Source organism: Trichosurus vulpecula, chromosome X (genome assembly GCF_011100635.1).
Source record: "Trichosurus vulpecula isolate mTriVul1 chromosome X, mTriVul1.pri, whole genome shotgun sequence".
NCBI classification, from domain to species: domain Eukaryota; kingdom Metazoa; phylum Chordata; class Mammalia; order Diprotodontia; family Phalangeridae; genus Trichosurus; species Trichosurus vulpecula.
Window position 1 is genome coordinate 29,191,938 of NC_050582.1, and position 144,179 is coordinate 29,336,116.

The 144,179-nt window shown below is 46.9% G+C and overlaps 1 protein-coding gene across 3 annotated transcripts; it reads right to left on the reverse strand.

The window, feature by feature from the left end:
• Window positions 1-31,443: 31,443 nt before the first annotated feature.
• GPR50 (G protein-coupled receptor 50) lies at window positions 31,444-99,637 on the reverse strand. Of its 3 annotated transcripts, none has more exons than XM_036739892.1 (3): window positions 99,135-99,637; window positions 50,837-51,034; window positions 31,444-35,513 (listed from the first exon to the last, which is right to left on the reverse strand). In XM_036739892.1, the coding sequence occupies exons 2-3, from the start codon at window positions 51,021-51,023 to the stop codon at window positions 34,645-34,647; spliced, it is 1,056 nt and encodes a 351-aa protein (XP_036595787.1). In that variant the 5' UTR covers window positions 51,024-51,034; window positions 99,135-99,637; the 3' UTR covers window positions 31,444-34,644. The 3 variants fall into 3 exon arrangements, with proteins under 3 accessions (XP_036595787.1, XP_036595785.1, XP_036595786.1); XM_036739890.1 differs by lacking the exon at window positions 99,135-99,637 and adding an exon at window positions 52,912-53,020; XM_036739891.1 differs by lacking the exon at window positions 99,135-99,637 and adding an exon at window positions 51,243-51,543.
• Between the last annotated feature and the right edge of the window lie 44,542 nt (window positions 99,638-144,179).

The window sequence follows — 144,179 nt, forward strand, 5'->3', positions numbered from 1 at the left end:
ATCCAACAAATGCTCCTAAAACCCCCTCCTCTCCTTATCGGTTTATAACTTTCATTGATATTAAATTAAGTTCTCCCAGAAGCTCAAAGAGACCACTTTATAAATAATACATCTCTGCCTCTGGCCACAGCTGGGAAAGTCAATTAATTGAGCTGAATTTGCATATCAATTCAACTTTGGGATGAAATCTACCTTATTCAACAGCAACAATGGAAAAAGGGTGTGCTTTATTCTGGCCTAAGTATGTCTGGGTTTGTAGTTGGTTCTAAGAGTACTTCATGAGAAAAGACCTTCAGTGATTTTGTTTCCAGGTACTATGACTACAGGGTTTAGCCCTAATGCCTAGAAATCATGAGGCAACATCATCATATGCTGTTGTAATGGGAATTGGGCAATGAGGATCCATTGGGGGGGGAGTGTAGCAGTGAAGCAGGAGACCCACATGAAGACTCAGTGAAGCTGCTTCGGTAAGCTTTTGGTAAGCTTTTGATGAGGTGCAATGGAGGGGCCTGGCTCTCCATTTCAGAGCATGTACAAGTATTCTGTGGCTATTTCATGTTCAGTCATTGCATGGTGAAGAGGACCCTTCTGGTTGGCTGCTAAGGAAGAAAACAAGAGAGCATGTGACATGCCGCAATGGAAGGACTTCCTTCTACTCTTTCCTTCCTATTGGCCATAAGGTCAACTCTGAGCCCCAGAGGGCTGGTGGAACGGGTCCCTGGTCTCCCCATCAGGCATTAGATTTTAAGACATGTGCAAAAGATGGAAGCAAGGGTGGGTAAGGGAAGATGAATAGGAAAGTGAGACCCAGTCTTAACAGGGATGTCGTCAGAAGCACTAAAAGCTTGGAGTAAGAAAAGAAAGCCCCAAACTACAAAAAGAGTTCTTCTTTGTTAACTATATTGAGGTAGCTTAGTTGTATAAGACATCAAAACCTCACAATCTGTTGCTTATCAAAAAAAAACCCCACATCTCAAAAACCAAGTCATACAGAGAATAAAAATGGTAAGATTGGAACAAAATTTACTATGCATCAGGTAAATCCAAAAAAGAGAGTTGCAATCATGCCATCAGATAAAGCACAAACCAAAATTCATAATTTAAATTGAGGAAGAGAGAAAATCAAAGAAGCGGGAGGACCACTATTGGGATGGATGAGACTGTGGCAATGGATGAGAGATAAAAGATGGCTTCTCAGCTCTCGCTTTGGTTCAGTTTCCTCTGCCAAGGAGAATTATCTTGAGCCTGGAAAGGGCAGACTGAATATGAGTAATAAGGACTGAGACTCAAGATAAATGATAAGAGAACCACTAGCTTCCCTTGATGAGTTGGAGTCATAAGGCCCAGTGCACTATATCCTCGAGGTACTGGAAAAAGAACTAAGAGACTTGATTGCTGAACCATTGTCACTGATCTTTGAAAGATGGAGAATAGAAGGTGGAGAACAATTTTAGAGAAGGGATCTTTTTTAAGATAAGAAAATGTATCTTCAGCCTATAAGCCCTGAGTTTGACTTTCCTAAGGGGGGAGAGGGTAGACTGAATGAAGCAATGAATCATTACAACCCCAAGGAAAGTAACTAGCAGAATGGTCTGTGCCAGACACCTTCATTAGGTGAGACCACTTCTCTATGCAATCCATCATCAAAGGCCTTAAAGTAAGTGTAGAAAAAGTTTGTAATCCACTTGGAAGGAAGGAAAAACAGTGGAGGAAATGAGATGATGCTAAACAGGAAGTACATGAATTGATTAAAGGGTGGGTCATGGCCTGTAGGGCTTGTACCAAAACAGAAAGCTAGTTGAGGATGTTGTTACAATAGTATAGCCCAATAGTAGAACAGGTCCAGCTAAGAAATGGATAATGAATACCTAGGAAACAGGAAGAATTGATCGCAAAGGGCCAACATGCCATCATCAAGAACAGGTCACACCAAACTAACTTCATTCCCTTTTTTGATAAGTTTACTCAACTGGTAGGTCAAGGGAATGCTATAGGTCTAGTGTACCTAGATTTTATCAAAGATTTGACAAAATCTTTCATGCTGTACCTATGTAACCCTCAGATGGTCCCAGGAAGTGGGATGTGGCTGTATAGATGAGGGACTTTGGCAATTTGGTTTGCCCCAGGGTGTGGCAACTCTACCAAACCATACCTTCTTCCCTCCAAGTAGCACAAGGGGCTTGGTATTCCTTGGTCCATGCCTCTCGTACCTGCCTCACTGCAGAGGCTTGAAGTTCACTGGATGGCAGTGGCCTACCACTTTAAACTACATGAATTTTGCTAGGAGGTCTCTGGTGAAGGGCCCTAGGGATCTGTACACATCTCTTTTTTCCTTTAAATAACATCCTTGAAAGGCTGTGTGGCTTAGTGAAGAGACCTCCTTCCTGGAGTTGTAAAGACATGAACTCAAATCTAGCCTCAGATGCTTATTAGCTGTGTGACCCTGGGTAAGTCATCTCTCTGAGCCTTACTTCCTCATCTGTAAAATGGATGGGGGTTGGGGGTGGTGGTGAACTAAAGGGCCTTAAGGATTCCTCCTAGCTCAAATCTCTGATCTTTTGCTGCCTCTCAGCACCCTGGGCAACTCTCTAAGTCCAGAAGTCAAAAGTCTACATTAGCAGAGAAAGATTCCACGCTAGGGAGTGCCCTACGCGGCTGAAATTAGAGGTCCAGACTAAAATAAATAACATCCTTAGAGTAGAAGAGCTAGCATTTATATAGCACTTTAAGATTAGCAGAGCGCTTTACAAATAGTATCTCATTTTATACTAACAAACAGGGAAAAGAGGGGCTATTACCATTCTCGCTTTATGGATGAGGAAGTGAGGCAGACAGGGTGAAGTGACTTGCCCAGGGTCACACAGCTTGTAAGTGTTTGAGGCTGGATTTGAACCCAGGTCTATCCATATTCCACTATTCACTGCCCCACCTAGCTACCTACTCTGTCTAGTCTTGGTAGAGGGATCATCACTAAGGCAAAGGATGTGTATGATGAGTCGTACAACTATTTTTTAACTCAAAACCAAAACTTTGGTTTTCCAAAGCTAGAATTCCAAAGAATTCAGTCTCATCAAGAGTGTATCAGAACACCTGTTGTCCCTAACCCTTCCCCCAACCTGGCCAGTGCTGGATCGAATCTCTCTCTGTCACTTTGATGGTACCTGAAAGTTGGTCTCATTTGCTTTTCTCTGATTATTAAGTAGTTGGAATAGTTTTCAAGTGCTCATTAGCGATTTGAATTTCCTTATTTAAGAATTCCATTTAACTCATTTATCCACCAAAAATTAGGCCTTACTCTTCTTATAAAATCTAGATAGAATCTAGATGTTAGGGTTTTTTTGTATCAGATCTGGCTGCCAAAGACGTGGCGTGGCCCCTCCCGCTTGTCCACCAATCAGTTTCCTTTCGAAAACTTCCAAATTGCATTGTACCAAACTCCTTTATTTCCAAATCATCAAATTCAGCTATTCTGTCTCCTACAACTTCTTCCAATAGTTTGAGAAGATTTTCTCCTCTTCTCTGGTGTTGAGGTAAACATATCATTCCTGTTTCTTCCCTTTTTAAATGGCTTGTTTTTGCAAACATTGATCCAAGTGGAATTTATTGTAATATAAGAGGCAGCCGAGCGCAGTAGACAGAGAGCTCCATTTGCAGTCAGAAACCCTGCTTCCAGATGCTAGCTCTGTTCCTTTACAACCCAGGGGATTTGGGGCATGAAATTTCCCCTCTTAAGCCTCAGTTTCCTCATTTTACAAATGAAGGCGTTAGATGAGATGACCTCTAAAGTCCTCTCCAGTTCTAAATCCTCAAGGCCCAAATGCTGTGGTATAAGGCGTGGGTCTAAACACGGGTTTCTCACTGTCTGATTTTCAAAACCATTCCTCCAAAAAAAATTCTTTTGCCTATGCTTTGTGACAGGGATCAATCAAAGCCAAACCTATTGTGTGCCTTCACAAAGGATAATAATCAAGGCTGACATGTCTATGGCACTTTCAAATTCTCAAAGCACTTCATATCTTATCCCATTTTAGCCTCATGTGAAATAAGTTCCATGGATATTATTAGCCCCATTCTACGGATGGAGAGACTAAAATTCAGAGAGGTATGGCTTTGTAGGGGGCAGCTAGGACCACCCGGCCTAGAGGCAGGAAGACTCGAGTTCAAATCCAGCCTCAGACACTTACTAGCTGTGTGACCTTGGGCAAGTCACTTCACCCTCTTTGCCTCAGTTTCCTCACCTGTAAAATGAGCTGGAGAAGAAAATGGCAAACCATTCCAGTATCTTCGCCAAGAACAGCCCAAATGGGTCATAAAGAGTGAGACACAACTGAACAACAACAGCTTAGGAGGGTCACATCATTAGTAGGGGCCAAGAGGCCAGATTCGTATCCAGGTCTTCCTAACCTAAAGCCCAAACTGTCCATCTACTCTACATGCTGCAACCCATCTCACAGAATCCGACAAACATTTGCTGATCAATCGACCCTAGGCAAACCAACCAACCAGCATTTCTTCAACACCTATGTGGACAAAAGCAATGTGGACAAAAGGTCCTTACTTACCCTCTCTAGATGATAAGGTATTCCTTCTAGTCCTGGTGATGAGGAGCTGGCAGTACACCAGAAGATGCCTTCAGCTAATGGGATTCAGATCTTAAGGCTGATTTTCATAGCGAACCACCCCACTTCCTATTTGAAGAAACTGAAAGGGGGGGCCATCAGGCTAGTAAGGAGAAGGGCCAATCCTAGAACCTAGAGCACCCTAACTCCCAGCCCAAAGCTTGTCTCCGCTGCACCGTACCCACAGATGTCAAACTCATTTGACAGATCCATCCAACCTCACAGGAACATAAATCCAGTTTCCCCCATTCCTTTCCTCTAGGGAATCTGGAGACTATGGGGAGACAGGGACAGAGGGAATCAGGCAGGGCTGCAGAGTGGAGTAGTTGCCTCTAAGACTGCTCCATTCTACAGGACACACGCACTGAGACCCCCTCCAAGTGCTTGGCATCCCAGGGGAGAGGGAGGTGAGGCTAGGTTCCCAACCAGAGCCAGGCCATTGGATCATTGTTCACATTATGGGATGGGATGTGGTTGCGGGGGGGATCTGAACACTGATGTTCCTCTGAGTATCCCTCGAGCACCTCTGAGAGTATCTCTGAATAATTACATTCCACAAATACTGATTAAGCCCCTATTCTGTTTGAGGACCCAAAAAATGACAGTCTCTGTCCCTGGGGAGCTGGTCATCTATTGGGTTTGAGAAAATCAGGTATGTACAAATAGGTATAATGGAAAGATCAGACATTATGAAAGCAGAGAAATCCAAACCAAATCCAAGAAGATTGCAGGGAAACTTTTGCCTGGAGGGATCACAGAGGGGGTAGCACTGAGCTGGTCTTATCTTACTTCCTCTAGCATTCTACCCGGCATCCCACGGCTTCCCTCTAACAACAGACAGAAGGGAGAGTAGTACACAGACAGGACCTCCTGGCAGACAGATGCTGCCCTACAGTGCAAAATAAGGCATATGTTACCAGACAAGGCCAACATATCAATTTGTTTTGCTTAACTGTACTTTTTGTTGGGGGGGGAGGGGTGCCAGTTGTTGGGAAGGGACAGTTTTTTAAAGAACATCAATAGGGCATTTTCCTAAAAGAAGCCTGAAGTAGTGCTCCCCTGTTGGGGGTCCCCAGGCCCAGTGAGCTTCTGCAGGGGCTCCCAATCCCTCTGGACTCCAAAGTGGCTTTATTCTTCTAAATGACAGTTTGAAGCCAATGTCAACTCAAGGTGGGGGAGCTGGAAGGCCCACAAGCCCTAAGACAATATGAATCCCCCATAACAACAAGGGAACATTCATCGTGGCCTGCGTCCAAAGCCTATTGAAAGCTAAGTTAATGTGAAAAATCTCCTTAATTCCCTTTTCAATCATTGCAGAGCACAGAGCCTCAATCCGTGTCCCTTTCTGTTATGAACAATTCCACTCAGTTTCCAGGAATCCCTGTGCCTCTCACCTCCATCTGCTTCATTGGGGGGGGGGGGGGGGGGGGCTCACAGATCAGCCAGGGGAGATCTTTTCTTTAACCTCACATCTACTCCCATGACAACCCAGGGGACATGGTTATGCAGGAGCATTATTTAGATAGAGCAGTGGAAGGGCAAGCAGACTGGTGGTAGGGATGTGGTATAGGGTGTGGCATGGTCTGGATTCTTGTGAGCAGGGGCTAGGGACTTTCTGGAAAAGAGGACGGCTTCTGTTCAAGCAGCGGCAAAGGGCTAAGGGTCAGGTGGAGAGGCCGGAAAAAGGGGACCCCAAGTGACACCCAGGATTCACTTTCCCATGACTGCCATCCCTTCCCTTCCTCTTCTCCACTTCCTTCTTTCTATTTCTCCAGTTGTTGCTCTGTCATTTTTCAGTCACATCGGACTCTTCGTGACCCCATTTGGGGTTTTCTTGGCAGAGATACTGAAGTGGTTTGCCATTTCCTTCTCCAGCTCATTTTCCAGATGAGAAAACTGAGGCAAACGGGGTTAAGTGACTTGCCCAGGGTCACACGTGTCTGAGGCTGGATTTGAACTCAGACCCAACATTCTATCCACTGCAGCACCACCTACCAGCCCCTTCCATCTCTCTAGACTCCCTACCAAAGCTCAGGTGGGATGTATTTAAGTACCTCCTAGGTGCATGCCCCTAGGACTACATACAGATGGATAAACCCTTCTGACAAGGGACTTCCCATCTATTATAGAAACCTCAAGGATACTTAACCTTTCTCTGACTGTTTTCTCAGCTACAAAATGAGGAAGTTGGCCTAGGCAGCATCTAAAGTCCCTTCTGGCTCTGACATGGAATCGTAGACTTAGAGAAGGGAAAGACCTGACATACATACATCATTTAGTCCCTCTAGCCCATTTTACAGACATAGAAACTGAGTTGAGGGAGCAGAGATTGCCAGGGTCCTGAACACAGCCTTCAGCCTCAAACAGAATGCAGCCAAGCTCTCAGGATCATTTATTTGAAACTGGAAGGCATCTCCCTGCCCCCCCCCCCACACACACCCCTTCTCAGTGTTAAAAACATAGATACCCACACTTCTGGCCAGGCTGAGGGGAATCTTTTGGGAAGAAATCATTTATTATGTAAATAATTACCCCCTTCTTTATCATGTTTTGGTTCTGTTTTGATGCTTCTATTTGGCAGAGGCTTAGGCAGAGGACTCAGAGAATCTTAGGAAGGGGGCTAAGAGAGCATCTGGTAACTCCCCTCATTTCATAAAGGGGAAACTGAGGTTCAGAACAGGGCCCCCCACTGCTTGGGTATGACGGGACTCTCACCCCTGCACCCCAAAGACAAGCTCTCACATCCACCATGGGCTGCGTGGGCTGCTGGCTGGACAGGTCAAACAGGACTCTCCCTTCAGTGAAGGCTGCCTTTGACTGAATGTTTGCAATCAAACACCTTGGTCAGCTTTAATGTCATGTGGCCAATTCAGCTCCCTGTGGGCATTTTCCTCATCAGGCTATTTGGAAATGTCTTGTCATTTTCAATTCTGTTTCAACTACCCTTGCCTCTTATTAGCTGTGTGACCTTGGGCAAGTCACTTAATTTCAGAGCCTCAGTTTTGTCATCTGTCAAACAAACGGATTGGACCAGATGATCTCCAGGGTCCCAAGCCTATGATCCTGAGTCAACAGAAACCTCATTTTGTGCCAAATGTAAATTGAGCCAAATCATAAACCTTATTTTCATTTGGTTTGATCCACCAAGAATTTACAGAGTACCTATTCTGTCCTGGGCAGTGGGGGCACAAGGACAAAAACCCAAAGTGCCATCCTTTGGGTTTGCATTCTTTTTTGGTTTTTGTTTTATTTTTTTGGAGGGGGAAAGGCAGGGCAATTGGGGTTAAGTGACTTGCCCAAAGTCACACAGCTAGTAAGTGTGTCAAGTGTCTGAGGCCAGATTTGAACTCAGGTCCTCTTGACTCCAGGGCAGGTGCTCTACTCACTGTACCACATAGCTGCCCCTTGAGTTTTCATTCTAATGGGCAGAACATTAACAACCCCTTGAGTTTGCATTTTGATGGGCAGAACATTAACAACCGGGAAGGGGAGGCAGCTCATGAAGGCTTCCCAGAGGATGTGACCCCTGAACTGAGCCTTGAAAGAGGACAAAGATGGGGCAGTTAGGTGGTGCAGTGAGTAGAACACCCGCCCTGGAGTCAGGCAGGAGGACCTAAGTTCAAATCCGACCTCAGACACTTGACACATTTATTAGCTGTGTGACCTTGGGCAAGTCACTTAACCCCAATTGCCTTCCCTTCTTCCCTCCAAAAAAAAAGAGGACAAAGATTCCAAGACACGGCAAATGAGAAGGGATTCCACTGTAGGAGGGGAGCAAAGCCTGGGCAAAGGCACAGAGAGAAGAGATGACGTGGCAAGTTCAGGGACCATCTAGGAGGCTACTCTGGCTACAGCATGGTGTGCTTAGAGGGGAGTAATAGGACTTAAGGCTGGAAAGACAGGTGGGGATCAGGTTCTAGAGGGCCCTACGTGTCAGGCTGAGGAGGATTTGGTATGTGATCCTAGAGGCAATGAGGAGCCACTAAAGTTTTTTGAGCAGGGGAGTGCCATGGTCAAAACCACACTTTAGGAAGACTTCTTTTGGCAGCTTGTGGAAGACAGACTGGAGAGGGGAGACTAGAAGCAGAGAGATTAACTAGAAAGCTACTAAAGTAAGTCCAGGGAAGGACTGATGACATGGTCACCCCAGTCCTCAAGGAACTTCCAATCTATGCTTTTTTGGCTTCTAGAATACTACACTATCTTATCTTATAAATGAACCAACTTTTTATTCAGTACCTGCTCAGTGACTTGTCCAGAAACACACAGCTTCTAAAAGGCAGAGACAGAATTGAAAAGTAGGCCTCCTATGCTCAGGATACAGCATGATCCAGTGGGAGAAAACACTAGATTGGGAATCTGAGGTCCTGGGTTCAAATCTTGGCTCTGTCCTTTACTTGTTGGACCACTCACCCTCTGCAGCCCCTGCCCCCTCTCCACCTGTGATCTGACTCTAAGCTCAGTGTTCTTTCCACTAGCTTGCTAAAACAGTCTGAAAAAAGTCACTGGATTTCCACTGGAAATCTACTAGACTGTCACAGCCCCTTCGGAGTAAGACCAGCTTCCAAACATTAACATTTCTGTGCCCATCCCTGCTGTCCATGGTATAGCCTAGCACAGGATCTTCCACAAAGTACATGTTCCTCCTTTGTGGAAGGGAGATTGGTGATGCCTTTGCCTTCATCCTGAATTGCATTTTCATGGTGATCCTAGTTTGGGGGCCTAGCCTGGGATAAAATCAACGTGGAGAATTCTCCCTCACCTACGCAGATGGGCAACCGTTTGTACCCTAGAAAAGAGGCTAGTTAGTAGTACAGTGACAGGGTAGGGAACTTGCCTGGGTCACACAGCCAGTAAGGATCAGGGGTGGGACTTGACCCCACGCTACCTCAATACTAATTAACATCCTTTTTTCCATTTGATTTAAAAGAATTTTTTTAAAAATCTCTAAAGGACAATCTCCACAAACAAGAAAGCAAGCAGCTCTTGCTGTGTCTCCTGGAGTGAATCTTGACTGCTGTAAGGCAGCCGGGAATGGGGGGAGGAGGGGGGAGGACAGCACAGATGGGACCTGGAGAGGGAGAGGGAGCATTTCAAGGTCTGTCTCAGTCCTTCCCCTAATCTCTCCCTTGTTGGCTTTCTGCATCTCTAACTCGAATGCCGAACCATCTTGTAGATGAATGTCAAAATCCAGGGAAGCGTCGATTACGGCAGAAATGCCATTGTCCTTGGAGCTCTTTGTCAATTCATCAGCCAAAATAACTGCTCACAGCTCAGTCAATTGAGCTGTGCTTTCCTTGTCTGATGGTCCGGCGGCCCATTCCTCCCACCTTGTTTTCATTAGCTGGGGCCAGGATGCTCCTGAGCTACTCAGCTACGTGGGTGTTATGAGTATTATTCCTTACTCTGGTACAGCTTCTCTCTATGACCTTGGGCAAGTAGTGGAGCCAGAGTCAGTTCAAATATTGCCTCAGACAGCTGTGCAAACTTGGGCAATTCACTTAACCTCTCTGTGCCTCAAGTACCATCATCTGTAAAATGAAGGCGTTGGGACTGCCCCTAAGGTTCCTTCCAGCTCTCATTCTATGATCTAAGTCACTTCCCTTCTCTGGGCCTCAGTGTCCTCCTCTGTCAAATGAGGAACCTGGGCAAGACCGAGGGTCAAGGGCAGATAACTGAGTTCAAACCCAAAAGGATGGCATGCTCTTGTGCTGGAACACTAAAGGCCCAAATGAGCAATCCAACAGGAATTTAAGTGTCTATTATGGACAAGGCGCTATTCTAGGTGCAGAACATTTTAAAATAGTGTCTACACTCTCAAGGTGGGGCAGGGTGTGCGATAGGTAATAAACAGGTAAGGATATACACAATAATCTAAGGAGGAAAATGGAGAGTGTAACTAAGGGGAATCAGAGACGTCTAAAGATAGTCTGAACTGAGCCCAGAGGTTTAAATCCAGGTTTGAGCGCTAGTCCTATACCTTCCTACCTGTGTGACTTTGGGTAAGGTCCTTCCTGTCCCAAAGGACAGGACAAAAGGAAGGGGGGAAGGATTGGATCAATATCCACCAGGGTCCTGGTTCCATCCACCCCAAGTATGTTAGGTTGACTCAGGCTCCCTAGCTGCTGACTCCCTAGTGACCTAGGGCCATGTGGCCGTGGCCTTCTGCTGGCCTAAGGGACTAAAATGTCCTGCCCACATGGAGTAAGAGACTTCAGACTTGGTAGATATCCTGTGGCAGGCAAACCAAAACCCTTAACCCATTTGACTACGCAGGCCACCCAGCTCTACCCGAGCTAAGCATGGAATCCTTGAGTATCTCTTCCCTACTATGGCTAAAGAAAGCCCTTTTTAACTGGTGAATGATCTACAAGTGTCTCATTTGGTACCGGCCCACTACAGGATGCCGGGGTTAAAACCAGATGGGGGACTGTGAGTGAGGGTGTTGGAGAGAGGATATTCACATCTTTAATTCCTCAGAAGGTACTAAAAAGGGCAGGCTATACTCTAAGTGAATTTTTACTTTTAAAATGTTTCAAACCCATCCCAAACAATAAGTAAACTACATGTTTGAAGGCAGCCTCTAGACTCCAGAGTTCCAAGAGGGAAGAGGGTGCAGTTCACCAGAATCCCATGGGCACTTTCCCTGGAAAGAGCTTAAAAGCTCTGGGGAAGAAGGAGGAGTCCCCCTGGCCCAGGCTCCCCTCTAAACGTTAAAAAGCTTCCCTATTGGGCTCCAGGAGAGAAAATGGCATGATAATTCAGGGCCCTGCTATAATCCTACGTGTTAGGGAGAGAATGGCAGATTAGGGCTCTCCAGAGAAAAGTGGGCATGAGTTAAAAAGGTTCAATTATAGGGTGATGTTGGAATTGAGGGGAGGGAGTGGGGTGAAGCAGCAGGAATCAGAGTTGGCCAAAAAGGTTCCCTGAAGGTGTGAGGGGAGGGGGAGGGCTTTGAGTGGGTCCTTAAGGCATTAACAGTATTTCAGGAGAGAAGGCATTTTAACTGGAGCAAATGCTCCAGGGTAGGACTAAGTTGGGGGAAAGAGGAAGAGGGGCAGCCCTTGGGTATATGAGAGTGAAAGGGAAGGAGAGCTGGCTGGGCCAGTGGGGAGGGGCTTGTGCTCTGCCCACATTGGCTGGACAGGGCAGGCCTTGGCAAGGCCAAACCCAACGCCATCTCGATTCTCCTCATGCCAGGGCCTCTTCCAAACTCCCCTGGCCATTGTTCAGGAAGGAAAACTTGGGAGTCATTTAAATCCAGTTCAACAAACACTAGGCCCCTACTGTATACTAGGCACCAGAAACAAAAGGCAGAACGTCCTTTAGGGGCTTACATGTTACAGATAAAAGAATACAAAAAATAGATTACCAATATATCAAGTAATGGGGGGGGGGGGAGTGGCACACTAACAACTGGGGAAATAAGGAAGGGCTTCTTCTACGAGGTGGAATTTAAACTGAGCAAAGGCATAGAGGTGGTAGATGGAATGTCACCCACAAGGAATAGCAAAGAGGAGAGTTTGGCTGGAACAGAGAATGGGCAAAGGGGAATAATGTAAAACTAATCCTCTTACACTCCTCCCTCTCAGTGTTCCATATATATATAAACTCCCTAATCCTGCGAATTTCTCCTTTAAAATGGCCCTCACACCTTCCTCCTCATCTATTGTGACCATCTCACCACATTTGTCAACCTGAAATCCAAATTATTGCCAAAGACCACTCCCACCAGATCTGATCACATCCCTCTCCTGCTCAGATGCCTTCCATGGCTCCCCATGGATGGACTATGGGATCAAGCCCAGGCTCCTTTGCCTGACACCCAAGGCCCTGAAGGCAGCATGGTGTTCTGAGGACTCAGATTTGAATCTCCCCTCTACTATAAACTAGATGCAGGGGACCTCACTAATCGGGCACCCAACCTCCTCTTCTAGCCTTACCCCACACAAAACAAGCCAAGTCAGCCTCCTTTCTAGCCCTTCCCCTTTTCCCAGGCTTCCACTCATTCCCACCTCAGTACTTTTGCTCATGCAGTGCCTCTACCCAGAATGCTCTCCTTCCTTTCTCCAGGAAGTCTTTGTTAATCATCCCAGCCCACAATGATTTGGTTATTCAGCAAATATTGATTAAACACTGACAGATCATTCCATCCTCTGAACTCCCCTAACATTTACCGTCTCTGTTCCATCCATTAATCATCTGCTACCCAATACTGGGAATTAAGTTGTATGTCTTCCCTGACCAGACTCTTAAGTTCCTTGAAGATCACGACCATTGTTTATCAGTTTCTTTAGTCCTCATCCTGCCTAAGCCACTGCCGGGCACATAGTAGGTGCTCAATAAATACACATTGAGGGAATGAATGAACGAATAAGGGACTTTGAATTCCAGCCAAGGAATGTAGACTTTTATCATTGGAGCAGGACAGGGATGTGACCAACATGGCATTTTTTTTGCAGGAGTGATCAATCAGGCAGGGATGCTAGAGGGCAAGTCTGTCTAGACTCCTGTCCAAAGGGATTTATTATTAGAAGGCCCAGAAGGACCACGCTGTAACATATTACATGGTTCTGTAGCGTGTGTGTAGAACTTCAGGAAATTAACTACACAAGAATCTTACTGGTTAGAGCTGGCAAGGGAGCAGTGTGCTACAATGGAAAGAATATGTCGTCAGAGAATCCTGGTTCAGATTCGGGTTCTCCCATTCATTGGCTACGTAACCTTGGGGAAATCAGTCTTCCTCTAGGTCTCAGGCTCATCCTGTGTCAAATGAGGGAGTTGGATATCCAAAGTCCTTTCCAGTTCTAATCTGAAAATGCTCAGGAAACTGAGGCCCAGGGAGGGAAGTGACCTGCCCAAGGCCACACAGTGACTTTTTGAAAGCATGTGTGCCATGGAGTCAGCTGAGTCCCCCCATCTTGCTGCCTCCTGCCATCCCAAGGTCCGAAGCTACACTGGTGGTCTAACGGCTGGTCTATCTCCACATGGCTGGTCCCTCTAGCCTCCTGCTGCCTGTATAGGACTATTAGTGCTCCTGGCTGAAGGGGGAATAGCCAGCCAGCTATGCTTTCTCAGCCCCTCAGCAGAGTCGTTCTGCAATCAGTGTTAGTTACATGAGAAAGAGCGCAGGCCTCGGGAGTCGGGAACTTTTGTGTGACTCCCAGTTCTGCTGCTTCCAGTCTCTGTCCCTTTCGTTCTCTGTGCCTCAGTGGCCTCAGCTGCTCACACTACCCACTCTACCGGCTTATTATGAGGACCAAGTAAGGGAATGCATGTGAAACGCTTTGGAAGCCATAAGACATTACATAAATGGCAGCTATTCCCGAAAGGTAGCATGCCACAGTGGTAGGTATGCCAATCTGGCAGTCAAGAGACCCAGTTTCAAATCTTGGCTCTACCACCTCTCAGAGCCTCAGTCTACCTCACCTATAAAATGGGGCTAACACTATATATACTTTATACCTTGAGGGAGAAAGAAAGCACTTTGGAAATCTTCAGAACATTATAGAAATACGACCTATTGTTATTTATTAAGGAAACTTAGCAGGTGAGAACTTCATCCTGAAAAAGCTATCTGTGCTGTCTTGTTCTACCAAGGCCTTGACAATTAAGAAGCCTGACCCTTTGTGCTCAGGAGAAAGGAGAAGATATTCAAACACCCAAAGCAGTGCTTCCATTGCACTTCAAGAAAAGCCATTTCTAGGAATTTCCAAAATACATTCTCTGGTAATGGCTGCCTTTATCCCCAAGCACAGTGCTGGGCACCTTCGGCAATACCAAGTCAAGTAAGACATGGGTCCTGTTTTCAAGGACCTTGCTTATAGCCCAGTAGAGAAGATAGGATGTCGATTGATATAGTATTAATAGGTTGGAGTTTTTCCCTCTCTGTCTCACCTTGAGGATTACAAAGTCCTTTCCTCACAACCATCCTAGGACGTGGTATTATCCCCATTTTACAGATGAGGAAAATGGAGGCCCAGAAGGAAAGGAAGTGACTGACCCAAGATCACATGGATACAGAGTGTGGGGTTTGACTTGAACCCAGGGCTTACAGATTCCCAAAACATCCCCCATAGTGGGTGGCCCCTCAGAAGGAGAGCTGCGGCATAGGCGCCCTGCCAAATGTGTGGTGCAGAGAGAAAATGCAGCAGGAATCCAGAGAAAGGAGAGGTCTTCAGTCCTATTAAACTAATTGAGTCTGAGAGAAGGCCAGAGGATCCGAAAGACATCGTAATTAAATGAAGCCGATCGATGCCAGCCCTTAGCAGCAGCAAAGCCTCCAAAACCATTGGCTGGGACAGGCACAATTGCTCTGTTTGAGGAGCCACAGAAATGAATTACGGCTGCAATTATGCAAGTGATAAAATGCTCATCTAAATGGGAGCTGTCAAGACTTCATTTGGTTAAACGCCGTGCCCAGAAGCCGGCCACCAGGCGCTACATCATTGCCCGTTTTTCTGGCCCATGGTCCACATGATTAATGAGGACCTTTCTGGGCTCCTCTAGAAAGAGGCAATCCCACTACTCAATTGGGTCTTGGTTTAAAGCAGGAAGGGGTGGAGCTAGTGACCACCCTCCATCCCTGAACCAGCTTCCCCCCTTCCCAACCAGATTTTGAATCACAAGATTGAGCCATTTTGCCCAAGCCCTTCATATTCAGGCCCACTGAAGGGTGGTTGTTTGCCCAAGGTGACACAGATAGTAAGTAGGAGAGCTGAGACCTCAACCCAAGGCCTCTTTACAACCTGCTCCCCACCCAACCAGCACTGAGGGTAACCACCCCCTACCACCATTACAGGCGAGTCCAAGGGAGCCAGCTTGGGGAAGGGTCACATGACAGGATTTAGAGCTGGACTATCTTAGATGCCTCCAGTTTCATCTTCAAAATGAGCTAAAGAAGAACAGGGCAAACCACTCCGGTATCTTTGCCAAGAAAACCCCAAATGGGGTCACCAAGAGTCGGACACGACCAAAAAACGACTAAATAACAACAATCTTAGATCTTAGAGGCATCTCACCCAAACTCTCTAATATTACAGATGAGGAAACTGAGAGAGGAAGAAAAAATTGTCCATAGTCACACAAGCAGTAAATAGCAAAAGCAGGATTAGAAATTTGCATATCATCTAAAGCTATGTTGGGCCATAGGATCTTTTGTGAAAGACATCAACAGGCCAAAATAATGGACTGAACCTTGGAAGAATCCAAATAGAGATAGATGTGAGAGTCATACAGTTAGGTTCAAAAAACCAGTTACGCAAGTATAGGATGGAGGATATTTGGCTAGACCACAGATCACCAAAAAAGACTTGGGGGGAGGGGGGAATCAGTGTACTGCAATACCCAAATGATTCCGTTCACAGGTCATCTGATCTTGGGTTGCACTATGAGAAGCAGGGTGTCTAAAACCAAAGAAATGAGAACAGCCTCCGCCCTGGTCAGCCCACATCTCAAGTACTGTGTTTAGTTCTAGATACCACATTTTAGAAAGGATGTCACTAGATTGGGGAACTTTCAGGGAAGGGCAACCAGAATGGTAAAAAGCCTCAAGAATGTCCCGCGGGAGGATTGATTTAAGGAACTGGAGATTGTTTAAGCCTGGAGAGAAGAGAGAAGACTCGGGGAGCACATGAGAGCTGGCCTCAAGTATGTAAAGCAATGACGATAAGACTTTCTCTGCTTGGACCCAGAGGGCAGAGTGAGGAACAATGGGTAGAAGGTACAGAGATGGGGAGAAGGTCCACAGATCCATTCAGGCTTGGCATGAAGCAAATGGAAGAGGCCCGCAAAGGCCAGATAGGCCCAATCGTCAGAAAAGGGAAGAGGGTGGAACCTGCAAATTATGGACTCAGGAGGCTACCTTGGATTTCTGGCAAAATTCTAGGCAAGCTAATTAAAGGGCTGGATGATGAGCACTTAGAAGGGAAAGTCCCCAGCACAGGGATCTTGTCCTGGAACGTGTCCTGCCAGCCTTAAGTTATTCTTTTTTGGCCCGGGTTACTAGATCAGGGGAATGCTCCACAGTGCCTGGATTTCACCAAACTATTTGCTGTTCTCGGGTGTTATTTTTGTGAATGAGACAGAAAGATGGAGGCCATGCAATCACCCAGTTAGAAGGAGATACCCAATTAGTGAAACCGTCCCAAGCAGAAGCCTCTGCTCTGTGAGGCCTTCCCTGACCTCTACCCTGAGTGCTTTCTCCCTCCTCAGATGAGTTTACCATTGCTTTATTTCTGAATATGTTGTATCCCCCCTCTCCTCCAGTAAAATGTGAGACATGTAACAGGGGATATACACGTATGCGCATGTATGTACAAACACAAAGGTGCATACCTGAAGCCAATTCAGTTGTTAAATTTTTCATACTGAAAATTTAAAACCTCAAACTACAAAGCAGGGTTTGATTTATTTTGTTGAATGCTGGGTAACCACAGGTGACCACGTGGGCAAGTCACTTAAGTGATCCTCATCCACAAACTGGACTGCCCACGTGGTCACCTGTGGTTACCCAGCTAGTTGGGGTCAGAGGGCTGGGATGGAATACAAGATGTAGAGCAGGAAAGCCGCATTGGCAATAGTACTGGACTGGAAGTGAGCCTAGTCTTTGTCTATGCTGGAGGCCATGAGGTCCTAGACTAGTGGTGGCCACAGGGATGGAGACAAAGGGTGGATTAGAGACAGGTTTTGGAAGCAGAGTCTACTACGGGCTCCCAGGGCAGGGGCAATAGGTTGTTGTTTTGTCTTTATATCCCCAGGGCTGGCATACAGTAAGCCTTTAACAAATACTTACTGATTACCTAACTTTGTTAGTGCCTTCTCCCCTTGAATTTATTTGCTCAACCCGACCCATTGCCCCTGCCTTTTACAATGCAAATGCTCCGGGCTGGGAAACTCATTTAGGCTTCCCCAGCTGGGAAGGGAGGCTTTCTTTCTAGGGAAGCCCTAGGCTTAGAGGATGTGGGAAGGCAAAGAAAGCCCAAGAGAGAATGGGAGAGGAAGGGGCAGGCCCCTGACAGATTTGGCTGACCAGAGAAGAGAAGTCTAGTCCAATGCTCTCATTTTATTGAACGGCGAACCAGACCCACCAAGGAGAAGTGACTCACTCAAGGTCACAGTGGCAGACTAGGGATTCACACCCAGGTCCTCCTAACTCCAAAGTCAGGATTCTTTCTACTGAGCTCTCAGAAATATTTTGGAAAGAATCAGAGAACCTAATTCAAGCTAAAATCAGTCAACAACCATTTCCTAAGTATTTAACTGTGCCTGGTACTATGCTGAACACTAGAGATATAAAGAAAGACAAAAACCCAGTTCCTGTCCTCAAGGAGCCTACATTCTAAAGAGGAAAACAATGTAGAAATAATCAGGTATATAGAAAATATAGACAGTAAATGGAAGCTAATCTACAGGGGATATGACATTAGCAGCTAGAAGGGAGGGGAAAAGGCCTCCAGCAAAAGGTGGGAGACAGATGGAAAGGGAGAAGAGAACAGACATGGAAATAGTCAGTGCAGAGCCACAGAGATGGGAGATGGAGGAACAGCAAGAAGGGCAGAGTGGCTGGATCAGAGTGTGTGGAGGGGAGTAACGCGTAAGAAAACTGGAACACGAAGGGGCCAGGAGGCCTTTATATAGCTCCTGGAGGTAATAAGAGAGCCATGTTCACATCTTCCTATGCTCATGTCTGACCATGTCACCCCCTCTCTACAATAAATGGCTCCCTATCACCTCCAGGAGCAAATAAAAAATCCTGTTTGGCTCTTAAAGCCCATCGTAACCTGCCCCTCCCTCCCTTTCCAGTCTTCTTACACCTTATACCTCCCCCCCCCACTACCTCCACCTTTACCACCTCCACCACCGCACTCAGAGATCCAGAGACACTGCCCTCCTTGCTGTTCCTCAAACATGTCACTTCATCTCCAGACTCCAGGCATTTGCACTGGCAGTCCCCCATACCTGGGATGCTCTCCCTCCCCATCTCCACCTTCTGGCTTCCCTTGCTTCCTTCAAGTCCCAGCTAAAATCCCACTTGCTACAGGAAGCCTTTTCCCATTCCTCTTAATTGTAGTGCCTTCCCTCTGTTGATTATTTCCAATTTATCCTGCATATAACTTGTTTGTACATAGTTGTTTGCATGTTGTCTGCCCTATGACTCTGAGCTCCTTGAGGGCAGGGAATTTCTTTTGCCTTTCTTTGTAAGCTGGTGCTTAGCACAGCAGGGGAGGGGGTGACATAGTCAAACCTGAGATTTCTCAGCTGAGTAGATGGAAGGGGGAATGACTTGAGGCAGAGAGACCAATCAGAAGGCTGTTGCAAGTGTCCAGACACAAGTTAATACGTCCCCCTGAACTAGGGTGGTGGGGATGTGAGTGGAAGGAAGGGGACCTAGATATTGTGAAGGTAGAAACTAGAACGGGATTGGTGGGGGATTTTGTATGCGTGGGGTGAGGGAGAGGAGACAAGGACCAACTGAGGTTGGGAGCCTAGGGGACCTGGACTATAGCGGTGCCCTGCTATAGTGAATATAGGGAAGGCAGGGGTGTGCTGGAGCCAATGGTTAGATTTCAGTGCGGGGATTTCCAGCAGGGCTTGATTTGTTTTGTAGATTGTCTGGTCTTGAGAAAGTGATGGAGAAAATGTTAAAAATGCAGATTTAACTTGAAAGTGTGAATTTTCCCTGAGAGCCAGTTGTTATACAATTACCAGCACACTCCTGATGGTTGGGCAGTTTGAAAAAGAGGGGAGGGGGTGGGGGAGGATAATGAGTTCTCTTTTGAAGATTCCACACTAAAAGCCCAGATGCAGGGGAATGGAAAATCAAGGTCCCCAGAGGACCTGACCAAGAAATGACCATGCTAAGGGAGTAGTTTTTGAACCCAGGACCAAGATGAGCTCCACAGCCTGGGGGAGAAGTCAGGCTGAGCCTATGGGTGGGAATTCAGTAAGCTCAGCTGCCCTAGGAAGACTTTTATTTGGGGGAGACAGGATAGATAGGTAGGGCTACGTTATTAAACAATAGCAGTGCTTGCACATAGCTGGGGCAAAATTGATGTTTGCTCATTTGAATTTACAAAGATGTTACTTGGAAAGTACTGGACTGAGAATAAGGCAGCCCAGAGGCTTGGATTCCGGTCCCAGCTCTGACACAGTATGATGTTGGGTAAGATCCTTTCCTATGTGTCTCAGTTTCCCCATTTAAAAAAGGAGGGAGAGATTAGCTAGATGGTCTCTAAGGCCTTCCCAGCTCTAACATGTAATCAATGGTTTTACAGCAGGGGATACAGGATAGTGCCCTAGGAAGAACACTGGGTCTAGAGTTGGAGAGTCTTGGTTTAAACCCTACCTAGGTCAGCAGCCTCCTTGCTATGTGAATTTAGACGATCTCCCTTGATCCCTGCAGACCACATATTGTTAAGTGTCTGAGGCCAGGTTTGAACCTGACTACAGGCCTGGCAATCTATCCACTGCAGCACCACCTAGCTGCCCATGTGGCCTGCAGGGATCCTTAGTATGTACTATTTAATGGCCCTGTTTCTATTTGAACCAACCCTGGCCTGTTCCCTGCCCGCCCCCACCCTTTTATGTGCTCTGTGCATGAGGCAGGCATAGACCTGTAGTTAAAAAAATGAATGCTAGTTCTAGGGACCCAGAGATCAATCACCTTGTGAGGTCTTATTCCAGCCCAACACAAGAGGGCGATGTTTCAGAGAAGTGAACATGGACCTCCCAGGATGGGGCAGGAAGAGCAGAGCCATCCTAAAATCAACTTTTTATGAAAAATCAGTTAATAGGGGACAGAAAGAAAGCTTGGACCTCAGGACACAAGGCTCCATAGTGGGAAAACCAAAAGCCAGTGACACTAGAAGGCCACTGCCTGAGGAAGGAGCAGAATGGGAGAGGAAGGAAGAGAGCTTTGTATTCTAATTAATGAGCCTCGTTAGGTGGGTGCTAAGCCAACAGAACAGAAGCCCTGGTAGGATCCTGGTAGTCTTCCAGTCCCGGGACAACTTTTACTGCCAGAGACTAAGCCCATTCTAGGATTATAGTGTATATAATACATATACACATCTCACCTCTGCTACATACTACTTTATGTGGCCCTGGGCAAGTCACAGTCCAGTGCTTGGCACACAGTAAGGGCTTAATAAATGCTCTTTTATTCATTCACTCAGTGCCCTAGGGCTACTTTCCAAGACACTAAATTGGAGAGCAAGCGCCCTCCTACAATCTTGTAAAGGGAGTTTCCTCATTAGGACTTCCCTTTGCCAGTGAAATTGATGTGGTAGGGGAAAAAAAATCATGTGTACTTGAAACATTCATCAAGAAAAGTGGGAGCAGGGCAGCTAGGTGGTGCAGTGAGTAGAACACTGGCCCTGCAGTCAGGAGGACCTGAGTTCAAATCCGACCTCAGACACCTGACACACTTACTTAGCTGGATGACCTTGGGCAAGTCACTTAACCCCAATTGCCCTGCCTTCTCCCCCATGCAAAGAAAAAAAAAAGAAGAAAAGAAAAGTGTGGAAGCAGGGAGCATAAAAAAAATAACTAGGATTAATGTTGAAAGACCAGCCAAGACGGTGGTGGAATAGGAATCCCTCTCTACAACTACAGCCAAGATCTCACAGGCTTGGCTAGTCATAGAGAAATTCAGAAGACTCCTTTCTAGCCTGAGATAACCAGTTCTACCAACTGGCAAGTAACTAGAGCAGAAAAACTGTGAGAACAGCTATGGACCAGGATTGTGCCCCAGGGTTCTGAAGTAGGCCAAGCCAGCAGCCCAGGAGCACTGCGGCTCGGCACCACCCCAGGAACAAGTTAAATTTGCCTACACTGGAATTAGGCAGTTCCTAACTAACTCCTAACAAGTGGAACCACCCAGGGGGGCAGTGATCAGATTGAGCCCTTGATCTGACTGCCTAGAGCTCACAGGAAATTTGCAGCTTCCTGTGATCCTTGAAGAACACAGCCCTGAATACCCAAAGAACGTGGTGGGGGAACCCCAAATAAGATAGACGAGGACCATATAAGGCCATCATGACAGTGCTCCAGAAGTACAGAACCTGGCCCAAACACCAAGTCCCAGGCTGGAAAAGGAGAATAAATCCAAATTGCCTACAAGTAGCAAAGCCTCAAATAACAACACAACACAGTTGGCCACCAGATCAACTAGAATTCATCAAAGAAATAAAGCAAGAATTTGAAAAAAAAAAAGTTTTAAATTATATTAGAAATGAAATGAGAGGGGTAGAGAAAAGAATTCGAAAAGAAATGAGAGTTTAAGAGGCAAAACTTGGAAAGAGTATCAGCAGCTTAACACGAGAGGTTCAATGACTCCATAACACAAGAAATATTTCAACAACCAAAAGATCAAAAAAGTAGGAAAAAAACGTATCCCCAATAGAAAATAACTGACCCCGGAAAACAGATCAAGAAAGCATAATTTGAGAATCACTGGACTCCCTGGAAAGCCAAGACAAAACAAAAAAAAGTTTGGATATAGCCACTGTTTAAAGAAATAATGAAAGAAAACTACCCAGATCCGGCAGAATGACAATAATAATAGCTAGCACTTATGTAGCTCAGGAGGCAGGCTGCTTTTGAATAGCTCCTAGTTAAGGGTGGTTTTTACATTTTAAAATAAAGTTTGATTGTTATTTTAAAATGTAAAATCCATTCTTGGGTGCCCCTCCCCCAGCCTAGGCCAAGAGGATCTGGCCCTCAGGCTATAGTCTGCAGACCTTTATTCTAATGTAAGAACCCTAATGGCATCAGAAGTTATAAAGGGAGTCAAGTAAGACATCTGGTAATTATCTTTTTTATGTTTTGATGATCTTAAAAGAAAAGGAAGGGGGGAAGGGAATGATGTATTATAAGAAATGAATAGTGGAATCTGAGAAATGAAAGGGAGATGGGTTCAGGCCAGCCTCCCATCCAGTGGGTGCCTTCCTTCTAACATCTGTATGAACACAACACTTCAGAGGGACAACTGGATCCCACAAGGATATAGTGATAGGAGTCTGAGTCTCAGTGCCCCTGTCAAAATCTATCTTCCTTTGGCCCTCTCTGGGGCCAAACAGCACGACCCTCAGATCCTTGGAGAGCTCTTGTCTCCCATTCCCTCTGCCAATAGAGTCCCCATGTGCCATTTCTACCACCCACCCTCCTGAGGGCCTAGCCTAGGGCTCCCCTAAACTAGTTACTTCCACTGAGTTTCATGGTTATCTTCTTCTGGATGAACTCCAGTTCGTCAACATCTCTTAAAATCTAATGCTAGAACTGAACCCAGCATTCCAGGTATGACCTGGACAGGGAAACGACCACCTTGGTTATTCTGGCCACTAGTAGGTCCTACTTATCAAGGTGAGTTGAGCCCTGACTAAGCTTGACAAAATAGCCCATGAAGTTGATGTATTTATATTTTTATATTATATTACTGTCCATTTATAAAATGTGCACTATGACTTAGAAAGCATGTATGGCCCAACCCCAGCAGCTGTGGGCGTTCCCCCCAACAATGTAGACTGCAGCCTGTCCCATGTGACTCTTGCCTAGAGGTTCTCCTAATTGTTCACTAGGGGGCCAGACCACCCAAGGCATGCTGACTTTTCTTGGATACAAATGGAAGCAAGGGACTGCCCACAGGTTCAAGGCTACTCTCTCTAACTGGCTGGCCCAGCTTCTCTTTTCCTCCTTCAAGGCTCGGGCATCTCCCATACCACTTCTCCTGCATATTTCCTTGTCTCTAATTTGTTGCAGGCCACCCCACCCTGTTAGCTGCCAAGCTTAGTCGCCTGTCTCGTAGTTGGACAGCTGATTTTTATAAACCCTGACATAAGACATTACATTTAACCCTGGGAAATTTCATCTTGCTGACTTCTACCCCACATTTCGAGCCTGTTGAGATGATTTTGAATCTTGATTCTGCCATCATATTAACCATCCCTCCCAGCTTTGTGTCCTCAGCAAATTGGATAACCAAAGCTTCTCTGGCTCCATCTAAGATGATTTTTATCAGTGTTTTTATCAGAACTCTGATAAGTGAGCCCTTGGCTGGGTCTTCGGTGGAGGGAGGGAGGTGGGCTGGGCTAGGATGGGGTAGAACAGATGGCAGTGGGGGTGAGAGGGCAAGCACAGTAGCTGGGGTCTACAGTCCTAGGGAACCAACAGGATTTGCAGAACCAGGCACAGATATACCTTACCCACCAGGAAAGCAAACCCTGATAGAAGATGAAAGCTTCCTTGGACTTCTCTGAGCTAAGGGGATCATCTGATTCTACTGGCTTCTGAAGAGTCAAGAATCTGAGCTCCCCTGGCCAAGAGTGGGGGCTAGGGGATCCCTCTTCCCTGCCTGGTTGAGGAAAAGCATTGAGACCCAGACAGAGAACTTGGGGGGCGGGTGAGGGGAGGAAAGTACTGTGAAACTAGCAGGGACCCAGGCAAGAGGAGAAGAAGGCTCTGGAGCTAGGGCCTAGTTGGTGCCTGTCTCTATGCTAATAACTGAGCCCCCCTGAAAAGAGTTCGGTGTCAGACTTAACCAGGAGACTTTGGGATGGGATGGGGGTGGGGGCGGGGGCAGCCTTGGATAGCTGAATGGACTTTGGGAGGCCTGGAAGGTAGGAAGGCTCCACTTCAGTCCTAAGTCTCCCCTACCCCACCCCACCCCTGATGAAGCCTAGTAATTAGCACGTGTAGGTTCTTTAAATGATTCTCAATGAATTTGAATTGAATGACTCCAAGGGGTCAGGCCCAAGGAGAACAGAGCTTAGAACAGATCAGTACACAAGGCTACAGAGGTGCCAGGGGTATTCCAGGAATGGCCCCTTTCCCTTGGGGGCTCTGGAAGGTTTATTGGAGTCCAGCAGGGAACTCCTCAGTTATGAATGGGGAAGAGAGGGGAGGAAGGAAGTGGGGAGAAATTTTCTGCCTTTGATTAAGCCAGTAGGACATGGCTCATATCTGAGCTGGATTTGGGGTCAGAGGAACAGGGCCTAAAGCCTGGCTTGGTTGGACTCCTTCATTTTTAACCGTGTGACTTAGGGCAAGATTTCAACTCTCTGGCCCTCAATTTCCTCCTCTGTAAAATAAGACTGAGGGGACAGGATAATCTGAGAGTCGTTCACTCCAGCTCTAAAATCTATTCTTCACCCCTGTCCACAGAGGGCTCTCAGAGCACACATCTAAATTCAGTCTCTTTTCCCCTTAATTCCTCCTCGGCCCCTTCCTAACTTCCTAAAGAGTGTAGAGGGCACCCACCATTCTCTACCACCCACCACCCCCCATATCCAATATGTTGCCAAGTCCTGTTGATTCTGGCCTTCTAACATCTCTCATCTGTGCCCCCTTTTCTCCCAACACTGCCACCACCCTGGTAGAGGTCCTCATCCCCTCACACCTGGACTAGGGAGTACAATAGCCTCCTGGGAGAACTGCCTGTCTCAAGTCCCCCCAACTCCAGTCCAGCCCTTCACTCAGCCATCAAGTGCAGGGCTGACTCGTGGAACTCCCCCCCACCCCATTCAACAAACTCCAGTGGCCCCAGTTCCTTCCAGGATCAACTCTGAAATCCTCCTTTTGGCTTTTAAAGCCCATCATAAAACAGCCCCTCCTACCTTCCCAGTCTTCTTTCCACTGTCCAAGACACTCCTCCAGACTCCAAGCATTTTCTCTGGCCGTCCCCCATTCCTGGAACGCTCTCCCTTCTTCACTTCCACCTCCTGGCTTCCCTGGCTTCCTTCTAGTCTCAGCTCAAATCTCCCCTTCCGCTAGAAGCCTTTCCTGAGCCTACTTAATAAGTTAGTGCCTTCCCACTGGTGACTAGCTCCAATTTATCCCGTATGCATCTTGTTTGCAAGTTGTCTGCCCCATTAGATTGTGATCTGCTTGAGAGCAGGGATTAGGGATTGTCTTCTCCCCTCTCCCTATATCCCTCCAGCACTTAGCACCGTGCCTAACGCTTAGTTAATTGCTTAATAACCGCTTGTAATAACTTGACTACTCATTATCTCCCCCTCCCTCAAGTGCTCCCCCTTTCTAACTTTCTATTACTGTGGAGGGCACCACCACCCTCCAAGCCACCCAGGCTCAAAAGCTCATCACTGGCTCTCCCTCCCCCCAGCTAATCTGCTGCCACGTTCTGGCAAGCCTGACTTCGGCCCATCTCTTATATGTCTGCTGTCCTCTGACAAGGCCAGCACCTGTTGCAGGCCCTCATCACCTCTGGCCCGCTGGTTGGTCTCCCAGCCTCAAGTCTCCCCCCACTCCGGTCCATCCCTCCACTCAGCTATCAAGTAATCTCCCTAAAGTGCAGGGCTGACTCATGTGACTCCTGACCCCACCCCACCCCACCCCTTTAACAAACTCCAGTGGCCCCCTCCTCTTCCCTCCAGGATTAAATATGAAATCCTCCCTTTGACTTTGAAAGCCTGTCCTAAGACAGCCCCTCCTACCTTTCCAGTCTTCTCTATGCCATCCAAAAGCCTCCATCTCCCGACTCCAATCTTTTCCCTGGCTGTCCCCCATGCCTGGAATACTCTACCTCCTCATCTCCTTCCTGACTTGCCTGGATTGTTTCCAATCTCAGCCGAAATCTCACCTTCTCCAACTAGTGGCTTCCCTGTGTGACTGCCTTCGCTTTATCTTGCATATAGGGTATTTGTGCATAGTTCTTTTCATGTAGTGCCCACCATTAGATTATGAGCTCCTCGAGGGCGGGGACTGTTTCTCCCCCTTTTTTTTCTTATTTACACCCAGCATTCCTTAGTGCCTGGCCCATAGCTGGCTGATTGAGTGAATCCTTTCCTGCAGAGATCCAATGGGGCACCTGGAGGGGGATGATCTGAGCACAGGCTCACTCCAGAGAGGAAGCAGGCCTGGGGGTTCATGGAAGTTGAGGGAACATTCTTGGAGCTATTGTTAGGAATATGGTCTTTGACTACTTGAAGAATCCCCGGGGACCTGAAGGTGTTGGCAGAGGGTGGTAGGGTCAGCTCAATGAGCTGGCGTAGGGAGCGAGCTGCCAGGAGAGGCCCCCCCCCCCCACCCATCCATAAGTTGCATAAGGGCAGAAACTATTTTTGGTCTCTCTATCCCCAACACAGGGCCCAGCGACTGGCCCACACATAGCACACTTAAGTGTCTGTTGAATGAAAGGTTGCTGGGCATTTTGGAGGTCTAGCTGTGGATAAGGGCAGAGTGCTGGAAGCCACATGATTATTACAAGGTCTAGTACTAGAAGGGACCTTAGAAAATAGCCAGATAGCTTATCTTCCCACCCCCTTCACCACCACCCCCTCCCGCAAAGTTACACATGAAGACACTTAGATCGAGAATGGGACTCACCTGAGAACTTCTAAGTTGGTCATTGGCTTCAGATCCAGATTCCAGAGCAGCAGTTCTCGGTCTACCTCTTCCACCTTTCACCAAACCACAGTGCCCAGAAGTCTGGGCAGGGTAAGTGGTTTGGCCCCAGCAGAGGGGCTGGAGTTCAGAGGCAGGACTCTAGTTCTTCAGAAGACTAGCAAAGGCAAAGCCTGAAGAAAGGGAGTTGGGGCCTCTGTGCACTAGGCTAAGGAGCTAAATTACTGGAAACCTGGGGCAGCTAGCTGGCTCTTTTCTAGTTAAGGGAGAGAACACCTCAGAGCTATGAATAGGACCTGAGCTATGAATGAGAATGAAGACACCTTCTTCTTCGCCTGGAGCCTGCATTTATCCGGTAGCCTGGGATGCACAGGTGGCAGCTGGGGTGGGGGTGGGGAATGGGGCCGGGGGGGGGGGGGGGGGGGCCATTGTGTAACCAATTAGCAAGGTGTTTACCACTGCAAAGTAGCAGTTTCCCGGAAGCCCCCATTCCCCCAAGGAACAAGGTGTAGTCAGACTTAGGCCCTCAAAGACCATTATTTCTGCCTGATGCCCATGGCTGAGGCCCCATTCTCCCCCACCCACACACTCAGGGCCCTCATTGAACCCCCAATCCAACCTGACATTTTAATTACCTACTATGCACAAGCCCCTGTACTTGGAGTTGGAACCCCTAAATCAAAAAGTGCAAGATGGGGGGGCAGGGGGCGGAGAGTGGGCAACACAGACAAATAAAAGCAAAATAAAACAAGAGCGCACTTACGACTTGGACATCGGGGAAGGCTTCAATAGGAGGTATGAGCCATGCAGGATTCAGGTGGAGGTGGAGTGTAGGAAGAGTCCATTCCTGCCAGGCATGCATGAGGGACAACGTGTGCTGAAAGCCGGGGAGATGGGCTATGAAATGTTGCTGGAGGGCAGGAGTTCTTCACCTTTTGTGTGGGGTGGGCCTCTTTGATAGTCTAGTTAAGCCTAGGGTCCATTTTCAGAATAGTGTTTTTAAATGCATAAAATAAAATACAGAGTATTACAGAGGCAACCGTTGGTAGTGAAATATAGTTGCCAACACATTTAACAGTTTTAACATTTTAAAAGTTGATGGCCCCCAGGTTAAGAACTGGCAGGGAGGGAGGTAAAGAGAGATGGGGAGCTCAAATGAACTTGAGAAGCTTTACAGGGATCTGGTTTGGGCCTGTGGATTGTAGAAGGGTTTGCACATGCCCAGTTGATTCATTCTAAATTCGGTGTGGAACAATTGGGGATTAATTGGTGATTTGGGGCTGTTATGGAACTAATTTATGTGGTCAGAGCCACCCCTTTGTGCTAGCCTTCATCACAGGCTTTGTCTTTTTTGCCCATTTTGCCTTTCCCCCCCTTTTCAGATGGATTCAGTTATGAACCTGCCCCCCCCACACGCACCCTCACCCCCCAGAAACCACTCATGGCTGCCTTAAAACAGTACTATGTAATAATGAATTATATGTGTTCTGATCCACATCTCCTGAAGAGGAGTTCCTGGACCCCACAGTCCCAGCCCTAGCCTTGGAGAGACAATGATATAACTTCTAAGCCCAAAAGATGGCACCCATGCAGCTGGGAGCCATATGCCATCTTGAGCTGCATAAAGAGTCTCAGCGCCCAGGACTTGGGAAGTGGGAGTACCAATGGCCTCTATCCAGGGCCAGCTTACTCTACCCCTGAAATGTTGTGGTTAGTTCTGGGCTCCACAGCCTAGGAAAGACTTTGGTGATGAACTGGAGAGTGTCCAAACATAAGCACTCAGGCTGGTAAGGAGTCTTAAATTTATGTCATATGTGGATTGGTTAAAGAAGATGAAGACAGGGAACGTGGAGAAGCCTTAGGGGGATCTGAGAGTGTCACACCATAGGGAAAGAGGATGGGCTGCCCCAGGCTCCAGTGGCTTCCTTCTCACCAGCCATCTTTCATCAGGAGCTGTTTGATAGGAGATTCTATTTTAGGTGTGGGTCAGACAAGACAGTGGCCCTTCCAGCTCTGAGTTTCTGAGGCATGCTCTCAGTGGTGGGGGCTCCTAAACCCCAGGGTTACAAATTTGCTTACCCAAATTCAGGAGTTTGGGGAGTCCTTGTTCAGAAAAGAGAAGAGAAATTCTTGGCAGGGCTCACCTCTTGGGGAGAGGTAGGGACCACTTTGGTGGCCCCTACAGCTGGGAGAAGTAGAAAGGGCCCAAAGCCATGGAATTGGCTGGCAAAATACTGGTCTTTGCCCTCCTAGTGTATCATGAATCATTTAGACACTGCAGGTCTGATGGGCAAGGGGTTGCCTCTGCGGCAACTCTGGGTGACTTCTTTCTTGGAGATGTCTAAACCCTTAGAGGTCTGAATCCCTGTGCAGGGGTGTGCTGGGAAATGTTTGATTAACAACCAGCTCTCCAAGAAAAAAAAAAGTACTCATGGCACACTTTTAAATTTAATCTGTGATATTAAGATTTTGTCCATCACTTTCTTAATTAAGTCCAGATGATCAACAAAACAATAAATCAAGTTCTGCTTTGTAACTTTGCCAATTTCTGAGGTGTAAATAATGTTCATACTGAAAATGTCATAATCGCTCCGGTTTGAGCTGGCTAGACCACACCCCTGTGCCTGTGTGGGTTCCTGGGTGAAGGGGGAGGAAGGTGATAATGAGACTCACCAGAATGTTGGAAGGATGCTTTTCTAGTGACTTCCAGGGGAGTCCAAGCCCTCAGGGTAGTACCATTTAGCTGGAAACCTGTATTCATCTCTGGAGCAAAAGCAGGATTCACCAGAATGCCAGGGGGTTGCCCCACTAGCAGCTGCAAGTTCGGTTTCCCCCTCCCCCAAGGGGAATCCAAGGGCATGGAGTATTACGGGATTAGATGGGGTGTGCCTCTGACTCTCCCCCATAAGAATGAGAAGGCTGGATGGGGTGGAGGAGGGGTGGTATGACTATGGGTCGCTTTGGGTCCCTTATATCCTGTGTCTTTCTCTATTTTCTGTGAGGTGAAATAAAAGTTGTCCTAAATATTGTTAGCTTGAATGGTAACGGAATCTGGGCACCCTTTTACCCACATCTGTGGAGACCTGGGGACAAGCTTTATTCAAGCTACTTTCTGAGATGGGGCAAAGAGATATTCTCTGGAGGCTGGGGCCAAGACTGAATCCAATCTGTCTAAACCCAAGGTTTGGGGCACTGGATCCTGAGTTATATTTACTTGGGGGAACAGTCTAGCCAGAGAATGGTGTGTAGAAAGGGGAATTCAGACATTATAACAGAGGCAGTTGGGACCCACTAAAGCCTTTTGAGGGGGGAAGTGGCCTGAGTAGATATGTGCCTTCAGAAGACTATTGTAGCAGCTGAGAGGAGGAGGATGGAGAGTGTCCCCTGGCTGTGTGGGGCTTCTCCTCGGTGGGATTTCCTATCCCAGATCTGACAATCACTGGCTGTGTAATCTTGGGCAAGTTAGTGGTGTTAGTAACTTAGTTAGTTAGTAGCGACTCGGACATGTTGAGGACAGCCTCTGCCACTGGAAGAATTGGGGTCTGGGTTCCCTGTCAACCATTTTTGTCCCATCTTTCCCAGATCCTTCCCAGATTCTGAGGCCTCATCCATAAGGCAAGGGGATTGGATGAGATCAGGGGTTCTTAGCCTGGAGTCTGTGAACTTTTTAAAAAAATATTTTCAATAAAATTAGTTTCTTTTGTAAACCTATGCATTTTATTTTATGCATTAAAAAAAAACATTTTGAGGAAGGGTCCATAGGCTTCAACAGACTGCCAGAGGAGTCTGTGACACAAAAAAGGTTAAGAACTCCAAGATTAGATTGTCCCTAACGTCCCTCCTAGCTCTGTGAACTTGTGGCCTACCTGCCCTCAGCCACCATGCTCCAGATCCTTCCTTTCCCTATCCTACAAGAGTCCTGGCCAGTCTTCCATTCCCACAGGGCCTGCAAGGTCTAGCTAAGCTGAGAAATAAATTGATGCAAAGGTTTTGATGGCCAATTTTGTCCCAAACTAGAATGGGGTGCTATGGGAGGTAGTGAATTGCTCCCTCTCTGTGGGCTCACTTGTTGGCTGATAAGGCATGGGGATTCATTCTAAGGTACAGGTTGAATTAGATGGCCTCTGATGTTCCTTCCAATCCTTAGACTCAAAGTTCTGACTTGGGTGCCAAATATCATTTTACCTCTCCTGGCCTCAGTTTCTTTCAATGTAAAATGACCATGAGAATACATTCCCTATCTACTCCATAGGCTTTACTAGGAAGAAAGCACTTTGTAAACCCTAAGGCTCCAGAGAAATGGGAGCTTTGATAAGGAGTCAAAGAATGAGAGAGCCATTTTTCCTCCTGCTAGTCTCTGACTCCCTAACAGGTCAGTCAGAATCCACCCTTGCCCTCCCCACCCCCCACCCCCAAGTATCCCAAGAGGTTCAAGGAAGTCAATCACACCTTTTTTTTGTTTTTTCTAATGCCACGAAAATACGTTTTATTGTTACATTAAACACACACTTTTTAAGGCAGTTAGATAATTAAAATCCAGTGCTTTAAGGCATGATTTCATATAATAAATCCAACTCTAATAGAATTTTTTTTAATAAATTTAAATTTTTATTCTTCTCTCCTGACTTTTATGAAAGAATCGCTATCTAGGTTTTAATATGGTGCTGATCTCTCAATCCTGTCCATTGATCATCTCAACTATTCAAAATTCTTGCCATTCAGTGTCCCAGGGACAGCAAAGTGAGTGGCAGAGCTGAGAAAAGAGGTCAGAGTGGGGACCCCAGCAGCTAAGAAAGCCATTAGGAAACACTAAGATTAGCACCTCACATCCTCACAGCCCAGAGAGGGGCTGGAGTCCAAAGTGGTATGGACTAGGGGCGAGGTTTCTGAAGGACCTCCATTCTTCCCTGCTTCTCTTGGGTGATTCTCCCCGCTTGAAGGGTAACACCTCCCGCCACCAAGTTTTTGTGGCACTCTGTCCTGATTCTCTCACACTCTTCCGCTGTGTCAGATGGATCCACGGCTCCTTCTCTTAGTGCCTGGTAGGCTTCATTGGGACAGTGTCGCCTCTGCCTCAGTTTTGTTTTCTTTGTCTTCTTTGTACCCACCTCAGGCTCAGATGGAGGAGGCATTTGGATATAGGGTTCGTTTGAATTGACTCCAATGTGGGTGGTTCCTATAGAATTGTAATTAATCCTTGATTAAAGTGCCATCTTCCTTTGGGAAAATCCACAGGAGTAGAGAGAAGGTAGAAGTGAATTTGCATATTTGTCCAGGTGAGAGCCATTGGATAAAGGAGGAGAGTGTGGATTTGGGGTTGTGGCCCTAAGTGAGTGAAAGATTTGGGGTCTTGGCCCTAAGTGAGACTGAATCCTCGCCAAATCTGTGAGAAGAGACATGATTCCAAACAGTGCCATAGCTAGAGGGGAGAGTCTCTTAGCAATGGAGAGGGCCTTGATTTTCTCTGAACAAAAAAAAAGCAACCATACAGAGCTACATAACCACAAAGAGAAATGAACAGGTCTGATGAGTATTCATGGTGCTTGTTCATTAGAATGCTTGTTGAATGAAAGAAATGAATTTAACTGCTAAGAAAACATTTTTTAAAAATCTAACTAGAAAAACAGTGGGCCACAACTAGATGTTTTTTCCAGTATGAGTATGAGTCGAAGATTTGTTCAAAAGAGAGAGATTAGAATTCATCACATAGGCATTCTAGTAATAAATAAAGGAAAGATGTGTCCTTTCCATATTAATACTTCTTAAGTAATAAATAATAGATAAATAAATGTGTGTAAGAATCTGTTCCTTAAATACTTCTTAAGCAATAAATAATAATAGGTATGTCTATTTTGTGAAAAAAAAAAGGAGATTATGCTCCAATTTTTTGGCTGATTGCCTTGAGCTGGGACTATGAAAAGTGCCAGTTGGGCAGCTCTCAGGCTGATTCCCAAGTACAGATCTGTATCTGCCTACAATGCTGCTGTCCGACCTATTTCCCTGCAGCACCTAATGTGCTCGGCCTTCATTTGAAAAATCACTTCGTTTCTGTGAACTAAACTTCCCTGGTTTTCTTTCTGCCCCTCTGATCATTCCTATTGCCAATTGGTCAGCCCATGCAGGTCATCAGAGTGGTTTTCTGCCTGAGAACTCATCACTCACCCCCAAAATGGCCTTCTACTCCTGTCCCCTTCCCTCCATCTACTTGCACCCTATTCCCCTCTAAACAAGGCCATTGACAGCAATCTTTTTTTTCCTTTGTCCATTTTATTCCACATGCCTCAATAGTATTTTTACCATTTCATCGAGTATGTGGTAAAAGTCTAGACATGGACAAGATGGTGAGAATGGGCTCTGTTTGTCTCTCTTAATCCCTGTGGCAGAAGCTGGGAAGGATGCTTCCAACAAGGACTGGCCACTACCCAGTGGAGCATGCCTGAAATTAGGCTTCTACTCCAAACCTCTTTCTGAAATTTGATGATCTCATTTGTTCTATTTTTATGCCCGGTCTGGGAAAGAGAAGATGGACGAGGCCCTTTGTGGTTGCAAGATTCAATTACGAATGTATAGCAGACTCTGCTTGGGATTGTCCTCTACCTTAACTTTCCCGGAAAACTAAGCCCCTCCCCAACTCTGACAGCTAGCACTTGCTCAGATCCAGGCACCCCACATTCAGAGATTCTAGATAGAACACTGCCCCACCTGTGGGGGAATGAACACTTGTGACATTTGGAGAACAGCAGCAGGAGGAAGGAGCAGTAGTGTATTGTCTGCCCTTGGGAATTCTGCCTGATGCCCTGGGCTCAGGGGAACTGTTCCAAACCCCTCAGGGCACCGTTCAACTGACTGCCCGGTACTAAGAATTAAGTCAGAGGTGAGCTTCCCAATTGAATTCAGTAGACATCAGAGTAACATTTTGCAGCTGAAATTTAGGAAAGATGCCATTCATTTAAAGTACTGGATTATCTCACCGGCTTCCGTGACTGCCATTTGAAGCACAGGTGGGCCCGCTTAAATATGTGTAAATTCACGCTCACAAAACAGATTACTATGCTGTCATATTCATGCGACCAAAAGATACTTCATTTACAGAAGGCTTCGCCACAAGCTTCTCTTATGAGCTCCCCCAAGTACATCAATTGGTTATCTAGAGAGATAACTAGCCACTTAACAAAGAGGCTGGGGGAGCAGGGATGACAAGAGAGGAAGAGAAAACTAGCGTGGGGAGCCATTGACAAATGAAGATCAATCGGAAAGAAAGCTGAAGTAGCTTGGAAATTAGAATGGCAAACACTGGGGAACTTGAGTTCCCTAAATTTGTATTATGTATTTTTAAAGATATGCTACTATTACGCAAAGTATAAGGTACATTTGCACGATGAGCTACAACACACTCACTAATTTGTACTTCTAAGCCTGTTGGTGTGATGTATGTAGTGTGTAGGTTTGTTTCAAGCATATGTGTGCATGCATGTGCATATAGGGGGTATATATGTATATGCATGTGCATATAGGGGATGCATGTGTGTGTATGTGTGCAGACTCTGTGTTGGAGCAGGAAGAAGTACAGTGCATCAAGCAATTTAAGCGTATAGTATGCAGAACAAACTTAGAACTGGGACCTGTCACTTAGCCATCACTAAGGACACTCGGTGAGACTTTGTCTTCACAGGTAGGTGTCGCCTTGAATGCGCCTGGCCCCAACATAAGTCGGCTTGCGTCTCATCCTCATCTCGCGGATTTGCTCCTGCAGGTCAACCACAAAGTAGTAGGCCGTGTCCTTGGTGTTGCGGACGATGCGCTGGTACTCCTTGCGGAAGTTCTGGTTGAGAGTTCCGTAGACCATGGCATTCACGCAGCTGTTGAAGTAGGCCAAGTAGTAGCTCCCAATGTATACCCACTCTGGGACACGTGGTCCAATGCCCAAAGGATCGAAGACACGGGCGAGCTTCAAGAAATTCAGTGGGCCCCAGCACAGAGCGAACAGGACGAAGACCAGAAACATCGTCATGAAGTTGCGGACATCAACCAGCATGAACTTCGGCTTGGTGACCTTGACCCGATGATTGACTTGAATGACCAAGATCCAGATCCTCAGGTAACAGAATGCCACTACCGTCAGGGGGATGAGGAAGTGGAGGGCCATCACTCCAACAGCGTAGAAGGCAGTAGAAGTGTGGACAAAGCTGCAAGTATAGACCGTGGGATTGTACTGCACGGTGGCCACAAAGTAGTTGGGGATGAGAGCCAACATGGTCATCAGCCAGGTTACGATAAGGATAAGGATGGTATTCCTTCCAGTGAAGATCTTCTCATACAGAAGGCTATGGCAGATGTAGCAGTAGCGGTTGAGGGCTATCACCATGATGTTAAAGACGGAGCTAACAGCGCTAATGCTTGTAAGGAGGCCGCTCAGTTGACAGTGGAGTTTTCCCATGGTCCAGCCGTTGTTCAAGATGGCAATCAAGGTCATAGGGTAAGGATACACAGCAACAAGCATGTCGGCCACAGATAAACTGATTACAAAGACGTTCCCTGGAAGAGAAGGGTAGGAAAAAAAGAAACAAAGAAGGAAAAAAGAGAAGAAGGAAGAAAAAGGATCAACTGCAGAACATTCAAATCTCATTGAGTTAGTCTAATTAACAGAAAAGGTCAGTTGGAATTAGACAAGACCCGAAGGATATTGAGAGAAAAAACTGAAAGCAATGAAATTCAGAGTGGACAGGACTGTGTAGAAACAGAGACTCTTGTTCATAGCTAATGGAATTGCAAACTTACTGAGACCGAATCTGGCAGCATACAGTACTAGATCCCTCAGAATCCATCCTCTGGTGCCCAGCCCTCCAGTGATGAGCTTCTGTCTCTATATTTAGTTAGGTTGATCCTCAGGGAACAGATATCTAATCCCAAGCAGGAGCAGATCCTATTCTCAAAACTTTTCCACTTTGGTGGACTTGCCAGCATTTAGGTTCTAGGAGCCTGGCTACACATCGTCACATATCCTGTGCATCTTACTGTCTCCCACCAATACTTCCCCTCTCCCAACATGGGGTGGGCAAGCACTGCAATTTCCATAGATGACAGGGCTCTGGGCTCTGTTTAGACCTCAAACATAATACCCACAACTGTGCTCCAAAAAAAAAAAAAAAGCAAACGTTTGCAACTTTTTGAGGTCGAATTGTGTCCCCATTTTCAGAAAGCTGAAGTGGAGTACTCTGGGCAGCTCCAGGGAAATGAGCCCTTGAGGAGGAGGAGGGTGAAGGAGAAGGAAGGGTGCTAAAGACAAACTTGTCCCTTCCTGAGGCCCTGGTAACAAGGCCCCATTTCCATCCCAGACATCCCACAGTTCAGAATTTTCCCCATTGCAAATAGAGATTAACTCTGCCTATCTTTAAATAAGTGAGGTCTCCTTTGAAAATCAAGAATGCTCCCTGCCACAGGGCTGGACTCCAGATCCAGAGCCAGGCAGCTTAATGAAATTCACAACCATGCAGTCTGAAGGATTGCGCTCTTCTCTGGACTATCATTAAGACAATGACAAAAATATAACTCGAGATAAATGGCTGCAAAAGAGAGCATTAGGGATGCCATTTTCTTAAAAAGCTTTTTTTATGGGATCAGATATAAATGGAGCGGAAGTATAGGGAAGAGGAAAAGGCTATGGTAAAATAGCTTACAGTCTATGGCGCCCCTAAGCTACTTCCTTGGATGAAGGTAGGCATTTAAAGAAGTCTGTTAACTCTTTCAGGATACTAAGGGTCTTTGCTGTTCTTACTAAGGATACTTGGAGACAGTAGGTGAGGAACACATACAAGCGTTCTTCCTTACAGTGCTATCCTCCTTTCCCAAGAAATCAGCCTTCCTTCCATTTCTATGTGTTTAAATAGGATATCTTCCCTTTGCTTGAGGGGAGGGGCACTTGAGGAGAAAGTGACAAAGCAATTTTCCTTTGTTCAAAAATCAAAATTGTGGCTGTGGTCCACAATCCTTTTGCTCGGCAATTAAGTCCATTAACAAGGTCATGGTTAGACAATACACCAAACAGGGATGTATCTTTCCCTTTGACCTTCCCTAGCCTGGAGCAATGCCTGCAAGGTTAGCATAACCAGTTAAGTGAAGCTCGCCTTCCAATAAGACAATTTGCTTTTGGCACATCCACTGAAGCAGTACAGCATTCCGACGCAGACTAACGATGGCATGATTAAAGATCGGTTGATGTTGGTAATCGATCAAGGGCCACCGCTCGATCTTTTGCATATTACCCTTTTCTGTGATTGGAAATAAATTCCCAGCACCCAGACTGCCACCAAAGCTCTGTTGTATAAATCAAGGTCACTAACTCTTGTTCTAAGAGTCACTCTTCTGAAGAGGATTTTAATCTACAGCAAGAGAGTAAAGTGCTTTAAGACTGATTTGGAAAAATTTGTAATTTGTCAGGAGTTTGCCCGCTTGTTTTGATGCCCTCATCAGCCTGAGTAGAAGCAGCAGTTATTTGGTTACATGTGCTGTGCTCCGGGGTTTGAAAAGGTGACATTTGATTTAGAAACACTCAATCTTGATGTTCTGAATTTCTTACTATGGTCTTTCCACTTCTACTAGCACCTCTCTCCATTTCCCAGGAAACATCAAAAGCAGAGACCTTAATCTTTTGTCTGTCTAGAGATTGCCTAGACTACAGATACATAGACTCCTAGGATGTCAGAGCTGGTTGGGACCTTAGGGATCAGCTAGTCCAACCCCTGAATTTTACAGAAAAGGGGACTGAGGCTCAGGAAGGCTGATTTGCCCAACAGGTAGTCGAGGAGTGACAGAGGTGGCATCTGGCCATTCTTTTTTAGTTTGGGGCACAGAATAAAGCAATGGTTCTGTGGATTAAAGGGAGATGGAGGCCAAAAGGAAAAAATAGAAGGGTGTGGAGATACTGTGAAAATTAAGAAATAGTTCTTTAGGGGAAAAGAGGACAAAGCCCTTTAGCATGGAGGTACAAGGGGAGAAAACTTGTGAAATGTAGTCCCAGGAAAAAAATAATTTAGAGAAAAAAGAAATATTTAGTAGAAAAAATATCAGAACTCTGCTCTTGGAAAGCCATTAATATTGGCATCTTGTTTATCATTTGCCTGTGAACAAAGTCCAGTGTAGTCGAGCACACTCCAGATTATCTGTTGACTAAGTCTTGATGCATTTATGGCAACCTATTTTGATTTTGGAGCCTGCTCAGTCTTCCACATTCAGCTACGATAGCTACCCTCCCCATGATGGCCATGGCCCTTGCTATGGATTGACTCTGAGCACTCTGGCTACACGATCCCAATGAATACCACCGTGGGGCTGCAAGCAGACTCCTCTTAGCATGGCCAAAGCTCTTCAAGCTAGCTGCTACTTGCAAAAAATAAAACCTTTTCAAAGAATATAAAGATAGTAGACAAGGGGACTAATTTTGTCCAGAAAAAAAAATGTTTTTTTTTTTCTGGAAAAATCTTCCTTCTAAGCAGGGCTTAACCTATGAAGTATTGTTTTATCTTTGAGAAAAGGGAAAATAGAAAATTTTTAAAATAGATTTTAAAAGGGATGGGGGGTTGGGGGCAGAGAGTCTGGGACCCAGAAAGTGGTCTTCATATGGGACTAGAGCCATAGAACAGAGGGATTTTAGAAGGTGTCTAGTCTGAAACCCCTCCCCCCCTTCATTTTGTGGAGAAACTAAGGGCCAAAGCTGGTTTGACAAAAGAGGACACTGAGGCCCAGGGAAGGGATAGGTCTTATCCAAGGTAACTAGTGGCAGATTTAGGATTAGAACACATGATTCTAAACTTGCATTATGGTTATGCTTTCTACCATATCACCTTCCTCACATACACATATGCGCACTCGCGCGCACACACACACACACACACTCCTGTCTCAGTCGGGGATGAGGATGATAAGGTGGAAAGTAACTATTTCAAAGCTGATAAATCCTGGTTTTCTTTCTTTGAAGAATCTTATTGATTGAGCCGAGAGAGATAACATAGGACCCTGGCAATTGAGAAGGGAATTCTGGCTCTGATTTTGCCATCAACTGGCTGTGGAACTTTGAGCAAATTGCTTTCCCTCTCTGGGTTTCAGTTTGATCCTCTGCAAAATGATGGGGGAATGGACTGACTGATCTCAAGATGCTGGAAGGCTGGGAAAGGCAGACTTTGGCATCCCAGTGTATGGAAGCTTTTCTCCCATTACCTTCCCTAAGGGAACAACAAAACCTAGACAGAGCAGCCTTAGCAGCTAAATAAGAACCTTGGTTCCAGCAGGAAAGAGGACTACGCCTCAGGACCAGCAGATATTGTGGCCCCCCAGATCCCTAGATGCCCCTTGCTGAAAGAAAGGAAGACTGGCTGCCCAGGTCCTCCCCAGTCATGTATCTGAGGGCCCTCAGATAACTTCCTGTACTTCCCAGCTATGTCTTCCCCCACCCCCCAAAAAAGGGACCCACAAAAGCTTAGGAAAAATAATACCCATTTGTTTTGCATAAATTTACATCAACTATAACATTTATGCCTAATTACAACTTAGTAACAAGTAGTCAGACCATTAAAAAGGTATCATATTAATTTTGCTGTATTTTTTTCTTCATTTAGACCCTTACTGAGCACTTGGGCTGGACAAACCTCAATGGGTCCCAGTCCCTGCCCTGAAGAAGCTCCCAGTCTAGTGGGGGAAGCGGGGGAGTAGGCTTAGAAAGAGCAGACCCAGGTTTTAGCCCCAGCTCTACCACTAACTAGCTGTTCCCAGCAAGTCCCTTCCCCCTCTCGGGGCCTCATCTGCTTCTCCCATCTGCAAAATGGGGGAGGGGGAGGGGGTTGTGGGGGCGGCAGGCACTGCAGGAAGGCTGGATTAGGTGATCTCTAGAGTCCTTTCCAGCTCTCACATTCTTTGAATTGACACGTACACAAATAACCAGAAGGTGTATTTAATTACAAACACTCTACTTTGTCCTGGATGTTCAGGCTTCATAATTTGTGACTTGCCCCTAGTGTGGCTGTCAGTTCACAGCTAAAAGAAATTCCAGGGGAAAAAGCTATGACCATTTAATGGGGTGATTTCTAGCATCGGGAGACATTTCTGAAAATATTCCTGCAAGATGAAGTTTGCTCATTTAAGGACCTTTGTTCAAAGGGTGTGAGGGGGTGGTGGGAAGCAATAGTTCTGTTTGCTGGAATGAGAGGGGGTGCACCTAACAGTGAGCTCTGTATTTGAAAATCAGTTTTAAAAAAACAGTTCAAGTGTCATGGACAAGAAGCTGTGTGGCTTAATCTACCAACATTTCCAACGTTTCCATTGTCTCTTAGTTTAAAAAAAATTGATGCCCACTTTATGAGATTAGTGAAAAAGAAAAATAGGGAAAGATAATGGGGATGAACAAAAGAGTACCTAGCAAAGACTTGGGCACAGTAAGTGTCAATAAATGTTTGTTGAATGAGCAAATGCATTTATGAATGCATACAATGCTGTCCTACAGCAAAGAAGAGATCTCCTTGGAGGAAGCTGTCTTGCAAACAGACCACTGGTCCCTGAGGCAGGTGAAGACCAAAAAATTTGGAAATGATTCATTTGGGGTTCTCTAGAGGGTGGGGAAGCTGGATGTAACTCTGGGAGAGCAGCTCAATTGCCATCACTTGTTTGCAAGGTTGCCTGCTGGCTCTTGCACCTCCCAACTAAAAACATTTCCTAGCCAAGCTCTCAGAGGCGGTTTAATTTCATGCTGAGAATTTACAAACCGCTACAACAGATGTAAAGCTGTAAGGAGTAATTACACAGCTACTGCTTACCCAAGCAAAACCCGGGTTTGCATCTTTCCTGCAGATTAATCAGTGAGAAAGAAAAATGACAGCAATTGATGGTGCAAATTGCAGCTACTGGGCGATGTATTTAATGGGGGCTCTGAGAAGTTATGGGACAAATTGTCACTGCAAAGTCTCCTATCAGCCACAAATGATTAGGCTGACTTGGACTGGGCTCCCCAACAGGTTGACAGCCAGCTCCACAGGGCTGGAGAGAACTCGAGAAGACATTGAGTCTAGCCCATGCCTGCACAGGAATCTTCTCTAGCACTGGCCCCACCAAAGTTGTCGAACAGCCTCTGCTGGGAGACTTCTACTGAAAGCGACCCCCTAACTCCTAAGGCAGCACCTTCAACTCTGGCCCACTCTACCCTTTAGGAAATGGACCCACGTATGCCTCCCCACCTTAGACTTATTGTACCCTGCTCAGAACAGCCATTAATAATGTGAATGAATAAACATTAAGTAGATAACAATAAATATAAGAGCTGAAGGATAGTGGGTTCAAATTTGCAAAGTGCTTTATGTACATCTTCTCATTTGATCCTCACAGTGCCCCTGGGAGATGTTAGCAGTCCCATTTTATAGATGAAGAAACTGAGGCTCAGTTGCCTGTGGTCCACAGCTAGTAAGTGTCAGAGACAAGTCAAACCCAGGCCTCTCCTGATTCCACATTTAGTGCCCTTTCAACTACATTATGCTACCTCTCCAAGATAGCTGTCTCAAACATCCTCTCCCCCATACACACACACTTCTCCTTCACTCTGGACACTGTGCCTCAATTAAGGGAGACTGAGCTTTCATTCAATTTTGTTTGCCATGACCAAAGACTGTAAAAAGATAAAACTACTAAAAATGACAAGGTTTAGATTATATTATTTTTGATACTACTAGGCTCATAAATTGGGAGCTGGAAGGGACCTCAGAGACCATCTAGTGAAGCCCCCTCTTTTTAACAGAGGAGCAAACCAGAGCCCATGGAGGTTAAGTGATTTGCCCAACATCTCCCAGGTAGTAAGTAGCAGAGTCAGAATTTGAACCCAGTCTTTTAAGTCCCATAATAAGAGATTTTTATCTAGTACCCAACAATCTAATATACTAACTGCATTCTTGCCATGATCAAAAAACACCAAGAAGCTGCAGCTAAATAAAAGCGCTGAACAATGTCACAACAAATGAAATTGAATATATCTTAACAGGCAGGAAATGATTGGTTACCTACTGGGGAGTCATTTCAGAATCATCTGTCTGTGTGTACGCAGATCAATGACTGGTTAGAGGAAAGTTCAAAATCAATACCAAATTAGAAGAAAGACAAAGATAAGAAGCTACTGCATGCACTCACAAACAACTCCAACCTGAACAATTTCAATAAACTTGTTGACTGTGAAAAATGGGAAATGGATAAAGGTAAAGACATTGATTTTGATTTGGACAACTAAAATTAAATTTAAAATGTCTCCTGTCTAGTCCTCATTTCCTTGTCTATATAATGAAGAGCTCTCCTCTTCAAGATCTAGAGACTAGGCTCCTAGGTAATTGAGCAAGAATTGTTATCTTCTATATATAAGCACCTTATGGTTACAGCCATAAAGTATGTATTATCATAGGTGCCTGAAGGCTGTCATAAACTCCTGAAAACCTTGTTGTGAAATACGTAACATACAGGTTCTTGCTCTATCCTCACAAACCTGTGGGTTACATAGAGTAAACATTATCTCCATTTTACAGATGGGGAAGTGTGAATAAGGTTAAGAGACTTGCTCACAGGCACAAGGCTACTAAACTAAGTTTCGGAGGTAGAACTCAAACCCAAGCCTTCATATTTCTAGTTGACTGCAAAAGGTAGCACAGGAAGGAAGGAAAGAAAGGGGAAGTAGGGAAGAGAAAGAAGGAGGGAGAGAAAAAAATAGAAGAGAAGGAGAAAAGAGAGAGAAAGAAAGGGAAGTGAGGAGAGAAGGAAAGGAAAAAGAGAAGAATGGGGGAGGGAAGAGGGGAAGGAGGCAAAGAAAGAAGGGAAGAAGAGGAGAAAAGAGGAGAGAAAGGGAAGGAAGAAGAAAGGAAGGAAGGGGGAGGAAAGCAAGAGAAGAAGGAAGAGGAAGAAGAGAAAGGAAAGGGGAAGGAAGAAGGAAGGGGGAGGAAGGGAGGGAAGAGATGAAAGGAGGGAGGGAAAGAAGGGAAGAGAAGGGGAAAGGCGAGAGAAAAGGAAGGAAGAAGAAAGGAAGGGGAAGGGAAGGTGGGAGAGAAAGAAAGGAAGAAGGGAAAGGAAAAGGGAAGGAAGGAGAAAGGAAGGGAGGGAAGAGATGGAAGGAAGGAGAGAAAGAAGGGAAGAAGAGAAGGAAAAAGGGAGAGAAAGAAAGGGAAGGAAGTAGAAAGGAAGGGGAGGGAAAAGATGGGAGGAGGGATAGAAAGAAGGGAAGGAGAAGGAAAAACGGAAAGAAAGGGAAGAAAGAAGGAAGGAAGGGGAGAGAGGGAAGAGAGGAAAGGAGGGAGAGAAAGAAAGGGATAAGGGAAAAGGGGAAGGAAGAAGAAAGGAAAGGGAGAGAGAAGGAGGGAGAGAAAGAAGGGAAGAAGAAAGAAAGGGAAGGAAGAAGAAAGCAAACGAAAGATAAGAAAGAAAAAGGGGCAAAGCATGCTTTAAGCAAGCATTCTGGCACAAGTCACAAAGAGCTGGTCTTCCCTGGCCTGCCAGGAGCTGTGCTCAAGCACAGCAGGGCTCAGTGGAATTAGCAGTTTCCTCAAAGGAGAGGGCAATGAGTTCTAATCCTCCCCATTTCCTGTGCAGCTGCGGACAAATTTCTTACCCTCCGGAGGCTCTTGTTAACAACTACCTCTTGGAGTAGTTGCAAGGCATAAAAGGAGCCAATAAAATGGAGTGAACAGCAGGTCAGCCATTCTAAGTGCTTTCTAACTGCTCAGAATAAAAAAGTCCTGGTTTATAAAACATTTGCCTCAACTAAAAACTGGGCTTTCTAACAATGCTGTTTTCCCTCGGCCCTAATGCCAAATGTAGCCACGGGATAAAAGCTAGTGTTGAGAAGCAAGCCCAGAAAGTCTCTACTCTGCTCCAGAAGCGGGGAGGCGGGGGGGAGATAAATCTATGTCACCGGCTCTACCATTCAAAGCCAACCTTCTCTAAAGTTGGGGGTGGCTTTCTTCTGGGATCTAATTTTATACCCTCGGCTATAAAAACCAAACTGGTATGGTTAGAATTAGCAATTCTCTACACAAATGCTCTAGAATCCAAAGAAATCCTCTGTACCAGGTACTTAACAGATTTTCGCCATTTTGTTTTCCATTGGGCCGGAGAGGATTTTTCGTTTTTGAACCACCAGGACCTGGGCGGCAGACTTAGACCTACAGCGGCATGGAGCAGGGAGAAGCGAGGCCCCACTCTGAGGTCTAAAGAGCTGGGGGGTGGGGGGCGGGGCGGGGAAAATATTCTGGTTTTGCCACTTACTAGCTGTGTGACTCTGAGCCCAGCCTGGGTGTCCATTTCCTCATCTATAAATTTGAACTAGATGACTTCAGAGAGCCCTTCTAGCTAAATCTAGGACCAGACTCAGCTCCAATGACCTGCCTTCACAGAAACGTAGCCTTTGTTTCCCATACAATACATTAGCAAGAGAGTTGCTGGCTCCCTAGAAGGCATTTTCTCAATTCATTCTGCACCCAGCCTGCCAACTTCATCTACAACAATTAAGTGGATTAGGGGAGCTTTTGCTCAAGTGAAATTTCACAGCACAGCCTGAGGTTTGAGAGAAAGCCAAGATGCAAAGCCACACAGTTAATGACAGGGATTGAGGTGATGTCCTTATCACTCAATGGGGGGAAAAAAGAAAGAAAGAAAGAAACCACCGAAATCAGTTCAAATTTGTCACTGCTTTTACACGAGCTGCCCTAGTGCTAGGAGCCCAAAGCCTGGCCCAGTCTGTGTGGGGCGCCTGGGTCATACCACACAGCGGGCCATCTTGCTGAACCCTTCTCAAACGCATCAGTTAAAACTGAACACACACTTCCTCCCCACCCCACCCCCAGGCCCCAAAGGCCATGGACATAAACGACACCTTCCCCTATCTACAGCAAGCCATACTAATCAAACACTAAAAACTTTTCCATAAATTCAACACAATACATTGACATAGGGCATGATGTTCCAGAACCTCACAAAAGGTGACCCCCCACTTCTTTTTTCCAATCTTCATTTAGCTCAGCAGATTTTTAAATAATAATAAGCCCCCCTCCAAGAAATTCATTTGTTTGCTCGGGGAAAACAAATGGCTGAAAAGCCCTTTCAGATTATAATTAAGGAGGGGGCAGTGGGCTTTAGGGGGCCCCACAGAAGAGGTCTGAGGTGCCCCAAAGCTCCATTTGGCATAAACAATGCCCTTTGCATGGATGAAAAACCTCATTTTTATTTTAAATTTAAACTTCAAATTCACTGATGTGTAATCTATATTAAACAGCTTGACACATTGGTCTTATTTCCTCCCTTAATATCTTAATATATTGGAGGGGGCTGAACTTTGGGGAGATAAGGAAAGAAAATTGCTTCTGGAGTCAGGGAACCTAGCTATGAATCTCAGCCCTGCCATTCACTAGCTTGATGACCTTGGGCAATGCCCTTAACATGCCTAGGTCTCAGTTTCCCTCTCTGTAAAACAAGCGAGTTAGGCTAAATCAGGAATTCTTAACCTTTTCTGTATCATGGACTCCTTGGGCAGTCTGGTGAAGCCTATGGAGCCCTTCTCAAAATCACGTTTTAAAATTCACAAAATATATAAGATTGCAAAGGAAATCAATGGTATTGAAATACAGTTGAAGTTTGAATACAGAACGAGGCGCACTACATGCTCGCCTTTTTTGCTTCTCTTTTGTTTTTGTTTTTGGGTTGGTTTTTTTTTTGGTTCTGTTTCTTCTTTCTCATGATTCATTCCATTGGTCAAAATTCTTCTCCACAACTTGACTAGTGCATAAATTAATTCAATGCGAAGTTATACAGGACAGTTATATGAGCTTCCATGCCGTCTTGGGGAGGGAGGGGGGAGGGAGGGGAGAAAATCTGGAACTCAAAACTATGTAGAACCATGTGTGGTAAACTAAAAATAAATAAATTAATTTAAAAAAATATAAAAAAAAAAGGAATACAGTTATCAAAATATAAAAACCCACCAAACCAGAAACAAAAAAACCACTTCACAAAGCCCAGGTTAAAAACCACTGTCTTAGGAGCACAGATTTACGCTAGAACAAAGCTGAGAACCCTTGAATTCATGTTGATTTAAAAAATTAATTGAAATGCCATCTATACATAACCACTTGTTATAGTGGTCTGTTTTTTTTTTCTAGGTGATATTTTAATTCATTGGAGAGGGCTGTGCCTAGGCTGGTGACAAATAAAATTGTATTTTTCTACACACGCGCACACACACATACACACCACACACCCAAAGAGGTGCCCAAATTTGTACACCCTGCGCCTTTGCACTCCCTCCGGCCCCCCACTATGCTAGAGCTTCCAAAGTACAACTGCCTGAGAAAAGGGAGTAGACCGAAGAGCAGGGCACAGCAGGGGACAGCCAGAGAAAACCCTGGGAAATGCACAATTTACACTCTCGACATCACTGCAGCCGTCCTGGCTGCTTTAATCTCCATGCCACTGGCCAAAAACCAGTCAAATACTGCAAGCCACGAGCAGTCATGTAGCATCTCACAGTCCAGCCCAAGGTCTCCCAAGACCCCCTTCACCTACTGTTGCAAAGGCAAAAAAGCAGGGCCTTGAAAGGCCAGCCAGGGTTTGGTTTAAAGCATTCCCATCAACAAGTAAATGCATCCCGCCCTCCCCCCTCGTCACCTTCTTCTTTCCCTAAGTACTGTTCCCATTATTCGCAGTGATTTCCACACAGGACTGTTGCTAGGCAGTCATATAGGCTATAGTAGCATCATCTGGGGGTGACAGAAAAAGAGGGAGCCAGAGGGAGAGAAAAGAAAAATGTGAGAGGCTTGGAAAATCGGCCTGGGCTGCGGGCTGCGGGCTGCTGTGCAAATGAAGCAGCCCAGAGCCAAGGAGCAAAAATGGGAAATGACTGCCCGTTCCTGAAAGTCTTGTATCCGTGTCTATTTCTCTGTTGCTAATGCTTTTAACAACGCAAAATGCCTTTAGAGTTGAATCACATTTCCTTCCTGCTCCTTGCTTCCGTATGTGAAGGAAGACAACGGCCAGTCTCTGACTGTAGTAGCAGCCTGTTAATGAAGGTATCAGGAGTAGCAGCAGGCTGACCCTGAACCCCTGCTGCTTCTGCTGAAGGGGAGGGTCGTGCAGCGCCCTGGAGGTCTGGGGGGGGCCCAGAAATACCATTCTGCTCTTTTGCAGGGCCACCATCTGTCCCTAGGGGATTTCTCACAAATGCATAGAAGAGAGGGAGAAAAGAAAAACAAGCCCCATGATGGGTTTGGAGTCAGCTCAGGCGACTGGTCCTATAGGAAGGCCTGAACTGTGGGACTGGGTGGGTGGGTGGGTGGGGTCCTCGGGGCTAAGATTTGCCACCTTCCCAGAAGTTGGAACAAGAGCCAAGACTGGCCTCTTTTCTGGGAAGATTCTGCCCCCGTCTGGGCAGCTTTTCAGTTCATTCATTTCAGTGGCAAGGCTTGTTGGCAGCTGTGCCTTGGCTAGCAGCCTTCCTACTAACAGGCAGTCGTCACTAATTCCCAATGCTGATTTCTCTATCCCCCCCACACACACACACACAACTCCACAACCCGGCTGCTGTTCAGCCCTGCTCTAGGACCTTGCAGCTGTGCCTGGTTGGGGGAGGGGGATTTGGCCCCCACACTTCTGGTCTTTACTGGGGCTCCTCATCCTCCTGCCTAGGCATAGGTCCCTGGGACTGACTGGGTGGCACTATCACTGCATTAGGAGCTGGGAGCTGTGATAAGCAGAGCCTCCCTTCCCTACTCTTAGGCTCAGAGTGTAGAGCCCATGTAGACAAGTACCCTAGAAGAGGGGACTCATCTCCACCGCCATCTTACATGGCATAAGCCTCAGTCTCCTCTTCTGTAAGATGGGTGGGTGAAATGCTAAGTACCCTACCACTTGCAGCACTGCCCTGTATTCAGCTCACGTCCAGACACAGAAGTGCCTGCTTCCTCCCAGACTCTTGCTAGGCTCCACCCCACCTCCCCCAAACCTCTGCTTGGCTCCTGGCATCCCCAATTCTGTAGCATGGTTATCTACCTTACCCTAGCCACTGCGACTTGGCCATGGCCACTGGGGGAAGGGGGTAACTCATTCCCCAAAATGGCCAGATACTGCACCAGGGTGTGTCCACCCAGGGCATCATCTCTGCCAGCCGTGCCGGGACTAGCCAATCAAAGCTAGGTGCGTGCCTTGGTGCACTGGCTAAGTGTTCTCATTGGCCTCCCTAGGGAAATCCAGCCACTTTGCTCCCTCCACATAGCCATTAGCCCCCCCTCTTTCCTTGCCAACTGTACCCCTATAAACAGATTGCTGTAACTGTTCACCTCCCTTGCCCCACAGCTCTGCCAGGTTCCCGGGTTATCATCATCATTGTTTTATAGCTGGAAAGGACTTTAGAAGGCATTTAGCTTACAGCCCACCTTGCCCCCCCCCCCACAAGATACTGGGAACCCCAAAACAGGCACCTATTTTGAGCTTTCCCAAATTCCTACACTGGGCAGCACCTATGCTCACCTAATTCCCAAACCCTGCTCTTTCCAGGCCCTCGTTCCACTGGGGATTGCTCTGAATGGATAGATAGCCTCTCCCTCTCTCTACTCCCCCCTCCCCATTTCCCTGCTTGGAGGCACTGGTTCAGCAGCCCCCAACCTGACACTCATCTGCCATCTTTACCCCCACATTTACCAGGGGGAGGGATCGCCAGCCTCTTCCCTCAAGTTGACAGTAAGGTTCACACTTAGGGTGGATTTAACTCTGCATTTACCTGGGCTCTCTGCAATGCCAGGCAAGGACAGTGAGGGACCCCCTACCACCTAGGCACTCTGAAATTTACTGGGAGAAAGTCTCTCTGACCGCCTCTACAGAGGAGCCCGTACTTAGGTTCCTTTTAACGCCAAGGGTAGCCTACAGAGACCCCCTCACCAACTTTGACACCCAGATATTTACTGGGGCGACACTGCCCCTCCCTTCTGCACAGCAGCTCATATCTAGGCTAGGTTCCGTTGGGTTCTGTCTAACCCCAAGAGTAGCCTGCAAGGACTCCCTAACAATTTATACACCCTAACATTTAGCTTGGGGGGAGAGTACCCCACACTTCTGCAGAAGGGTTTATGGTGAGGCTGGATTCAGCTGAGCTCTCTCCAACCCTGAGAGGAGCTTGCAAGGAGCCCCCACCGATATTTGGGGGGCTCTGCCCCTCCCCCTCTGCAGAGGAGGGGTATTTAGTGTGGTTTCAGCTAGGCTCTCTCCAAACCCTAGAGTAGCCTGCAAGGACCCGCCACCGATATTTGGGGGGCTCTGCCCCTTCCCCTCCGCAGAGGAGACCATACTTAGGGCAAGAGCGGCTCCAGACACCAAATTGGTCAGTAGGGGATTGTAACCCCTCCCCAAATTATGTAGCCCCTCTATTTCCTGAGCGTGTTTCTGAGCCCCCCTCCCACCGGGCATTGCAGGCTTTGGCTGTATTCCCTGGCTTTTGCCTGCCCAGGTCTAGAAGGGTGAATGTGCCCATTTTGCAGTCCCAGAAGTGGCTGCCAGAGGACTCAAAGACCCCGGGCTAACCCGTTAGACCCTCGGAAGCTTTTCCCAGCAGTGCTGAGGAGTTGAAACAGGCACAGGAGCCACCCCCCACCAATTTGGTGTCCCGTGGGGGAGGGGAGGAGGGGGAAAGAAGGAGGAGGGGAGGGAGCTGCCTCTGCAGCACGGCACTTCAGTCAAACACACTTTTTCTTTCTTTTCTTTTTCTTTTCTTTTCCTTTTTTTTTTTTCTTTTTAAAGACGCTTTTCAAAAGAAGCACTCTTCCTAGCCCTAGGCGAGGGAGCCTGTCTCCCAGATGTCTTCCCAACCCCAAGCCGCAGACCCCGTAGGGACTTGGCGACCCCCACCCATTCCACTTCCTGGCTCTGCACAGCTCCCCAAAGCCCTGCACTTAATTAATTTCGCGGTGTTTGGCTCTGGCAGCCCCAGGCAGGCAACTTCTCTTGCCCGCCCCCAGCTTTGGGACCCTACTTAGTGACCCCTTCCCAATCAAACACAGACACATTCCTATCCTTTCTCCGGCGTCTATTCACAGCCTGGACACTTACCTGGGCTCGGTCCTGCTCTGGACGCCAAGGAGAGCGGCTCTTCTTTGCCAGCCCCAGCAGTGCGAGTATGGGGACCCCGGAGGAACGGAGAGGCTTTTCCAAGCCCCCTGGGGGCTAGCTTTGCAGCCAGCCGCTCCCAAGCCCCTCAGCAGCCTCACCACTTACCTGCTCAGCTCTCTGCCTCTGTCCAAGCTCTGGACTGCAGCCCCCTACCCCCAGTTCGGGATCCCCAGAAACCTAAGCTTAGAGACCCCGACATTTAGTCTTGGGGAGCGTCTCCTAGTCCCAGACAGCCGCCCCTCCCACCTCCCTGCACTCAGGGCTGGATTCAAGCTCCAGACGCTCTGGCTGCTATGCGGACTCACCGGCCGCCGCAGGCTGCGGGGAATGCTAGTGGCCCCAGCCCCTGCCTCCTCTCCCTGTGGTCACTCCCGTCCCAAGCCAGCCCTGTGTCCCTCCTGAAATGGGGCTCAGTTAGAATTCCTTTACTGTGGCATTGGCCGTGGAAGGTGCGGCAGACTCCGGCTGGACCCTACTAGACTCTGTCTCGCACCCTCCACTACCACCCCCAGGCTTGCCGGTGGTGTGGAGCTCGGGCAGGTGGGCGCTAACTCTGAAAGGGCTCCTCACCGTGCTGTTATGCCAGCCTGGCTGCGCTGGTACTTTGGAAGCGGGGCTACCACAGGGACGGTGGCCACAGATACCCAAGGAGGGAGCAGGGGCGCGGGGCTTGGGACTGCAGCGGGGTGCCGGTAGCTTACCGAGGTTGCGGAGTCTCTCGTTCTTGGTCACAGCAGCGATGACAAACGAGTTGCCCACGAGGTCCATCACGATGGTGAAGCAAAGCAGCAAGGACAAGAAGCTGGTCAGGAACACGTTCTGGGGCCGAGGGGTCTTGGGCTGCCACCAGTCGGGTACAGTAGTAGTGTCATTGTGAGCTGCCTCCATGGTGGCAGAAGCTGGGGAAAGAGGAGACAGAGTGAGAGCGCCGCCGCCACCGCCACCGCCACCGCCAGCATCACACCCACCCAGTCCGAGCTCCCGGCCCCCAGCCAATACTCCCCGGAGTGTCTGCTGACCCCCTCGAGCTTTCGTACCCCTAAGTTCTCTCTGAGGGGACGGCACCAAGGGTCCGTCCTGGAGAGGGAACTTTGCCTTAGTCTTTACCTGCTCACCACCCGCTCGCCTGAAGACGCTCCCACCTCCAGCACTAGAGCGCTCGAATTTCCCTGGCACCAAGGTTTTGTCTCCAGGGCGTGGTGCCCAATGGCATGTCGGTGTCAGAGGAGCGAGAGCTTAGGGGCTCTCTGGCAGCGCCCCCACAAACCGGCGCTTCCCGAGCTCTCTGAAAGGCTACTGCTGCCGCCGCGCAAGTGCGCGGATGCCAAAGCCCCTCAGACAAGCGTTGCCGCCTGCACAGAGAGCGAGCTCTTAAGCCCTCCCCCAGCCAAGCGCAGCTGCCGCTCACAGAGTGCGGGCTCCCGAGCCCTTAGGAGGAGCGCAGCCACCTCGCACAGAGTGCCCAGAGCGCCGCCAGGGCAGTGTCGGGGTCCAGAGCCCTCAGGAAGGGCGGTGCCACCCCGCACAGAGTGCCAGGGAAGTGCCGGAGTCCAGAGCAAAAGGGATGGACATTGCCTCGCGCGCAAAATGCCAGTGCAATTCCAGGGCACTATCGGGGTGCTGGAGCTCTCAGGAAGGGTGCTGCGGCTTCGCACAAAGTGCTAGAGCATTACCAGTGCTCCCGAGCTCCCGGGATGGACACAGCCTTAGCGCACCTCGTACCAGAGCAATGCCAGGGTACTGCTGGGGATCCGCGGCCCCCACAAAGGGGGCTGCCACCTTGCACTTTGTGCCGGGTCACTAGCAGGGCTCCGGAGCTTCCAGGAAGGTTGTTAAAGAGCCGGGGGGCTCCTAAGCCTCTGGGATGGACAATGCAGCGGCGTATAAAGTGCCGGGACGCTGCTGGGACTCCTAAGTCTCTGGGAGGCAAGTTGCTGCCGAGCATAAAGTGCCGAGGCATTGCTGGGGTTCTGGGACCCCGGGAAGGGCACTGCCGCCTAGCATAAAGTGCCAGGGCATGGCCGGGACTCCCGAGTCCCCGGAAAGGGGGCTGCCGCTTCCCGTAAAGAGCGCATAAAGTACGGGGGCATAGCTGGATGAATCCGGAGCCCGGGAGGGGAATCCGGAGCCCAGGGAACCCGGGAAGGGAATCCGGAGCTAGGGAAGGGAATCCGGAGCTAGGGAAGGGAATCCGGGGCCCGGGAAGGGTGCTGCGGCCGAGCATAAAGTGCTGGGGCATGGCTGGGGCTCAGGAGTCCCCCGAAGGGAGCTGCCGCCTTGCATAAAATACCAGAGCATTGCTGGGGGACCCGGAGCCCCCAGGAAGGGTGCTGCAGCCGTTCCCGTTCCCACTAGAGTCCAGGATCAGAACGGGGCTCAGCAAACATATGGAGAGCAGACTCTGTTGCCTTGCTCCCACTCCATCCCCCAAATTCCTGGCTTGTCTGGGATCCGATTGTGGGGGACCCCCGATGCCTCTTCTCCCTCCGCTTCTCTTTCCCTTTCTCCCCTTAAGGAGCACAGGAAAGAGAAATCTGCTCTCTTATCCAACCAAATAAAAAAATCTGGGTTTCATCCCCCACCCCTTACCCCCGCCCTGCTCTGAAGCTGCAGCCAGGGATAGTCCGGGCGACCGCTAAGCGGCTTGGCCAGCCCGCGAGGGGCTTCGAAGGGCAGGCAGGCAAAGCGCTGCTGGCTTGGCTGAGCTCTGGAAAAAATCCCCTGGCCCCCACTCCCGAGCCGGCGGGCGGCCGCTCACCACAGCCTCGGAGCTTACAGTAAGGGCTGTAATCCCCGGAGGCAGCGCCCTCCTGGCCAGCGGCGCCGGTCACTGCAGGCAGCAAGTCCCCCAGCAGCCGAGATGTGTTCGGTAGAAACATCGCAGCTGAACTGAGCTGGCCGAGCTGGCCGAGCTTTTATAGCAATCTTTACCACCTGACTTCCGACGTAACACCTACGACATCAAAATTAATGACAGGGGCAACCTCCCAAACACCTGTAAGCACTTAAACCCCCTCGGGAGACCTTTGGCCACCCCCCCCTTTTGGCAGACCTGACCACAGTGTGGCTGCAATAGCCCCAACTCCCTTTACACGAAGTCTGAGTGGCAATCCTAGCCCAGGCCTGAACTCTTAACAGCAGGAGGCCTGCGCCTGGTCTTTAAATAGGCATCTCTGTCGCCGAGGGCTGGGGGAGTCAATGCAATCTGGCACATTTTAGCTAGTCCCGCTGCCAAAATTGTCTAGCTCGCAAGTCCAGAGGGAACTTCCAAAGGCAGCGGGAGGGATCGAGGGGAGGCAGCACCCTGCCCCAGGGCTATGAGCCAGGCATTCACACCTCCCCGGAGCAGCCTGCACCTTCACACTCGGGTCCCCTCTCAATGCTTTTGGTCCCACTCACTTTCTTCCCGGTAGCCTACAGCTATCCACAGAGTGCAAAGCCCTGCGCACATTCACTCATGTTCAACCTGAGGTGGTCCACTAAGCATCCGATGGCTTGTCAACCCACGCCCCATGCCCCCTGCCCCCGTAAGTTTTACCAAATCATTAAGTAATAGAGGTAAGGATCAAAAGGAGATTTCAGATGCGACTCAATCCTCGTAAGGTTAGAGAGCTGGTCTCTAAACTGCTCAAGGCATCGAGAGCCAAGCGTCTTGACCTCTGTCAGCCAGTAGCAGCCAGACCTAGAATTCGAACTCTGAACTTCCAGAAATCTCAAACACCTTCCATCTAAAAGAGGCATGGTGATGTTCAGGGTTCAAGCTCCGTAGAGCCCAGAAAATCATTTCCACTTTTACTTGGAACTCATCACATGAATTTAAAGGGAAAAAATTCCTGCCCCAATAAATGTTTGTCCTTTTTCATTCCCAGACAGAAGACCCAACTGCCTGGGTGAGCAAGGGGCCCCCCAAACACTGGGTGGCTCCAAAGTAATCCGAAGTCGTTCTTTCAATTAAGAATTTCTTCCCTTGATCCTAAAACTTTTTTTTTAACGTTCACGGATTTATAAATTAAAAAAAAAAAACTCAGTCACTGAGAAAAAGTTTTGGCCTTATTATAAGGACTTGGGGTGGGGGGAGGGGAGAGAGAGGGGGAAGGAGGTCTTAGAGATAAAGTACAATTCTCTTTTATTATTTGCTTAAGTATTTTTAATGTGATCACAAATTTGCTGAGGAGATTGGGTTGGCCAGAATTCATGGGATCACAGGCTTAGAGCTGGAAAGAGACGTTAGACAACATTGATTCCTACCCTACCCATTTTACAGATGATGACAGTGAGGACCAGAGACCTTAAGTAATTTTCCCAAGATCACACAGCAAGTGGCAAAGCAGAATTTTAAAATTAGCTCCTCTGGCTAGAGATTCAGCTCTCTTTTGACTCCACTGCACAACCCAGAGATGAAAAGGATGCTGTTGCTTTATAATTTTGTCTTACCACAAATTAGCTAAGGTGATTTAATTAACCAGAGTTAATAGGGTCAGAGTTTTAGAATTGTAAGGAACCACATGAGAAATTTAGTCCAAATTCCATATTTTAAATGTGAAGAAACTGAGGATCAGAGAGGTTACTTGACCAGCATCACATAGCAAATTATGGAAGAGCAGGGTTTTTGAGCCCAGGACTTCTGGCTCAAGATCAGAGTCTTAGGTGCAGTTAGGTGGTGAAGTGAGTAGAGCACCAGCCCTGGAATCAGGGGGACCTGAGTTCTAAATCTGGCCTCAGACACTTGACGCACTTACTAGCAGTGTGACCTTGGGCAAGTCACTTAACCCCAATTCCCCTGCCTTCCCCCCTCCAAAAAAAATTATAAAAACAAAAAAAAAAAAAAAGATCAGAGTCTTGGATGTGCCACAGACCTTAGAGCTTGAAGGTATCTTAAGGCTAAACTTGTTCTATCACTTGCATTTTGTTTTGTTTTGTTTGCTTAATAAAAATTTTATTACCAAAAATTAGATAAAGTTATTTCATCAGTCAGAATTTAAAATCTCAGTTTTAGAGCTAGAAGAGGCCTGAGATAACATTTAGTCCTACTCCCACATTTAACATAAGGAGAAACTGAGGACCAGAGAGGTTAGGTGACTTGTCACACAGCAAGTAGAGAGGAGAGGAGGGCTTTTCGGGCCAGATTCTCCATCTCTGGCTCCAGTTCTCTTTCTGCTTCCTTAAATCATCTATTGCAGCCTGCTTTCTTAGAAATTAAAGAAAAGCCTAATTTTAAAAATGTTAGTGGCAATTTGTGAAGGTGATTCAATTGGCCGGAGTTCATAGGATTGTACTTCTAGAGCTAAATCGGGGTCTTAGAAAGCATTTAGCTCAGCTCCCTTATTTTATAGGTAATGAACCTGAAGAACAGAGAGGGTGAGCAACCTGGCCAAGATCACACAGGAAATAAGTAGCGACACAAGGGTCTTAAACCCTGATCCTCTGGCTCCAAATCTAGTTTTTCCCACTGAACCAGAGGCTCTAAAGCAAGACTGTTGTGGAGAACCTCTAATACAATCAGGAATATTAATATTCTTTTTCCTTTTTTCTGCCCTGCTAAATAATTTTTGTTATTGCCATAAATTAGCAAGAGTTCCCAAGATCACAATTAGGGAGCTAGAAGGGTCCCTGTACAATATTTATTCCATGGGCTTCATTTTATACAAGAGGAAGCTGAGGACCACATAGATTGGGTGGTCACTGGTTAAGTGACTTGGCCAAGGCCACAGAGCACCTCCACGGCAGGGCATGCACTGAGCCTAGAGCTACTGAGTTCACACCCAACTCTGCTGCAGGAGACAAAGAAGAGTGGGAAGATGTTGCGGGCCCCCAGCCTCGCAACTATACTCGGGGTTCCCCTCAAGCCCCAGGCCTTTGCCTAGCAAAGGGCCTGATCTCGTGGACAATGTATGGGGCGGGAGCCGAAAGATGGTGAATGACTCCGAATTTTATTTCAGCAAGCAGCATTTTTATATCTTTAGTGACGTAGGTACATTCTTTGGTTACGTGGATGAAGGACAGGTAAAAATCAAGACACCTGGGTACTAGGACTGCCTACTCTCCTCCCTTTCTCTTCCCACGCTAACCCGAAGCTCCCTGCGGGCAGGCAGCCCAGGCAAAGAACCGGAAGTTCCATGTGCTCAGGCAAACCCAGACAGAGAGCTGGAAGTTCCATGTGCTCAAGCAGGTCCGGGCAAAGACCTGGAATTGCTAGGGAGGCAACAAAGGCAAGACCCCTCCTCCTGGCTCCATCCATATCTCAGAGGCCTGAGTTTATCTCAGCAGGCCTCTGGGCCTGGAGGTCCGAGGAGGGCAGGGCTCGGCTCTAACTTGGCCTGTAACAGGAAGAGACCTTGGGATCATCTGCTCTAATCTTCTCATTTTAGGTGGATTCCTTTTTCCCCTGAAAGCTCTCCTATTATTACTATAAATTCCCAAAGAGGATTGAATTAGCCAGAATGCAAAGGATCTAGTCCAGTCCTCTTGTTTTAGAGTCAAGAAAATGAAGGTCCCTCGGAGAGGTTAAAAGACTTGTCTAAGATCACACCCCAAATTTCTGAGTATCACTGTTGTGACAAAATGGTCAAAGACATGTTGGAGATTCTCTACTCCAACTATTCTCCACCCCTCCTCTCTCTTTCTCCCTTCTCTCTCTATTTTCTCTAAATGTATATAATATATTACATAATATAAAATAAATAAATATGATAATAAACATATGCCTTAAATTTTTATTGCCAAAAATTATGTGAGGTGATTTAATTAGAATTCAAAATATCTGACTTTCAGAGCTAGGAGGGTTCTTACACAACATTTAGTCCAACCCCTACATTTTTTAATTAAAACATTTTATTATGATTATAAGTTAAGATGTTAAGATTATAAATTAAGTCAGATTTCATGAAATTGTCATTTCTGAAGGGAAGAAGGCCTTGTATGTTGTTCGTTATTTACTCCAATCTCTCATTTGACAGATAAGGAAAGTGAGGACCAGAGAGGTTAGGTGACTAAGCCAACATCACACAGCACTCAAGTAGCAAAGCAGATTGCCAGCTCAGATTCTCCAGATGCCAACCCACTTGTGTTTCTCATGCACTAAGTGATTTGGAGCTGGAAGGGTTCTTGTAAATCAGCTGGTATAGTCTCATTTTAGGTAGCCTTTTTTGGTAAAAATATTTTAATGACTATAAATTAGCTCAGGGGATTCCAGTAGCCAGCTGAGACTCGCCACAGCCATATTTTTAGAGCTTATTGAGATCTTAGACAAGATTTGGTCCAATCTCCTTGTTGTACATTCAAGAAAACCAAAGAACAGAAAGGTTAAGTAACTTGCTCAAGATCACACAGCAAGTAAATGGCAAAGCAATGGTTCTGGAGTAGGATTCTCTTACTCGGGGTCCAGCTCTCTTGCCCCTTACCTGACGGGCTGGGAGGGCATCTGGTATAATCCCCTTCTTTGATTTGGGGTTTTTATCTTTCTTAAGTCTATAAATGAAAGTTATGTACTTAAGCAGAGCTCATGGGATGATAAGTATAGAGGAAGTAGGTGCCTGAGAAAATGGCTAGTCCAGTTCAATAGGCATCGTACCGCTTGTAGGCATGAAGTCATGCAAAACATATTTCCATATTAACCATTTCAAGGAAAAGAAAACTGGAGACCAGAGAGGTCGAGTGTTTTGGCCAATGTCACACAGCGAGTAAATTTCTGAGGGGGTTTTTTAGCCTGGATCTTCAGGTTTCCCAGCTAGCTCTCCTCCAACTGTTCCACTGAGTCCCTCAGCCACCTACTCATTAGAGATGTTTATCTAAAAAAAATTTCCTATTGCTAGAATCAACCTTAAGGTGATTTTAACGAGTCAGATTTCTTGGGATAATCAGTTTTGAAGTGGGGGAGACCTTAGAAATCATATCATCCAGCCCTTTCCTTTTACATGAGGAAAGCAAAGACCAGAGAGGTTAGGTAACTAATCCAAAATCACACAGCAAGGACATGGCAGAGCAATGTTTTGAAGCTTCTCTGGCTCTGGCTCCAACTCTCAGGGGCTTTAAGATCACCTGGTACAATCTCCTTGTTTTGGGGTTTGTTTTGCTGAATAGTTTTATTATTAAAAGTAATTAAAGTGAATGAATTAGAGTTCATGACATCATCATTTCTGAGCTGAAAAGGGCCATATGCAGCAATTAGTCCATCCTCCTCAGTTTTTTTTCTGAAAAGGAAGGTGATAATCAGAGAGGCTGATCACACAGCAAATGAGTGGCAAAGCAGATTCTGAGTCCAGCTTCCATGGGTCCCATTCCAATTCCTTTTCCTATGCACTGAACAATTTAGAGCTGAAAGGGGGCTTGGAAATCATATATTCTAATCTCCTCATTTTAAGTGGATTTTTTTTGCTTAAGCATTTTCTTTTGGAGGGGGGAAGGCAGGGCAATTGGAGTTAAGTGACTTGCCCAAGGTTACACAGCTAGTAAGTGTGTCAAGTGCCTGAGGCTAGACTTGAACTCAGGTCCTCCTGATTCCAGGGCCAGTGTTCTACTCACTGCGCCACTTGCTAGAATATTTTAATGATGACTATAAATCAGTCAAGGGGATTTCAGTAGCCAGGGGGCTTTGGATCGTATTTTTGAGCTGGTGGAGACCTTAGCCATCATGTAGTCCAAATCTCTTATTTTACATTTGAGGAAACCAAGGAACAGAGAAGTTAGATGATTTGCCCAAGATCGCACAGCAAGCAAATGACAGAGCAATGGTTCTGGGGTCAGATTTTCTTGCTCAGGGTCCAGCTCTCTTGCTTCTGTATCTAGTGGGCTAGGAGGGCATCTGGTACAATATTCTTGTTAGATTTGGTTTTCTTAAAAAACCCGGTTTTTATGTCTATAAATTAATTAACATCAATTAGCCAAATTTCATGGGATCATAGATTTAGAGTGATAGGGGCTTGAGACAATATCTATTCCAATGAAATCAATTCGCAGAAGAAAAAGCTGGTTGCTTATCTTATGAAAAAAACTTATTAAAAAATGGAGGACCAGAGAGGTCAAGTGTTTTGACTAATGTCACACAGCAAGTAAATTTCAGAGCAGAGTTTTTTTAGATCAGGTCCTTGGGTTCCTAAACCAAGTGCTCCTTTGGACTTAGATGTACAAGGTATCCTGCAGATTCTCTAGTCCAGCATACACATTAGAGGGTTGTTTATCTAAAAATAGTTTTATTATTGCTATAAACAAGGTAAAGTGATTTAATTAGTCAGAGTTCATGGGATCTTATTTTTAGTCAGAGGGAGCCCTAGAAATCATTTAATCCAATCCTCGTGTTTTATATTTGAGGAAACTGGAACCGAGAGAGAGTAGGTGACTAACCCAAGATCACACAGCAAGTGATATCAGAACAAAATTTTGAGGTCAGATTCTCTGGCTCTGGGTCCTGCTCTCTTGCTACTGCCCTGCAGGGTCTTAGAGATCACCTGATGCCATCCCCTCATTTTACTTTGTTTCATTTCCCTAAAAAATATTTTATTGTTCCTATAAACGAATTAAGGTGACTTAATTATTCCTTGTTCATAGGATCATCATTTTCCAGCTGAAGAGGACCTTGTACATCATTCAGTTAGACTTCTTCACTTTCCTAAAGTGAACCAGTAACAAAGCAGATTCTGATCCCCAAGGTTCAGCCGCCTCCCAAGTTAGTTCTTTCCTTTGTACTTAATGATTTCGAATTGGACGGCTTCTTGGAAGTCATCTAGTTTTTAGGCAATTCTTTGCTTTTCTAAAATATTTGAATGATGACTATACATTAGCTAAGGGGATTGAAGTAGCCAGAGGGCTTTGGGTCGTATTTTTAGAGCTGGTGGAGACCTTAGCCATCACTCGGGCCAAGCATCTTATCTTATACGCAAAGAAACCAAGGAACAGAGAGGTTAGGTAACTTTCCCAAGATCACACAGCAAGTAAATGGCAGAGCAAGGGTGCTGGGGTCAGATTCTCTTGCTCAGGGTCCAGCTTTCTTGGCCCTGTGCCACTGGTCCTGGGAGATTTGGTTTTACTTTCTAAAAAAAATTTATTATGTCTATAAATTAATTAACGTTAGCTAATTAATTAGCCAAACTTCATGGGATCTTAGGCTTAGAGATAGTAGAGGCCTGAGACAATATCTATTCTAACAAAATCCATCTGCAGAAGAGAAAACTGAGAACCAGAGAGGTCAAGTGTTTTGACCAGTCACACAGCAAGTAAATTTCAGAGCAGGGTTTTTTAGATTAGGTTCCTGATCCAGATGGCAAATCCCTAGTACAACTTACTCTTCATAGTTTATTGTGGTTTTCAAAAATATTCATCATTATTATAAATACTCTAAGATCTAATTTTATAGATGAGGAAAATGAAGACCAGAGAGGGTAGATGACTTGTCCAAGATCACACAGCTAGGAAATAGCAGAGGATCCTTTTTCAAGCCCAGATTCTCTGGTCCCACATCTAGCTCCTTGTTTGAGTTTGGTTTTATATTGTTAAAATATTTTCTTATTACTAGAAATTAAGTTTTATTTTGTTGAAATACGGACTTCGTAACAACCTGGAAAAACCTACACGACATAATGCTGAGTGAGCGGAGCAGAGCCAGGAGAACATTATACACAACCACAGATATATAGATTCTGTGAGGACCAACCCTGACAGACTTCGCTCTTCTCAGCAACACAAGGTACAAAGACAACTCCAAGGGACTCATGATGGAGAATGCTATCTACATCCAGAGAAAGAACTATGGAGTCTGAATGCAGATAGAAGCACACTTCATGCTTGCATTTTTTCTTCTCTTTTGTTTTTGTTTTTGGGGTTTTTTCTGTTTTGTTTCTTCTTTCTCATGATTCATTCCACTGGTCATAATTCTTCTCCACAACTTGACTAGTGTATAAATTAATTTAATGTGAAGTTATACGTGGTAGTTATATGAGATTCCATGCCATCTTGGGGAGGGAGGGGGGAGGGAGGGGAGAAAATCTGGAACTCAAAATTATGTAGAACCGTGTGTTGTAAACTAAAAATAAAAAAAAATAGAAAAAAAGAAATATTTTTACTACTATAAATTAATTAACATTACTTAATTGGTCAGAGTTCATGGGGTTATTGGGGTTTTTTTTTAGCTGAAAGGGGCCTTATACATACATTTCTTTAGTCCCACTCCCTCGTTTAGCAGACAAGGAGAGTGAAGACCAGAGAGGTTAGGGAATTCACCCAAGATCACACAGCAAATGGGTGGCAAAGCAGATTTGAGCCTAGCTCCTCTGGCTGCCATCCCCATTCTCTTTGCCATGCCCTAAAGGATTTCAAAGGTGGAAGGAATCTTGGAAGTCATTTAGTTCAATGTCTTCGCTATTTTCACTGGATTTTTTTTTCCGAATTTTTTTTCTTATTACTCTAAGTTAAGGTGGTCAAATTAGGCCAAGTTCATACGATCTTATTTTTAGAGCTGGTAGAGACCTTAGCCATCATTTAGTCCCACCCCCTCATTTTATATTCAAAGAACCAAGGACCAGAGAGGTTAAGTGACTCACTAGAGATCACCCAGCAAGTCAGAACAGTGATTTGGAACCTAGATCTCTCTTGCCACTGTAGGCACGGTTTTTGAAGACCATCTAAAAGCCTGGGCAAGAGTCCACCTGGATACAGAGACTCTATTTCATGAAATGACCTTGGCAGAGTTAAAATGTGGGGGGGTTTTCCTAAATTTTTTTTCCTATTTCCATAAACTAATTAAGGCATTTTTAATCCAGGCATATTGGCGTATGGTTTGGGGTCTGGTAGGGCCCTTAGACGTTATCTATTCCAGCCAACTCATTTTGCAGAAGAGAAAATTGATGACCAAGGCGGTTATGCGATTGGCCAAAGTCACACAGCAAGAAACTGGAAAAGCACGTTGTGAGCCTGGGCCCTCTAGTTCCCATTCACAGACCGATTTGGAGCTGGTACAATCCCCTCATTAGCTTTCAAAGTTTTAACTTGTATTTTTTAATCTTACTATAAATTAATTAAAATGTTTTAATTAATCAAAGTTCATGAGATAGTAGGCTTCAAGCTTGTAGGGCTCTGTATTGTCCCTTTCGGGACAATATCTACTCCAATGAATTCATTTTGGAGAAGATGAACTGGACCAGAGAGGTTTTTTCTTGGCCAACATCACACAGCAAACCAGTTTCTGAGCATGGTGTTTGTTTTAGCCCAGTTCCTCTGGTTCCTGGCCCAGCCCACTTTAGATTTACATGTGGAAAGGATCTTGCAGATTGGGTCATCCAACCTACTCTTTCTAGGGCTTTTATATTTTTAATATATTACATTTATATCATTTTAATTGATATATTATCCCCTGTATATTGTTACTCTAAATTGGATCCATTTCTTTAATTAGCCAGAGACACAGAGAGCTTTAGAGCTAGGGGAGACTTCATCCATCACTAATTCTGACCCTTTAGTAAACTAATGACCAGAGAGTTTCAGAGCCTTGCCCGAAATCACACAGCAAGTAAATGGAGATGTCCATTTTGAGCCCCCAGGCGTCTGCTTCCCAATCCACCTCACTTTCCCATGAACTAAACAATCTGGAAATGGAAAGTCTTTGGAAATCACCTAATTTGATTTTAGGTGCAATATTTTTTGGCTAAAGTCTTTTTATTATTAGTATAAAATGAGTTACGGTGGTCTAGTTGACCAGTGTTCATAGGATCCCATTTTCAAAGCTGGGAGAGATCCCATGTGCCGTTTAGTCCTGCCTTCTCATTTTACAAAAGAGGAAAAGGAAGACCAGGGAGGGTGACTCGCCCAAGATCAAACACCAAGTACATCCACATAGGACAAAGCTTTGAGGGAGAGTTTCTATGGCTCCAGAGCCCACTGTCTTGCTGCTGCCTCAGATGGTCATGGAGGTCACCTAATACAACCCTCTCCTTACAGTTTTTCCCCTAAAATACTATTTTTATGACCGTAAATTAGATGATTTAATGAATCCGAGTTCATGGGGTCAGTGTTTCAGAGCCAGTCAGCACCTTAGACATCATTAGGTCACATTTTTAGACCTTGAAGGAATCTTCAATGACATTCGTTACAACCTTTATTTCCTTTTTTTAAGTGATGTAGAACCTGAGGACCAGCAAAGCTAAGTGATTTGTCTAAGGACACACAGCAAGTAAGGAGCAAAGTAAAGTTTAGGACCCAGGCATGCTGCTGTCTTTCCCTGCACTTTGGGCCAGAGACTCCCAACTCCAATGCCTCAGTCTCATGTTTATTTACTTTTATTATTTCCCTGTTTATTGACTTAAGAAAAAATGTCATGCTGCCAATCAGCTAAGGTGACCTGATTGTCCTTAGGATACGCCTAGTTCTAAGAGCTTGGAGAAACCTTAGGTGACATTTATTCTAACCCCCTCTTTTGACAGATGAGGAAACTGAGGACCAGAGTGATCAGGTAACTTGTCTAAGACTCCACAGCAGGGCTTTTGAGTCAAGGCTTTCTGGCTTGAGGTCCTGCTGTCTTTTAACTTCACCACAGAACTCAGAGCTGAATGGAATCTTGGGTATCCGATACTGCAACCCACTACTTTGCTTTTTGGCTCAGTTATTTTTATTACCACAAATTAGCTAAAGTAATTTAATTAGTCGGGGCAGCTAGGTGGCACTACGATGGATAGAGCTCCAGGCCTGGAGTCAAGAAGACTTTTCTGCCCAAGTTCAAATCTGGCCTCCAACACTTACTAGCTATGTGACCCTGGGCAAGTCACTTCACCCTGTTTGCCTCAGTTTCCTCATCTCTAAAATGAGCTGGAAAAGGAAATGGCAAACCACTCCAGTATCTTTGCCAAGAAAACCCTAAATGGGGTCACAGAGAGTCAGATATGACTAAAAAAAAAGACTGAGGAAGGAATTGAATTAGTCAGAGCCCAGAGGATCATCATTTTAAAGCTAGAAGGTACCTTAGACCAGCGGGAACTATGGCCACTAAACCATACATAAGGATCTCTGTGGGCCACCATATTAACTTTTAAAACCACATATTGACATTATCTCCATTCTGTTGTATTTTTACTTATTTCTTTACATATTGCCCATTTACATTTGAATCCGGTTCAGGCTACATGGGAGTGTTGGATCTTGTTTTTGACACAATCTGGTTCAATCTCCCCCCCACCCCCCCATTTTACAGATGAGGAAACTGAGAGGAATGACTTGCCCAAGATCCTCTACCACCCATTTCAGCACCCATTCATATGCTTCTTTGGACTTAGAGGTGGGAGGGGATTTTGGAGTTTATCTGTTTCAACCTCTTCCTTTTTAACTTGGTTTAAGACTTTTGCTCTAATTGTTGTTGTTTTTAATTTTTTATTATTATTATCATTACCCCAAATTTTCTGAGGTGATTTAGTTAGTACCATCTACAGGATGAAAGGCTTTGAGCTGGAAATGTAAGAGGGACTGGTGTCTTCACCTCAGTTTTCCCTCATTTCCTTTCAGCACTGAATTCCTCTTTGCTGCCCAGAGTAAGGTCCAGAATTGCCATTTTTCTTATCACCTTCTCAAGAATGAAACTGTTATTAAGACAAGCCAGAAATAGGTCAGGTGCTTGCTCCAGTAGGCTCCCAGATAGGCGATGGTGATGTTCTCAGTTGGTACCATATCAGGCCCAGTTACCATATTTGCCTAAGCAAAATAATAACACCAACCAGCATCTATTTAATGATCCCCGCTGCTGCTTGTGATACCAAAATGTCTCAAGCAATTCCAAAGTCTATTGCAGAATTCTCCAAATCTCACAACAGAATTCATTTTCCATCATTATTTGTTTTGAGGGCAAGGAGAATTTGCCATCCTCACCATTTGGAAGGGAAGGTTTGGAAATCATATAAATGCGTCAGCTCTCTTCCAGTGCCACCGCTCACCCCTCAGGGGTACCCCTAGAACCCTGAGGAGATGTAGACAAGCTCCCAGGACCCGAATCCTCAGTGGGAATGGAAGTTGGGATAAGGAAGCCCCGGAGCTTTGGGGGACGACAGAAGCTATGTTCAGTTCCATTCGACACACGTTTGTTCAGCATCTACTCTGGGCTAGGCATTATAGAGCTAGCTGGGGATACAGAGAAAAGCACAATAAATCTTACTCTTAAGGGGCCTCTCCTCTAGAAAACATACACAAGTAAAGACAAAGTAATTTCAAGAGAGAGTGCTAATAACTGGCTGAGGATTCGCGACCTCTCTGGAAGAAAGGAAGATTGGGCCCATGTGAAAGTGGACTGGCCATGGGGGCCACTGGATGTTCCCACAGCAGAGAGTGGAGTTGTTACCAAGCCAGGCCTAGAGAAAGCAGTAGCAATGGTTCTGGCCAGGCACCAAGAGGGAACTGTCTAATGAGAAGAGATTCAAAGGATTTAGCTTATTGGAAGACAAAGGAGATAACCCTAGCACTAGCAAAAATAATGAACAGTAAAGAGCAGAGGTTGATAGGCATTCCTGTCCCATAATGCACCAAGGCACTTGAAAATGGATTGAGAAAGGATACAAAGTCCATATGGACTTCCATGTTCGAGAATGTTAATAAAGCAAATAGCATGGAGAGGGTATGAAGAGTGGAGAGGGTTTAAAGCGATCAGTTCAACCTAAAGGATACTCTGTTGATCTGGGAGCTCATATGACCTCAAATGCAGTCAATAAAAGCTGCACGGCGCCACTATATTGGTATGAGCAAGTAGAATAAAAATGAACCTATCAATCTGCCTGGTACCTGGAGGATGGGAGAAATCCTGGGCCCTCAAGCTGACCTTGGCCCTCAGAAATGCCTTTGCCTGGCTTGCCTCTGGCACCCTGCCATCTCCCAACTTACCCAAAGCCACATCCCATTCTCGACAGCAACCCTCACCGGCCTTGGCTCTGATACACCTGGATTTGAATCCCACCTGCAACATGTGTCACTTTGAGCAATTGACTTTCCCTCTGTAAGCCTCAGTTTCCTAATCTGTAAAATCTAGATGGTAATACTTCCCTGAGCAGCTTATGGTCAGGCAAGCCACTGGCAAACCTTAAGGTGCTAAGAGAAATGGGATCTGTTATTGGCATTGCCCAGGAAAAAGCAGACAGTTTTGACTCTCAAGGAAGACTCCCCCCAGGCAGGTTTGTTTGCCTTTTGGCTCCACAAACTGAGTTATTTCATAACAGGGTGTTTTGAGCCGTAGCTGTAACTAAAGCAGGCCTCCTCTTCTGGGCAGGGTAACTCCTCAGGCACTGATCCTGGGAGATGGCACACACGAGATGTGGGGCCCAGCCTAGGCAGCTGTCCTGCTTATGGGTGAGCTGCTGCTGGAGAAAGCCAAGAGCACTTAATCAGCCACATGGCCCCAGCTGGTGACATGGACTTTGCCCTGGGGGATGCTAGACAGGGTAACACGGTGAACCCAACGTTCCGCTGGGGCTGTTCTTGCCTTTCTCACATCTCCCGTGCTCCCAGAGCACCCAGAAGCCTGATGGACATGGAGTACAGAAGGCAGCCAGGAGGGTGACCCCATTAAAAGGTGGTGCTCTGGATGGTGGATGCTGGCTGCTGGGTCCACTTCAGAACAAGCGCTCTATCTGTAGAGCATTTGGAGGCTTCCAAAGGGCTGTACATCTGTCTGTCCATCCGCTATTGCTAGCTCCTTTGACTCTCATTGGCAACTCTCACTGGCAGAGGGGTCAAACACATGGTCCCAAGGGGCTTCATAAGCCCACACCATTCCCCAGTGTAGCTTCAAATGTCACTGGGAAATATTTAAGAGATAATATCCCGAGTCAAAATGCAGCCTGCAAAGATCCTGGTGAATGGATAGTGGTCCCAGTTCCTATTTGTATTAGATATCACTGCTCTAGAGATTTATTATTGCTATTACGCCCATTTTTCAGATGAGAAAACTGAAGCTTAAAGAGGTTAGAAGTGACATGCCAAATTTTAGGGAAAAAAAAGGAATGCTGAAAATTTGTGTTCATGTATATTGAGAAAAAAATCAAATAAAAATCAAACATAAAATCAAAACCAAAATGACTCACCCAGGGTCACAGAACCCGTAAGGGGCAGGGATGGGTTTGGGTCTGGACCTCCAATTTCAGGATCCCCATACTGGAGTACTGACCTCTAACTTGGAGTCTGAAAGAGTTTCCAGAAGTTGGCAGGGGCTGCATGGCCTGCCTCTGGTCGCACAGCTTAGAAGGGTGACGAGCAGCTTTTGAACTCTGGTCTTCCCAACATCAGTGCCAGTATCATATCCACTATACCACATGACATTTTTAAAGTGCTAGAGACCCAGTGGGAGTTAGGCAAGTCTTGGGTAAGCAGGGGCTTTGGGAGGTCCTGAGTGGACACTCAAGACACCCAGAGGACCCAGTTCCAAGCACGAGTGATTTCACTATTAAGGCTGGGGGCAAGGGAGTTTCTGTCCTCCTTATTCTAACACACTGCCTCTAGGAGCTGGCAAAGGGAACATTGCAGAATGTAGGCTGCCCTGAAGAGAGCTCTGCGGCAGCCCAGCCTCATTGGCTCCCAGATCTTGTCCCTGGCCTCCTTGGGCCAATTTGGGCAAGCGCTGCTGTGGCTTGGCTTACTGAGGTTCCATGAGGAAGACTGAGCCAAATGGATGAGCTTGTTAATCTGCAAAGTGCCCTCTGGGCAAAGACCTGGGATCAGCAACTGGGGAGGGCCATGCCAGTCCTGGTGGTGCAGTGCAGACCTCCAGAAAGGGGTATTCAGCCTCCCATTTCTAAAGGAAAGGGCCCTACATGGGAGTGAGAGAATTGGCTTCTGCTCTTGTCTCTGCTACCATTGAACCCTTGGATGAGCAATAAAATCTGCAGCTCCATAGACTGGGAGTTGGCAGGGCCCCTGGAGGTCCAACCTCCCCAACCTCTATTTTGCAAATGAGGAAGTTGAGGCCCAAAAAGAGCAAGGGAGTTGCCCATAGTCTCACAGTTTATCAGTGGCAAAGCCAGGGTTTGACTTCAGGTCCCTTGACCCCAAGCCAGCATTCTCTCCATTGACCCATGCTACCTCTCTTCTCTGGACCTAAGTGTCCTTTTCTAGAAAATGGGGAGGGGGCATATGGCCTAGTTGGCCTCTTAGGGCCTCCAAGCTCTGGAATTCTAGGATTCCTCCTAGAGTTAGGCAATCTGGATCAGACAGAGCCACCCCCAGCTTACGGCGGGGCTCATGTGTCCTGAGTTCTTCCTTCCACTTTGATCATGCTAACCGTCTTACCTCTCTCCTTTCCCATGTTCTTGAAACCTGTGCCTTCCTCTCGACAGGTGACATGGCCTTTACCCCACCACTGCCAACTGGATGAGCCAAGGCCTTCTGTGATCTCCCTCCAGGCCTGCCTCCTCTTTGAACTTTCCCTGATTGAATGGAAGCAAGTTGATTGAGCCCCTGCACCAAGCCAACCCAATGAGCAGAATCACCCTGAAAATTGTACTCAGTAGTCAGTCAACAAGCAAATTCCCACTCTCAGGCAGGTAGAGGAGCCAATGTGCAAACAGGTGTGTATAAACAAGATCTAGACAGCATATGTTGGTGATAATGAGGGGAGGGGGAGACCAGCAAAGGCCTCCTACAGAGCAGGGACTTGAACTGAGCCCAGGAAGGCAGAGACAAGGGCCAGAACATGACAGACAGTATTTGGCACATAGTAGGCACTTAAATGTTTATTGACTAACAGTGTGGAGACATGGAGACAAGAGATGGAGTGTCTTGAGGAACAAGAAGACCAATGAGGAGAGGAGTGGAGGTAAAGTCTAAGAAGACTAGAAAAATAGAAAAAGTCCAGGGTGTGAAGGGCCATCAAATCCAGATGGAGCATTTTATATTTGATTCTGAAGATAATAGGGATTCACTGCAGTTTATGGAATGGGGGGGGGGGGTGTTGTGACATGGTCAACTGTGCACTTTCAGATAACCCTGGCATCCAAGTACAGGTTGGATTAGAGTGGCAGAGAGACTTGGGGTAAGGAAACTAACCAGAAACATAGATTCTACAGCCCTTGATACATCTCTATTCCCAAGCTTCTGCCTTCTTAGTTCCTTTTACATTCTTGTAGTGTAGCCACAGGGCAGCTAGGTGTCGCTGCAGTGGACTGAGTGCTGGGCCTGGAGTCAGGAAGACTCATCTTCCAGAGTTCAAATCTGGCCTCACACACTTACTTACTAGCTGCGTGACCACGGACAAGTCACTTCAACCTGTTTGCCTCAGTTTCCTCATCTGTAAAATGAGCTAGAGAAGGTAATGGCAAACCATTCCAGTATCTCTGCCAAGAAAACCCCAAATGGGATCATGCAGTTGGACATGCCTGAAAAATGACTGAACAGCAAAGTGTAATCACAGTCTCTGTGTCTTCAGGCTCAGCAGGTTTTTGTTCTAAACCAGGGCTTCTTAAACTTTTTCTACTCAAGACCATTCAGCACTTTTTAAACTGTGTGTTGCATCCAACAGTTTAAGAAGCACTGTAATTTAAATTATTCTCCTGCAAAGGGTATTCACTATTTGTTTTCAGTGTGGATATGCTGGCTCGCTGTGTGACCTTGGACAACTCCCTTCCTTTCTTTAGAGCAGAGAGCTGGAGCTGGGGGTGGGGGGTTGGGGGTAGCAATCAGCTCTTTGTCCTAAGTTGGTCCACACCTTCCCCAGCTCAGAGCCACCACTCCCATTCCCCTTCAGTAGTATCAATCTCAAATAAAAAGGAAGCCACTAAATCATCCATAAGGATCCCGGCGGGCAGCATATTGACTTAGTTTTAATGTTTTATTGGATTTTTATTTATTTTGTGAGCTATTTCCCAATGACATTTTAATCTGGTGCCAAGGAGGTCCCAGCAGCCTCTGTTTGACACCTCCGCCCTAAGAGTCCTGACCCTCCTCTGGCTCCCAGGGAGTCCCAGCATGCTGCAGGGGCTGGCATCTCTCTCTGCTCATCATCATGTACCCTTTGCTACCTCCAACGGCATTTGTATTGGCCATCAGATTGACTCTTCTGCCTTGCCCTCAGTTTCCCAGTCTGCAAAATGAAGGAGTTTGATTAAATAGTTCCCAGAGTTCCTTCTAACTCTCACATTTCATTCTATTCTGTCCTCCAGATGATAATTGATTCTTGGTGAGTAATGTTTGAGAAGAATATTTTTCTTTTCCATCATTTTTGCTCTCCCATGACCCACTGCTACATCTCCCTCACTCACAGTTGGCTGCCAGCCTCATTTCCCAGGTTTGAAGGTAAGAGTTTAATCAGACTAAGGCATCATTGCCTCTTCTCTATCCCCACTTTTTCCCCACCATCACCACTGTGACTTAGCTCTAATCTATTCCAATAGCACATGCATCCTAAGCACTAGAACTCAATCATTGAAAGGGAGCTCACTCTGGCCTTGCAAGTATACAAAACTATAGTATGAGACCCAAGGTTAGCTGCCAAGAAGGAGCTGCCCCATAGGTAGTGAGGTCCCCATCACTGGAGGTGTTCAAGCAGAGGCCAGGGGACAACCCTATGTAGGGAGAATGGTGTAGAAAGGATTCCCAAACCAGGCAGGAGGTTGGTGTTTATGATCCCCAAGTTCTCTCCCAACTCTGACCTTCTCTAAGAAGCCAATCGCTCAACCTGACTTTAACAAATGGACTCATTTGGACCACTAAGAGAAATCAATAATAATTAGTGAGTGCCTCTGAGAATATCTCATGCCACAATTTCTCCCCTGTGACAGGAGTACTGTGCTTAAATTTCTAAGCAAATTATTCACATGGTAGATGTCAAGAGCAAAACCCCAACGTGGCCTAGTGGCTATGGTGCTTAGACCCAGAATGAGGGAGGCCTGGGGCTTCAATCCTGCCTCAGATGTTTCCTCACTGTGACCCCTGATTTCCTCCTTTGTCAAATGGGACCAATGATGTGTGCTTTGCAACCCTTAAGGTGCTCCTAAGGAAGCATGACAGGGAAGGAGTAATCATTCATAGATGCTTTGGGCCCAAGCCCAAAGGAAATTTGAAGGAAATATTTTTTTTCCCTTTCAAATTTTTTTATTCTGTGCTTCAACACCAAAAAAGAGAGTATTTTCATATGTAAAGTGGAACAGAAGAGGCTTACATATGAAACCATCATTCTCTATTATGTATAGTTTGCCAGAAAAAAAAATCAACTTGGTACTTTCAAAGCTGTCCTACTCATCTGTGTTTCCTTCTGAACTGCCTTTTCTTTTCCTCTGTGCATTTTAAAAAGTACTTCCATACCCCTATTTTCTTTTTCTTTCCTTCCTTCCTTCGTTCCTCCCTCTCCCTCTCTCCCTCCTTCCTTCCTTCCTTCCTTTCTTTCTTTCTTTTTCTTTCTTTCTTTCTTTTTTTCTTTCACTGGCAACCTATCACTAGATTCCCTCTCCTCACTCTTTTCTGCCTGTCATTGAAAAAAGAAAGAAAAACAGAGCCCAGTTACTAAGCCATTTTGAGAATGAGGCTTATGTACCACCGATCGGGTCGTGACTGAAGCCAGCCCAGGGCTTCTAGCTAGCTAGATTGGGTAACAAGGTTCCCCAGGGGTGGACACGATGCAGGAGACAATGAGACTGGCAACAAACTCCTCCACGCCCTGGAGCATGGGATCACAGTTAGAGCTGGCATCGACCTCAGGGACCAGCTTGTCCAACCTCTTCAATAGAAGAAAGTAAGGGAGGTAAGGATCATAGATCTACAGCTGGAAGGGACCTCATAGGCTGTCTAATGCACCCATCTTCATTTTACAGATGAGGAAACTGAGGTACAGAGAGGGGAAGGCACTTGCCCAAGGTCAGAAAGAACCCAGGTTCTTTGCCTCCAAATCCAGGGCTCTTTTCATGACATCATGTAGGAGCTGGCCAAACCGTTCAGCATTGTTGGCATACCCTCCTGGCTGACAGTAAGGAGGGGTGTGCTGGAGCCAGCTTGAACCAGCTCGTAAGAGCTTATTGTTAAATTGTCAGGGTTAGCATATGGAAATAGGCAAACATCACAAATCGGGGCTGGATTTGTTGTTCTGTTGATTGTCTTGAATTAAGAAAGTGAAGGAGAAAATATTAATGATGCAGATTAAGCTTGGAAAATACTGGGCTTTTTTCCAAGAGCCAGGCAGTAAACGTTTACTAGCACACTCTTGCTACAGTTCTCTATTCCAATAAGGCCCAGGCAGAAGGTTTGTTAAAGGGCATTGTGGGTTGGAAGGGCAGGATAAGGTGAGGCCAGGCCCTGGAGGCAGATGTCCACATTGAAGTCTCGCCTCAGGCACCTACTAGCTAAATGACGCTGGGTCAGTCACTAGCCTTCAGAGAGTCTCATTTTCCTCCTCTATAACCAGAGTGGGGTAGGGTGGGGATCATTACACAGTACAACCTGGGGAGTGCTTTACAGGCCTTAAAATACAAGCCTTAGGAAGGAGACCACTCCCTCAGAAAACCCAGGGCCCAGAAGGCCTAGTGAATGGGCTGACTGTCTGAGGGACCTTGGGACTTCCTGCTCATTATCATCCAGGTACCATTAAGGGCACCCAAGTCTCTATGGGAGGTTGAAATGTGCTCAGAACTGCATTCCTCCTTCAAACACCCATTTATCTATCTGCCTAATAGGGAAAGGAGCCCCGGATCATAGCCGATTCCAGAGGCTGAAATTCCTGGAGCTGACTGCAATCCTTGCTCCGCCCCCCCCCCCAAAGCATCTGCTTGAGCTGTGGGGCTCTGCTGCCCCCAGCTGGGCATGTCCTTAGAAGGAGTCCACTTGTGGAATCCTTGGGGGGGGGAGGGGCGGTGGGGGAGGAGAGGGGCTCCCCCGCCCAGGCTGGATGCTCTCGAAGCTATTGGAGTGAACCCCACAGGCCTCCTCTCCCACTGCCCCACATCTCTAGCAGAGCTTAGGAAGTCACACACAAGCAGGTGTCAGACCAGGAGTTTCCCCTTCCATGGAGGCAGAATGGAAAATCAAAGAGCCCTGGCGAAGCTGGCATCCCATACTGCCTCTGATGTCTACTACCTGTGTCACCCTAGGCACTTTCACCTCCATGGGGTTCAACTTCCTCCTCTATAAGAAGGAGCAGGCCTAACCCCACCTTTGGAGGTCCCTTTTAACCATATCTAGGATGCTGTGATGCTAATGGTAGATTAAGTTAGATCTTTCAGGGCCTGGGGCAAAATCAGTTGACAGTCAGGATAGCTCCCCCTTCCCTCCACCTGGTAGGATGCAATCATTCTGGCACAAGGAACAGCCTGTCTCTTCCAGATTCTGGGCCCCAAATCGTCATGGCACTGCTGATGGAAGAAGGGAGTGGGGGGACTCACAGACAGAAAAACCTGATGGTTGAAGAAGGCAACCCTGGGAGAGAGTCAGGAGCATCAGAGGTGGTACTGGACAGCATGAAGCTGGAGGAGCAGAAGACCACAGGTTGGCCTTAAGGAAGAAGAGACACTCTGTGACAAAAATCCAGTTGCTTTTCAGGGACGGTACATATTTCTATTCCCCCTCTTCCTGCAACAATCTTTCTCCTGATACTACTTCATGCAAATCCTTGGTGTGGCCGCCCTGCCACACTCAAAAGCCCTTCCTACTTCTAGGTTGGGGATGGTTGTTCTTGGCGCACAGAAATGGTCCAGTGGTGCACCAAGTGTCCCACTCATGGCTCAAGTTACTCTTCTTGTCCACATAGGGTGGAGGGAAGTTAGTCAGATTCCTCAAGGCTGCCATTTATATTACTTTCATCCAAGGTCGCCAAGTCTGGGGGTAGATTTTGACCTAGTAGATGGAGCTTAAAATCAGCCACTCTTTCCATCCCTCCCCAGGAAGGACCCTTCCTGATATGGGGAGCTGAAAGATATTAACATTCCAACTGACTGTGGGGCATCTTGGGGCATCGAACAGGGCTTTTGGGTGCAGAAAGGCCTTCTGACTAGGGCTCCTTCCTCACTGATTTGCCCCCAGATCATCAAGCTCCTCTGAGGCCCCTGGGAGGGACCTTCCTTCCTGTGCTGCTATCCACCAAGCTCTATATTCCAGTCTTTGGCATCATGTTTCCATTTGCTAACTGGTCCCCAGGCACATGGCAGAAGAATCACAGAATAGCTGAGCTGGAGGGGATCAGAAAGAAAGCAAAGCAGCCCAGAGATGGCAAACAATTTGGTCAAGGCTCCTGAGCTTAGAACCTGGATCTAATTGCATTCACAAAACAAAATCAGAGAATCTTGAAGTGAGAAGGGATTTCAAAGGGCTGTCTAGTCCTAGTTGAATGAACAGTTCTTCCAAGCTTGGAGTCATTGTCTCCTCTTCCCATCCCCAACCCCCCACTATCCACTCAGTAACTCCTCTCATTTCTACCTCTTTACCATCTCTCACTTCAGTCCCCTTCTCTCCACTCATGTGGCCTTCCGTCTCACTTACTTGGACTACTATAATAACCTCATAATTGGTCTCCTGCCTAATTCTGCCTCCAATCTTTCCTCTTTACAATCTATTCTCCACATAACTGCCAAGCTGATATTTCTAAAGTGCAGGTCTGATTCTCAAGAAGCTTCAGTAGCTCCCTCTTGCCTTTGGGATAAAGTGTAAATTCCTGTTTTACACTTAGAGCCATACACAAGCAGGCTCCAGCCTACCTTTCCAAGTTGGCTACGACATTATTCTCTTTTACAAACTATGATCCAGATAAACCAACCTATTTGCTGTTCACTTTATACAGCATTCCATTTCCTACCTACACACCTTTGTACAGATTGCCCTGGATTCCATGCCTAGAATACTACCCCTCTTTGCCTCTGCCTCCTGGAACCCCCAGGTCCTTTTAAGGTTCAGCTCAAGTTGTTAGTACTCCACAGGAGTGTACGGAGTGTTCAGGGAGCACTAGCACCTCCAGTGTAAAGGCCTGCCGAGCCCTTTCCAGGGCTGCCCATCCATCCACCTTTGGTGTCCACCCATCCCCCAACTCTCCCCTGTGGCTCCAAGAAGCTGGAGCACGTGCCTCAGCCACACCCCCATAAAACCATCTCAGCAAATGGGCTAAACCCATTAGGAGGGTGTCTACCCCAAGCAGGTAAAGACTTCCCCAGCAGAAGAGGTGGATGAGAACAATTTGTTTCAATGGCCATGAAGGCAGGCTTAGAGCTTGGTCGGTCATAAAAGACACCAGGATTACCCACTGCATCCCGGGCCGTCACTGGTCATCTTGACTTTTGTCCTGCCACTGGACTTCAATGACCGGAAGAGAGAGTGAGGCTGACGACTTTGTGCAGCTCTGCCTCACTGAAATCCTATTCACGCAAGAGTCAAGACATCATCCCATGATGTCATTGGTCGTCTTGGAAAACGAAAGAGACAACAGTCTCCCCATCCCAATCAAAGTGACTTTTCTTTTGCATCTTTGTATTATTCTTTTTTCTCTTTGTATTCCCCAGTTCCTAGCATACAGTAGATACTTAATAAAAGTCTGTTGTTTGATTGATTGAACAAGAATTTCAGCCTATAACATCCCTGACCAGTGGTCATCCAGCCTCTCCTTGAAGATCTCCGGTGAGGAGGAACTTGCTACCTCCCAAAGCAGCCCATTCCACTATGGGACAACCTTAACTATCAAAAAGACTTTCCTTACATTGAGCCTAAGTCTTCCCCAGCGTAACTTCTAACCACCGCTTTCCCCCCTGCCCTCTACGGCACAACAGGCATGAGTCTCCTCCCTCTTCCATGGGACATCCCTTCAAACACTGGACTATATTATTATTTCTCCCTGGAGTTTTCTCTTCTCTAGCCTAAACTTTCCCAGTTCTTTCCAGGGATGCTCCTATGAGGTGATAAAGAACAGTGAATGTTGAGTCAGAGGGCCTGAATTTGAATCCTGACTTTTTGACTGACTCCCTGGGAGCCCTTGGGCAAATCATGAGACATTCCTGAGACTCAGATGTCTCATCTGTAAAATGAGGGGTTGGGCTAGGAGACCCTCTAAGGCCCCTTCCAGCTTTCAATTCACGATCCCCCGATGATCTTTCTTGAGGCCCTTTCCCCTTCCCCATCCTGGTGGCTGTCCTCTAGATGTCCTTCCTAAACCATGGAGGTCAAGACTACCCATAGTCTTCCACCTGTGCCAACACAAGCATTCATTCATAGAGATAGAGTGACAGGATCACAGACAGCAGGATCCTCAATTTAAAGATGAAACAGACCTTCTAGGCTATTAAGTTCAACTCCCTCATTTGACAGATGAGGAAACTGAGGCCCAGAGAGGTTAAACAATTTGCTTAAGGTCACACAGCTAGTAAGAGCCAGAGGCAGAATTTGATCTCAGATCTTTCTGACTCCAAATTCAGTACTCTAGCCATTCAATGGGTACTCTATGCCCCAGGCCCTGGTCAGATACTGGGGAGACATAGAACATAAAATAGAGTATTCCCCTGACCTTAAGGAACTTGCATTTTAACTCAGGCCCTTTACCTTCCCTGGTCTCACTGGATTACTGACCTCCCAGGAGGTTCCTATCTTTGGGGGGCGGGGTTTCAACAAGTTTGCTCTTCACCGCCTCAGCAGATATGTTGGGCTGATGGTCACCAGCTAACAGGGAGATGTCATTAATATATATCACACCTGAACTGACATTTGTCATCCACTGAGCTTAATTTATCATATTTAAGACCAATTTCTTTGCTCCCCACGGTGGCAGTGTAAGCGCTGCCGACACAGATTTCCTCGAGCATAAGCAAGAAGCAGCCAAAATAATTAGCACTTGCTATTTTGCAGCTTTCAGAATCTGAACAAGACTTTAGGGTAGGTGGTTATAGAGCAAATTGGATGAGGACATAGCCTCCAGTGGGATAATTGTTGTCAAGGAGAGAAGGAAGCATTAATGAACTTGGTTAGACGATTGGTCTTCTCTCCTTTTACACAAGTTGATTGCTAATTAAAGTTTAATGAGCAATCTCTGTTTTTTGAGGTAGCAAGGCCATGGTGAACATCTCAAGGTTGGCCCTCTTGCTAAGCTCCCACCTTCCTGGTTTTCTCTAACCTCTACTTGGTCTCCTAGAGTGTTCTATCTGATGCAGTGGACTGGCCCTGCCCATGGAAATCCCCTAACACATTTTCCAGTCCTGAGTTGGCAGCCTGATGTGCCTGGAAATATCAGTGTCCCTGCTGTAGGGCCCCTGGCCTCCAGCGAGAGATGAACTCGCCACCTAATCTGGGTACACAGCTAACCCTGAATGCCATCGGCTTAGCCAGGCCCTCGGAAGCCTCTGGCATTCACCCTTCTCCTCTCTCCCAAAGAGCCCAAGCTTGACTGTCCTGTGGTCTTCTGACTGACTGCCACCACCTGTTGTTCCCCGCCCCCACCCCCAACTCCCATTGCAAAAGGAAAAGCAGAGTCTCAGCTTTTGCTGGATCCAAGCAAGCCCACAAGCAGGCATGGAAAACCTACAAGAGGCCCTTTACTGTAAATCCCAAAGAAGAAAGCAAACAGAGGGGAGAAGCTCACAAGTGCTGGGAGAGGGAGGGATGGACAACTTCCCTGGGCCTCCATTTCCTCATTTCTCAAATGAGGGGGCTGGTGACCTCTGAAGTCCCTTTTGGTTCTAGATCCCTGATCCTGTTAAGAAAGCTAGCAAGAGTAAAACCAAAATAGCCTTCAGAGGAGTGGTCCCCCCTGCTTTGCTCTGAGGGGAAACTGCAAGAGAATTTCCCCGAGTCTCTCACCCTTCCTATGCCTCCTTCTCTTGGGAGGCAGCCCCATTCAAGCTTTCTCTTACTCCTTGGAGAGGCTGTTCCTAGCCTCATCTCTTGAGTATCAGAGGATATAGGACCATAAAGGAAGTTGGGAGATGAGTAAATGTAACCCCCTAATAAAGCATACATCAGCCTTTCCTGATGCTCCTTAACACTAGTACCTTCCCTCCACTGATTATTTCCAATGTAGCCTGTCTTCAATTTGGTTGTACATCATCCTTTACCTAGTAGGCTCTCCCTCATTAGACTGGGAGCCCTTTAAGGACATGGTCTGGTTTTGCCTTTGTATACCCAGAACAATGCCTAGAGGGCCTCCTTTAGGGTTTGGGGGCCCCAGACAAATGTTTATTTTTGCCAAACCCCTGTCTATATAACCAATTTGATTGAAAAATCTATTACGAGATTCATGAGCTCATGTGAGCTATACTGATTTACTAATGAAGATTTAGAATAACTAGCTTGTGACATTCACCTTTTCAGAAGGGTTGTGATTTAGAACACCTATACAGAGCCAAATTGAATGTCTAAATTCAGATTATTCTAGCAGTCCACATGACTAGGCTACTTGAGTTCCAATTCAATGCCCACCACTGACAGTTAAAGAGTGAACTGCCCCCTGCCTCGCCCCCATCCTCTTGACTATTGGAAACACTGCTGATATTCCACCAGGACGGCTCCCCCCACTCCTATGCTCAACACACCACAAATACCCATCACTTCGTTTCACCATCATTCGAGAGCTGATGCCCAGAAGTTAGAATAAATAACATCAAACAGCCCACTATCACTTCCCAATAATACACATTCCAAGAAAAACAGAAAATTTTGCAACAGCATGTGTCTATGTGAATAAAAACATTATCGTAGCTCAGAACTCTAACTTGGCACATTTCCTTGAAAAAAAGGCTCTTCATAGTAAGGCCCTAATAATGACATTCATTTTCACGAAACAGATCATTTTAAAGATAATTTTTGTTGTGTTTTACACTAAACTTTAAATTGCTATTTTCAAATGTTATTTGTTGTGTTGGCAGGACAAATAAAACGGTGAATGAAATGTGGATACTGTCTTTACGCTGTTTTTTGAAACCTCAGTTACAGTAACTATCTTTTTTGAACATAATATAATAATCACTTTGTATTACACATACAAAACATATCAAAATTATAATTTAAGAAAATGAAATCAAGTGGAACTTATGGCTCAATTGTTGATATGATTTTATAACAATATTTTCATATTAAATACTGTGCTATACCTTGGTGGGGGGCGGTGTTGCTCTATAGGGCAGTTTAGGCACACACCAACATAAAAGTTCAAAATTAAAATATTCAGGTCTATACAGAAACTATCCATAACAGAAGACACTGGCCTACCCAATATGATGGGAACCATGCATCAATCTTTCCCTTCATTAGATGGGACAATTTTTAAATTTAAGTTTATTAGGTACAGCAAGATTTATGATGACAATATATTTTTAAAAACAAATTTGAAAAAATAGTGGCTTATTTTGTGGATTATTAAGAACTTAGGTAAAGCACCCAGAATTTTTAAGGGACATATTAGAAATTCTAAGACGCAAACCCAGGATATCAAAAGCAGTTAACGGCTTAGAACAGGGCTGTCCAACTGTAGGTTTTAATTGAAACAATAGACAATATATTTTGATTTGCCATTTTAGTGAGAGCTCTGCAGTAGCTTGGCTTCGTTTACTAAAGCATTTATGTAAATTTCTATGCTTGTAGGTGGGCCACATAAATCCCACTGCGGGCCACATATTGGACAGCCCTGGCTTAGAACATGAGACAGTATGTTCCTAATGTCAATATTTAAAGATTAATATTCTCAAACTGCAGTGTAATATATGGCATCCCATCTCCTTTCTCTGTGGCTTTATGCAGGCTGTATCTCCCATGCCTGAAATTCTCTCCCTCCTTACCTCCACCTCTTCAATCCCTAGTACCCTTTAAATCTCAGCTGAGTTGCTATCTCCTTTAAGAGGCCCCTTCTGATTCCCTCAGTTATTAGCTCCACTTCAAATCGTGTTTATTTATTTTTCTATAACTTGTGAACATGGTGCCTCCCCCTAATAAAATGTTGTTCATCCTTCATTCTCAAAGAGGACCAATGTCAAAATGGAAACTCAGGGAGGAAAAGGTCTCCCTTATGAATTCCTTATCTTTAGCAAGAGTAGGTTCTTCACACATGCTTATTGATGAGTCTCTGACACTATAAAGATAAAGATACATTCTTCATGGAGCTTACCAGTTATGACGTGTATGCAAATAATGACCATGAAGGGTAGGTTATGACAAACGGAAAGAGCTCAAGAAGAATTTAGGTGAGAGAAAACTTAGAATTAACAGGTTCAGGGCTCATCAGCACCTCCACTGAACCTGGAGGGAAAGGAATGCTTTTGACACTTGAACTGCACAGAGCTGAGAGCCAGCAGGGAGAGCTTGGGGTGGGGGGGTGGGGGAGGTTGGAACTCCTGATCCAGGCTGACTGGAATAGAACTGTATAAAACTAGTTATGTAAACAAAACAGCAATACACAATTTCAAATAAAGTATGGAATGAAATCACCAAAAATAATAGAGGTTAAAAGCAGAAAAAATGCTGAGAAGGAATGTGTGTATGCCATTGTAAGGAGAAAGCTGGTCTTGAAGGCAGGAAGACGTGGGTTTTAAGTTCTGCCTCTGATCCATACATGCTGTGTGACCTCTCAGTGCTCTAGGTAATTTTCTAGGTCTATAAATTGCAGAAAAGATGAAAGCAGGCATTAGTAGGGAGGATTTCCTCCCTCAGACCAATGAATTCACCCCTCGGGTCACTATCCTATATTTTATATTCTGATGAATATAAAAATGTTCACTGACTTATGAGCTATCACTGACTGTTGTCTTGAGTATCTTTCAATAAAGTTGCTTTAAAAGTCACATGTTTAATGAAATATATAAATGAAATTATCTGAATGATTAATGACTAAAACATGTATTATTTATAAGTCTGCCCTATCAGCCAGGACATATGCAGGTTTTTAAAATAAGCATATTTAATCACACTGTTCTCACTAAAAAATTAATATTTTAGTGAGAGCAAAGAGGTTTATGCCATTAATAAATCAAATCAAATAGCTTAAAATTGTTTATTTCACTTTTATCTCCTTTTAATGTCTATTTTTGTATATGCTTCATAATGTAATATATTAGTACAGTAGTACGTGCACATCATTTACGGAGAAACAATTTTTTTTACTGCTAGGAGAGCATTTGGAGAACCCTGGCTTAGGGCACTGAGAATTTAAGTGACTTGCTCAAGGTCACATAGGCAGCAGTGTCAGGGGCCAGCTTCTCCAAAGCTCCTGACTTGGAATTGAAATCGACCTCCCTACAGATAGACTCTATCCACTACTCCTAGTCCCCCCAACTCAAGCAACAGAGAAGGAAAGAGTGCACTTCCAAATGCAATATTTCTGAAATTTCCAAGGTAGGGCTTGAGATAGTCACACTAGGTGGCACAGTAGACAGAGTGCTGGACTTGCAGTCAGGAAGGCCCAAATTCAAATCTTGCCCCACACACTAGCTGTGTGCTCCTGGCCAAGTCATTTCACTTTCCTCACCTATAAAATGGGAATATAAAATGGCGGCACCTACCTATCTGTACCAGGGGGACTTACCCTGCAGGCAGTGAAGCAGTTTCCTCCCACCACCATTTCAATAACCATTTTGTGCCTTTGAAGAAGGGGGTCCCCTTCTTGCCTAGCCAAATGCTCAGCCTACCTAGGTCTAAGAAGGTACCAGCTAGGCACCTAGGATATAAAGATAAAAAGGAAACGGTTCTTATCCTCAGGAAGCTTAAATGGGGAGCCCCTCCTCCATTGGAGCAACATGTAAATAGATGAGTAGAAAATATAGGAATAGAGATTGTACCTTGGCTTTCACTGGCAGAGGAAACTAGGAAGAGAAGAAACTCCCTTTTACCAAACACAGTTGGCAACTTTTCATCTTAAGGAACAGAGGAAGGAAATGACTTGGCCAGGGTTATACAGCCAGGATGACTCAGAGGTGAAGTTTAAAGCCAGGTCTTCCAGGCTATCTTATAGTGCCATCAAGTAGAAAATAGATACAAAGTGATCTGAGGGGAGCCACAGGGGCAGCTGGGAGTGCAGAGAGAGGTAGGGAGCAGGAAGGACACCGGAAGGTGCTGGAACATGAACTGAGCCTTGGAGGAAACTGGGATTCTCCAACTGGAGGTAAGAAAGCTCAGCAGGAGACGAGGGCCGCGGCCCCAAAATGACTACACGGCAGCAGGCTGAGCACTTCAGCCCGACACTATAGGAAGTCAAGGAGAGCAACAGAGGAAGGTGAGATGGCCATCTAGGTAAAGGAGCTCCCTGTGCTTGGCGAGCTAGACTCCCAGGTGAGAGGTCTTGAGAGTCAGCGGTCTGAGCCTAGCAGGGGGGCTGCTACAGGGCAGGTTGGAGCTCCCCAGGGCCTTCAGCAGAATTTGTCTGTGCTCAGGAGTCCCAGGAGCAGAAACCACTGGATGGATGGATGGGTACATAGATAGATAGACAGATAGATAAATAATTATTTTCAATGTCATTGGTTTCCTTTGGAATCTAATGTATTTTATTTTATGCATCTGAAAACATTATTTTGAGAAGGTATCTCCAGATTTCCTCAGACTGTTCAGAGTAGGATCTCATTCAATACTTGTTTCCTTTCTTCCTCCTTCTCCTCACCTTCTGAAGGACTGGATAGAAATGAGGAGGAAGGGAAATCTTCCCCATTCCTCTGGGATTTTTCCACTCCCCTCCTACCCACAGCCCCCAACTCTCAATGAGCTTGTGGAATTGAAAAGGAGCAAGAGGCTTCCCTGCAGCCACAAGCCTGGAATTACCAAGTCTATTTGGCTGGGGAATAGTGAGCAGGAGAGAAGGCTGGGAGCCCCGTGGATTCAGATGTCTCAGGTCAGACAGCTCAATGCACAATCCAGTGGGAGCCCCCAGGAGGGAGGGGGGCTGCATGCACCCTGGGGGCTCCCCCCACCCCATCTGGATGTGGCTGCAATGACCTACAGGCCTCCGCAGCCTGGGGCCCAGAACTCTATTAGATGATTCTCTGGCCCCATGAACTAGCTCACCAGAGGCAGGGACAGCGGCTGCTGGGATGACATTTTGATCCCATCCAGGCGCCATGCCTGGCAGGCTGGCTGGCTGAGGAGACGCCTGAGAAGAGAGACCTCATGAGCCTCTCCTGGCACCCTGTGGCCCCCCGTTGTAAGGCGCTCTCGTGCCTCCCTCCACAAAGCCGCCATTTCCAGCTCCCCTCTTTGCCAAGCCTGGAGCCCCTGCCGGCTCCTCCTGTGGTCGACAATCTCCCTTCACTGCCTGGACCATCCAAGCATGTTTATTTCCCCAAGAAAAAGGTTTTTGCCACACGCTCGCTTTACTTTAATGAAATAATTAAGTTGTTCAAATGAGAAAAGCTTCTCTGTAATTGCCCAAGCTCTAGTCACAAACAGGATGGCACTGAGGAGCCCTTCTTCTCCAAAGGGGGGTTCTATAGAACAGCTCCCCCATTCCTCTGTCTGCCAAGGACCTGGGTGTTTACTCGTGGCCCTCTGAGCTGGCCCAGTGTGCTGCTGGCACTGAGATCCAGTGAGTTGGGTGATTTCCTGGCACCACTGGTCTGCGCACAAAAGCCTATCTGACTGCCCCTTCCCCGCCATGGCACAGATTCATGCCTTGGGCAGTCTCCCCCAGCCCTGTCCTCCTATCCAGCTCCTCTCCTAGGGCTCTCCCTGGCTCTTGGCCATCCTTACAACCTTCCTCCCCAGGTCTCACTGGCTTCTGGGATATCTGTGAGTATGTGTGTCTGTGTTTGGAGGGGCGGTATGCTGTCCCATGCGATTTCCTCTAAGTGATGGACAAAACCCCAGCCCTGTCTACCGGGACCTAGCCCCTCTCCGGGGGGTCCTTCCTATTCTATAGGGCAGTAAAGCTTAAGATGGCACTCAGACTTTGGGGACACCCTGTATATACTTGGAGGGTGTCTGTAATCACATGCACTGGGGTCCTCCCTCCAGTGAAGCAGTTTGTATTACTCATCCATGTCTGCCAATCTTGGACAACTTTAGCCCATCCTTTTCTATCAGTCTCCCCTCCCCCTGAGGTCTACCCAATACACTGGGGGAGGGACGGGGTGCAGGGTCTTCCTCTGTGTCTCTTGAATTAAATGGATGGGGTTGGTTGTTGTACTTCCTGGTCCCATTCATCTTACATAGACTTAGAAAGCTTTGTGCTTTATAGTGTAAATCATTTCACTTTTATTAAATATGGCATCTATGGTCATTTTGACCATCAATCAGGTTTTAGACTCATTAGTCAGAATCATAGGCCCCTGTGATAATGTTGTCTCTGTGAGAACACCTAATCTAATGCCTATCGTTTGGACTTCCAGAAGCAATTTCCAGGCTCATAACCCCCTGGAGGTGGGTGCCTGCAGGCTGTGCTATGTAACTAGGCACTAAGGGACTAGGTAGCACCTGCCAGTGGGCCAGAGCTCATGCAAGAGAGATGATTTCAGTTGGATCCCCTCAACGGGGTGCCTGAGCCCTAGGCTGGAGGCCCCCCTGGGCCTGCTTGAGCTTCTGAAAGAATGGCAGCTGTGGACAGCTCTGCAACATTGCTTGGCCAGCCTTGGGCCCACAAGCCAGTCGACCTGCTCCTGCCTTGTGGCTCCCACCAGGGATGTGCCAGGATCCAAGCCCTAACCCTTAGGTTCCTGGTCTTGGGTAAGAATATACACTTTTGAGAGAGCTTCAATCAAGGAACTCCACCCAGTGCTTCTCTTCCCTTCCTGGAAAGGTGGGCTGTCCAGTGGAAAGGAGGCACTGGGGAGAGGATCCTGGAGATGCTTGGTTTACAACTGGGAATGAAAAGAGCCCATTGTGTCCACATCCCTTATTTAATGGAGGAGGAATGCTCTGGGGGAAGAACAGAGAGGAGGCATGCCACCGGGTCAGTGTGTCAGGGACTAAGTTATTCTTAGTTATTCTAAGTTATTCCTGTCCTCTTGGACAGGAAAGGTGGAGGAGGAAACTGAGGCCCAGAAGAGAGCCTCAGGTCACCCCGGGAGTAGGTGGCAAAGCCAGGATTGAAACCCAGGTGTTTTGACTCTGAATTGACTGGTCTTCCCATGCCACCACACTGGTGAGAACTGTGCCCACCCTGATCAGGAACCCAATGGCCATGTCCCATCACTTATGACTAAGAGGCAACACAAGCCAGAGTCCCATCCCTGAGTCACGTGGCTCTGCCCAGAGGAAAGCCTCCTGTTTGTGCTCTGACCCCACTGCAAGTGCCTTAGAAGCTGGGCCCAGAGGCTGCCCAGGAATTGATGGTGTCCTGCCCAGTACCAGAACCAGACCATTCACTCCCTCTCCTCCTGGCCTGGGCGAAAATCAATCACAGTTCCCTTCTCAAGCTGACCACAAACCCCCTCTCTTCCAGGAGGGAAAGCTGGGTCCTGGCTTGGGTTCATCCAGAGGTCACAGTTTTAATGGGCATGTGGTTTGGTTTGGATTTTCTGCTCTCCCCACCAGCCAGACTAGACCCTGTGCCCCCAGCAGCTGCTCTGACCCCCCTTGGAGAGCTGAGCAGTGAGTCCCTGATTCTTTCTGGATGCTTACTCACAGCTGCCAGCCCTTGGTGGTTCTCCCCCAGCAGGGGGTCAAAGAGCAGCCCAAGGGGCAGGCAGCCTCTGTGCTGGTGGTAGCCCCCAACTTCCCTCCCAGCCCACATGCCATTGCCTGCCCAGGTGGGAGGCTGCTTCCTCCCAGGCCCTTCCTCTCTTCTGCCTGCTTTGAGTGCCTGAGCCCTGCCCTCAGCCTGCTTTCTTTGGCCTCCCCTTCTGCCCCCCTGGTCCCTCCTGCTGCCTTTAGGTCTCCAGGGACTGCAACTGGCCTGCTCATTCTGGCTTTGTTGCCTGTCTGTTCCTGTGGTGTGGCTGGGCTCTCCTCATGCCAGCCTTGGCCTGCTTCCTCTGCCCACGCTGCCCAGCTTGCCCCCTTTCTCTTGCCACGGAATTCCTGGACGGGGAGCATTTGCCCACTGGACTTACAGTACTACTTGCATATCCTGCCCATGGGCCGCTCACTGCCCTCTGGGCATTGGGCCCATTCCACTAAACATGCACACACAGGGCCCTTTGACTAGTAAGCTTTCTGGCCTGGCCTGCCCAGCAGCCGCCCCAACCCAGCCCTGACACTCCTGCCCAGGCAGGTGTTCTCCCATGGCTTAATCTCAAGGGAGCCCTAATGGGCAGGAGTCACAGTCACTGCCCTGCAACTGAGTTGCCTGTGCCCTGCTACAACTGCTCCGAGGCCAGATTGGAGCCTCTCTGAAATCTCCCTGACTCTCTGGTCCAGGAGACACTCAGTGCCCCAATGGGGAAGTCCCTGAAGCTGAGCTCTATGGGTGCCAGATTCTCCCCTGCACACCAGGGATGCACTAGATGGTCTGGTGGCCATGCTGCTGCCTGTAGAGGCCAGCTCTGGCCCATGGCCCCTGTAGGAGCTCCGGCAGACCAGGCGCCTCCCTCCTCTTCATCCTGACTCCCCTGCAGGCCATCGAGCAGCTTGGGGACACCCCAGCTGATGTCAGCAGGCTCTCTACTGGGGGAGGGATTCATCCCACTTATTTTCCATCCTTTTGGAGACCCAATGGAAACTCTCATTAACCAGCTGGCATCACGAGGATTGGCCCAGCCTTCCAAGGCACAGTCGTCCTACCTGGATGCCTAGTCACTAGACCCATTCATTCATTCGTTTGTCACAGGATTATTGGAACATGGCTTAAGAGGGGATAGGAAAGGAAGGGAAGAAGGATTTATTAAGTGCCTGCTGTATGCCCAGCACTGCGCTAGGTGCTTACAAATATTCTCTCACTGGATCCTCACAACACCACTAAGAAGTAGGTGCTGGTTGGTCTTTGTGACTCAAGTCTCTCCTCCCTCAGTCCCCCCTCCCCTCAGCTGTCAGTGTGATCTTCCTTAAGCTCAGGACTGACAATCTCACCCTCCCCCCACTCCATGACGGCCCCTTTCAGTGACCTCCAGTGGCTCCCTATTAGCTCTGAGATCTGCTGTAAAATCCCCTGGCTGGCTTTTAAGCCCTTGCTAACCTACCCTCTCCCCTCCATGTACTCCACCACCCAGTGACACTGGCCTCCTGGCTGTTGCTCACTCAAGACGCTCCATCTCCCGACTCTGAGCTTTTGCCCTGGCTGGGCCCCACGCCTGGGGTGCTCTCCCTCCCAGTGGCCCTCAGCTAAAACCCCACCTTCTGCAAGAAGTCTTTCCCAGTCTCTCTTCACAGGAAGGCCTTCTCTCTGGGGGTGATCGCCCGTGTTCCCAGCCCCCACTTTGTATGTACTTGGCTGTTTGCCTGTTGTCTCCCCTTAGACTATGGGCTCCATGTGGGCAGGGCTTGTTGTGTGATACCTTTCTTTGTGCTCCCCAACACCTAACAGGATGCCTAGCACAGAGCAGGGCTTCCTGAAGGCTTGTTGAGTTGCCTTGACTCTCTCTCTGGCTTCACGGGGTTCAAAGACCACTCTTGGAGCCCCCTCCCCGCTCGTGACCCTGGCACCATGCTCAACACTTGTTCTCTGGAATCAGACACTTGATACCTGTTTCTGGCCTTTGCTGGCAGTTACTGAATCCGTCATGGAAACTTGCCCCTCCTGCTGTGTGCAAAGGGCTGCTGTGGGCCCCTCACACTCTCACGGGTTTTCTGGGGACGACCGGAGCCTGTTTCCCTGGTCCTGGCTATGTGAAGGGCTCCATTTAGCCTGGGATCATCTGCTCCCAATGCTTGGGATACTTGGGTAGATGGAGAGAATGCATCTGTCACCTGATCATTGATTGATCTGTCAGCTGGACAAGCCTGGGCCCTGGAGAATTCCAGTGAGCTGAGATCCTGTAATGGAGAAGGGGACCAGAACCCCAGGACTGGAACTAAATCCTCTTAGAGACTGACTAGCCAGACCAGGGAGTTGGAGCACAAAGAGCCTAGGTTAGGAAGCCTCCCTCAGCTCCCACCTCTGGCCACCCACTGCTTGATCAGCCTTGGAAAACTTACTTCCCTACTTTGAGAGTGTCCTTCCTTGGGCCCCAGAGCTACTCAGCCCCAGGAGCAGGCCAAGAAAGAGAGCCCAGGGCCCTGACCCTGGCTGGGTGGCTCTTCCCAGGAGGCAAGGCTGGAAGGTCTCACTTCTGATCCCAAGTCCAATCTGCCTAGAGCCCTAGGGGCCAGGGACCTCAGGTATGAGGGAGTCCTAGGCCAGGGAATTCACCTTGGATACTGGCTTCGATTGTGCTGTTGAGGCCAAAATGGCATCCCTTCTCTTAGGCCCATGTGTACCCCAAACCTGTCTGCATTTTCTCGAATCGATTCAACCCCAAGTGCCCTTGATGCCCAATGCTAGAGCCACACAGACCAAAATCAAAGAGGTCCCTGCCCTCAAAGAGCTGAGATTCTCCAGGGGTATGGACTGTGCAGACAGACAAATAAGGGACACTGAGGAAGAGAAGGGAAGCAGGAATGACTGGGAAGGGGAGGGAAGATTTACAGCCGAGGGGGCGTCTGATCTGAGCCTCGATGGAAGCCAAAGATTTGGGAGGCAGAGATGAGGAGAAGCTACATTCTAGGCATGGCCTTGTTCCTTGGACCAATGGGTAGATGCAGAGGAGGGGGTGTTGAGTTCTGGGAGTAGTTAGTAGGCCCGAGTGACTGGAGTATAGAGTCTGTGAAGGCAAGTCTTGTGAACTGGAGCTAAGAAGGGAATTGGGTAATGCAAAAGCTTGTCATCGAAAAGAGGGAGATCAATGAAAAGCCCTATTGAAAGGAAAAAGAGAGAGGACAAAGGGTGCCAAAGGCCTCAGTGCTGGGCTGAGGAGTGTGTGCTTTCTCTCTGAGGCAAGGAGAAGCCCAAAGGCCTGCGCTAGGGACTGGGCCTTAGCAAGATGCTTTTGGCAGCGTCGTGCAAGGAGAGACTGGAAGCCAGGAGACCAATTAGGCAATTGGGGAGATTGCAGATTCTTGAGAAGGAGGGTAAAGAGGTGATCAGAGCTGTGCTTTATAAAGCTGAACCTGGCCATGGCATGAAGGCTGGATTGAAATGGGGGGAGAAAGGACTGCAGGAGGTAAGGGGAGTGTGGAGGATGGGCAGAAAGAAGGTAGTGGCTGGCCAGGGGAAGGGGAAGGGAAAGGAGGCAGTATGACTGCTGAGATACGGGGGGCACGAGGACAAAGCTGAGCTTGTTGGGGGTAGGGGATGAGTCCAGCTGGGGATATGCTGAATGGGAGGTGTTTGGTGCCATCATGGTGGAGGTGGACCAGCAAGCCGATGAACGGGCAGAGACAGAACATGGGAGAGATCAGAGCATGGCAGAAGGACAGACAGACAGATCTGGGGTTCTTCTCACGGAGACAAGTGAAAAGGTCGTGGGAACCAAGGCTATTTGCAAGGGGGAGGGAGAAGTGGACCTGTGCCAAAGGAAGAGGGGAGAGGAGGCCTCCCGTGCCAAGGGCTATGGGGGGGGTCAGGAAGGGGAGGCAGAGAGAAGGCTCAAGAGAGCACCTGTCCCACCAAGCCAGGGAGGGGAGAGGTGCAAGAAGGAAGGCAGAACTCCAGAAAAGGGCAGATAGAAGGAGGGCTGAAAATAGCCTCTTGGTGTTGGCTCCCAAGAGGTCAGCAGTGACCTTTGGAAGAGATGTTTTAGCTGAGTGGCTGCAGAAGAATTTCTATTGGAGGGGAAATTGAGGGGCGAGGGGCCTGCCTGCAGTAATCTGAGCAGTCTGAGGCTCCCAAAATAAGCACCAGATGGGGGTGACAGCCAAGGTGCTATTTCTCTTGAGAAGGGCTGACAGTTGTCTCTCCTGTCATGGGACCAGGAGGCAGAGACCATTCCGATGTCTCAGGAGCTCCCCTCCTGGGCCTCTGTATCGCTTTGGTACTGTCTGCCCCTTCTCCCCATGATTTAGACCAGGGTCCTCCAAAGGAGGCAGCCCATCTCAAGAAGGTACTTTATGTTGGACCCCAACCCACCGACCCAGTGCCAAGAGTGCCTGATGGGCAGGGGGAGCACCCGGGTTTGAATCTGCCATCTGCAGCTTACTCCTAGTGTGACGCTGGCCCAGTCACTTCCCCCATTTAGGCCTCAGGTCCCTCATGTGTAAAGTGAGGGGATTGGCCTCCATGACCTCCAAGTTCCCTGGCTCCCTTCAGTTCTAAATCTTTGATCCCACTGTCCTCTCTACTGGTCACTCTCCACATTGGAGAGAACCTCAGAGGCCATCTTCTTCCAGCCCACAGCTGCCATCATCTGCATTGAGCAAACATCCAGGCAGTGCTCTAAGTCCTCCAGGAACAGGGAACTCACTACTTCCCAAGGCATCCCTGTCCACTTTGGGACCCAGCCCTAATTGTTCAGAAGTCTTGTTCTCTTCTTTCTAACAGAATTGGGAAGGTGGCCCTGAGCCTGTGAATCCTGCCTCCCATGTCTCCTTCTTATACAGTCCAGTCTCCCTCTGGGGTCTTCCCCTACACCTCTGCACATCTGGTCTGTATTAAACTTCTTATTGAGAAGAATTACTGTGATTTCTGCCCAGTTTGCCACCCACCACTGAGGCTGGCTGAGCACTGGTAGAGTTGGCATTCCCTTTGTGTACAGGTTGGACCAGATGGCCACTGAGGTCCCTTCTAACTCTCCAGCTCTGATTCTGCAATGAGGGTCATTTTTCAAGACCACAAGTCATTGGCAAGAGAGGCTGCTGCTCCCCACAGCTAGTGGGGGCCTCCAAGTGATGACTGGGCTGTTAGCCAAAGTCAATGGAGGACGAGAAGCACACAGTGAGGCGGCTTCTCTTGTACCTAGAGCAGCATTTGGGAGGTGGGGGGTTTCAAGGTAGAAGCTCAGGGATCCATAGCCATTCAAAGAGAGGGTGCCTTCTGCCCCCAACTTGCATGCCTGGCTTGTAGATTCTGGGCCTGACTTGGCTCCCATGCAGGGAGTCAACACCATCCCTACAATCCAAGAAACATCATTACATGCTAGGCACTGTATAGGTACTGGGGAGACCAAGGCAACACAGTGAGAGAAGAACACGGGATTTGGAGTCAGAGGGCCTGGGTCCTCATCCTGGTTCCACCTCTTACAAGTTCTGGACCCTCGAGCACATCTCTTCATCTTTTGGGTCTCAGTTTCCTCACCTGTACAGTGAGGACAATGGACCAGTGATCTCTAAGGTTTGCTCCAGCTCTAGCATCCCAACACTGTGAGAAAAGGAGAACCTGTGAGGGCTGGGGCCAAGAGAGACAAGGGAGTGGTATAGCATGGCCCTGTCAAAGCCCAGAGAGTCAGAGGAACTGGCTTGAAATTCCAATTCTGCCCACTTCCAAGTTGTGTGGTACTTCTTCATTCTAGTGTCTTACTTCTGTTGGTTTTTTTCCTATATGTGGCCTCTTTGGCACCTTAGAAGGGACCCTATGGAGTGATTGGAGAGTATGTAATGCCAGGCTGGTGTGCAGGAAGGCCTTGAGATGTTTCCCAGGACAGTGGCCCTCTGCTGAGGTGAGGAGGGACAGCTCAGAGCTGTCTCCATCTCCAGGCTTCTGTCTCTTCTGAGGACAGTGAGTTGGGCTTCAGGAGAGCCTATGTTCCTCTGTGATATTGGCACACATTCCCCTGGACGAACTCTGAGGTCCTTTGAATTCAACAAGCATTTAGTGAGCACCTACTGTATGCTGAGCATCCTTCCAGGCACTGGAGACAAAAACAAAACAGTCCTTGCCCTCAAGAAGCTTATATTCTACTGTGGTGGGAGACTGGGGCGGGGGGGGGGACAGAAAACAACATCTACTCCTGGAAGATGATTTCAAAATAATGTCATGAGGACTTGGCATCTGAGCTGTGCAGTGACGGATTCTAGAGATTCTACATGGTGGAGATGAAGAGGGAGTGCACAAAGGACAGATTGGGCAAAGTTCTGGAGGCAGGAGATTAAATGATGTGTTTAAGAAACAGCTGAATCAGAATGTAGAGTACATCAAAGCAAGTAATATGAAATAAGACCGGAAATACAGGTGGGAATCCTATCGAGGAGTGTGTGAAATGTTTGCCTTTTGTCCTGGAGGCAAGAGAGAGGCATTGAAGGTTTTCTGAGTAGAGGAGTGCCAGTGAGATCTGCCTTTTAGGAACTTGGAGATTCATTGATTCTCTGACTCTAAAATCTCTATCTATAGGGTGTTCCTAGGTCTGGACCCAGAGGCAAAAACGCATATTTTCAAGGAATGAAATGAATGAAATTTTCAGCAACATTTTATTTAATTGGAATATTAACAAATAACATCTCCAATATGATTTCCATCATTTGTGATGCAAAGGCTGATGCGCTTTGCAAGATTCACGTGAACTCGATGCAATAACTCCACGTTGCCATCAGTTTTAGCACATTCACTCTTAATGCATTCAATCAAGTGTGTTGCATCTGTGATTTTCACTGAGTACACCTTCTCCTTTAGCATACCCCAGAAAAATAAGTCAAGGGGACTGAGGTCTGTTAATATTCCAATTAAATAAAACGTTGTTGAAATTTTAATTCATTTCATTTTTTCCTATGTGTCCAGACTTTAGGGACACCCTATATATCAATCTATCTGTCTGCTCCCCAGATCCATTAAGTTCACTGTAATGGTCCATTCGGGATCTTTGCCCTGGGCAGACCAAAGTTGGACTGTTACATCTGCTTCAGGAAGGACCTTGAAGAGCCGAGAGCAACCAGAGAAGGCTGACCAGGACAGTGAGGGGAGTGGAGATCATACCATACAAGGTTCCAGAGAAAGACCCAAGCATGCTTAGCCTACAGAAGAGCCATAGTGGGGGCATTACAAGGCTCTTCAAGTATTTGAAGGGCTGTCATATGGAAAAGGGATTAGCATTCTGCTGCCTGGCCCCAGGGGGCCCAACTCCCAGGAATGGCTGGGAGGGCAGAGGGGCAGATTTGGGCTCCATGTAAGGAAAAGCTGCCTAGCGATTGGACCTGTCCCAAAGCTGCCTCAGGAGGTGGCCTTGGCCCCACCCTAGAGGCCCTCGAGCAGAGGCAGAATGGCCACTTTTCAGGGAACACTGACCCTTTGGACTGGACCACAAAGCTCTGCCGAACTCTGAGGGTTTGGGATATCCCACAGTTGGCCATAGAGAAAGGGACCTTGAAACTGTTCTGGGGTTTTTAGCCTGAGACTGAGGCTTCACCCCACTTTGCAGCCCTGTAGGGAAGGCTTCCTCATGGTGCCACATTCCCACCTGCTGTGACAGCTGACTAATTTATGAGACACAGGTGCTGGCAGCCTTCCCCAGGCCTTGAACCCTGCCAACATCACTCACTGCCTAAGGCCAGATGCTTAGAAAGTCACACTTTACCATTACCTCAACAGCTTCTCATCCTCTTCAAGCAGGGACATAGGAGATGGGTGCCTGAAAGCAGTAAGAACCCAGCTAGCTTTTCTCTCCCAACAGGTGGGAGCAAGCTGGAATGTGAAATCTCAGAGTTTTATGGCTGCAGGGGATTGAGAGCTGGAAGGACTCTCAGAGGTCACCTACTCCAACCCCCCTCCTCATTTGTCAGAGTAAGAAACTGAGGCCCAGAGAAGTTCAGCGACTTGCCCTAAGGTCCCCCAGTTAGGAAGTGGAAGAAGCAGAATTTGAACTTCCAGACTAAGCATTTCTGCCACTGTACCATAGGAGCCAATATGACCAAGAGTGCGGATGAATCATAGGATAGAAGAAAGAGAATCAGATGTGTCTCAGGGAATTGCTTTGGAGAGACTGCAACATGATGAGATGTTCTGTAAATGGTTCCAGTTAGCTAACTGAGTGGTAAATGGGAGACTCTTTCACTGGCTACAGGTCCTAAGTTCTAGGTTGTCATCTATAGCTGAGTCCTCAACAGGATTAAAAGAACGGGATAGCAGCGGGCAGCTAGGTGGCACTGCATTGGACCACTGGGCTAGGAGTCAGGAAGACATCTTCATCAGTTCCAATCTGGCCTCAGACACTTACTGCTGTGGTACCCTAGACAAGTCCTTTAACCCAGTTTCCCTCAGTTTCCTCACCTGTAAAATGAGCTGGATACGGAAATGGCAAACTACTCCAGTATCTTTGCTAAGAACCACAAAATGGGGTAATGGACACAACTAAAAAAAAAAACAACTGAACATCACCTCACAAAGAGTACTTAATGGGGGGGGCAGGGGAACAAAATGCTCTTCAGTCTCAATAAACAGTGTGCTGGTAAATATTTAACAACCATCTCTCCAGAAAAAAAATCATACATTGGATATAATTTTAAGTTTAATCTACATCATTAATATTTTCTACATCACGTTCTTAGGTCTAGAAAATAAAAAAAAAAATGAGAAATCAAACCCTCGTTTGTAGTGTTTCCCAGTTGCTGAGGTATAAATGCTCTCACTGAAAATTTAACAATAGGCTTTCAGTAAGAGTCAGTTCCAGATCACCTGTGGGCTCTCAGTTATCTGGATATCTTAGCCCAGTAGTTTCTTGGCCATGAATTTTCCAGATCAGTGCTTTCCAGTGTGGAAATAGATTGATAGAAGTTAGAAATTCTAATCATTGGGGATCTGCAGACATGGAATGCCCCCATATAAAGAGAAGTGGGACAAACTTTGCAGCAAATTAGAAGGGGAAAAACCCCTATCTCCCTATGAAAAAATAGCTACAAAAAAAAATTTTCCGATGGCCAGTGAATACTTTAGGGGGAAAATGACGCTGGCAGAAAGGGGATCGACTACAGACACAGAATTTGACACGCTCTCAGGTCAATGTGCTCCTTTGTTTTGTTTAACTGTGATTCATGGTCACCAAGGGAAGGGTCTACTGAGGGTGGGAAAAGGAGAGGCATTGGGAAGTGCCAGCAAGATTTTCAAAAAGAATATCTTTATGTTTGATAAATTTTTTCCCTTCAACCAGGGGTACCTCCAGCCAATAAAATGTAGTGGGGTTTTTCCTATTGGGTAATTCAGGCCAAGAAATATTCTGATCTCACAGTTTTTGTAAGATTCTGAAGGACAATAGACTCAAATGTAAATGTGGGAGATTCATGTATACAAAGTATACAAAACACTGTCTTTTTTCTGATACTGAGGCTGAGATAGACGATAATCCTTTCTGCCTCCTGTTTCTCGTGCCACATTTCACCAACTTCCAACCTCCCCCTGCCATGTCATTACCAAGGCTGCTTTTCTTTCCATAAAATGTCAGAGCTGGAGGAGACCTTGGAGAAGAGCCAGTCCAAGCCTCGCATTTTCCAAATGGGGAAGCTGAGGTACAAGGACCTTCACTGACTTCTCTAAGGAAACCATGGCCCAGAGAGTGGAAGGTTCACCCAGACAGGTGAACCTGCCTCCAGAGCCACAGGACTCTTTCTTTTTCCCACAGCTTCCTCCAGGATTCCCTTACTGCCACTCGTTTCCAGTTCGTGGCATTGTCCTGAGACATAAGCTGGAAGCATCAAAGCCCCCCACACAGCATCAAAGAGGTTAAGGGGCCATGGGAAGGCATCCATCACATGGAGTGCCAGCCAACTTGGCCCAGTTCTGTTCCCCGCCCATGCCTTTCTTACACCCTCATGCCCCAGGCCTGAAACGCTCTCCTTTGTCATCCCCAGCTCCCTTCCAGGCTCAGCTCAGGAGCCACCTCAGTCTATACAAGACCTCCCCTGGGGCCCTCCACCTAACTGGTAGCACCTCCCACACTCAGGCATTCTTGGTGGACCTTTGGAAAAGCAACTGAGGAGCACACCAAGAAAGTCACTAGAGTGCCCGTACCTTTGGCTCTGAGAGTCCCCTGCCAGCCATTTACTCCAAAGAAGGAGAATGGCAAAAACAAAGAATGAATATAAACCGAAATATTGATAAGAACGCTTTGTGTTGAAGCAAAGAACTGGAAAGAAACTCGATCTCCATTGATGGGGGGAATTGCTAAATGAATTGTGGGACATGAATGTGGCCCAGAATATCACTGTGCTGTCTCTTGGCCTTTCTTTGTCTCCTCAATGCTTAGCACGGTGCCTGGCACATAGTAGGGCCTTAATAAAGGCTTGTTGACTGACTGGCTGTAGGAAAAGACAAACAGTATGGACATAGAGAAGACTGATACAGAGTGAAGTAAGCAGAGCCAGGAAAACAATGGACAGGATGACCACAACATTATGTAGAGACAGAGCTGCCTCTCCCTCCCCCCAAATAATCCGAATTGCAGAAAGAGTAAGTGTGGGCCCAGGAGGAGACAAGAGAAAGTGGCCCCAGGAGGAGACAGGAGAAAGCACCGGGCAAAGCCAGGGGCCCGGAGCAGGGCAGCACTACATAGAATGGCAGAAGTTTGCCCTGTGGTGAGAGATTTGCTAGATTTTTCCCCTTGGGCCACCCCCCCTCCCCCAGCTGCTAACGACTCCTCCCTAAGCTTCCCCTCTAGGGCTTTGTTCTGCGTGTATCTTGCAGATGCAAAGATATTTACACATCTTCCCCTCTTTAGAATGGAGGCTCCCTGTGGGCAGGGATGGCTTTTGGCCTTTCTTTGTAGCCCCAGGGCCTAGCCCAGTGGCTGCCACTTAAGGATTGTCTGCCAGCAGACTGTCTGATTTCTTTCTTTCAAAAAGAAAGGTCTTTGTTATGGGAGGCAATTCTCTGGGTAGGGAAAGTGGAAGCAATGGGGGTGGATCTTTGTGCCCTTAAGACAAGAGATATCAATAAGAATTTATTTTTTACATTGTTATCACTGCCTCTCCCTCCCCCGCTCCAACGCCCCCCAGCTCCATCCTGTAAATTACTTTGGGGAGGCAGTGTGGCCTGGTAGGATGAGTGCTGGACCTGGGGTCTGGAGACACCTGGGTGTGAATACTGGCTCTGAAACTTCCTCCTCTGAGGACCCTGGGTAAGCCATTTCCCTCCTCAGTTTTCCCATCTAGAAAATGGGAATAATAAGGCTTGCAGTAAGTTCTGTAAGCACCCCCTCCACACCCCAGTGAGGCCCTGGAGCAGGACTTTGCTGGGGGGAGACCTCTGGAAGACTCACTACTAGGAAGCCAATGGCCAGGGAATGGGCTTCCTCAACCTCCCCAGCTACCTCTCATCATGTGGCAAGTCTTGGTACTGTGTGCATTTCAATTTTGCTAAGCCTTCGATTCATTATCGTTTTATTAGCAGCCCTGGTTACAAGGCCTTCATTACTACCTAATTACCTGGGCTGATTTTCCCTGGTTTTCATATTAAAGACCAATTTATGGAAAGCATTACAGTAGCTCAGCCATTGAAACACCATCACATGCGGCTGTTTTCCCTCTTCTTTCATTTAAGCTGCAAGGGAATGTCTGGAGGGACGGGCAGCCTGAGCTAATTCTTGAACTGGGCTGATGTGGCCCATAGTCACTGTGGGCATAGACCAGGCCCCCCCACAACCCCATTCCAGCTCTTGAGAGAAAGCTGGGCAAAGGGCAGAGATCCAGGCTCAGAGACCATGGAAGGTGCTGAGGCCTAGGCCTTGCCAGGCAGCCAGCAAGCATTTATTAAGCCCTCACTATGTGCCAGGCACTGGGCTAGGCCCTGGGCAAGCCCAAGGAGAGGCAAAAACACTTCCTGACCCCAGGAAGCTGACATTGGAACCATTCATTGCAGAGTGTTGTGTACAGGCATCACTGGAGGAGTCCTGGTGATCATTCTCGTTAGAGAAAGAAGCCTCAGCACCTGGGATGGGGGCTCAGCCTTGACTCCTCCAGCTGCCATGCCAGGCTGGGGGGGTTCTGTTTCCTCAGCTCCTCATGGGCTTCCTCTCTCTGTCAAGGTGGCCTGAAGGTCACCCCCTGTGTTAGGCCCTCCTCCCCCCTGCCTGGATTATTGCTATGACCTCCTCCCTGGCCTCCCTCCCTTCAGGGTCTCTCCCCTCTGCTCAGCACCTTCAGTGCCCCGCAGGGGTCCGTGGGCAAGATGAGCCCTTAGGCTGGCATGCAGGGCCCACCACAGCCCACCGGAGGCTCACTGCCAGCTCCGTTTTCCAGTCTTTTTCTCCATCACTCCCCTTCACACCCAGCCCAAGGAGGCAGACAATGGGGGGCTCAGTTGTTCCCCAGACTTGGCCTCCCCTTACCTGCCTCCTCCCTGCACTCCCTTCTCACCTCTGCCCATCCCAGCTCAGGGGCTCCCTCCCCCGTGAAGCAGCCCTTGATTCCTGGGCCTCCCTGACAGTGTTCTCAGACTCCTCCCATTGGCCAGTGTGCTTTGCCTCAATCTCTCCTTTGTCCCCTTCCACTCAAACCTTGTCTCCCTTCCAGTAATAATAGTAGCTGGCATTTCTTTGGAAAATTAATTGTACAGTGCTTCACAGAAATGATTTCATTTGCTCTCTGAACCAATCCTGTGAGGGAGCTCTGACAGATGTCATCAGCCCATTTTAGAGATGGGGACATAGAGAGGAAAGTCAGCTTAAGTGACTTGCACATTAATAGTATCAGAGGTAGGATTTGAACCCAGGACCCAGTTCCAGAACCCAAATCCAGGCCTCTTTCCACGACAAAGCTCCTTGAGCTCAGGCCCCGTGTCACTTGCTATTTGGAAGTCTGAGCCCAGCCCAGTGCTTTGCAGAGACAAGGTAAGCACCTGAAACATGTTTCTTGAGATAAATGATAAAAAGTTCTCAGCTTCAGGGAATCCTTTGCCATGGAATAATGTCATGGAAAGAGCCCTGATCCGGGGATGTTGGCCCAGCTCTGGCATCAGCTTGCTGGGTGACTTTGTCCAGGTCACTGCCCTTCTCTGGCTGGGCTCCTCTCTGGAAGGCTGGGGTGGGCCTGTATGCTATTCAAGCTGCCTTGGAGCTGGGAGCCCCTGTGACTTCTGACTGCCCTGGGCTGGCTAGTGACAGCTGAAGTAAGGAGGGAGGCAGGCAGCTCCTGGCCATCACGAGCAGAAGGCCTGGTCATCCATCTCCCTATTGATTCCCTGAGAGTCAGGGGAAGAGAAAGGGAGTCAGAGCAGAGAGGAGAGATTGAGGGGAGACAGGGAGGGAAGGATGACTGCAATGTGGCAGAAAGGCCAGGAGAGGGCAGCAGAAGAAATTGCTTATGTGACTCTAATGGGTCACCTTGGTCCTAAAAGTCTCAGGGTCCTCCCTCCCTGGCCTTGCTTACCTTTCCCAGGAGGTAGACACCTTGAACCTCAGGCTGGAATGGCTTTCTCCTTCTTCAGGTCCTTTAACTTTGGGAGGCTGTAGTCAGTTACCTTGTACCCGAGGCTTCACGGCCCTCTGCCTTTATAGGCAAATTTACCTAAGTGAGTACTAGCACCTCAGGCTTCCAGCACCATGGACAGCTGTCCTTTCATGAATACTCTCTCCTCCTGGGGTTTTTGTGTTGCTCTTCTCTCCTGGTTCTCCTCCTACAAATCTGATCAGCCCTTTTTGGTCTGTGTCCCCTAAGACTCTGTCCTGGACCCCCTTCTCTTTCCTCTCTACCTTGTCTCACTTGCTGATTTCATCAAATCCCATGGGTTCGCTTACCATCTCTGTGCACATGACTCCCAGGTTTATGAAGCCATCACTAGTCTCTCTCCTGAACTCCAGTTCCCTGTCACCAACTACCCCTAAGATGTTGGCGCCTCGAGGTCCAAGAGACACCTCAAGCTAAACGCGCTCAAAATCAAACTGGCTATCGGTCCACCCAAATGTGCTCTATCTAAGCCTTCCAGCTCAGCCTCCCTTATCATTCCAGCTCTGTAATTTTTCATCCTCAGTATCTCACTCCCCCTTGCTTCCCATATCTAATCAGTTACTACCAGCTATTGTTTCCTTTTCTCCACAACATTTCTACACTGATTACCCACTTCCACAGCATTCACACAGCTCCTACCCTAGTTCTGGTCCTCATCACCTCCCACCCCAAGCCTCTCCCCATTCCCATCCATCCTCCATATAGAGGTCAAAGTCATTTTTTGACAGTGCAGGTCTGATTAAGTCATCCATCTGCTTACCAAACTCCAGTGGCTTCCTATTGCATAGAGGATCACACAGAAGCTCTATTGGCTTTTCAGGCTCATTATAACCTGGTCCCTTCCTACCTTTTCAGTCTTCTTCCGCATTATTCCTCTCCCTAAACTCTGTGACCCAAACATACTGGCCTTCTGGCTGTATCGAACAAGACGCAACATTTTGTACGTATTGGGGATATGCTACAGAATATGTAGAGTTACAACTATGCCTGTTGTCTCCCTCACCAACTGTAAGCTTACTTCTGTCTTCAGAGCCGTCCCATCTGGCATGGTTAGCACAAAATAACGACTTAATAAATGTTCATTAACTGATTGACAGCCTGACCCGGGCTCTTTGGCTCTTTCGTGAAGATTCAAATGAATAATGCCTTGGGAAGTGCTTTCTACGCATTATGTATTTACATATACCATCTCACTTGATTGACCTTCTAAAACTTGAACAACCTGATAAAGTTGGTGGTATCCCATCTTACAGATGCAGAAACTGAGGCTTGGAGACTTTAAATGACTTGGCCAGGGTTACACAGCTAGTAAGTTTCTAAGCCAAGACTGGATGAGAGTCTTCCTAACTCAAAGTCCTACTGTCCAAAAGGCCTCCCTTAAATACTGGTTCTTTAGTTTCTGGGCCAAAGAGGTGTATAGTCTTAGAACTAGTAACCTGGCTAAGAGTTTGAAGTCAGGCAATGGTGAAAACAGTAAGAGGAGTCTTCTTACATTCTAGAAAGTTGTCATGTCTCACAGTGGGAAAGGAAATGGGGCCAAACCCTCTGCTGGCTTCCCCAGCTGATTTCCATTCTTAGCTCATGAGTTACAAAGGGTTTGAGCTTTGTCCCCTCCCTCCATACGGTGCTTGGGCTCCTGGGGGCGGGGCATGGGGGGCCCAAGGGCGGGGGTCCTTCTCCTGGGTCCTATACTAACTCCAGGAACCACTCGATGTTTTGCCTTATAAAATATTTCATCTCCTCTTCACCTGTTATAAAATCCTGCCTCTGCGCAGGCTATAAAAGAGAAAACTCTCCACCTGAGAAGAGTGGGAGGCCAGCAAGCTCCCCTGTAGTCTTGGGAACCTCCAGGCAGGAGCCTACAGAAGCCATTGCTAATCACAATCCCATAGATATTTTAATCTGAATTCCAAGACTCTGAAGGACAATAGACTCAAATGAGCATCTTGAAAGATTCCTGCACGTTATATACAAAGTATACAAAATAGTTAACTGTTTTTTGTTCTGATACTGAGGCTGAAATAAAGATAATAACTATCTCTGTTTATTGCCTCTTTTTTGTTCCCCTGAACCATTTCAACATTTCCCTACCTCTCCCTATCACATCACTGTCCCACTTTTTTTCTCTGCATGTGTTCATAAAATTCTGGACCTGGAGATCATCTAGACTAAACTTCTCCTTTTACAGATGGGGAAACTGAGGTCCAAGGAGGTTAACTGACTGCTTCAGGGAAACTGAGGCCCATAAAAAGGATGGGACTTGTCAGGAAGTGACTGCCTACAGTCGAAACAGAATGTTGTGAAATTAGAAAGAATGAGCCTAGCCCCAGCGAAGACATACGAGGAGACGCCCAGCCCTGCTCCTTTGCAGGATTTGGGGTGCACAAATGGAGAACATGGCATTGAATGTCGGATATTTTTTCAATATGTTGACCAGCGTTGATTTTATTTTCCCCTTGAGTTCTCCGCCACCCCCCAGCCCCACCCCCAGCTGCTAATGCTTCCTCTTTGAGAGGCCTTTCCCTCTTTTTCCTAAGCACCTTGCAGGAGCATAGTTATCTACATATCGTCTCCTTCATTCGAATGTAGGCTCCTTGAGGGTAGGAATGTTGTTTGGGGCATGCTTTGTATCCTCGTGTTTAGCACAATGCTTGGCACTTAGTAACCACTTACTAATGTTTATTGATGGAATGGCTGATTTTCTTCTGTGAAAAACTTATTTGTTATAAGTAATAGCTCCCTGGGAAGGGAGAAGCAGGAGCCAAGCCAGGGAAAATATGTGCTCTTAAAACAAAAGATATCAATAAGAATTTATTTTTTACATTGTTAGCACTGTGCCCCGCCCCATCATGCAAATTACTTTGATGAGCTAGAGGGCCTGGTAGAATAAGTCCGGGACCTGGGGTCTAGAGACACCTGGGTTTGAATGCTGGCTCTGAAACTTTCTCTTCTGAGGACCCTGCATAAACCATTTTGTTCCTCTGAGCCTCAGTTTTCCCTTCTAGAAAATGGAGATAATCAGCCTTGCAATGAGAACCTGCCTTACAGAGTTACTGGGAGGAAAGGGCTTTGCCCAACCATCGCTGCCATTGTCAGGCCTTGGGACCCCAGGGCCCCCTGCACACAACCGGGAGGCCCTGGAGCAGGACTTTGCTGGGGGGAGACCTCTGGAAGACTCACTACTAGGAAGCCAATGGCCAGGGAATGGGCTTCCTCAACCTCCCCAGCTACCTCTCATCATGTGGCAAGTCTTGGTACTGTGTGCATTTCAATTTTGCTAAGCCTTCGATTCATTATCGTTTTATTAGCAGCCCTGGTTACAAGGCCTTCATTACTACCTAATTACCTGGGCTGATTTTCCCTGGTTTTCATATTAAAGACCAATTTATAGAAAGCATTACAGTAGCTCAGCCATTGAAACACCATCACATGCGGCTGTTTTCCCTCTTCTTTCATTTAAGCTGCAAGAGAATGTCTGGAGGGACGGGCAGCCTGAGCTAATTCTTGAACTGGGCTGATGTGGCCCATAGTCACTGTGGGCATAGACCAGGCCCCCCCACAACCCCATTCCAGCTCTTGAGAGAAAGCTGGGCAAAGGGCAGAGATCCAGGCTCAGAGACCATGGAAGGTGCTGAGGCCTAGGCCTTGCCAGGCAGCCAGCAAGCATTTATTAAGCCCTCACTATGTGCCAGGCACTGGGCTAGGCCCTGGGCAAGCCCAAGGAGAGGCAAAAACACTTCCTGACCCCAGGAAGCTGACATTGGAACCATTCATTGCAGTGTTGTGTACAGGCATCACTGGGGGAGTCCTGGTGATCATTCTCATTAGAGAAAGAAGCCTCAGCACCTGGGATGGGGGCTCAGCCTTGACTCCTCCAGCTGCCATGCCAGGCTGGGGGGGTTCTGTTTCCTCAGCTCCTCATGGGCTTCCTCTCTCTGTCAAGGTGGCCTGAAGGTCACCCCCTGTGTTAGGCCCTCCTCCCCCCTGCCTGGATTATTGCTATGACCTCCTCCCTGGCCTCCCTCCCTTCAGGGTCTCTCCCCTCTGCTCAGCACCTTCAGTGCCCCGCAGGGGTCCGTGGGCAAGATGAGCCCTTAGGCTGGCATGCAGGGCCCACCACAGCCCACCGGAGGCTCACTGCCAGCTCCGTTTTCCAGTCTTTTTCTCCATCACTCCCCTTCACACCCAGCCCAAGGAGGCAGACAATGGGGGGCTCAGTTGTTCCCCAGACTTGGCCTCCCCTTACCTGCCTCCTCCCTGCACTCCCTCCTCACCTCTGCCCATCCCAGCTCAGGGGCTCCCTCCCCCGTGAAGCAGCCCTTGATTCCTGGGCCTCCCTGACAGTGTTCTCAGACTCCTCCCATTGGCCAGTGTGCTTTGCCTCAATCTCTCCTTTGTCCCCTTCCACTCAAACCTTGTCTCCCTTCCAGTAATAATAGTAGCTGGCATTTCTTTGGAAAATTAATTGTACAGTGCTTCACAGAAATGATTTCATTTGCTCTCTGAACCAATCCTGTGAGGGAGCTCTGACAGATGTCATCAGCCCATTTTAGAGATGGGGACATAGAGAGAAAGTCAGCTTAAGTGACTTGCACATTAATAGTATCAGAGGTAGGATTTGAACCCAGGACCCAGTTCCAGAACCCAAATCCAGGCCTCTTTCCACGACAAAGCTCCTTGAGCTCAGGCCCCGTGTCACTTGCTATTTGGAAGTCTGAGCCCAGCCCAGTGCTTTGCAGAGACAAGGTAAGCACCTGAAACATGTTTCTTGAGATAAATGATAAAAAGTTCTCAGCTTCAGGGAATCCTTTGCCATGGAATAATGTCATGGAAAGAGCCCTGATCCGGGGATGTTGGCCCAGCTCTGGCATCAGCTTGCTGGGTGACTTTGTCCAGGTCACTGCCCTTCTCTGGCTGGGCTCCTCTCTGGAAGGCTGGGGTGGGCCTGTATGCTATTCAAGCTGCCTTGGAGCTGGGAGCCCCTGTGACTTCTGACTGCCCTGGGCTGGCTAGTGACAGCTGAAGTAAGGAGGGAGGCAGGCAGCTCCTGGCCATCACGAGCAGAAGGCCTGGTCATCCATCTCCCTATTGATTCCCTGAGAGTCAGGGGAAGAGAAAGGGAGTCAGAGCAGAGAGGAGAGATTGAGGGGAGACAGGGAGGGAAGGATGACTGCAATGTGGCAGAAAGGCCAGGAGAGGGCAGCTGAACAAATGTGTGATTGTGATTGGTTCCTCCTACCTGAGGCTTCATTGACCTCCCTGTCCCTAGGCCTTTTTCACATGTATGACTATAGGACTATAGTGGATCACCTCAACCTTTAGGCTTTCCTAGGCTTTTTTTTTTAACCTCTGTGACGTCAATGAAATCACTTCCATCCTGAGGCTTTATAGGCCTCTCCCTCTCTCAGCCTTTTCACCTTTGGGATGCCTATTTGTTTACCTCCAGCCTGAGGTGTCAGCTTTTTGTTTAACCTCTGTAACCATAATGGGCCATATCATCCCTGATGTGGCTCAAGGGTGCTGTGACTGGCCAAAGGCTAAAGGGATGTCTGAGGTCACAGAGGTTCAAAGGCCTCAGGAGGTCAGAGTCGACCAGCTGGAGCCACCCAGGAAGGAAGGCCTAGGGAGGGAGGCTGAAGCCAGGCTCGCCCTTCTCTAATCCAAAGTGATGCACGTAAACTTGGAAAAGAAAGATTACAGTTTTTCAGTTGCTTTAGTTTTGCTCTTTCTTTAAAAAAATCATAGTTTGAATCCATTTTAAAGGATGCTACATTCCTTTTAATTGTTCAAATTGATCTAAAATCTTCAATTTCCCTTTTGCCCCAAAGGTTTTAAGACAAAAGTTAGGAGATGTATACCTTTCCCTGCTCTGTAGGTCTCACTCCACTCCTTTTGTCCTCATTACAGTCCTTACTCACCACAGCCCAGAAAACCACCTTGGAGCCCTTCCCCCCCTGCATCCCCTCCCCCTCAGCACCCCCTTCCCTTCGGCACCCCCTCCTCCTCACTACCCCCTCCTTTTCTATACCCCCTGCTGCTCTGCACCCCCTCCCCCTGCAGACCTGAAAGTGGCGTAACATTGAGAGATTTGAGTGGGGTTTCTAACTCTGGTGCTGGGTTTGATGAGACATGGCTTACAAGCTCATAACATCTTAAAAAACCAAAATCAGACATAAGGGGGAGTATGTGATGGAGAAGGAGCCCAGCTGTCACGTAAATCTGGCTGATGTTACCACAATGATGTTAATTAAGTGGGCAAACCCATGACTGTGTGCTGTGTGCCCGATTGAGTTACAGCCTGGCCCCAGATATGCCTGAAGGCGCCCAAGGCAGTTCATGGAGAAGTTGGGGCTGTCAGCACCATGACAGTGGGCACTTGTGTCTGGAGTCTCCTGGCTCACTTGCTAACAGAACAGATAGGCCTCCAGACAGTGGGACTGCAACAAGGCTAAATAAAATCAGCTATAGGAAAGGGAAACTGAGCAGAATCCATCACAACCTGTTCTCATGTTCACATGCATGAAGCCATTAGGAGTTATCCATGTGAATGGTGAAAGCTCATTCTCCCAACATGGTCTCTCAGAGTACACTGCTTTGAATCAGAGCGGGTGTGGAAGCTACTTGCAAAATCCCCCCTCATCCCTAACATGGAAGCTTTCGATTATCTAAGAGAAAACACAACACCCAGAGATGTCTCAGACCTAGGTCACCCTCCCCCTGGGTCTGTCTTCAGAGCTCAGGAGGCCCACAGAGGGAAGAAGTGAAGCCTGCCTTCAACTCTGAAGGTCAATTTGATACCCTTTAAGTAGATTTTTAAAAAAACATATCAAGTCTTCTGACATTTTGTGCAAATACAACAAGATTATAGATTTGCAGTCAAACAGGCTTGCTAGGATTAAAATATTACTGTTTCCTGAAAAAAATAGCATCTCCCCCAAATCCCTGAAAAATAACTAGTGTTGATCTATAGGAATTTTTGTGGTCAATTCTGTGTCCTGACCTTGACTATGTCTCCCAGTTCTTTGACCCTTCCCTAAACTATCCTAAATCTTTATTTTCCCCTGGGCAATTTGGAGCCATGTGGGAAGGGATGATTCAAAAACCTCTGATTTTTCTGCTTAATATCCCTTCAATATACAATTTTTCCTTTGACATGGACACACATAGGACAGACCGATTTTCTCTGTGCAAAAGGACGGATCCATAAAATTGAAGAGTATATGCATTTTTCAGTTTATAATAGACCACATCTCTGGAACAGAATGTGGTTTGTGTCCAATTCCTGGAAATACTCGTGTTTTCAGAAGGTGTAGAAGAGCATGATTGATACACTCAACTCTCTCCCTGCTGAAAAGTAGGGGAGGCTGTTTCCTCATTCCCTTGGAGTTGGAATATGATGTCAAATTCTGTCCTAACAAGCCAACAATGTTGCAAAAGCAGTATCTTTCTAATGCAATATGGATGAAATTCCTTGTGCTTTGCTATAAACCCATCATTGAAGGGCTAATAGCTAGTGAAATCAGGGGAGCCATATTTCTTCTGGAGTCCTTAAGAAAGGCTTTTCAGATACGAAGGGGGATTTCAGTATGAGAAGTATGAGTAAGACGTAACATCTTGAAACTCACCACTTTGGTCAATGGCAAGGTAAGGGGCCCCTAGGTATCTACCACCTCTGCCCCCCTTAGGCATCATACATACCCTGTCTTTCAGGGAGCCTTCATCAATCAGGGTCCTCGGGGCCCCTGCCATTAGTCAGCTCAACAAAAAGCCTTTATCCTACATATAAATGTTTATTTACATTTATATCCAAAAAAGGGAGAATGTCCAGTTTGGTGTAGCCCACAACATAATGGCATGAAAGGTGAGGGCCACAAGGGAGGTAGTTTCAGAGCCATCAAAAATCAAATTTTCTGTACCTCGATTCATAACCCTCAGGGCCCAAGCCCTGTAGTCTCCCAGGCCTTCACTTTATACTGATTGGCCAATCCCTGCTGCTTATTTGGGACATCATTTCTTGTTTCCAGGTTGTTGCCTGATTCTCCACATTTTGTTGGAAGCTCCTGGTCCAAACCACAGGACAAGTGAAATAATCTGGTGGACCATGATGACATCAAGGGAGGGGATCTGGGGCAGGGGGTCAAGTCAATGAATCACTGCCTGGACTTTCACCACCGAAATCTCACAGGCCTTCAAGCTGGCCAATGGGTTAAGCTCTGTCACCCCAACTACTGGCCCGAGATCACTGGATGTGTCCAGTATCTCCCATAGACACCCAACCTGAATAGTCTTAGGTACATTTCTACTGCTTGCCCTGTCAGCATGAATTCCATTGGCTCCATCTGCTAATTCAGCAGATGCAGTGGACAACAGAGATCTGGACTAGAAATTGGGAAGACCTGAGTTCAAATCTTGCCTGAGGTACTTACCAGCTGTGGGACACTGGGCAAGTCACTTCACCCTTCTCAGCCTCAGTTTCCCCTTCTATAAAGTGGGGGTAATTAACAGCCCCTACACCATATGGTTGGTGTGAGGATCAGATAAAATTATATATGGAAAGCACTTTGTAAACCTTAAAGCACCATAGAAATATTAGCTATTATTGTTATAATTAGTTCATCCCTCTCTTCTTTGCTTCCTCTCTGCTTCTCACACTCCTCTGTAGTTGTATCCGCAGCCCCTTTTAGGCTTTCCCCATCTGTAAAAAGCATGAATCTTCATCCCCCCAGATGACCCAAGAGAAGTAGGTCAGCTACCAAGCTACAACATACCAAGGGACTGGGACCTTCTAGCCACCAAATGGGGATCAAATCCTCCAATCCACTGCCCCCCACCTTTAGCCTCGCTTCCACATTTAAGGGTCCCACAGGCCATTCCTCTGTTCAAGCCTCACTTCTAGCACCAAACATATAAACTTGAAAGGACCAGAAAGGTGCTGCCTGTGTCAGCTACACCCAGTAGGTCTTTTACTTAAAGTTTGGGTTTGAACCAAGAAAGGAGTCCAACCTCACCGCTTGGTTGATCAGGGCTGTTTATTGGCAAGGATACTCACCAGGAAAAGAAACAAACTTCAGCCTGAAGTCACCTCTGATTCCCCAGAATCAGCAATACCCATGGATACAAAGCAGCACCATATCTGATTTAGATAGTAGACAGTGATGTTCCCAGTAGTGGTAGAGGACACCAGAGGCTGGCAAATGCTACAGAAGTATGAAGGCCACTGCCTACATATATTCAAAGATGTAGCAATGCCTGCAAATAACAGTTCACTATTTGCAGCCTGCTAGGAGGCTGGCAGATGCCACATGAGTTTGGATGAAGGCCACTGCCTATTCAGGATGTAGCAATTTCTACAGATAACAGTTCACTATTCCCAATGATGGCCAAAGGCTTCTGAAAAAGTGCAAGCTATGATATTTCATCCAGGACACTAAAGTTTGAGCCCAATAGGCCCCCTCTCATAATCCTCAATTATCAGTTTCATACCAATGCATACATACATATGTGTGTGTGTGTGTGTACATAGAGGGTATGTATGAGAGGGAGGGAGAGAGAGAAAGAAAGAGAGAGAGAGAGAGAGAGAGAGAGAGCGAGAGAGAGAGAGAACATATCCTGCCAAACAAGTACCAAAACAGGAACTCCTGTTAAATGTGCCTCAACGTCATAGAAAGCCCCTTGGGACTTAGGGTTCAAGTCCAAGGGATAAACTCTGAGCATGTCCCACAGACATCATTCAAGGATGGTGCTGGCTTCATACACCAGGGCAAGGATGGAGGGAGGATCCCAGCCCCCTGAGAGCAATGTGGTAGAGGAGTGGAGAAGTTTATTCATAGGAATTTTTCCTTGTTGAAATGCAACCAGTGTTCTATCGGTCACTGCAGTGTGTCTTTCTCATAGATGGAGAGTCACAGGCAAGGTTCATATCACAGAATCCATAATAAAACGAGTATGGTATACCATGGTCCATTGGTTATTTTGATCTGTCTGGGCAGGGTCAGTCTTCAAGAACTAAACGACACCATGTCTGAGAAATCTGAGCCTGATTTCCATTAACTTGAAACCCAGCTGTCCACATTATCCTCAGAATAAAATGGCTGTGTTCTTTGTTCGTATCCTTTGATAGAAGGATGTTGTTCGGGATTCCTTTAATTATCTGATGAAATAGGATGGGAGACAAGGACGTCAAGGACACAGAGAAAGGTCCTACATATACCAGAATATTCATAGCAGCATTTTTAATGACAGCAAAGAACTGGAAAGCAAGTAGATGCCCATCAGTTGGGGAATGGCTAAACAAACTATGATGCGTGAAAATGGCGGAACAATGGTATAACGATACACAAACACTACTGTGCTGTAAGAAGCAATGAATATGAAGAGTTCTAAGAAGCATGGAAAGTCTTACATGAACTGATGGAGAATGAAGTAAAGAGAACCAAGAAAAAACTATACACACAATTGACTACAAAATGTAAACACAAAGAACAAAAAAGAAATGAATCCTGGGTAATGACCAAGTTTGGCCCTGGAAAAGAGATGAAAAATTGACTTTCCTCCACTCTCTGCAGAGGACTCTGGACGTGGAATAATGTCAGAACATGACAGAACACTGTCAGACATGGGCAATATGGTGGTTGATTTTGCAGAACTGTTTTTTTCCTCATTCTTTTAAAATCTTTATACAACAACAACAAAGAGAAACAACTTTGAAAGACTATAGAATTCTGATCGTTGCAATGACAAATCAAGATTCCTGAGGACCAAAGATAGGGCATGATACCTACCTCCTGCCAGAGAGGTAATAGAAAGGGCAGACTCCATTTTTGGACACGGCCAATGCAGAAATGTGTTGGATTTGGCAATGCATATTTGTTATGAAGTTGGGTTGGGTTTTTTATATTCTTCAATTGGGAGGTGGAGAGAGAGGGGGGGGAGGGAGGGAGGGAGAGGGAAGGAGAGAGAGAGAGGAAGAGAGAGAGAGAGAGAGAGAGAGAGAGAGAGAGAGAGAGAGAGAAAGAGAGAGGGAGAGAGAGAGACAGAGAGAGAGAGAGAGAGAGAGAGAGAGAGAGAGAGAGAGAGAGAGAGAGAGAGAGAAATGCTTGTCAAAAACAGATGGAGAAGTGAAATAAAAATTAGAAAAAATAGGGGAAAAAAGAGGAGAGATGAACATAAATGCAAAGAAACTAGAAAATTGTGAAGGCACCAAAGAAGCACAAGCACAGGTGAGATTACTTAAGTGAAATGAATGAACAGTCACAAAAACATAAATTACTAAAATGGATGGAAGGAAACGGGCAGCTTAAATAAACCAATTTCAGATGGAGAAATAAGACACATCATTTATGAACTGTTCAGTAAAAAAGTATCTGGGGGCAATTGGGTTCATGAGTGAATTTTTTCAAATCTTCATAAAGCAAAACAAACAACTGATATATAGAATGAGTTTAAGTATAGAAAATGATGACATGATATCCAATTCATCTTAAGTAAATACAGTCCAGATTTTTAAACCAGAGATAACACTGAAAAACTAAATGACAGAGCCAAGCTCACTAATAAATAAATGCAAAAATATTAAATGGAATACTGGCAAATAAAATAGAAAAACTTCCAAAAATTAGGCACCACAACCAGAAAAGCATTATCCCAGGAATGCGAAGATGGTTCAGTATTAGAAAAATGACCAATATAACACCATTTATCAATAAGAAAACTTATTCCTAATTATGGAATCCTAAAAATAGGCAGAAGTACTCGATAAACTGGAGCATGCATTCGTGATTTCAAAAAAATGAAGAACAAAAAAAACCTTCAAAAGAAAAGTAATAGAAGAATTTTTCCTTAATATGATGAAAAGTACCTACTTGAAATTCCGTCAACATTCTAGGCAATGGAGAGACATTAAAGGAATTCTCATTAAAAACTGGAACAAAGAAAGGGTGGAATAATGAAAATAGAATAAACTCAGATGTTTCTGGTAGCACTTCACCTTGGTGCAATATTTTTGAAGAAAACAATTGCAGAAACCCTATAAGCCTGTAATCCCACAACTCTGAATGTATCCCAAAAGAAGTAATTAAAAAAGAACAACATCTTTTTTTTAAAAGATGTTTATAGCACCTTTACAAAAACTCACCGTGCATCAAGACATAAAAATACCTTACAAACAAATGCAGAAAAGCAGAAGTAATAAATACATGGTTTACTGACTACAATGGACTGAAATTATATTCATTAAGCAACATATTTTAGAAAATAAAATCTTTGTTACAAGGGATGGTTCACTGGGAAGGGAAGAGAGTGAGGATGTATTCAGAAATGATGGTGTTATAAAAAACAAAATATATTAATAAAAATAAAATTTCAAAGAGGTGTTAATAGAACTTTAAAACAAAATGATGGGAGACTAACTTGGCTAGTGTTGTCAGTTTTACCATATTGGTGTAGCCCAGTCAAGAAACCATTATTTCTGGAGAAATTCTCTCATAATGGTATTTCTGTAAGACCTCATAAGAAGCATCTTGGTAAATTAACTTCCAGACGGTTAATGTATTTTGTCTTTTCAAATGGAGTTTCTTTTTCTATCCTTCCTCCTGTGTCTTGTCGGTAATATAGACTTGCTGATGATTTTTGTGGATTACTTTTGTATTCAATTTTGCTGAAGCTACTATCCTGTTTACATTTTCTTGAGTCTGTGAGACATCCTGAGTAAGCCATAATATCCATAAGAGATCATTTTGCCTATACTTACTAATTCCACTTATTTTTCTTTTCTTGTTGCATCACTGTATATATATATATATATATATATATATATATACATATATATATGTGTATGTGTGTGTGTATACACACATATACATATACAGACATACACATACATATATACATAATATAGGGAATATGGATCAGGGACTAGATCCGTGATTTCGATGACAAAAGGGAGAACTCTGATGAAAAAACTCTCTCTACTAATGCAGGTTACCAACTCTAGCTGGGACTTCTAGTCTCAAACAGTTGTCTAGAGCACTGAGAGGTTAAGTGATTTACCCAGGGTCACACAGACACAAGTCATAAGAGGCGGCATGTGAACTCAGTTCTTCCTAGCTCTAAAGCCAGCACCACCACCCCCAATATTATGCTATGCTGTCTCTTTAATGTCTAATGATATAATCATTTCTAATACTAAAAATACTAGACTGTGGGCATCCTTGCTCAACCCTGAATATTATTGGGGCCATTTCTAGTGGTTTACACCATTATAAATAATTTTTATTCTTATTTTTAGATAATCCATTGTATTAAGTAAAGTTCTTCCCACTTCTAGTGTTTTTAACATAGGTGAACACTATATGTGTCAAAGGCTTTTTCCATATTTACTGACAGAATCATGTAATTTTCACTATTTATCATTAATGTGATTTATTAGATTTATATTTTTCCTACCCATACTTTCATTCCAAGAATAAATATAACTTAAACATAACAAATCTTTTTTAATGTATTACTGGAGTCTCTTTGTTGATCTTTTAAAAAATTTGTAAGAAAATTAATGATAACAGAGTTCTTTCCCAGTTTTACCCCTCCCTAGATTGGGTATAGGGACCATATTTTTCTCATAGAGGGAGTGTTGTAGAGATTCTTTCTGTATTTTTGAAAGATTGTTTATGTAGCACAGGAATGATTTGTTCTTTAAATGTTTATTAGAATTCACTTTTAAATCTTGGTCCAAGAGATTTCTTCTTTGTGAGTTCATGAATAGATTTCTCAAATTCTGTTTCTAAGATTGACTGTTTTTAGATTCTCAATCACTTCTTTTGTTAATTCTGATATTTTACATTTTTGTAGCTATTCCTCAATTTTGTTGGATAGAACCTGGCATTAAAATTTCTGTTTCGTTGGGTATAATCATTTCTGGTTATTTGCTTTATTTCTCCTCTAATGTAGTTTCCCCTTTTCTCTTTTTCATCAAATTTGCTAATGGCCTATCAATTTTGTTAGCCTTTTCTCTGGGGATAGAGTGGATAATTTTTATTGACCTAAAAACATTTTCTTGCCTTACATCTCAGCTATCACTAGATTCAGTGGTGATCATGACCTCTGCCGAAAATTAAAAGCTTGTAACACTAATAACTGACATATTTCATAGAAGAGTGCTTTATATGAAACACCTAGAGTTGGCCCCTAGAACATGGTGACTTTCTTTTCCCTTTGCTATCATTCTTTTCTGTAGATCCTATTTCAGTAGGATGTAGCCAGAGAGCATATGTATTAAACCAGAGAATACCTTCGGAAGTCCTGGAGTCCTTCCTAGAGGTAGAATTACATGGAAACCATTCTTGAAAATTACCTTAAAACTCTGTGGCCAGTGAGGCTACAGATGACTTCAGGAAAATCATGGTCAGGATGTTCAGTAGCTAGGTGGCGCTGCAGTGGATAGAGCCCTGGGCCTGGAGTCATGAAGACTTGAGTTCAAATATGAATTGGGACACTTCCTAGCTCTGCAACCCTAGGTAAGTCATTTAACCTCTGTCTGCCTCAGTTTCCTCAACCTTAAAGTGGAGAATAATAACAGTACCTACCTTCCAGGGTTGTTGTGAGATCAAATGGTATTTAGCACAGTGCCTAGCACACAGTAGGCACTGAATAAATATCCTTTTTCCTTCTTACTGTCACCTAAGTTAAATCCTTCCTTCCACAAATTAAGTCCATCTGTCTCTGAAACAGAAGGGATGGTACCCATTCTTCTAAAAGTGTGAAGAGTGATATTAAGTGTCCTCTGTTTTCCCTACTTAGGCTAAATGAAACCAGTTCCTTTAGCCTTGCCCCGAACAGACTATTAGTCAAACCTTTAATCATTTCAGTGGTCTCTCTCTCAGCTATTCTCCAAGGCCACCAGATCAGTAATCATAGTGAGATAGCCCAAACGTGTCATTACTTAAGTAAGGGTAATGAGAACTGAGCAATAGTTTTATTTATTTATTTTTGAATATAAGTAATTTATGCACAGGTATGATATTTATGTTAATAGTGCCAGTAACAGGGGAATGTCACTGACATTACACACAAAAACTTGATAAGCCCAACGTCATTTCTCAAGCCTTCCAAACCACCTCTACCACCTACCTTCTCTCAGCAGAAAACAGCTTCTCATACTTTACTGAGAGAACAGGGACCACTTGCCATGAGCTCCTCTTTCTCCAACTCTACATCATGCCCCCTTCTCTGATCCTTTTCTCCAGTCTCTGATGAAGAGGTGGCTCTTCCTGATGAGGCCCACCCTTGATCCCATCCCCTTCTGACTGCTCCGGCAGACTGCTCCCACAATCCCCTCCTCCCTGCTTCAGCATCTCCTTATCTCCTGGCTTGTTCACTGCTGCCTACAAACATGTCCTTAAAAAACTTGACTGCCATCTCCTCAAGCTGTTTTCCTCTCATTTCCTAGAAGAAACTGCCTGCTTTCTTTGCCTCTACTTCCCCTTTTGCCTCTCATGGCTTCTGACCTCATCACTCAACTAAAACTACTCTCTCAAGTTACAGATGTTGGCTTCATTGACAAATCTGATGGCCTTTTCTCATCCTTCTTGACCTATCTGCAGCACTGGACACTGCTGACCACCCTCTCCTAGATACTCCCTCCTCCCTGGCTTTTCATGACACTGCTCATTAAGCATTCTCCTACTTACCTGACTGCTCCTCCCCAGTCTCCATTGCTAGATTTTCATCTATACCATGCTCCCTAACTGTGAGTATATCCTAGGGCTCTATCTTGGGTCCTCATCTCAAGAGGCAGCTAGGTGGTACAGTGGATAGAGTGCTGGGCCTGGAAGGAGGAGGACCTGGGTTCAAATCCAGCCACAGATACTCACTAGCTGTGTGACCCTGGGCAAGTCACTTCACCCTGTTTGCCTCAGTTTCCTCATCTGTAAAATGAACTGAAGAAGAAAATGAACCACTCCAGTGTTTTTGCCAAGAAAATCCCAAATAGTCGGACATGACTGAACAACGACGACCCATCTCATCAGTTCCCATGGGCTCACTCATCACTTCTATGCAGATGACTCCCATATCTAGGCCCATATCAATAATTACCTACTGTACATTTGCCATTGGATGTTTTACATGACTCATAAACTCAACAGATCACAACCTGAACTCATTCTATCTCCTGAGCCTTCTTTCAAACTCCGCTATTTCTGTTGAGGACACTACCATCCTTCTCAGGGTCAGCCTTGAGTTGTCCTTCTCCCTCCCCCCACATAGCCTGTTAGTTTCAGAGTCTTGTTGACCCCACCTCTGTAACATGACTCCCATCTCTCCCCTTCTCTTCACTCACACAGCCAAGTTCAGGCCCTAATCATGTCTCATCTGAACTCTTAGAGCAGCTTTCTCATTGGCCTCCCTCCTTCACGTCTCTGCCCTCTTCAATCCATCGCCCATACAGCTGCCAAAGTGGTTTCCCTAAGGCACAGATCTGACCAGGTTATTCCCCTGCTCAGTAAAATCCACCAGCTCAAAGACTTGAGAACTCTGATTGATGCGATGATGTCCTACAAGTCCAGAAGACTGCGTATGATACACGGCCCCCACCTCCTGCCAGAGAAGTGAAAAATGAGACAGATGTTTTTGGGCATGGCCCATGTGGGAATGGCTTTTGTTAAATATACAGATTTGTTGTGAGTGGTTTTTTCTTATTTTTTCATGGGGGGGCGCCATGGGAAGGAGAGATAATAAATGAGTATAAAATAAACAAATGGATCCCATGGCTCTCCATTACCTGTAGGATCAAATACAAACTTCTGCTTGGTACTTACAAGTGCTTCACAGACTGGCTCCAACCTACCCTTCCAACCTTAATGTACGTTATTATTCCCCACTTTCAGGCACTCTAGGGTCCAGCTAAACAGGTCTTCTTGCTGCTGCTGCTACACACACACACATACACACACACACACACACACACACCTCCTTCCTCTGAGCCCTGGCACAGGCTTGTCCCCCATATCTGGAAGCACTCCCTCCCCATCTCCACCTCTCAGAATCCCTAGTTTAATCCAGGTCAAATACCAGCTACTCCATGAGGTGTTTCCTGATCCGCTGGCCCCCTCCTCAACTAGATCCTGTTTTTATTTTGTATTTGTTTTCTATACATATATATTGCTTAACAGAGTGTCTAGGACATAGTAAGCACTTAATAAATCCCCCTTCCTCATTTTATTTGGGTAGCTAGGTGACTTGATAGATCCCTGGGCGTGGAGTCAGAAAGACCTGAGTACAGATGGGCCCTCAGAAACATACTAGCTGTGTGACTCTGAGAAATTCACTTAACTTCTGTTTGCCTCAGTTTCCTCAACAGGGTTGTTGTGAAGATCCAATGAGACAGTAATTGTAAAGCCCTTAGCATGGTGTCTGGAAGGTAGGAAGTGCCATATGAATGCTGATTCCCTTCCCCCCTCCCCTACACGATTGTAACAGCGATTTTGTTTTTCTTTCATTCTCAATGGGGGGAGAAGAAGGCAGCGTTTTGTTGACTTAAGGCAGCTAGGTGGCACAATGGATTTTAGCAAAAAAAGTCAATGTGACCCCAATGAGAGACTGCCCTGTTATCTACAGGTCCAACAAAACGAGGATATTTTCTAAATTGCCTAACAAAGAGTGAGAAATGAGGGGTAGGGACAGAGAAAACAACCCCAATTGCGCCAATCTAGCAAGAGGCTGGGAGGGTGAAGGGTGGTAATTCTCAGTCTCTGGGTTTATTAGCCTTGGCATACATGCATGTTAGGGGGCTAGGGCCACACTGTTCAAAATGGCTTTCACCAGTCAACAGTGATGTTTTTTTTTCTTCTCTATTTTGTTTGTAACAAAAGAAGAAACCAAGAAAGAGATTCTGACCACACTGATGGTACAGTAGAAAGTCTTTACCTAATGATAACACATTCCCATAATTCTCTAGCATCACATCCCTAAAAAGAAACTTCTGATCTGGGTTAAATTGATGCTATTTTTCACTCCCGAAATGCACCACCATATCCTTCAAAGTCACTGATTTCTAAACAAAAGTTCCCTTCTTTCCAAAGCCAATTTCACGGCAGCTTGCTCCAACATATCTTAAAGGCATGGAGTGTGGAAGTGTTAAGGCAGAATAAGAAGACTGACACAGAACTAGAAAAACCTTGCTTTTGTAGAACGAGTGCCTAAGTCACATGAGCAACACTGTCACACCTGAGAACTCTGCTCCTGGGCTTTTCCTCTTGTTTTGCTTCTCGTTATTGTTGTTGTTGTAATAGTGGAAAATTTAAAGGGGGGAATCCACGAGTGACTTTTTCAAAAGCATTAATAAACCTTATTTTTTAGGCTATACATGTACAATCATATTAAACATATTTATTTCCACCTTAGTCATGTTGTGAAAGAAGAATCAGAACAAAAGGGAAAAACCATGAGAGAGAAAAAATAGTTGGCTTTGATCTGCCCTCGGACTCCATAGTTCTTTCTCTGGATGTGGATGGCATTTTCCATCTTGAGTCATTTGGAATTGTCTTGGATCATTACATTGCTGAAAAGAGCTAAGTCTATCAAAGCTGGTCATCACACAATATTGCTATTACTTTGTACAATGTTCTCCTGGTTCTGCTTACTTCACTCAGCATCGGTTCATGTAAGTCTTTCCAGGAATAAACCTTGTTTTTAAAAAGAATTCAGGTTGCTTGGGTTCCAGTACTGATTTTCTCCTTAACTGCTGAACAGTGAAGCTCAAGGGACCCTCATGGAACCTGGTTTCCACATCTGTAAAATGGAGCTAAGCTAAAACAGTCAGTCCTCAGAGGAAAACTTCTTTCTCCAAAAATACATATTAACAAAGTAGAGAGAACATAAATGAACTGAGGATTTGATTAAAAAAATTAGCAAATATCTCAGCAAACCCAAAACAAGGCCTGAGGAGAAAAATTGAAAATCAGAGGAGAAAAATTCATATGGAAGAATAAAAGGTCAAGGATCTGAAGGGTAAAAATGAAAAAAATGGGGGTGGGGGAGTAGAAGGAGGCCTAGCAGTACCAGATCTCAAACTATACTATAAATTGGTAATCAGTGAAAGGATTTGGTATTGATAAAAACATAGGGAGATCAATCCATGGAACAGATTAGGTACAAACACAGTGTTTGATAGAACCCAGTTATGGAAAGATCCCAGTTACTAAGGTCAGGACTCATTGTTTCACCAAAACTGCTGGGAAAATTGGAAAGCAATTTGGCAGAAATTGGGTACAGACCTAATATTCACACCACATACCAAGATAAACTCCAAAAAGATACATGACTTAGACATAAAAGGTGACAACATAAACAAGCTAGAAATTAGTTTTTTGCCAACAGTTCATACTATACATTAAGATAAGTTCCAAATATATACATTACTTAGATATAAAAAGTCATATTGTGAACAAATTATGGCAACAAGAAAGAAATGACCTTTTAGATCAATGGCTAATGGAAGAGTTCATGTCTAAACAAATGATAAAGAACAAAATAAAATGGACAATTCTGGTTATATAAAACTTAAAAGGGTTTGCACAAACAAATCTAATGCAGTTGAAATTAGAAGGGAAACAGGTAAATGGGGGAAAAAATCTTTGTAGCAAGGTTTTCAGATAAAAGTTTTGACATCCAAGATATATAAGGAACTGAGTCAAATTTCTAAGACTGTAAGTCATCCACATCTATGGATAAGGGAAGAATTTATGAGCAAATAAAACAGAGCATTATGGGATGTAAAATAGATAATCTTGATTATATTAAACTAAAAAAGGTTTTTGCACAAACAAATATTACAAACAAAAAATTAGAAGGAAAGTAGAAAACTGGGAGAAAAATTTTATGGTAAGTGTCTCTGACAAAGGCCTCATTTTTCAAATATATAGAGAACTGAGTCAAATTTATAAGAATACAAGTCATTCCCCAATTAATAAATGGTGAAAGGATACAAACAGGCAGTTCTCAGATGAAGAAATCAAAGCTATCTAGTCATATGAAAAAATGCTCTAAAGCACTATCGAGTAGAATTAAAATAACTGCGGTACCACCTCATACCTATCGGATTGTCTAAAATGACAGGAAAGGAAAATGAAAAATGTTGGAGGGAATGTGGGAAAATTGAGACACTAACGCACTGTCAGTGGGGTTGTGAACTGATCCAACCATTGTGGAGAACAATTTGGAACTATGCCCAAAGGGCTATAAAACTAACTGTACACACCCTTTGACCTAGTAATAGCACTAATGGGTCTGTATGCCAAAGAGATTTCTAAAATGGGAAAAGACCTATACTTACAAAAATATTTATAGCAGTTCTTTTTGTGGTGGTAAAGAATTGGCCATTGAGAGTTTGCCCATCAACTGGGGATGGCTGAAGAAGTTGTGGCATATGATGGTGATGGAAGACTATTGTGGCTATAAGACATGATGAGCAGGCAGATTTCAGAAAAACCTGGAAAGACTTACATGAACTGATGCTGAATGAAGTGAGCAGAACCAGGAGAACATTGCACACAGTAACAGCGATATTATATGATAATCAACTGTCAATGACTTAGCTAGCACAAAGATCCAAGACAATTCCAAGGGAGTCATGATGAAAAATGCTATCTGCCTCCAGAGGAAGAATTGATGGAGTCTGAATGCAGATTGAAGCAGACTATTTTTCACTTTCTTTTTTCATTTTTTTGGTCTGTGTTTTCTTTCACAGCATGATTAATTGGAAATATGTTTTGCATGACTGCACATGTATAACCTAAATCAAACTGCTCACCTTCTCAAGGAAGGTGGAGGGAAGAGAGGGAGGGAGAGAATTCGGAACTCAAAATTTTAAAAAAAGAATGTTAAATTTTCTTTTTACATGTAATTGGAAAAAATATTAAAATAAAAAAGACTATAACATATCCCCTAATAGATAAATGGTCAAAGGATATAAACAGGCAGTTTTCAAAGGAAGAAATCCAAACTATCAACAGGCTTAAAAGAAAATTGCCTAAATCACTAATAACTGTAGAAATGAAAATTAAAGCAACTTTAAGCTTCTACCTCACTCCCATCAGACTGGTAAAGATGTCGAAGGAGAAAAATGACAAATATTGGAGGGCCTGCGGGGAAACAAACCCATTAGTGCAGTATTGGTTTAGGTGACAATCGATTGAGCCATTCTGGAAAACAATTTAGAACTATACCCCCCCAAAAGTCACTAAACTATAAATACCATTCAACCATACCACTATTAGGCCTATGCCCCAAAGGGATGGAAGAAAGAAGAAAAGAAGCTCTATGTAGAAATATATTTACAGCAGATCTGTGAAAGTTGTCCCAGACTGGAAACTAAGGAGGATAAAAAAAATGATGGTATATGAATGGGTAGGCAGTTTCAGAGGAAACTGAAGTGACCTCTATAAATTTATGCAGAGAAAAGTAAGCAAAATTAGGAGAAAATATACATTCAATGACAACAACATTATAGAGAAAAACAAATTTGAAAACTCTAGAATTCTGATAAAGACAATCATAAACTCTGAGTACAGAAAAGTGAAGATGAAACCCATCACTCACCTCCTGCCAGAGAGGAGAGAAAATGAAAAGCCAGAAATTCCTGCTTTCAGGCATGGCCAGAGGGACACTGAAACCTCAGCTGATTTGTCAAAGTCACAACGGTCAAGGTCTGTGGAGACAGAGGAGGTATGAAGCCTCAAGTGGAAAGTGGATGACTAGGGTCACATAGGTTGAAAACACAGGATGGTGTGGGGCAGGGGGGTGACTGATCAGCCCCATTAGAAAGCAAACATGTCCAGGTCAGTCACTTGTGCCCACCTTGGGGGGGCTGGGGGGAGCAGTGTCTCTCTTTTCAGAGTGCCCAGCTTTCACTGAAGGAAGGAAAGGGCAGTTCTGCAGGGATGGAAGCGGGGGTGAAACAGGCTGGGAATGGGGTGTTCTTGGGGTTCCTGGGCTGGAGCTGGGGCTTGCTCCAGCTGAGGTGGGGCCTGTGGCTGGCCTTGAGCGTGCCTCTGCTGCTCTCTGCTGGCCATCTCTCCAACCTGCATCAGCCCCTCCCTACTACACAGTACCAAAGCTCAGCCAGAACCTGCAGAACTGACACTGGGCCCAGCTTGCCTACCTCCAAAGCCAGCGCTCCCTTGTCAAACAATACTGTGGCCTGGGGCTTTCTACTCTTTGGGCCCCAATGTCCTAATCACTAAAATGATGACAATTGGACTCATTGAATAATTAATTCAGTCATCTCCGACTCTTCATGACCCCATTTGGGGTTTTCTTGGCAAAGATCCTGCAGGGGATTTCAGTCTCCAGCTCATTTTATAGATGAAGAAACTGAGGCAAACAGGGTGAAGTGACTTGCCCCGGGTCACAAAACTAGTATCTGAGGCCAGATTCAAACTCAGGTCTTCCTGACTGTACCACCTAGCTAATTGGACTATTAGATAATCTCTGACAGTCTTTCCAGCTCTGAGATCATGGCAATCCCAGTTAGAATATTACAGGGAGAAGGACTGAAAAACAGAGATTAGAGAGGGGCACTGAAAAACAGATCCATGCACGTGTAGGTTTCTTAATCAAGGTGTTTCCCAATAAGATGAAAGGCATCAGGGACCTGTACTCATTGTGACACAGACATGGGAACCCAAGTACATTGTGTATTATGGAATATAATGAATCTTTCCTTGTCAGGCCCCATCTCATCGTGGCTTCCATATCACTAAGACCTCCAGGCTAATCCTTCCATTAGGAGCCAATTAAAGCTGTGCAAATGTCATTTGTTAGCCATTAAAGCCACATACTCTATCATCACATGACCTAAGATTAAACACCCTTGTTTTCCCTCTCCCAAAATTAAAACATTTCTATTAGGCCAGAACTATTGGGGAAGACAGACCTGAGTCCTAACTGGGGACAGAAGGTCAGAGCTTTGCCTCAGGCCTCCACATGGAAGCAATTGAGGTGGGGGAAGGCCCTGGGAGACTGAGCAGGAGTCAGGTCATTGGCAGTGGGGAGATAAGAGAAGGGAGGGTAATGTACAGCTATACCCCCGTATCCTTGTTCGGCTCCATTTGCCCTTCTCCAACCCTCACCAGACACAGGCAGTACCCTCCCTTAGGCAATGTTCTTTGCACTACTACCACTGCCTGCCCCCCCCCCCCCCCGCCCTGCTCCCACCGCAATTGAGGGTTTTTTTCCCCTCATTCAATAAATTTACTACTCATGCTTCTAAGGCAGATATAATAATCTGAGTTTCCAGGATAGATGGACACAGAGCCATGTAAATTTAGAGGATCCTTAAGAGTTTATCAGAAACCCGTAGCTATTCTCAGGGTTTCTTTAGGGTCCCCCAAACATGAAAGGATCTGAAAAGGATTTGCCAGAGGGGATTTACGGGATGATGCAGCCAATCAGAGGAAGACCTGAGTTCAAATCTGACCTCACACTTATTAGCTATGTGAACCCTGAGCAAGTCACTTAACCCTATTTGCCTCAGTTTCCTCATCTGTAAAATGAGGTGGAGAAGGAAATAGGAAACTCCTGCAGTATGTCTGCCGGACACAACTGAAAAGGACTAAACAATAAGTGTCCAATAGTCACACAGAAGGTGGGGGCAAGGATATGTGCATGAGATAGGGTGTTCAGTGGGCAGAAAAGTTTACAATCTGTACTGCTAGTCCAAGTGCTCACGCTGCTCAGAGTCACCAGATCCCACAGTGTCACAGTGAAAACAAGAACCATTTAGGCCAACTGAGACCCAATGACACTGAAAAACTGGCCTGGAGTCATGCACAGCAAAAATGTCGGAACTGAGGCCGAAATCTTGGATGCATCCAAGTATTAGAATCAGAGAGACATAGAAGGACAGTTCCTTGGGGACAGGGACTGATTATATTTTGTCTTTGTTTCCCAGTGCCCACTCCCAATCCCACATGGCCCAGCACCATAAGGGTATCTGAGAGTTGCTCCTTGAAATTAATTAAGTAGACTCCAATTATCCCACAGATGAGGAAACTGAAGCCTAAAGAAATGACTTATCTAAGGTCACACAGCAAATTGAAGCATTAAGATGACATTCCCAGTTGAGGGATCTTTCCATGCAATTATCCCATAACAAAGGGTTCCTTTTCAGTCATGAACTTTGCACAATTAAAATCAAAAAACATTTTTCATGTGCCTACTATTTATCTGCAAAACACTGTACTGAGCCCTGAGATGTCAAAGATAACAAATGACAAAGGCCTGAGTTCAAGGACCTTTGTCCATTAGCATTTGATTGTAGTAGAAAGAGGACTGGATCAAGAGTCCTGCAATCAAATGCTGCTCCTAACACTAGCAGCGTGACCTTGATCACATCACTTAACCTGACTCTCTCTCTCTCTCTCTCTCTCTCTCTCTCTCTCTCTCTCTCTCTCTCAGTTTCCCCATCTCTAAATTGGGGGCGATGACATATATCAGAGCTACCTCACAGGACTGGTTCAGAGAGCAAATGAAATCATTTCTGTAAAGCACTGTACAATTAATTTTCCAAAGAAATGCCAGCTACTATTATTACTGGAAGGGAGACAAGGTTTGAGTGGAAGGGGACAAAGGAGAGATTGAGGCAAAGCACACTGGACAATGGGAGGAGTCTGAGAACACTGTCAGGGAGACCCAGGAATCAAGGGCTGCTTCATGGGGGAGGGAGCCCCTGAGCTGGGATGGGCAGAGGTGAGGAGGGAGTGCAGGGAGGAGGCAGGTAAGGGGAGGCCAAGTCTGGGGAACAACTGAGCCCCCCATTGTCTGCCTCCTTGGGCTGGGTGTGAAGGGGAGTGATGGAGAAAAAGACTGGAAAACAGAGCTGGCAGTGAGCCTCCAGTGGGCTGTGGTGGGCCCTGCATGCCAGCCTAAGGGCTCATCTTGCCCACAGACCCCTGGGGGCACTGAAGGTGTTGAGCAGAGGGGAGAGACCCTGAAGGGAGGGAGGCCAGGGAGGAGGTCATAGCAATAATCCAGGCAGGGGGGAGGAGGGCCTAACACAGGGGGTGACCTTCAGGCCACCTTGACAGAGAGAGGAAGCCCATGAGGAGCTGAGGAAACAGAACCCCCCCAGCCTGGCATGGCAGCTGGAGGAGTCAAGGCTGAGCCCCCATCCCAGGTGCTGAGGCTTCTTCCTCTAACGAGAATGATCACCAGGACTCCCCCAGTGATGCCTGTACACAACACTGCAATGAATGGTTCCATTGTCAGCTTCCTGGGGTCAGGAAGTGTTTTTGCCTCTCCTTGGGCTTGCCCAGGGCCTAGCCCAGTGCCTGGCACATAGTGAGGGCTTAATAAATGCTTGCTGGCTGCCTGGCAAGGCCTAGGCCTCAGCACCTTCCATGGTCTCTGAGCCTGGAACTGTGCCCTTTGCCCAGCTTTCTCTCAAGAGCTGGAATGGGGTTGTGGGGGGGCCTGGTCTATGCCCACAGTGACTGGGGGCCATCTCAGGAATTAATTACTAATCTCAGGAAGTAAGTAATAATCTCAGGAATAAGTTCAGGCTGCCTGTCCCTCCAGACATTCCCTTGCAGCTTAAATGAAAGAAGAGGGAAAACAGCCGCATGTGATGGTGTTTCAATGGCTGAGCTACTGTAATGCTTTCTATAAATTGGTCTTTAATATGAAAACCAGGGAAAATCAGCCCAGGTAATTAGGTAGTAATAAAGGCCTTGTAACCAGGGCTGCTAATAAAACGATAATGAATCGAAGGCTTAGCAAAATTGAAATGCACACAGTACCAAGACTTGCCACATGATGAGAGGTAGCTGGGGAGGTTGAGGAAGCCCATTCCCTGGCCATTGGCTTCCTAGTAGTGAGTCTTCCAGAGGTCTCCCCCCAGCAAAGTCCTGCTCCAGGGCCTCACTGGGGTGTGGAGGAGGTGCTTACAGAACTTACTGCAAGCCTTATTATTCCCGTTTTCTAGTGAGGAGGGAAATGGCTTACCCAGGGTCCTCAGAGGAGGAAGTTTCAGAGCCAGTATTCACACCCAGGTGTCTCCAGACCCCAGGTCCAGCACTCATCCTACCAGGCCACACTGCCTCCCCAAAGTAATTTACAGGATGGAGCTGGGGGGCGTTGGAGCGGGGGAGGGGGAGGCAGTGATAACAATGTAAAAAATAAATTCTTATTGATATCTCTTGTCTTAAGGGCACAAAGATCCACCCCCATTGCTTCCACTTTCCCTACCCAGAGAATTGCCTCCCATAACAAAGACCTTTTTTTTTTTAAAGAAAGAAATCAGTCAGTCTGCTGGCAGACAATCCTTAAGTGGCAGCCACTGGGCTAGGCCCTGGGACTACAAAGAAAGGCCAAAAGCCATCCCTGCCCACAGGGAGCCTCCATTCTAAAGAGGGGAAGATGTGTAAATATCTTTGCATCTGCAAGATACACATAGAACAAAGCCCTAGAGGGGAAGCTTAGGGAGGAGTCATTAGCAGCTTGTGGGGGCGGGGGGGGGGGGGGGGGGGGGGGGGGGGGGGGGAAGGGGAAAAATCCAGCAAATCTCTCACCACAGGCCAAACTTCTGCCATTCTATGCAGTGCTGCCCTGCTCCAGGCCCCTGGCTCTGCCCAGGAGCAGGGTCTGGTGCTTTCTCCTGTCTCCTCCTGGGGCCACTTTCTCTTGTCTCCTCCTGGGCCCACACTTACTCTTTCTACCATTTGGATTATTTGGAGGGAGGGAGAGGCAGCTCTGTCTCTACACAATGTTGTGGTCATCCTGTCCATTGTTTTCCTGGCTCTGCTTACTTCACTCTGTATCAGGCTTCTCTATGTCCATACTGTTTGTCTTTTCCTACAGCCAGTCAGTCAACAAGCCTTTATTAAGGCCCTACTATGTGCCAGGCACCGTGCTAAGCATTGGGGAGACAAAGAAAGGCCAAGAGACAGCACAGTGATATTCTGGGCCACATTCATGTCCCACAATTCATTTAGCAATTCCCCCCATCAACGGAGATCGAGTTTCTTTCCAGTTCTTTGCTTCAACACAAAGCGTTCTTATCAATATTTCGGTTTATATTCATTCTTTGTTTTTGCCATTCTCCTTCTTTGGAGTAAATGGCTGGCAGGGGACTCTCAGAGCCAAAGGTACGGGCACTCTAGTGACTTTCTTGGTGTGCTCCTCAGTTGCTTTTCCAAAGGTCCACCAAGAATGCCTGAGTGTGGGAGGTGCTACCAGTTAGGTGGAGGGCCCCAGGGGAGGTCTTGTGTAGACTGAGGTGGCTCCTGAGCTGAGCCTGGAAGGGAGCTGGGGATGACAAAGGAGAGCGTTTCAGGCCTGGGGCATGAGGGTGTAAGAAAGGCATGGGCGGGGAACAGAACTGGGCCAAGTTGGCTGGCACTCCATGTGATGGATGCCTTCCCATGGCCCTTTCACCTCTTTGATGCTGTGTGGGGGGCTTTGATGCTTCCAGCTTATGTCTCAGGACAATGCCACGAACTGGAAACGAGTGGCAGTAAGGGAATCCTGGAGGAAGCTGTGGGAAAAAGAAAGAGCCCTGTGGCTCTGGAGGCAGGATCCCTGGCTTGGAATAGGGGCTTGGCCACTACCTGTCTGGGTGAACCTACCAAGTCACTCCCCCTCTCTGGGCCACGGTTTCCTTGGAGAAGTCAGTGAAGGTCCTTGTACCTCAGCTTCCCCATTTGGAAAATGCAAGGCTTGGACTTGCTCCTCTCCAAGGTCTCCTCCAGCTCTGACATTTTATGAAAAGAAAAACAGCCTTGGCAATGACATGGTGGGAGCAGGGTTGGAAGTTGGTGAAATTTGGCACGAGAAACAGGAGGCAGAGAGGATTATCGTCTATCTCAGCCTCAGTATCAGAAAAAAAGACAATGTTTTGTATACTTTGTATACATGAATCTCCCGCATTCACATTTGAGTCTATTGTCCTTCAGAATCTTACAAGTCAGATTGCAAAAACTATGAGATCAGAATATTTCTTGGCCTGAATTACCCAATGGACACATGGGTCTCCTAACTAGAGATCCCCAGGGCTAGTGGGGAGTCGGCCTGGGACCCACCACTTCCCCTTTTATTACCTCTACAAAGGCACAGGCAGGAGCCCAAGGGTCTGGTAGGGGAACAGCAAATAGCCCCTAGGGATGATGCAGAACCAGGAACAGGGACCCTTTCCTCCAGCCCTATGGAGTGCTTTGGAGCCAAAACACCAAAAGTGGAGGGGAAGTGGGAGGGGGAGGTACCGACCCTCTGTAACACTCACAGGAGCCCAACATCTAATAGCAGTTGTGCCCCATTTTCTTGTCCCCCATAAAAGCTGAGAACATCCTCGGAAGGTGGGAAGACTCCTCATGCTTCTGCTTCCACCACTGCCTGTCTTTAAGCACTCAGCCACATTACCAGTTCTAAGACTATTCCCCTTGGGCCGAGAAACTGAAGAACCAGTTTTTAGGGGAGGCAGTCTGGAGTAGAGGATGAAGAGCAAGACCTGGAAAGACTTAGACATTTACTAGCTTTGTAACCCAAGCCAAGTCACTTAAAACCTTCTGAGCCTCAATTTTCACACCTATAAAATGGGAAAATAATGAAGATTATTGAGAGGATCAGGTGAGATAACATGTAAATAAATGTGTATAAAGCACTTTCTAAAGAGTTGTTGTTGATTGAAGGCTTCATGAAAGGAATGAAAACAGTTCAATCAGTCAGTTAACAAGCATTTATTAAGTCTTTACTTTGCGCCAGGCATTATGCTAGGTGCTAGAGATGCTAAGACAAAATCCACACAGTCCCTGCCCTCAAGGAGCTTCCATTCTAATAGGTGAGACAACATGAATAGGTATACATAATATATACAAAATGAATACAAGGTGGGCACAGGGGAGGGGGGGGGGGTCGTGAAAGGCTTCATATAGTAGGTGCCATTTGAGCTGAGTCATCAGAGATTCCAAGAGGCAGAGGTAGGGATGGCAAGCATTCCAGGTACTGGGCACAATCAACCCAGAGAAACAGGGATGGGAGATGGGCTGATGGGAGGTGATGGGAGATATGTACAGAACAGCCAGGAGGCCAGGATAGCCAGATCACAGGGTGTAGGGAGAGGAATGTCACGTGAGAAGGCCAGAAAGATAAGAAAGAGCCTAAAATGCCAGATGAGCATCTTTGTGGCAAAGGGAGTCACTGGTGAGTGGATGGAAGCTGTGATCAGGCCTTCACTTTTGAAAAATGACTTTGGCAGCTCTATGAAGTTGGTTGGAATTTGGAGAGGCTTGAGGTAAGAAGACTATTGCAATAGTTCAGCTTGGAGGTGATGAGGCCCTGGACTAGGATGGTGGCTGTGTAAATGGAGTGTAAATGGGTGGATGCTCAGTGTAGAAATGTTGTGAAGTCATGTATAACCTATATCAAACTGCTTGCCTTCTCAATGGGGAGGGGGGAGGGAGGAAGGGAGAGAACTGGAACTCAGAGTTTTAAAAACAAATATTAAAAATTGTTTTTACATGTAATTGGGGGAAAATAAAAGTTTAAATTTAAAAAAAATGTTGTGAAGACGGCAACTGGTTGGATATGGAAAGCGAGAATAAGGAGATGAGGATAACAAATCTGGGTAATTGGGAGGGTGGTGATATCCTAACCGGTAAAGAGGAAGTTTGGAAGACGGGTAGGTTTGGGGGAAGGACAATGAGTCCACTTTGGGACATGCTGAGTTTCAGTGTTTCTTGGGCCTCCAGTTAGATCTACTGGGTGGTTGGTGATGTGGACCTGGAGCTCAGGAGACAGACTAGTGATGGATATAAAAAGAGTCATCTACACAGAGATGGTAAGTGAACCCATGGGATCTGATTAGGTCAGCAAGAGAGACAGTGTAGAGAGGAAAGAGAAGAGGGCCTGGGACAGAGCTTTGGGGATATCCACAGTTAAGAGAGTAGAAGATGGATGATGGATTAGCAAAGGAGACAAAGAAGGACTGGTCAGATACCTAGGAAGAGACCCACAAGAGCAGCATCACAAAAACCCAGAGAGGAGAGAATATTCAGGAGGAGAGCATAGTCAACAGTGTTGAAAGCTGGAGAGGAGACAAGGAGTATGCAGATAAAGAAGAGGCCATCGGATTTTGGAATTGAAGAATCTTTGGTAACTTTGGAGAGAAAGGTTGCAGTTGAGTGATTAGATAGGAAGCCAGAATAGATGGGGTTGAGCGTCTGATGTGAGGAAGGAGAGGCACCATGGCTTTACTTTTTCCTCATCCCCATGTTTTACACCTTGTGGCCATTGCCCTCTGTCAGGAGGTGGGTAACATGCTTTATCATTGGTCCTCTGGAGAACATGATTGGTCATTGCATGGATTAGAGTGCTTAAGTCTTTCAAAGTTGCTTGTCTTTACAGTGTTGCCATCCTTGTATAGAGTTTTCCTGGTTCTACACATTCATTTGCTGTCAATTCATACTGGTGAATTCATATGGATGTCAATTCATCCCCTGAAATCCTCTCTTTCATCAATAATAACACATTATACTCATATGGCACAATTTCTTCAGCCATTCCCCAGTCGGCAGGTTTGAGACAGAGAAGGGGAGGAGATAGCAGGGATGATAGAATTGAGTGGGGGCTTTTTACAAATGTGGGAATTCATGGGCCTGTATGTATTCATCAGGCTATGAGAGTAAAGATTCGAAGCAGGGAGAATGATGATACATCATTCTACTAGAGCAGCTGAGAGGGAATAGATGAAGGGTTCAAGTAGTGGGGCTGGCCTTTGCCATGAGAAGGGTTCCATTTTTATCAGATTTTTATCAGAGAGAGCAAAGGAAGTAATGGGGGGGTGAATTCAACGAGCTGTCAGACAAAAAGTGATGAGAGATTCCCCAACAGGTCGCCTCAGTTTGTGCCATCAGTAAAACCTGCAGGGAGTGCCCCCTTATGTTTCAATGAAAAAGAACCAAGGAAAGGAAGGAGACCCTCTAGCCAGCTGGTAAAGCATTTATTAAGCACTGTTTGTCAGGCACTGTGCTAAGTGCTGGTGGTACAAAGACAAGCAAGCTAGACTATCCCTGTCTTTGAGAAGCTTACTTTATAAGACAATATATGAGGAAGAGCTGGGAAAGGGTCCCCAAGGTATGGAAGCAAAGACCTGGTTTCAGGAAAGATAAAAAAAAAAAAAACCAAAAGAAAACATCGGAGCCAAGGCACGCAGGGTCAGAGTCGAAGGTTCTGGGGGAAGGAAATGAGGATGGTGGCTGGAGTGGAGATGGCAGGAAGGTCATCATTTCTCCAACCAAGTTCTGTGGCACTCATGTTCCATGCCAAGTGAAGAGAGTGGCCCTAAGGACACTGGGCTACCTCCATTTGAATTCTTTTAAAAATAAATTTTATTGATGCTCTTCTTCATGTATTTTTATTGACACTATTTTTACATCACCTCCTTTTCCTATTGCATACCTCTTCCTCCCCCCTCACAGAGAGCTATACCCTATAATAAGGGAAAAAAGGCAAAGGGGAAAAATGCACAAACCTAAAGATGGTGGATTTAAAAACAATGCTGTCTCTTCCCAATGAGTGTCCCTCCCACACCTCCTTTATAACAAAGAAGTAGAGATAAGGGACATTTGTGTAATTCTGCACCTGTAGTCCACCATCTCTCTGCCAGCACCATTTTCCTTTAAAGTTACTAAATGTAGAATTATGTATGATCAACAAAGCGACCTCTCCAAATCTAATGGTCTTTGCTCAATCCCACTTTTTCTTGAACTCTCTTCAGCCTTTAAAGGCCTCTACAGCCAATTAAAGAGCCCCACATTCACCACATGGTAAGCCACTAGAATCATTGTCAGAATGTCTACTCACGTTCCACAGTTTTTCTAAAGGTTCTATTTCCTTTACGGGTCAAGTCAAGTCTTTATGAACCCCAGGTTAAGAACCTCTGATCTAGTCCAACTATCTGTGTGACCCTGAACAAGCCAATCAAAACCACTGTGCCTTACCTTCCTCATTTGTAAACTGAGGAGGTTCAAATTGATGGCGTCCAAGGACCCTAAAACTATGATCCTATGACCCTGTGAAATGGGAGCCGCAGAGAGGAAAGTAAATGGCCCAAAGTTACCCAAAGAAAGCTTATTCAACTCTTACTTGGAAATGAAGCTGAGCTGAGGTTGAGTCAAATGGAGTCCAAAATCTACCAGACTCGCAGAACATCAAACCTAGAAGCAAGCTTAGAAATCACCTCATCCAACCCCCTCATTTGACAGAAGAGGAAACTGAGGCATAGAGTGAGTCTCAAAGGGCCAAGCAGAACCCGGGTCTTCTAACTCTCAGTCCAGTATAGGTAAAGTTAGGAGCAGCCTCTGACCACTCATATAGTGCATTGGTGGCATGGGGGAGTCATAAGGAAGCCTAGATGTACTGTCCAAAGGCTTGGGTGGAGTGTCAACACTGCCATGTGCTAACTGTGTGACCTTGGGCAACTACTTACTTCACTGTCTTGGGGCCTCTCAAATGGGGGATGAGATTTCAGCTATGTCCCTCCCATTGTTAGATTTCTAAGGAGACTGCAGACCACCTCCTTTTGTACAGGGTGAAATGGAAGCTCATAGAGCTCCTAGGACTTGTATAGCGTCACACAGCTCAGAAGCAGCAGAGTTGCAATTTCAAGCCAATTCCTCTGACTCTCTGGGCTTTGACAGGGCCATACTACACGACTCCCTCGTCTCTCTTGGCCCCAGCCCTCACAGGTTCCCCTTTTCTTACAATGTTGGGATGCTAGAGCTGGAGCAAACCTTAGAGATCACTGGTCCATTGTCCTCACTGTACAGGTGAGGAAACTGAGACCCAAAAGATGAAGACATATGCTCGAGGGTCCAGAACTTGTGAGAGGTGGAACCAGGATGAGGACCCAGGCCCTCTGACTCCAAATCCAGTGCTCTTCCCTCACTCTGTTGCTTTGGTCTCCCCAGTACCTATACAGTGCCTAGCATGTAATGATGTTTCTTGGATTGTAGGGATGGTGTTGACTCCCTGCATGGGAGCCAAGTCAGGCCCAGAATCTACAAGCCAGGCATGCAAGTTGGGGGCAGAAGGTACCCTCTCTTTGAATGGCTATGGATCCCTGAGCTTCTACCTTGAAACCCCCCACCTCCCAAATGCTGCTCTAGGTACAAGAGAAGCCGCCTCACTGTGTGCTTCTCGTCCTCCATTGACTTTGGCTAACAGCCCAGTCATCACTTGGAGGCCCCCACTAGCTGTGGGGAGGAGCAGCCTCTCTTGCCAATGACTTGTGGTCTTGAAAAATGACCCTCATTGCAGAATCAGAGCTGGAGAGTTAGAAGGGACCTCAGTGGCCATCTGGTCCAACCTGTACACAAAGGGAATGCCAACTCTACCACACCTGACCAGTGCTCAGCCAGCCTCAGTGGTGGGTGGCAAACTGGGCAGAAATCACAGTAATTCTTCTCAATAAGAAGTTTAATACAGACCAGATGTGCAGAGGTGTAGGGGAAGACCCCAGAGGGAGACTGGACTGTATAAGAAGGAGACATGGGAGGCAGGATTCACAGGCTCAGGGCCACCTTCCCAATTCTGTTAGAAAGAAGAGAACAAGACTTCTGAACAATTAGGGCTGGGTCCCAAAGTGGACGGGGATGCCTTGGGAAGTAGTGAGTTCCCTGTTCCTGGAGGACTTAGAGCACTGCCTGGATGTTTGCTCAATACAGATGATGGCAGCTGTGGGCTGGAAGAAGATGGCCTCTGAGGTTCTCTCCAATGTGGAGAGTGACCAGTAGAGAGGACAGTGGGATCAAAGATTTAGAACTGAAGGGAGCCGGGGAACTTGGAGGTCATGGAGGCCAATCCCCTCACTTTCCACATGAGGGACTGGAGGCCCAAATAGGAGAAGTGACTGGGCCAGTGTCACACTAGGAGTAAGCTGCAGATGGCAGATTCAAACCCGGGTGCTCCCCCTGCCCATCAGGCACTCTTGGCACTGGGTCGGTGGGTTGGGGTCCAACACAAAGTACCTTCTTGAGATGGGCTGCCTTCTTTGAAGGACCCTGGTCTAAATCATGGGGAGAAGGGGCAGACAGTGCCAAAGCGATACAGAGGCCCAGGAGGGGAGCTCCTGAGACATCGGAATGGTCTCTGCCTCCTGGTCCCATGACAGGAGAGACAACTGTCAGCCCTTCTCAAGAGAAATAGCACCTTGGCTGTCACCCCCATCTGGTGCTTATTTTGGGAGCCTCAGACCACTCAGATTACTGCAGGCAGGCCCCTCGCCCCTCAATTTCCCCTCCAATAGAAATTCTTCCGCAGCCACTCAGCTAAAACATCTCTTCCAAAAGTCACTGCTGACCTCTTGGGAGCCAACACCAAGGGGCTATTTTCAGCCCTCCTTTTCTCTGCCCTTTTCTGGAGTTCTGCCTTCCTTCTTGTACCTCTCCCCTCCCTGGCCTGGTGGGACAGGTGCTCTCTTGAGCCTTCTCTCTGCCTCCCCTTCCTGCCCCCCCCATAGCCCTTGGCACGGGAGGCCTCCTCTCCCCTCTTCCTTTGGCACAGGTCCACTTCTCCCTCTCCCTTGCAAATAGCCTTGGTTCCCACGGCCTTTTCACTTGTCTCCGTGAGAAGAACCCCAGATCTGTCTGTCTGTCCCCCTGCCATGCTCTGATCTGTCCCATGTTCTGCCTCTGCCCGTTCATCGGCTTGCTGGTCCACCTCCACCATGATGGCACCAAACACCTCCCATTCAGCACATCCCCAGCTGGACTCATCCCCTACCCCCAACAAGCTCAGCTTTGTCCTCGTGCCCCCCGTATCTCAGCAGTCATACTGCCTCCTTTCCCTTCCCCTGGCCAGCCACTACCTTCTTTCTGCCCGTCCTCCACACTCCCCTTACCTCCTGCAGTCCTTTCTCCCCCCATTCCAATCCAGCCTTCATGCCATGGCCAGGTTCAGCTTTATAAAGCACAGCTCTGATCACCTCTTTACCCTCCTTCTCAAGAATCTGCAATCTCCCCAATTGCCTAATTGGTCTCCTGGCTTCCAGTCTCTCCTTGCACGACGCTGCCAAAAGCATCTTGCTAAGGCCCAGTCCCTAGCGCAGGCCTTTGGGCTTCTCCTTGCCTCAGAGAGAAAGCACACACTCCTCAGCCCAGCACTGAGGCCTTTGGCTCCCTTTGTCCTCTCTCTTTTTCCTTTCAATAGGGCTTTTCATTGATCTCCCTCTTTTCGATGACAAGCTTTTGCATTACCCAATTCCCTTCTTAGCTCCAGTTCACAAGACTTGCCTTCACAGACTCTATACTCCAGTCACTCGGGCCTACTAACTACTCCCAGAACTCAACACCCCCTCCTCTGCATCTACCCATTGGTCCAAGGAACAAGGCCATGCCTAGAATGCAGCTTCTCCTCATCTCTGCCTCCCAAATCTTTGGCTTCCATTGAGGCTCAGATCAGACGCCCCCTCGGCTGTAAATCTTCCCTCCCCTTCCCAGTCATTCCTGCTTCCCTTCTCTTCCTCAGTGTCCCTTATTTGTCTGTCTGCACAGTCCATACCCCTGGAGAATCTCAGCTCTTTGAGGGCAGGGACCTCTTTGATTTTGGTCTGTGTGGCTCTAGCATTGGGCATCAAGGGCACTTGGGGTTGAATCGATTCGAGAAAATGCAGACAGGTTTGGGGTACACGTGGGCCTAAGAGAAGGGATGCCATTTTGGCCTCAACAGCACAATCGAAGCCAGTATCCAAGGTGAATTCCCTGGCCTAGGACTCCCTCATACCCGAGGTCCCTGGCCCCTAGGGCTCTAGGCAGATTGGACTTGGGATCAGAAGTGAGACCTTCCAGCCTTGCCTCCTGGGAAGAGCCACCCAGCCAGGGTCAGGGCCCTGGGCTCTCTTTCTTGGCCTGCTCCTGGGGCTGAGTAGCTCTGGGGCCCAAGGAAGGACACTCTCAAAGTAGGGAAGTAAGTTTTCCAAGGCTGATCAAGCAGTGGGTGGCCAGAGGTGGGAGCTGAGGGAGGCTTCCTAGCCTAGGCTCTTTGTGCTCCAACTCCCTGGTCTGGCTAGTCAGTCTCTAAGAGGATTTAGTTCCAGTCCTGGGGTTCTGGTCCCCTTCTCCATTACAGGATCTCAGCTCACTGGAATTCTCCAGGGCCCAGGCTTGTCCAGCTGACAGATCAATCAATGATCAGGTGACAGATGCATTCTCTCCATCTACCCAAGTATCCCAAGCATTGGGAGCAGATGATCCCAGGCTAAATGGAGCCCTTCACATAGCCAGGACCAGGGAAACAGGCTACAGTCGCCCCCAGAAAACCTGTGAGAGTGTGAGGGGCCCACAGCAGCCCTTTGCACACAGCAGGAGGGGCAAGTTTCCATGACGGATTCAGTAACTGCCAACAAAGGCCAGAAACAGGTATCAAGTGTCTGATTCCAGAGAACAAGTGTTGAGCATGGTGCCAGGGTCACGAGCGGGGAGGGGGCTCCAAGAGTGGTCTTTGAACCCCGTGAAGCCAGAGAGAGAGTCAAGGCAACTCAACAAGCCTTCAGGAAGCCCTGCTCTGTGCTAGGCATCCTGTTAGGTGTTGGGGAGCACAAAGAAAGGTATCACACAACAAGCCCTACCCACATGGAGCCCATAGTCTAAGGGGAGACAACAGGCAAACAGCCAAGTACATACAAAGTGGGGGCTGGGAACACGGGCGATCACCCCCAGAGAGAAGGCCTTCCTGTGAAGAGAGACTGGGAAAGACTTCTTGCAGAAGGTGGGGTTTTAGCTGAGGGCCACTGGGAGGGAGAGCACCCCAGGCGTGGGGCACAGCCAGGGCAAAAGCTCAGAGTCAGGAGATGGAGCGTCTTGAGTGAGCAACAGCCAGGAGGCCAGTGTCACTGGGTGGTGGAGTACATGGAGGGGAGAGGGTAGGTTAGCAAGGGCTTAAAAGCCAGCCAGGGGATTTTACAGCAGATCTCAGAGCTAATAGGGAGCCACTGGAGGTCCCTGAAAGGGACCGTCATGGAGTGGGGGGAGGGTGAGATTGTCAGTCCTGAGCTTAAGGAAGATCACACTGACAGCTGAGGGGAGGGGGGACTGAGGGAGGAGAGACTTGAGTCACAAAGACCAACCAGCACCTACTTCTTAGTGGTGTTGTGAGGATCCAGTGAGAGAATATTTGTAAGCACCTAGCGCAGTGCTGGGCATACAGCAGGCACTTAATAAATTCTTCTTCCCTTCCTTTCCTATCCCCTCTTAAGCCATGTTCCAATAATCCTGTGACAAACGAACGAATGAATGGGTCTAGTGACTAGGCATCCAGGTAGGACGACTGTGCCTTGGAAGCCTGGGCCAATCCTCGTGATGCCAGCTGGTTAATGAGAGTTTCCATTGGGTTTCCAAAAGGATGGAAAATAAGTGGGATGAACCCCCTCCCCAGGAGAGAGCCTGCTGACATCAGCTGGGGTGTCCCCAAGCTGCTTGATGGCCTGCAGGGGAGTCAGGATGAAGAGGAGGGAGGCGCCTGGTCTGCCGGAGCTCCTACAGGGGCCATGGGTCAGAGCTGGCCTCCACAGGCAGCAGCATGGCCACCAGACCATCTAGTCCATCCCTGGTGTGCAGGGGAGAATCTGGCACCCATAAAGCTCAGCTTCAGGGACTGGAGTGGCCCTCAGTTGGGGCACTGAGTGTCTCCTGGGCCAGAGAGTCAGGGAGATTTCAGAGAGGCTCCAATCTGGCCTCAGAGCAGTTGTAGCAGGGCACAGGCAACTCAGTTGCAGGGCAGTGACTGTGACTCCCGCCCATTAGGGCTCCCTTGAGATTAAGCCATGGGAGAACACCTGCCTGGGCAGGAGTGTCAGGGCTGGGTTGGGGCGGCTGCTGGGCAGGCCAGGCCAGAAAGCTTACTAGTCAAAGGGCCCTGTGTGTGCATATTTAGTGGAATGGGCCCAATGCCCAGAGGGCAGTGAGTGGCCCATGGGCAGGATATGCAAGTAGTACTGTAAGTCCAGTGGGCAAATGCTCCCCGTCCAGGAATTCTGTGGCAAGAGAAAGGGGGCAAGCTGGGCAGCGTGGGCAGAGGAAGCAGGCCAAGGCTGGCATGAGGAGAGCCCAGCCACACCACAGGAACAGACAGGCAACAAAGCCAGAATGAGCAGGCCAGTTGCAGTCCCTGGAGACCTAAAGGCAGCAGGAGGGACCAGGGGGGCAGAAGGGGAGGCCAAAGAAAGCAGGCTGAGGGCAGGGCTCAGGCACTCAAAGCAGGCAGAAGAGAGGAAGGGCCTGGGAGGAAGCAGCCTCCCACCTGGGCAGGCAATGGCATGTGGGCTGGGAGGGAAGTTGGGGGCTACCACCAGCACAGAGGCTGCCTGCCCCTTGGGCTGCTCTTTGACCCCCTGCTGGGGGAGAACCACCAAGGGCTGGCAGCTGTGAGTGAGCATCCAGAAAGAATCAGGGACTCACTGCTCAGCTCTCCAAGGGGGGTCAGAGCAGCTGCTGGGGGCACAGGGTCTAGTCTGGCTGGTGGGGAGAGCAGAAAATCCAAACCAAACCACATGCCCATTAAAACTGTGACCTCTAGATGAACCCAAGCCAGGACCCAGCTTTCCCTCCTGAGCTTGAGAAGGGAACCATGGTTGATTTTCCCGCAGGCCAGGAGGAGAGGGAGTGAATGATCTGGTTCTGGTACTGGGCAGGACACCATCAATTCCTGGGCAGCCTTGGGCCCAGCTTCTAAGGCACTTGCAGTGGGGTCAGCCCAAACAGGAGGCCTTCCTCTGGGCAGAGCCACATGACTCAGGGATGGGACTCTGGCTTCTGTTGCCTCTTAGCCATAAGGGATGGGACATGGCCATTGGGTTCCTGGTCAGGGTGGGCACAGTCCTCATCAGTGTGGTGGCATGGGAAGACCAGTCAATTCAGAGTCAAAACACCTGGGTTTCAATCCTGGCTTTGCCACCTACTCCCGGGGTGACCTGAGGCTCTCTTCTGGGCCTCAGTTTCCTCTTCTACCTTTCCTGTCCAAGAGGACAGGAATAACTTAGAATAACTAAGAATAACTTAGTCCCTGACACACTGACCCGGTGGCATGCCTCCTCTCTGTTCTTCCCCCAAAGCATTCCTCCTCCATTAAATAAGGGATGTGGACACAATGGGCTCTTTTCATTCCCAGTTGTAAACCAAGCATCTCCAGGATCCTCTCCCCAGTGCCTCCTTTCCACTGGACAGCCCACCTTTTCAGGAAGGGAAGAGAAGCACTGGGTGGAGTTCCTTGATTGAAGCTCTCTCAAAAGTGTATATTCTCACCCAAGACCAGGAACCTAAGGGTTAGGCCTTGGATCCTGGCACATCCCTGGTAGGAGCCACAAGGCAGGAGCAGGTCGACTGGCTTGTGGGCCCGAGGCTGGCCAAGCAATGTTGCAGAGCTGTCCACAGCTGCCATTCTTTCAGAAGCTCAAGCAGGCCCAGGGGGGCCTCCAGCCTAGGGCTCAGGCACCCCGTTGAGGGGATCCAACTGAAATCATCTCTCTTGCATGAGCTCTGGCCCACTGGCAGGTGCTACCTAGTCCCTTAGTGCCTAGGCACATAGCACAGCCTGCAGGCACCCACCTCCAGGGGGTTATGAACCTGGAAATTGCTTCTGGAAGTCCAAACGATGGGCATTAGATCAGGTGTTCTCACAGAGACAACATTATCACAGGGGCCTATGATTCTGACTAATGAGTCTAAAACCTGATTGATGGTCAAAATGACCATAGATGCCATATTTAATAAAAGTGAAATGATTTACACTATAAAGCACAAAGCTTTCTAAGTCTATGTAAGATGAATGGGACCAGGAAGTACAACAACCAACCCCATCCATTTAATTCAAGAGACACAGAGGAAGACCCTGCACCCCGTCCCTCCCCCAGTGTATTGGGTAGACCTCAGGGGGAGGGGAGACTGATAGAAAAGGATGGGCTAAAGTTGTCCAAGATTGGCAGACATGGATGAGTAATACAAACTGCTTCACTGGAGGGAGGACCCCAGTGCATGCGATTACAGACACCCTCCAAGTATATACAGGGTGTCCCCAAAGTCTGAGTGCCATCTTAAGCTTTACTGCCCTATAGAATAGGAAGGACCCCCCGAGAGGGGCTAGGTCCCAGTAGACAGGGCTGGGGTTTTGTCCATCACTTAGAGGAAATAGCATGGGACAACATACCGCCCCCCCCAAACACATACACACATACTCACAGATATCCCAGAAGCCAGTGAGACCTGAGGAGGAAGGTTGTAAGGATGGCCAAGAGCCAGGGAGAGCCCCAGGAGAGGAGCTGGGTAGGAGGACAGGGCTGGGGGAGACTGCCCAAGGCATGAATCTGTGCCATGGCGGGGAAGGGGCAGTCAGATAGGCTTTTGTGCGCAGACGAGTGGCACCAGGAAATCACCCACCTCACTGGACCTCAGTGCCAGCAGCACACTGGGCCAGCTCAGAGGGCCACGAGTGAACACCCAGGTCCTTGGCAGGCAGAGGAATGGGGGAGCTGTTCTATAGAACCCCCCTTTGGAGAAGAAGGGCTCCTCAGTGCCATCCTGTTTGTGACTAGAGCTTGGGCAATTACAGAGAAGCTTTTCTCATTTGAACAACTTAATTATTTCATTAAAGTAAAGCGAGTGTGAGGCAAGAACCTTTTTCTTGGGGAAATAAACATGCTTGGATGGTCCAGGAAGTGAAGGGAGATTGTGGACCAAGGGAGGAGCCGGCAGGGGCTCCAGGCTTGGCAAAGAGGGGAGCTGGAAATGGCGGCTTTGTGGAGGGGGGTACGAGAGTGCCTTACAACGGGGGGCCACAGGGTGCCAGGAGAGGCTCATGAGGTCTCTCTTCTCAGGCGTCTCCTCAGCCAGCCAGCCTGCCAGGCATGGCGCCTGGATGGGATCAAAATGTCATCCCAACAGCCGCTGTCCCTGCCTCTGGTGAGCTAGTTCATGGGGCCAGAGCATCATCTAATAGAGTTCTGGGCCCCAGGCTGCGGAGGCCTGTAGGTCATTGCAGCCGTATCCAGATGGGGTGGGGGGAGCCCCCAGGGTGCATGCAGCCCCCCTCCCTCCTGGGGGCTCCCACTGGATTGTGCATTGAGCTGTCTGACCTGAGACATCTGAATCCACGGGGCTCCCAGCCTTCTCTCCTGCTCACTATTCCCCAGCCAAATAGACTTGTGGCTGCAGGGAAGCCTCTTGCTCCTTTTCAATTCCACAAGCTCATTGAGAGTTGGGGGCTGTGGGTGGGAGGGGAGTGGAAAAATCCCAGAGGAATGGGGAAGATATCCCTTCCTCCTCATTTCTATCCAGTCCTTCAGAAGGTGAGGAGAAGGAGGAAGAAAGGAAACAATTATTGAATGAGAGCCTACTACATAACAGGCAGTGTGCTAAGCACGTTGCAAAGATCTCGGTTGATCCTCACAACTATATGAAGTAGGTGCTATTATTATACCCATTTTACAGTTTGGGAAACTGAGGCAAACAGAACTTAAATAACTTGGCCAGGATCATACAGCTGGTATCTGAGTGTGAATATGATCTCAGGTCTTCATGATATCAGGCCCATTGCTCCATCCACTGCCTCTGGGAAGAGTTGAAGGGGGTAGGGGTAAAGAAGGGAACAGGAAGGAGATGGGGCTGCTCTAGCATTTGGCCCCTACTCCAAAGTATAGCACACACTATAAAATACAACAGGCCTCTGCCCATTCATGGCCCAGTCCCTCAAGCTACAGAATTTGATTTTCATGGAATCTCAGAGTCGGGAGGTATCTTGGCCTTCATCCTTTCTCCTCCCTTCACTTGAAGTTGCCTTGAGTGGTGCCATGGGAGGAGGTGGGCAGCTAGAGTACCTGGAATTGAATTTTGCCTCTGGCATTCATGAGCTGTGTGACCTTGGGCACTAAGGCACAGGCCTTGGTGTTCTCATGTAGAACAGACTGGCTGAATCCCACCCCCACCTCCCCAACATCCCTGTCCCAGTGACTTGGAAAGCTCCACTTCTGGGCCCTAGGAGGGAATTTCCCAGGCCACTGGCTGCTCCTTCAAGATGGTTGAAGAGGACCTTTGTGTCAGGCCCCAGAAACACTCTTCTGTTGCATTGCTTTCTGGGCACTGAGGTTCCTGAGCTTTCATGGGCCCTGAGGCTCCATGGCAACTTCAGGTCAGACATTCACTAACTCTGAGGTCCCCCCTTCTGTTGGGGCCCATGTCTGGCTCCTACTTTCCTCTTTCCCCTGTGTCTCCACATACTCCAGATCACAAGAGCACAATTTCCTAGGAGTGATTTACAAGGGACAAGAGAATATACAAAATCAGAAATAATACTCTCTAGGCCCAGACTAGTGGGGTAATTAACTTTGAAGCTGTCCTTTCTAGCAACAGTCCCCTGAAAAAGCTCTGGTTTGACTCTCCCAACCCTGCCAGGCATCTTCCTGGATCTCTTCTCCCCTTCTTGGTTAGCCTCCTGGAGAAAGGTTTCTCCAGTCAGTGCCTCCATTTCCCCTCCTCTGACTTTCTTCTAAAGCCTCTGGAGTCTGACCTCATAATTCCATTGAAACTGTTCCCAGTGATCCAAATCTCCAATGATCTCTTAATTGCCAATTCTAAGGGCATTTTCTCAATCTCGTCTTTCTCGACCTTTGACACTATTGATAATCCTCTTCCCCTGGACACCCGTCTGCTTTCTAGGTCTTTGAGACTCTGCTCTCTCCTGCCTGTTGGATGACTCCTCATTCTCCTCTGCTGGGTCTTCATGCGGGCCACGCCCACTAACTATGAGCATGCCCCAAAGCTCTTCTCCCTCTGTATGATTTGGCTTGGTGAGCTCATCAGCCCCAGGGTTCAATGACTGTCTCTGTTCAGACAGCTCTCAGCTCTCTGTATCCAGCCGTCTAACCTCTCTCTTGAGCTCCAGTCTTGTATCACTGACTGTCTCTTGGCCATGTGGATGTCCCATAAGCATCTCGAACTCAGCATGTCTAAAACTAAAGCCAGCTTTCCCCATAAATGCACCCCTCTTCCAAATGTCCCTATCTGGACATTCTGGAAGTGGGCACCACCACCCTCTCAGAGGTCCTGGCTCACAACCTGGGTGTCGTCTACCGCTCCTCTCTTCTTCTCTTCTCTGACACTGTCATCACCCCAGTGCAGACTCTCGTACTAAGGCTGAGCCTATTGCAATAGCCTGCTGCACTGGTAACTAAGGTGGGGCCAATGAAGGGAGGTCTGATTATATCTTCGCTCCCAAGTAGGCCCAAAACCCCTAGCTACTAGGTGGTAAGCCAACGTGGGCATGAAGCCGCCAGGGTCCTAAGGGGACTTTCTAAGACCAGAGCCAATAGTAAGAGCTTAAGTACTGGTCACTCAGATGACCTTTGAGGATAAAAAGGGAAGACAGAGCTATTTACTTAGGGCTCTCACTCTTGGCGGAGTGCTGATGTGGAGACTCTGGGCAGCTGTAGTTAAGAGCCCTCCAGCTTGTAAACCTGAATGTTCGTACTTTGTTAAACTCTGGTAACTGTGCATTGAGATTTGAATCAGACAAGGTCTGTCTGTTAATGTTTGTAATTTGTTTGTATTCGCTCTGAAGTTCAGGGTGCTGGCTTTTTCCCCTGAACTAAGTGAATGATATTTGTATGCTGATTAAAGTAAGATTGTTAACCCCTTAACATTGCTTTCCTTAGTAAAGCAGATCACAAGAACCTGGGCTTGCAGTTCTGTGTGCTGGTTGTTGTTGGTTTTACACAACCACAGTAACTGCTAGCAAGATTGTTGAAACACCTGCTGGCTGGTCTCTGTTCCTCAAACCTTTCCCAGCTCCAGTCTGTCTTCCATCAAGCTTCTGAAATGATATTCCTAAAGCACCAGTCTGACTATGTCACTCCCCTTCTCAATAACCCCCGGTAACTCCCTGTTGCCACCAGAACCAAATATAAAATCTTCCATTTGGCTTCTAAAGTCCTTCCCAACCTCAGGCCTTCCTACCTTTCCAGTCTTCTTATACTTTACTCCCTTCCACATTCGTTTCTGTCTATTGTCCCTGGCTTTGCCATCTGAATCCCAGTACAATAAGTCAGCTCCCTGTTCCATAGCATAGCCATTCAAGTACCTGAAGATAGTTATCTAGGCCAAATAGCCCCAATGAAATGTGCATATTAACCTCTAAATTCACAAAAGACAAGCCCTTCCATTTGGTCTGGTCCCTCCCTTATCTTGCTCCCCTCTAGCTCTACCCCACCCCCAGGTTCAGGGTTCAGCCTTTGCTTGGCTGTGCCACATGACTTCCAACCTTCCTACTCCCCTGGGTGCCATAGGTCTTCTCAGGCAGAGGGGTAGACAAGATAGCCTCTGTGGTCTTTTCCAGTTGTATATCTATAAGCTAGGGCCCTATACTTCACTTTTAGAAATGATTCAACCAGAAAGTTGTAGAACGAACTCCCCTTTCCTCCTAAGAAATTTGTTCTCCCAGAAAAATGGATCCCTTCTTGTTCTAACACCAGACCTAGACACCAGTAACATGAAAGGCAGCCAGGACGGTGGAATTCCCACGCCTGAAGAAAGCCATGAAGAAAACCTCAAGCTGAGCATTCCTATTTGGAAAAAATTCCTGCAACTCTTTAGTAGGGGTGAAACCTTTTAGGGCAGTGTGGACACCCCACCGGGGCTGCTTGGAGAGATTAGGCAGAGTCCCAAAGCTTATGGAGCTGAGTCTTCAACTTAGCTCCAGAAACCCATGGAGTCCCTTTTATTAGAAAGATAATCCACTTAGAAAACCTGCCACTCTAAGAACTGGAAATTGAGGGGATGCCCATCAATTGAGGAATGGGCAAACAAGTTGTGGTATACGATTGTGATGGAAGACTATTGTGCTGTGAGAAATGATGAGCAGGTGGACTTCAGAAAGACCTCGAAAGACTTACATGAACTGATGCTGAGTGAAGTGAGCAGAACCAGCAGAACATTGTGCACA

Excerpts from the sequence above, each read along its gene's own strand:
- GPR50 (XM_036739890.1), bottom strand. The coding sequence starts at position 53,014 with ATGTTTCTACCGAACACATCTCGGCTGCTGGGGGACTTGCTGCCTGCA. Across the intron at positions 51,035-52,911 it reads CGGGGATTACAGCCCTTACT|CTTCTGCCACCATGGAGGCA; the intron begins GTAAGCTCCGAG and ends CTCTTTCCCCAG. Across the intron at positions 35,514-50,836 it reads CGAGAGACTCCGCAACCTCG|GGAACGTCTTTGTAATCAGT; the intron begins GTAAGCTACCGG and ends CTTCTCTTCCAG.